The sequence below is a fragment of the Melanotaenia boesemani genome, chromosome 17 (assembly GCF_017639745.1).
Source record: "Melanotaenia boesemani isolate fMelBoe1 chromosome 17, fMelBoe1.pri, whole genome shotgun sequence".
Classification (NCBI taxonomy): Eukaryota; Metazoa; Chordata; class Actinopteri; order Atheriniformes; family Melanotaeniidae; genus Melanotaenia; species Melanotaenia boesemani.
In genome coordinates, this window is record NC_055698.1 from 20,498,120 (window position 1) to 20,625,704 (window position 127,585).

Genomic DNA, 127,585 nt, shown 5'->3' on the forward strand with positions numbered 1-127,585 from the left:
TCAAAGTGACCTCAGCCTGAACAGTTTTGTTGCATCTCATTCAACTTTTATATCATGGAATTGAGACAGACATATGCATATTTGCCTCTGTAACCATAGCATGCTGCCTGTGATGTTGCGTCTTCCTCTGCACTTGCACACTTGAGTCTGATGGGGGTCACGTTAAAATATAAATGCAAAAAAATAAATAAATAAATAAAAGAAAAAAGGAAGGATTCTCAGCAAAAAGTTGTAACTGAGTATTAAGATCTGTAATGTGAACGTATATTTTCTCTGGAAGGGTTTCTCCTGCACAAGCAATGTACTGATCTCAACTTTTCCTTACTCGCCGTTAACACACCTGTTCTGAGTTGTCTAGTTTTCAATACTCCAGTATTTTTCTCCATTTCTTGCCAAGCTTACGCATCTGCATTTCCAATTTTTTTACAAGCTTTCAAAACTATTTTTCTACATCAATAAGCACAAAAACTGCATCATATTTGCCTTTGATCAATTATTGAATGTTATGATTTTAGCATGCGCACTCATGCTAACATGTTTCAGTTTTAATATGCATAACCTTTATCATTTTAATATAGAGTGTCAAAAACAGAACAGGTTTGAAGGAACCAATATGTTGTTTCTCAGTTATAACCTCTTAGAGCTCATGGCTGACGGAGAATCTCAACAATGTATAAACTGTGAGTATTGTTAATAGCAGGGCACACCTACCCTTCGAAATGCTTGATATGATATATTAAGAGTGTTTCTACTGGTTTATCTTGTTACCAGACTGCTCTTTAAAGGGAAAGGGAACAGTTCCCCCATCTTACTCTCCTTTAAAAAAATCACCAGACCCCATTAACAAAACTAGCAGTTTTATATCTTTCAGAGAAAACGATTTTCTTGTCTAATTCTGTCCTGATGGGTTAGGTTTTTGCTAGCGTTTGACTATGGAAAACAAAACATCCAAACATTAACTTTTTAAACCAAGACTAACTCTGCATGGACCACCTACTCCTGAGTCCTGCGAGGTAATAAAAAACAAATCCTCATTATCTTCCTGAAATTCTTTGCAGCTAAAACACAAGGCCACTGAGGGTTAAAGTTCAACACTGACTATGAATTCCATGCATTTTTTACCATGCTGTCTGTGCTTGCAGCTGTTTAGTATGTAGATTTAGCTTTCCAGCAAGTTACTCTGCCTACAGGAGCAGGCAGAAGATATAAGAATTTATTTAGCTGTTTCCATTTAATAAATAATAATGATTATTTCTCCAGGCTCAAACACCTGACTATGCTTAGACTGTTATTAGTTTTAAAATTTTACAATAAAAATGTATCAGATGTAGTCACACACACGCATCCCAGGAGTCTTTTCTGCAATGTTTACTTACAATCATAGCAAACTGTGTTGTATAATGTGCTGTGATAATATTTCCACACTCATTAATCTTTTTCCTCACCCAGCGTTCAGTCCCAGTTTGGCCAATCGATGCATTTGTCCATTTATTCCTGAGCCATCTCTGTGCTGCCTATAAATAGGATATCTTCCTGATTGCAGCTTTTACTCCACTTTTTGCTGCTCATTTTTCGACTTGTCTTTCCCCTTGACTGTTTTTTTTCCTGCAAAATGATGAAAAAATCTGTCCTTTTTTTCTCACTGGAAGAACAATCATTTTCCAAAGCAGCAGTTTAATTGCAACTTAAAAGTTGTCTTTTCTGAGTCTTTCACTGTACTTGAACCATGCTCATTTTGTCTGTCACCAAACCAGCAAGGAAGTAAACTCTCTCTTTCCTTCCTTCTGTGTGGCTTTTTCTCATTAGCAGAATTTTCCCTTCATTACCCTAATGTCATGAATTTGTCTCTTCCTTCATCTTTTTAGAAAATGTAATTGGGCCTTTGCATGTTGATGATTGTCTCAGTGTTTGCTGCATGTAAAATTACCCAGAGTGAAATTTTACCCCAGGCATCTTTTAGCCATCTCTCAACATCCCTCTTGGTAAATTAGAGAACATGAAAGGAAAGGTTGAATGTGAGCCCAATTCCGTCAATCCCCCTTTTTCTCTACACTCCTTAATGACCCTACAAATATCACTCAGACTGAAATAGGCAGGCAAGGAAGCTATTACACTTTATGCATTCAAAACTGTATTTATTTGAAGCATCTGGTTAGAGTCCTGTTTTTTGTAGAGGCATAGTATCAGGTAAATGACATAGTCCTCTTCCATGCGGCCCCAGGCGAAGCATCTGCGCACATCTGCAGCGCACACAATATCCCCCATTGCCTCGTTATCTTCTCCAGAGCTACTTAGTGATTTATTTACCTGCTTACCACATGCTGCTCAGGCAAATGGATGACGGATATAAAGGGAGAGAAAACATGTTGAATAAGAGAGAAGGAGAGGGGAAGTGTCGTCAATCGGACAGGTGACGAGAGGCTGAAGGAGAGGAAATAAGCAAGAGAGTGTTCAAGCAATGATAACATGCTGACGATGAGGGGAGCAGGTGGAAAGACGCATTCAGTCGTTGTTTACAGACTGACAGAGCCAATGAAAGTCTGAGCTACAGGAGGGAGTAGAAAATGAAAACGACACGACTGAGATCTAGTAACCTCACTACGCCTTGTGCGCCACCTTTAATTCTAATCAGGAGATTTTATTGGACTAAAATAAAATCTATGCAAACCCCATAGATGCCACTTCTCATTAGTTTTGACTCTGTCACCCATAAGAAGAGATCAACAGGACACCAGGTGGTGGGTGCAAAAAGGTATTAGAAAAGGAAAAGTGAGTGGCCTGTTTCAACAATTGTTTTTGTTGTAATGCATAGACATTCACATTTCTAGGGGGAGGGGGCTAATTTAATTCTCAATACTAGTACATGTAGCAGTAATACTAGAATTGGCTTAGGTAAAAAAAACTTGGTCTCAAGTGCTTAGAGGATCAAATGTTATGTTGTCTTTGTGTGCTGAGCCAGGACCTCTAAATGAATCAAATAGGTATAAGAAATGCTATAATAATGCTATGTTACACAAAGTACTCAGTGTGCTGGTTTTAGGACAAACTTAAAAAAAAAAAACTACCAAAATACACAGTGTATTTTTGTATTATTAAAGTAGCACTATGTAACTTTCTGACCTTAAAATATGTTTGACTCATTTTGAAGGCATGGTAACATTTATTATGTACATTCACCGTATTGACACTGACGTTGTTGTTATATTTAAAAAGCAGTTAAAGACCTGGCTTTTCAAACACGCATTTAGTTACACAATGGTTTTACTGTTACATAGCTTTTATAGTGTGTTTTTGTTGTCGTTGTTTTTAACTGGTGTTTTAAATCTACATATTATTTTGGTATTTTATCTATTCCCATTTGTATTGCTCTGTGATGCACTTTTTGATTCTGTATCTATGAGAAGATGCTGCCAAATTAGCTGTTGCTAGGAGGCTGAGAAAATCTGCCAAAGTCTCATAGTGATTCTTTAAAGCAGCTCAAATAGGAAATAACCAAGAGACAATAAAAATGTTTAAATAACTAATCACAACCACAAATAAGATGTCCTGTCTGACAAACTGCAGCACTGTAAGAGTTGTAAAAAGGAGGCTTTTGTTAGGCTAACAAGTCTAATATCTAGCTGTTTGCTTTGCTTTAGGTGTGGCATGTTGGGGGTAGTTCTGTAATTGCTAATTCTGTGTACCTGAGATCAATTTGCCACTCTGCAATATATCTACCCTGATCTGCTCCTTAGTGCTTACCACTTTGTCAGTTTGGTACATGCAGTACCCCGCAGGCCACATCTCTGTTAAACAGAAGAACCCATGCACTTTTACTAACCTTATTCTCCATCTGTTCCAGGATCCCCACTGCACATCAGTCTGACCTGCTCTGCTGACAACAAGTCACTTGAGAAATAATTTGGACCAACTTTTTCTCTCAGCATTGCCCCAGTCAGCCATGCCAGTATTTTAAATCCTGACTATTTTATTTTTCTTTATTGTATGTTTTTGGAATAAATACATTTGTCTGTGCTTTGGTCTTCTGCTTGACAAGTCTGCCTCTGAACTTGTGTCTATCAAATTGTGCCACTTTTGGCATATTTCTTTAAATGAATATTTTTTGTGTCAGGCTGTTAGTAAAAACTGCCTAAAGATACTATATAAAGTTGTTTTTTGTTACATTGTCTGTTATGTATAGACAAACACTGGATCTATTTAGTTTTAATGCTTCTTTGTACTTGATTCAAATATTTGTGTGATGGGAAATGAGAGAAAAAATAAAAACTTTAAAACAGCTTTAGAAAGCCTGGAGATCTGTTGGAAAATCTATGGTAAACACAGAGTTGAAAACATGTAGTCAGGTACCACCTGAACTGCTGGATAAAGTTGTCAGTTATAAATGCTTTCTGAGGCTCAGTGTCAGGTGACAATATATACGGCAAGGCCCAAGAGGACTGTTATTGCTTCACATAGTTGTTTTAGTATTTTCTACAGCACCCGTCTTGACAATACACAGGTGTACAGTCTCTCCTTGACTACTTTATAATATAGTTTATAATATAGTGTGTATGCAACACTCACACTCTTCTCAATGTGTGGGTAAAGCAGCCCATTAATTTACAAAAGCAATATTCTTTATATATATAAATATATATATATATATATATATATATATATATATATATATATATATATATATATACATATATTATTATTATTAATCAAATTAGTCTTCCACAACGATTACGTTTATGCAGTGTCTGCCCAGTGGAACATTTTACTAGCTACCTGAAGGTGCTTTATCTTCTAATAGCCTTCTCCTGCTCCATTCATTTTAATTTTCAGAGAACTCGGCAGCTGTTTAGAGGAGCTCATGGCTGCTTATTGTCTGGCCAAGGTTTCAGAGTCAGAAAATTTCTGAACCTTTGAAATTAGCTTAAAGCCAAAGCTCTAACCAGCCAATTAAAGTCTGAGACCTTAACGAATGATATCTGAGACTTCGGATGTCTTCAGGTGGCCATGCATTTGCCAAGGACTCCTTTCTTTGTCACTCAAACTGTACAAAACAAAACAGTATGGATATTTTGCTTAGTATGACTGCAAATGTAAAATGATTTTTTTTTACCTTTGGCAGTTAATCTGTTAGTCGTTTTAGTTTTTGAGGTTGAGCACTCAAAAACTTTGCCTCTGTTTCCTTCATTCCTCTATGCTCGCATTTAGTTTGGTAATAAATCCAATGAAGGTAATGGATTTTGTGCTATGTTATTTATTTCCCAAAGGCAGTGCAAACCAGTGTAGGCCTAATTTAAATTAAAAGAACCACTAGTAGAAAAATGTAATTCTTAATTTAGCCCTGGTTTATTGCTCTAATGTTACATATTTACTCTATTTATGCACATTTTTATTGTGTACATGCCATTGTATATTAACTCTTTCCTTCCACAAGTCGGAGATTTGAAGTATTATTATTCAATAAACATTAGTATCAGCTTCCTCTGATTGTACGCACGTTAGTAGGCACTTAACATAAATTTCCTAATAGTGGCTGTTTATGTTAAACAAATACAGTTCTTAAGTTGTTTGTCAATAGAACTGAAAAGATAAAGACACCTCACTTACTATTACAGCTTTGTAACAAGACGATAGGTTGGCAGCAAGTGCTGATTTGCCAAGGTCAACCCCAGGGTACTCAGAGATATCAATGCCTGTGAGGCAGCACTTTTATCCACCGCCAACACTCACGCCGCTCCCTTGAGCTCTGCTTCTACTCCCCATGCCACCATCTCTGTCCCCTCTGGATCTGCAGGCTTAGCTAACTCAACCGTGTAAGCACATCTCCCTCACCGCTGGAATCAGCCTCCATCGGGGCCCTCGCCTCCTTTGCCGCACAGCACGCACCGCCAGTTTTACTGGAAGCCAGACAGACGTTTGTGGAGAAATCCCCCCACAACCACCCTCCTGTGCTCTTAGACCTTTCTTAGCCCAGCATGTTGGTTTCGACCCAGAGGTTCAGTGCCAGTCAAGTCACTGCCAAGTTCCAAACCATCTGAGGGTCTAGGATCTGGCTCCCACATTCCACTAACTCCTTTTTTGTTGATGGAGGACTTGTTCCGCTCAATCAGGGTTTTTGGAGCATCAGTGCTTAACGATTCTCTTAATGTCACTGGGGGGAAAAAAATGCCCAATCTCTCAATTTGGCATGAGTTGTTCTGTGGCAGCAAGACAGGGACTTGATAGAGTGTATGGGTTTTAAGCGGTAGGAAACCTGGTGACCTTTCCCTGTTTTCTGACGGGCTGACTCGATTGCCCTTTTGAAAATGCTAATTCCAAACGGTCCTCCAAGAAGGCCCTTGGCGTGTCAAATAAAAGGGAAGAAGACGACTGTAAGCAGCAAGTTTTAGGGTTAATGCTGTGTAATGGGATGCATTTTTTATTGACAAGGTTTTTTTCACGTCAGTAATCTTGTTTTTTTTATTTTTTTTTTGCACAGTGCTATTTAGTTTCTTGAGCTCTGTAAAACACATAAAGAGGAACTTAATTATTTGCAATTTTATTCATTCAATGGGCCACAGAGGTGTGCAAAAAGTGATGGAAAGCATAATTATCTTAATGGAAGACTGAGATGCATGCCCTTTGTAACACAAGCACCTCTTAACAGCCAAATCAATAGCACACTGCGGCTGTGCCCTCAGCCCAGGAGTGGATCACCCTCATCTCCACTATTGAGCACTGATGATCATAATAAGCAGCTTTGATGCGATTCACATCACCACAAATAATGAGCCATCCTCATTCTAGAGAACGCTATTACCTTCTCCCTCTCCCTCAGCAAAGTTCAACATTAATGTAACTTAACAAGTTTCTCTTCTAACCTCTCCAGGGTGTTAAGTTCCACTCATTTACTTACCCCCCCTTCTCTTTTTCCTTCTCTTGCAGTTTGAGTGGCATTTTTCAGAAGATTAATTAACAATCATTACTTTATGAGAAACTCAGTTTGGCAGCATGAAAGGAACAAAAATAGAACCGAATCTGATGACTGCATCACCATTGTGGGCTAATAGCTTATCAGAGAGCACTGGAAAAGAAAAGGAAAACACTTTTAAGGTAACCACCATACATGTGCTTACATCAATCTCTAAACCAGGTGCAGCTTTGCACAATGTCCATCATGGAGCTTGTGTAGCTCCATATGAGTCTGAGTCAGCTTTATGTCACTGGGCTATGAACAAGAAACTCTGATTGCTTGGCTCATTACTCCTCTGTGCTGGACTTCTGACTAACAATGCTCCTCTGAGGTGCTGCACTTGGCCCTTGTACAAGTGCTTACAGCAAACTGGAGCGTGCCTTGCTAAAATAGCTCTCTGAGCATCAGCTGACTCCCATTCTCATGCTGACGTGCACAAACATGCCCAACAAAAAGAGCCAGGGTCTTTGGGGACAGGTCAGGACAAGATTATTTAAACAGAGTCTTTGTGAAACTCAGTGGAGACTAATGTCATTACAGTCAGTTTGGAACAATTATCTTGACGTGCAATCGGGGAAGACCAAATGGCTTGAGAACATATGTATAATGTGCATGCTGCTGGTTGACCAGCTGAATATCTTGGGTGATTTATTTCTTTTCAGGCACATTAACCATTACCAAGGTGGTATATATAAACTAAATACACTTACACTGACAATGTAATTATTATTATTTTATTGATTATTATTTGGTAATTGTCCACCATTTACAGCACGGAAAAGCAGCGATAAGCAAATTTATTGCTTGATGGTTAATGCAAAAAGACAAACTGTTTAACAAAAAAAAACAAAAAACAAAAAAACAAACAAAAAACAAAAAACAAAAAACAAAAACAAATCCCAATGTCAGCTGTGACGACAATCAGAAAATCAGAAATATTAGCAAATGATCTCCTGTCATAGCTTGACACAGCTATGCACAGTGCAGAATGCATATCATGAGCCACTGACGAGTCCACAGATGTTACAGATAATGCCCAACTTTTGGTCTGTGTGGGACTTTTTCATGAAGCAAAGAAAGAGATCTGTCAGGACTTGCTGGGCATAAGGCCTCTTGAGATGCACACAAGAGCAGAGGACATAAATGAGGCTACTAAGAACATGCAGATAAAGAGGGGGATTGATCCAAAGAAGGTGAACTCAGTCACTACATATGGTGGCCCTGCCATGGTAGGAAGAGAGAGGGGGGCTGTAACAGATGAAAGAAGAAAATCCAGATCTCATTGCATGCCACTGTATTATCCATCAGACTAATCTGTGTGCCTCTCTGAAAGAAAAGTTCCACAAAGTATAAGTACAATGATAAAACTCATCAACTTCCTCATAGCATCATTATGGTCCATTCAGAATAAAATAAGATTTCTTTTACAACAAGTTAAGAGTCAGAAAGCCACACAGTTTTTAATGTTTTTGAAATATGAGCACAATATGCAGATGGTGGCATTTTTTGTCGACATCACAGCACACCTTAATGAGCTCAGCTTTAAGTTTCAGGGACCAAGTGACTTGACTTCTGATTTAATGAAAGCTGTTCACTCCTTTCAGAAAAACTTGGAAATTTGACAAACTTTTCCAGAATTCTTTCATGTCTGACCACGAGCCATTTCTCCCATCCAGAGAAATGTTGTTTTGGGTAGGTTTACCCAGTAAGCAGTGCAACAAACCCAAAATGCCCTTTGTTTTGTAGTCCACTTCCCGTATTAGGCTCACTTGAAGAGGGCCGAGACCTGCGTTTGCATACAGACCGAGTCCACTGTTTTGATTCAAATCAGAATTTGTTTTCACATTCACAACAGCAAACGGACTAGGATTCAAATCAAAAAGGCTGGTGTGAATGGACCCTCAGTTCTTTCCAGCATACGTGTATCTGAGAGTCTTGCAATGACTCTACTGGTGAAAGACTCAAGAGTTTGATTTCTTTTTTAGATTGTTATGCTAGCAGCCAATCTGCAGTTGCTAATTGTTCGTGTTCCAACATCCTTTCTCTGTACTCTAAAGCTTACACTTGACGGAAAACACTCAAGTTTAACCAGGATTTTTCTCTCATGTAGTGCCATTTCATGTGAGTTAATGGATTAAAGTTGTTTGGTTATTCTGACATTACTACATAAACAACTGTGGAAAGATAATGTATATAACAAGCATCTATCATGCTAGCAGCTTTTAAGCTGTTGCTAGGTGTTATGCTCTATTAGCTAGCTTAAACTACATAGAGAGACCTATTCTTTGGTTTTAACAGATAACGAAAACATCTGTATTTGGAGAGTGGAGAGTATGGTGTTGTACACTATATTGTCTTGTTCTAAACCAGTGCTTCCACCCATTGTCTTATTCCTACTGAATCCACTTTGCAGGAAGTTGGAGCCTATCACAGCTGCTATCAAATGAGAGGAGTGGTACACACAGGACAGGTCAGTCCTTTATAAAGATAATGCAGAAATTAATTAGACAAACTGATCTGACTCTCTCCTAGGGTCAATTTTGAACTACAAATAAACCTGAAATGCATGATTTTGGACCATGGGGGGCAGCAACTTCTCACTTCCCCCAGCCAAGTCTTGAACCAGGAACCTTCTTGCTGTAAGGCAACAGTGCTAATCACCACACCACCATGCAGTCCTACAAAATAGTCCTTATTATGCTCCATTTTTAAAATTTCACTGTCGTTTCCGCCCCCAGCTTGGCTAGTTTAATCTTTAAAACACTTGGGCGGTAAGACATTAAAACACTGCCTTATTAAGGTTATGAAAATATAATGGCCTTAAAATAGACTTTCTCTTCATTTTCACTATGCTAAAAACCTTTTGTTCCCTACATGAAATACACGACTGTAAAAGTTTAAGTGAGTGTCAAATAAACATTCATAATTCAATATCACACAAACCATACAAAAACGAAAAAAAAAAAAAAAGGCTTGGAATAGCCATCTATTTAAAAAAGTTATCCAGAGGGATAGAGGGAGCAGAAGGAAGACAGAAATTTGTGGGAAAATGGCCAAATTTTTAATTAACTTGTAACCTAAGAAAACATTTTTTCTTAATTAGCAACAGATGAGGTCAGTTTTAAAATATAGCAGCAAATCTTCAGGAGCATTTACTGCAAAGGAGTGACTGTGCAGGTCAGAGTTACCACAGTATTTCTGATCTGTATGCTACTTTCTACCAACTTCTCTCTGTGACATAGTATGTGGTATTATTAACACCACAGGAGCTTCATGTACTGTTCTTAACATTTTGTAAAGAAAACATTACAATTTCTTTCTGCATAATGTCCGGCTTCCTTTTCTTCTCTGCACCACCTTTCAAATTTCCTGCAGCAAGAAAGCTTCTCCAGCAGAAACTCTCCTTTTGTGAAGTGCATGTGTTAACAACAACTGTGTAAAATATCCAGATAAAATTCTTTCATGTATTAGGGCAGGGCTAAGGGGATAGAAAGATAAAAAGTGCAAATCATAATCTTATTTTGATGTTAAAAAGGCAAGTACTTTGACCCCTGGATCAACTTCAATAAACCATAAACTGACCAATGGCCTGATTCCTTGGTTTAATCTGGATTTCCTGCACAGTCAGTGTGAGATTTTAATCAGAACCATTATTAAACCAAGCCAAGTAACTGGAGTCTAAATAGTATTTAGAACCATTCAGCTTCCACAGATTTTGGATGCCAATGTTAGATTGAGAAGTAAAAGCAGCGTTTATGCCCACAAGCTTAGTATATGAGGTAAAAGCAAAAATACACGTCTGATCTTCTATTCAGTAATAGATATCTACCAAGGATGTGTTGTCAGTGATGACCTGTTGGGTGTTCACAATTTCTGGAGATGTCAGTCAGATCCACAACTCACCCATGATTTGAGGCCTCAAAACAAAGGATGATGTCACAATGTCTGTGTTGATTTATTTCATATGCTACAACTGTGTTACATCTGGACAAATGTGATTATTTTGTGCTCATTTGATGAATTACCATGACATTGGGATGGTCTATGCATGACAGTATGGTGGTTTATCAAAGTAAGTCCTGTGCATCTTTAATGTGTTTTTGAAAAGAAGACAAATGCATGTCTTGCATATCATGGAGGGTTGCATCACATAAAGCTCCCTTTTTGATATACTGTAGTTTTGTTTACATGCTGAAATTATTTAAAAGATAAATAGATCAAAGGGATCAGAAAATATGTAATTTATTTCTAATCATTGATCCCTGGTCCTTGTTGTTTCCTGTCTTATTCAGACAAGTTTTAAAACACACACAATTACATGCATTCAAATCAGCCACATGCCTGACGGGAGGACAATTACTCAAACTGCTAATTAGGTCACTCTACTCATCCGGCCCTGGAGGCGGTGGGTTGTGCAAGATGGTCAGGCCTGACATACTGACCTCATGACAGCCAGTCTGGGCATTTCTTGCTGTGATTGGTCCAAAGCCAAGGGCTGAGTGACCTGAGCATCAGTTGGACTCATGACTGAAATCCTGAGAATCAAGTACAGGCCTTCTGGGCGTCCTGCCATGTGTCATTGTGATTCTGTAGTCTATGGATTTAACACTGCCAGGAGGAAGTCTTTTTCAGTTGTTGAGGGTTTTATTTCCAACTTGTAGACATAATTAGGCATTTATTTATTTATTTTTTACTGTCTATGAAAAAAAAGTAACACGTAGGCAGAAAATTACATAAAACCTACAGATAAACTGTTATATGTAACATGTAAGATATGGTACTCTACTGATAAAGGTCCCATATTAATAATTTTTAAAAACAATTTTATATGGGTTTCAGAGGACCACCAACATTCTTTTCAAAGTGTATTACCCCAAATTCAGCCTTGGTCCTTAATCTCAGCCATTCCAAATGTGCTCTACGGAGATCGGGTTGTTTCTGTGTCTTACTGTCATTGCATAGCAATTGTTTTTTATTTACAGTGCATTTCGTTTAAAGATGGTCAAGAGAAGTGGTTCACAACCTTGGACACAACCCGTTAGGATGATTACCAAACCCAACCCATGGATATATTCCAGTGAAATCTGGACAACCAGACAATGTTGGATATAAAACATGACCCGACCCACACGTTACCACATTCTAATTATAAATACATACAAAGGAAAAGACAACAGCAGTAAATAATGTGACTTCTGTGACATCAAAGTCAAATGAAACGTGGCATGACTGTTCATACTGAGGTTGCATCTGCACAGGTCGGATACATATCTGATCTAGGACCACATGTGAAAGTGGCCTGGGTTGGATTTAAAAAAAGTTTGCACCATTCAGACTGTCTTTAAAAAAATCTGATATGAGTCCCATATGGGGAAAAAATTCAAAAGTGAACTGCAGTGTGAATGAAGCCTTTGTGAATGTGTAAAAAGCTGGGGGCCAAGCCATAGCCACTTGCTGCATGTGGACAATTTGGTTTTCTACAGCACATTCAGGTTCAGGAATAACTTCATATATTGGGCTGAATTGCATATTATATTTAATTCAGCCTCTTTATTGACAGTTTATGCACATTTTATCAAGCCATGAGCTTGCATGTTTCTAAGAGTTCTTTTCAAGTTTCCAAATGTTTTGCCATAATTCAGTGAGTTTTTTATTTTGTGCTCATTTGTTTTCTTTTTATTATTATTATTATTATTATTATTATTATTATTATTATTATTATTATTATTATTTTCTCACACTTCCAGAGACCACACACACATTGAAAGGCTGATGTCCATGCCAGCCTGAGCTCTGTGATTGTGACATTTCTCCTTCTCCCTCAGGGCTTTGCTGCACCCGTCCTCCTCCTATGTGCACCCTCTCATCCAAAATGCTCCAATTTCTCAGGAGCAATATTGTCTGCTCGGAGAGAAAAAGGTCACATGGTCCATTATTTCCAAGTGAACTTTTGACCTAACATTTACAGAGGAGGCAAAAAATAGCTGTCAGTGTGAAGACGCAGCAGGTTTAGCAGGGAGTACGTTTTTGGATAAAGGATGAATGGATTTGTGAGTGGAGGTAACATTTAAGGATTATCATTTGACAACAGAGGATTTATTCTCTATTTAGAAACAGATGACACTGCTAAGTGGTCATTCATTAATCTCACTGTATGCAGTTGCGGTTGGATGTACTCTACAAGCCATTATCTTGTATTCAAAGTAGTTATTATGCTAATAATAACTGCTCTTCTTGTACATTATTGAGCCTATACATGCAGGATATAGCAAACCCCCGAGGCTGTGATGGCAGTGACTAACACTACATTTTGACTCTGATTCACTCTGCCAAGATCAGTTCTCTCTGCCAGTGCTGTTCTGCCTGGTAGCTTTTCATTAGAGCTGTGTGCATAATCTGTGATGAGATGCAAAGTGAAATCTTTGGTCATTTGGGGTGTGTCATTAAGTTAGAAAAGTGACAACAGCAAGGAAGTTGTGTTTAGTGATGTCACCTTTCTTCCAGTCACTTATTGATCAATTATGGATTTCAGGATCCCTATCTGTAATTACCAAAGAACACCAATGAGGGCTGATAGAGAGTAAGGATGTGTGGAGCAAAGCAATCTTCATGAATACATTGAGAAGCTTAGTTTGTTTGTTCCTAACTTTACGCTTGTCTTGTTATTTAGTCAGAGGTGCTGATTTCTGGCTCGTTATTGACTCAGCTGTTTGTTTTGTTGCAAAAAACTAGTACCCCTAGGCTTTGCTAAGAACAGGCCCCAGTAAGGAAAAAAAAACTTTTAACCTGACAGAAAATAGTATTCTGTAAACATCACTATTACTCTTCCTGGCTTTTTTTTTTTTCATCCCGGGGCTCTTGTAGCTGTCACAGTGTGCAGCACTGGAAGACTCAAACTCGGTTTCATTGACAGGTGGTGTACAAGTGAAGAAAACTGTAAACTGTCCAAATGCATAATGCCAAAATGTGAGTGAGGCAGGAACAAAACAGTCTTGGATGAAAGGAAAACTAACAAACACAGAGGTAAACAGTGTCAATGATCTGACTCTTAAAAAAAGGAAACCTTAAATTGTACTGACGGAGGAGATGATCAACATTAAACAAAAGCAGGACAGAACAAAAACCATAGATCTTTACAGCAGCATCACATTCCCCACATTTGGAGAATCTGGGGTGTTGTAATGAGTCTTGGTGGTTTCTTGTGGATTGTACTGCAACGCTGAAATCCAAGGACAATTCAGGATGTAGCAGGTGGAAACATTCATGAGTCAGGTTTACTGCTTGAGTATAAATATTTTGATACCTCTAACCTCACCTATATTAAATAGCCTACCTGATAAAATCTGTAGAAATATAGCATGACACCAAATAGCATTAAATATATGCAAAACATTAATAATTTAAAATGATATCTTATGATTAATAGACTGACTAGCACACACACATGCAGGCATCCAGTGCATTATCACTACCTTCACTTATGGGTTATGCAAACAGTGTGTGATTTCTAACCACCTACTCATCTTACCCTTACTTTTGTGTCAAAAGAAAAAGCCTCTCAGGTATGCATGAGCACAGTTTTATAAATCTTGTCATTATTTTTATTATAATTTTAGTGTGCAGACTTTCATTTTAAGTATGATTCCTGTGCACTGTTGTGAGGTCCCAGGTGATTTTGTAATAATGCGCTTTGGTCAGATCAATTAAAGTCTGTCCAAAGTTGTTTGGTATAGTGATGGTAGACATGTTTGGTACAGACCAAAGGCTTAAACTGTTAGTCTTCCTTTGAGAGAACCTCTTACAGTACCAGCTGCAGTGGCAGATGTTGAGAAAGACATCAAAGAAGCAGAATTGTTTGGTGATTGTTTTTTCATTATTTGGATATTGTTAGATATCGTGGGTCAGTTAACCTTGTCAGAGTGAAGTTATTGGCTAGTTTTGAGCTTGGCAGGCTACAATTTCTGCAGTTACTCTACCTTTTAGTACATTGTGATTGGAGCAGGTAATGTTTTCCTCCTCTGAGCACATTATGAAGTCATCATCATACTGAGAGGTATGACGATCACTGGGCTGGGTTTCCTCAAGGAAAAAGATCTAGTGAAGGCCTTCAACTTGTGTTTCGTATTTGGTTTAGTTTTTGATTTGGAATTCTATTCTGTAGCACAAAAAGTAAGGAAATTATTTTCCTTACTTTTTCTTCCTTTCCTCTGCTCATGCCATCATGGACTACACCTGTGTCTTATCATTACCCTCATGCATTGCACCTGTTCATTCCTCTATTTATACTCTTTGTTCGTACAGTTTCTTTGTGTAGGCTTGTTATTCTTTACTCCAAGTCTGCACCGATTCCCGTTTGTGTGCGGCTCCATGCACTGTTTTGGTGAAGCTTTATTTAACCATCTTTGCATTTACCTGCATTTGTATATGCTTTTCCACTGGTTCAGTCTGACAGCATCAAGGAAAAATTTAAGGGTGGTGCTTCTGTGGAATGAGCTGTAAACACAAGGGCAGTGCCTGTAAAATCTGCATAAATCCCCTGCAATATTTTCCTGTTGGTATTCACTTTTGGTTTTAATTTGCCTCATAAATTGGATGATTGCATTCTCCCACAGTAAGGAAAAAACAACACATATGGTTCATTTATTTATTTGACCCTGCCTCAGATCTCAGTAGCTTGAAGAGGATCTATACACTGCCACAACATCTTGGTACCTCCTCCAGCTGGTCACATTTTGCTTTGGGATGACATCCCACTCCCCAACCAGGAGTTGTTGAAGGTCAACCAAAATGTTTATATTGGTCCCAACAGCATGTACACCACACACAAGCTGATCCAACAGGCGCCGAGTTTTATTGAAGTCTGGTTTCACAGCAGACTTTTCCATCCTCTCCACTCCCAAATTCTGGAGGTACTTTTATGATCTGTGAGGGAAAGTGTTGTTATCATGGAGAATGAGGTTTGGTCCCAAATTCTGGAGAAATGGGATCACCACCGGCTCCAGAAGCTTATGCTGTATATGTATGTATCAGTTAGGTGCCAGTCATGCATCTGTGCCTGGCACACACCTGTCGGCACTTGAATCTTGAAAGAAAAAAAAAAAGTAAAACAATGAGAAAATGTTGCAGAGGATGTTGGCACAATTTCTGGTGGGCATCATCCACATTTTTAGCTATGCTGCTCATGCTATAGAAGTACATTCATTATAAGTTATACCTCAATGTAAAGGTGACTAATCAGTCTTACCAACAATGGACAATACATCACCAGTTGCTATTATTAAAGGAGAGAAATAATCAACCAAATACAAATATCCTTACTTTTTGTACTATGTTTAGTTTTCTGGTTTGGAAGAAAAACTTATTTTATTTTCATTTAAAAATGAAAAACTAAAACTGCAGACACATGAAGAAATGTTCTCAATGCTACAACAAGACCAGCTAGCTCAAACCTTATGATTATGAAACAGTTGTCTCTTGAGAATTTTATGTGCTGGGTCTCTACAAAATTACTATATTTAAAAATAAATCTCATGCATTCAAATTAGATCAAGCATGCAGCTGCCCGTCATTTTGTGGATTGTAAAACCATTGTCCCTGAAAAATATCAACATTCCTGGTAGTAGAAAATGTTTTTTTTTTTTTTATATATATAGTTTTTTTGGCCTCCTGAAGGTTTTGTGCAGTGGAAAATATTCCTCCTTGTTACAGTCATGCTAATAATTTCTTCTCTTTTTGTTTGTTCATCAGATGCATGCTGCTCGGCTCTTGTTTTTCTCCCTTCTCCTCAATATTTCATGCCACTGTAAGTGCATCTATTCTCAGTGTTCCTCTTGCCCTACCACCTCCTGACTGTCAAAACATAATTTTCTATCATTCGACACCCCATCCACTGTCTTAACTCTGTTTGTGCCTCTCGGTTTTTCAAGCTAAGGCTATTATATGTATTAAAATCACCATTAATCTTCTAAATGAGGTTTTCTTTACTTCCAGAGCTGCATTTAGGTTTAGTATGACACATAATATGTTTGCTGTGAAGAGTTTGGAGAGCTCTTACGCCAGTAGCAAAGCATAGCAGAGCTATGAATATACTTAATACACCTGTCCCACATATTATGTATTAAATGTGGATTGCTGAATTACTGATTGCTGAATGTTGTCCATAATGTTTTCAAAATACATGATTTAATGTAGACACAAAATCAATGATCAGGTCCAACTTTACAGTTTTCCCAAAATCATATAGGTCACAATCATGTCAAATATAGCTGAATTAAAGCAATACTTGCTAATTCAAACCTTCCCTTATACGTAGAGCTGACCTGAGTTACCCTAGCCATTCCCTTAGTTATGCTGCCATTGGCTTAGATTTACAGGAGGTGTCCCATGATGCATCGAGGACCTAGATCCAATTTTTTCTCTTTACACTTTATTCACCATGTATAGATATACACCATTATTGTCATTAACTTGTGTTCTGCTTTTCTTTCTCAGCAGATATCTCTTAGAGTTTTGGTTCTTGTTGACCCTTCTTTCCTGACCTCTCTGTCCTCAACCACTTGAGGCAGATGACCTCCCTTTCCGAGTCTAGTTCTGATGGAGGTTTTTCCTTCCTTTTTAGATGGAGTTCTTTTTTCCTCTCCTTTCCACTGTCACCCATAGCCCTGTGCATGTTCTGTATGGGCACCTGAATCAAACATGCTCAATGTAATCTGTTAGTTTCTTTAGCTAGACCTATATTTACACAGTTACTACAAACTGGACAAATGTGGATTATATAATATATAATATTATATAATGGATTTGTTTAACTGGGTTATAATTTAAATTTATTGTTCTGAAATGAGGCAATACAACAAAGCTAAATCAAACTAAATTAAATTACTTATGTCAGATATTACTGTCGAATGAGCTTTGACAAAAACAGAGTAAACAAAGTTAACTGGTCTGAACATCTTTCTCAAGCTTTCGGTATTGATTTCAGTCTTTTGATTTTCTGGTTATACAAAAGTAAAATCTGTCTACTTGCCATCAGACTACTTATCATCAGGGTGGTTACCTGTAGATCTGGCAAGTACCATGGACTAGTAGAAGGATTAGCTCAGAGCTACCCAGGAAGGTTTTTAAAAATCTTCCATCTCTTAATGGTGCTGCTGCTATTAGTCAAAAACTACACAGGATCTCTTTGAGATTTTATGTTGCTTGCTAACACATACAATAACTCAGTGGGATCAAAACACCAACTGGTTTCTCAAAGTTCTTTAAGGAGTATTTATTTTTTTGGTTTCTATTTTTTTGGGGGGGAGGTGCATGTTTTTCAAGCCTTTGTGTGTATTAACTTTTTAATCCATGCCAGTTTACCAGTATTCCATTCCTTTCGGTTCCACTAAACAGATTGTCCTCAGGGTTCACATTCTTGCTCCTGTCCTTTATAGTCATTTACCAACACATAACCTTCTTCCCCAAAGGCTCAGCCCTCATCCCTGCATCCACTGTTCCCTGCATCCCTTTTCGTCACTGTTCATTGCAGAGGAACATTGCTCTTGATTGCTTGGTAGATGCCATTATTCTGGGCTTATATCTGCACAATCACATTAGCCATTTGCACAGCTAGGTACTTACTGAGGCGAAGCAGGTTAAACATTACACTTGTGGGAACAAAAGGATGTAGGCCCACCTGGCGCTCAGGGCAGGATTCTACCCAGCACCATGCCATTTACAACACTCACTGCTGGCCTTTCTTCCATTTACAGTGCCTAATACCTCTGTTGCCTCTGTGTCTTAATTTTTACTCTCCATGCTTCTTTTAAAACTAACTTTCTGTAACCTTCTCTACCACCTTAATAATTCCTTCTATTTTCTTTTAATGCCCTACCTCAATCTATCTGTGCCTCTAGGTTTTTTTTCTGTTACCTCCTGTACTTCTCTAACATAACCTTTTATTGGGGGTTTGTCACACTCATAGACAAACAGTAAAGTCAAAGGGCTACAAACCACAAAAAAGAAGCGAGGACAGTAGAAAAATGGAGTTTAGCTTCCCGAGACATTTTTGAACATGCTCAGCAGGCCAGAGGTTTGTTTTTACACACCCTTATTCCCATGCAGAGATTTTTTTTTCTTTGTCTCAGTTGCTGTGTTCAAAAGGCTTCTGCCTCTCTACTTACTTCTGTCACACTTGCTTTATATTTAAAGTTTGACATTTCACCAAATTAACTGATTAGTCAAATAAATCTTTGTTTGCTGACACCACCACCGGACATTAAACTCAATCACGAGCACCTCTTTTAAATCCATTAACATTAAAGCTGAGATAACTCCAAAATGAGAGGTATACAAAAAAGGCGAACAGATGGGGGTAGGAAATTAGAGTAAGCTCAGATAGAAGCCTTGGGGAAAAACAGCAAAATCCCACTGTGGGAGCATCCAGCACATTTCTTCACTGGAATATTGCTTACAACAGGAATGAAGTAGAAAGAGGAAGGAAATCAATATTTAGCCAACAAGGATATATGAAGGTGTCAGGACTGATTGATGTGAGTAAATTATCAGAATAATCAATATGCCTATAGCTGCTGTTCATGAATTAATCACAAACAGATTCACAGTCAAGGTAACAAGTCAGGGTTATGGTTACTACACTGTATACCAGTGCCTACAGTTAAATATAAACGGTGGTTCTGCAGAAGCTGCAGGAGGCAATAAGCATACATAAACAGTGATCACATGGTGCAAACTCCAAAGAACAAATGTGTTCAATAAGTTATGACACTCATCCACACAAAGCACATCATAAATATGTATTTGGGCCTCTGCTGTTTGAGACAGGTCCAGGAAACATATTAAATGTCATTCCTTATATTTTCATCTCACTTTCACTTGGAGCTGTGTGGTCGGCACACACAACAGGAAGCAAGATATAATGAGTTTATAAGGAAGATGCTCCACATATACAGCACTTTCCTCCTGAGTGAGAGGCGACAAAAGGATGGCAAATGTTCAAATGGATGGAGACGAGTGATCCAGTGGAGCTGCAAAGATAGGTGGTGGGACAGCAAGAGGGAGGAGTTGGGGGAAAAGGAAGTGATGGTACTTGCTCTTTCATTCGCCCCTTTACTCCTGTCGCCACGGCAACATGCCTGGAGGGCACTCAAGAGAGGCGTCATCAGATAAAAACAACAGAGAGACACAGAGTGACTGAGAGCAAACAGGAGCAAACTAGACAGAATGAATGAATAAGAAAAAGTGTAAGTAGGCAGTGGATCTAGCTAATTCAGGCTTCATTGCATTCAAACAAGTGTGAATTGTGACCTTCAGGTACTCCTAAGAAACACAATAAACACTCATTTATCAGTGGAAATTATTCAGATGAATGTTTTCCTCACCCAGCTAAAGTTTCAGCAACAGCAACCATGTTTATGGGTGTGAATTTCACTGATATCCCTTCCAAAAAGGACACCATAACAAGATATGAAATTGGAAGAGTTAATCAAACTGAGGCTAATGCTTAATATTTGGAATTAACTCAGCCATTAATGCCGTGGCTGCCGCTAGGCTAGATAGAGTGGTTAAACTACCACCGGCAAAATTAAACAGGTTAATTAAAGTCTACAAATTTTCAGCCCCTCTCCCCACTGTCTATATTTCACTGTTTAACACACAAATATGCACAATATGCACACAAATACACACATAATTACTCAGACACATGTTATTTATATACTTGCGATGGCCTGCCGTAACTGTATTAATTTTTGAAAATTAATCTAAATTTAATCCTTACAAACATTAGGCTTCAGCTTTGAATCTAAAACAACTTTACTACATATACAACACCCTTCACTAAAAATACCAAAAGACTAAACTAATTTTAATATATACATTTTACAGAAGAAATCCCATGAACACATACACTGGAGCCCCTAATGTTTTAAACAATGTCTTTCAGTTTTCAGCTTGCAGCGTTTTCTGCTGCCATGTATTTTAGATGGATCCATGGGAGCCTTTGAAACTAAGAGTTGTGAGGACTCCCTGTGGGTAACTTCCCTCTGCGGAGCTCCCCTGGAAGTGTAGACAAACATCAAGCCCATTTTTTACTTTTACTGTATACTTCAGTATACATCTTGTATACTGAACCTAGTTTTAAAGAGACCTCCTAACCACCGTTGTGCATTTTTCCTCTTTAAATTGTCACCAACATCAGTTTTTCTGTTTGCTGACAGAAGTTTGAAGTGGACCCATGTCACTTCAGAGCAAGAGAGGATTTTAGTCTTTATTATGTCCTTCCAGCTTTACCCTAAAGTAAACTGTTAATCTAAGCTATATTTACAAAGGGGGAAAAAAAGTAAACAGATACAGATAATGCCTTCAGTGTATCACTTTCTTTTACCATTTTTGTTGTTTAGTGCATTAAAAACATTTCGCATGTCGGTGGGGCAAAACATGGCCTAACCCAAGGTTTGTTTAATGTTTCATAGATTACAAAATACAATTGAAATGGAAATCCAGAGCATGTGATATGAACAATTGTATGCTTCAAGGACTTTTGGAGAAGTTACCTACTCTTGTGTAGTTCATAAACAGGAAGAGGTTTTTGGTCATATGGCATATTGTAAAAATCCTGCCTAGACTAAGACCGTCTTTTGTATAAGAAGGCCCTGCATACAAAGCTTAACCAAGGATCATATTTTTAAGCTGTAAGACTATTCTCTAAAATCATATATTAACATCTGATTATTGAAAGTCAAACATAAGAACACATTCATTTTTAAATAGTTCCAAGATTTATTATATGTACATTAAACTGTCACAAAAAAATAGGTGTACTGAGGACGGCTGTGGAGTGTTGTTTTCATGCTGCTGAGCTTTTTATATTTCTGTTCCAGAATAAACACGCTACCTGTTAGGCTGAACTTCAACATCTGTGTCCTGGTCAATCACACAACACAGAAAGAGAGCTGTGGTCCAAGTAGGATATTGGACATTTCGGTTACAATGGCACTATTTGCAAAAGAGCACAAACATACAAGAACACCTTATAGAAACTATTATCTGAGACTCGGAAAAAAAATATTAAATGTTTATGGAAGTTTTAGAACTGGCTTAGGTTCATAGTTACGGGGGGGAACTGGAGCTGCATTCAGTAGGGGATCATATTTCCACAAAATACAGCAAATCTTGCACTTTGCCAATGCAAAACTTTTCAAAGGTTTCCTTGGTTTTGTAACTTTTAATTTAATGCCAAGTACATAATCCACATAGTTAACAATGTGCATGAATTTCTAGTAGAGGTATAGTGCATCAGTGTAATCAAGTCAAGCATATAGAGCTACTGCATGTTGCTTATGTTGTTCCTTGGAAGTGTGATTCAACTTTTTGCTGTAAGTCCACTTTGTTTCTTCTCTTGTCTCTATTTCTAACCGTTGCCACTGAAGTTGACCAATGTTTTAGCCAAACAAAACAAAGGTAACAAGGTAGTCTCCAAACAAATGACATTCCTCTTAAGATGATGAGCCTATTCCAAGATGCAGTGCAGCTTGATGATCTCAAAAGTATCTATAGGCTACTTGTTTGTAGACATATAGATGCAATACTTGGTTTGGTTATGAACTCTAAGACATGAAGATACAGATTAGGGATAAGGATAGAGAAAATCAGAACTGTAAGATACTTGGTTGGAGATGAAATTGATGCAAAAACAAATATGTTTTGCTCTATTCATTGATAATACATTATTTGTCCTTGAAATATGAAAATGCTCAATGGGTATAAGTTACTTATTTTCACTTATGAAATTCATAGTAAGGAGCAGGAACTGACTGACTGGCTCTGACCAAACAGAGAGGCAGTGGAGTACAAACTTAACTGCTTTTGTTTGTGTAAATGATATCTCAAATTTTCACCTTCACTTCAAACTACAACAGAATGTGATCCCTATGGCCTTGTCTTTATGAAATTTTAATGTCTTACTTAAATGCCACAGATATTTTAAAAAATGTGTACTGTCAAAAATGATCAGTTTTCAACATCCATTTCACAGATAGAATAGAATAGAATAGAATAGAATAGAATATTAAATGTAAATAAATAAAGATGCAAGTTTAAATAAAGATGCAAGTTACTATGCAATAATGTGTAAGCTAAAATGTCTATAGAATTACTGAGAGTGCAACAGGTGGTTGGATGGGGGAGAAGCTGTGTTTGAGTCTGCTGGTCTGAGTTTTCATGACTTTGACCCATTACGGTGGCTGGGAAGTGCAAAACAATGTTACATTGAGTGAAACACTTTTACATTTTCTTGATAGAAATTTACATCTACTGCAACACTTTTACATTCTCGCAATGCACATTTACAACATAGAAACCCTAATTACATTTACAAAACAAAAGTACAATGATGAAAAACTTTTACCAAGGACTAATGGACTTTACATTCCAGAAAATGCAACTGTACAAAGCGTAATAAACTTTTACAATCTTCTATGCAAACTAAGTGCATCCGTAAGTTAGGACACTCTCTTTGGTGCAGTTCTCCAGCAGAAGTGAGGGAAGTTTATTCCTCCTCACTGTTCTCAAAAACAGATGCTTCTGGGCTTTTTTCATAATGCGGGTGGTCCAACTCAGATCCTCTTAAATGTCCTACAGAACTTAAAGTCTGTGACACCCTCCATCTCCTCGTTGATGCTCAGGCCTGAGTGCTGTGTGGTCCTCGTATTCCTGAAATGGATGATGATTTCATTGGTCTTCCAGGTGTTAAGGTTGAGATAGCTGTCTTTGCACCAGGCTGCCATCATCTGGTATACACACTTTTACAAACAGGCCGTGCACGAATTGTGCATGAGGCGAAGGGGCGGGACATCCGACTAGATGGACGTGTAAGACAATCCCGGCCATGAGAGGGAGGGTTTGTAGCGCTGTGTGTGCAGCGTGTGGCTGCTGCTGCTGCTGCTGAGAGAAGCGGCAGGTGCACAATACTCCCAGCAAAAATCGGATGCGACTTTTAAGCGCTGTGTTAAAAGACCAATAAACACCGACCTCAGCTATTAGTTGGAAATGTAGTAACCTGCCCTGCCTTTTCATCACCTGTGTTGTTTCCCTCTAATGAAAGCAGAACTGGGAAACAAAAGAAGGAGTGATTTAAAAGTGCGCAGCGGGTGCGGGGGAAAAAGCAGACTAGATCTGGCTCAAGTAAAGATGCCTAATACATGGGTCTCTTCGCAATGGAATTAGAGTTGATGAAAACGTAATCTCGCAGAAGTCATCCCGTTGTTAAGGTAACTGAGAACTTGAAGACGCGCTTCTCTGGCCGCTGGGATGTTGTGAGAGACGCGTCGCGCGGGACAGAAGGAGAGGGGACGCAGAAGAAAGAGGGGAACCAGGGCTGGACAAGCAGCGGAGGGATTATGGCTCTCACAACGTTTTCTATCAGCCTCATCACGCTGGTGCTTACAAACTTGCACCTTTCCAGAGCCAGCAACCGGCATGCAGTGTATTGGAACAGCTCGAACCTGCTGTAAGTAGCTTTCTGCAAAACGCAGTCCGACATCATCAAATACTCTTTACTGATGCGCACCTGCACCGGTAACTTGTTTACAGGACATTGGTTATCATCTTTTATTTGAAGTGTCGAGAAATATAGGAAATTTATTGTCTAAGATATTTTTGAGTGTTATTATTTCTTGCTCTGCAGTGTTGCATCTCCCGTGGGAAACTGTGTGAGTGGTTCCAACATAAATATTTGATTTTTCTAACATTAAGTCCATCCCAGGCTCATAGTAATGACTCATTTTGTAAGTCGTTATTTCTTCCATTTATGCTCTTCCCAGGTTGTGAGTAGTTTGTTAGCCTTTTTGCCCCCATGTAGCAACTTCCATAAACCAGCATGTGGACACTCACTGCTTGCCACACACACAGACTTAGGTACTGGTCCCCCCCTCTCTCTCTTTCTCTCTTTTTCTCACACACACACACACAAACACACACACCTCAGAATCAGTTCTTGGACCCTTATTCCTCCAACAGCACTAAGGTTGCTTACCTCAGGTAAGCATCCTCAGGCTCTCTAATCTCTCTCCACATGTATAAGCTTGCTGTGGGGCAGAGATCGATGTGGATCCCACTGCCTTTGTCTTCTCATTAGCCAACAGTGAATCCATCTTTCTCACTTTCTTTTATCTCTCCTCACACAACCTCACTGTTTGGCTCCACACTCCTCCTCTATTTGTGCTCCTTCTTTGTCCATTTGTATTCACCTCAGATGCAGGTCTCCCCTATCGCCTCTCTCTATCTCATACTTGGTTATTTTCTTCCTGCTCTTATTTTTCTACTGTGTCTCACCAGCCAGTCTGTCCCCCTCAATTACCTTTTTTCTGCATCTCATCATTGCCATCCCCACGCATCTGCTCCTGGTCCCTCATTCATCTCTCAGCTGACAGCACAAACAGTCAATGATTGGAATTAGAAGCAGTATGAAAGTTGAAGGTTTTGCTAGAGAATTGCAGTAAAAGAAATGGTGATTAAACCTAATCGAAACAGTCAAAGGGCTTTTGCAGCGTTGTCACCTCTTAATTAATGCTAATATGTGAATGGCAGTGTCGCATTTAAAACTACTTCTGATTTATGACTGGAGCTAATCCCATCTGTGTGACATGAATAGAAATGAACTGAGATTAAGTTATATTTAAGTGCTGTAAAAATCACAGTTTTTCAGTGTTGTAATCAGTATTGGTCCTCTCTTTCAGTTTTAATGAAGTCTTGCAGCATGTAACAACAAAGCAGTGGTTGCACAGTGTAACCATTCATCATAACATTGGCTCATTTGGTGGCTTTCAATGGACATTTATGTGTTAAAATGACAAATATGTGCACAAATTAATGAACCCAGAGTACTCTGTGTGAGACAGATGTAGAACAGAAGGAAAGTAGAGAAAAACAAAGTGCAGGTGTGGGTTTACATGCCTGTGTGTGCAGAACCTCTCCTCATGAAAAGATACAAATCTCTAAAATAATGCAAATACTGACCCAGTTTGCAGGTAGCAGACAAATCCACAGAGGCTATGGCAAGAATACCGATGGCCATCAGGCTTTACAAGGCCTTAAGTTTGAAACCATTTTTCCACCACTCTGTCTACATGTACAGAAAACCAGCTCAAGGCCTCACTTGTTCTACAACACAGCCCCCCCACCCCCCCACCCCCACCCAGATCTTGTTATAGAGACAAAATCAGGAGGGAACAGTAAGAAATTAAGGCAGTGACACAAAGCCAGAAAGCAGAAGCCTTTAGGGCCAAACACTGGTTGAGGCCATAATGTTTTACCCCTGAGCGCAGCGTTCAGCACAGATGGTTACGGCACAGCTGCAAGAAATGGGATCACTTGGAAGCCAAGCTGTTTGTTCCAAAGCCATGAAAATGGCTTTATTGGGATATGTTCAGCTAGAAATGTCTTTCTCTGGTGTATTGAAAGCCAATAGTAGGTCGTCACACAATTGATACCTGGAAATACAGTGCTGTGTGATTCTTTGCAGCTTTTGAGGGGGGTGGGGGGGCACATCAGACTACTTATTATTGTAGGTTTTTCTCCTGCTTTGGATAATTTGAAACAAGATGTCTCGATTATAATAACCCAAAGAAAATAAATCAGAGTGCTTTGATCATGGCCCAAGTCTGTCACGGCTGCACTACCCCCCCATTAGAAAGTGTTGGTCTCAGCTTCCGCTCTCAGCAGTACACCCGGCCAACTCGTTACAGATGTCCCTGCTAATGGCTGACTGAAGCAGGAAAAAACACACACGCAGGCCATTAAATCATCTCGCATCTGAAGCCATCTGCCAATTAGAGGGGGCGATGCGTAACATCTTGAGAGCATGCAGGAGCAGCGGTGCACTGCGGTAGCCTCGCCTACTCGCATGTAGCGTCCCGTGCTCCTGCCACCTCTCACCATCAGGTGTTTGGCCTCCCTGGTTACACAGGGCACATCTCCGTAATTGGGCACCCGGTGTCAGCTTGATGAAAGCCGGGGAGCAGCTTTCATTCAATCTCCTACTCATTCCCTAAGTCACACCATGTCCCTATTAATGCTTGTAACTTAGTGGAACACCAGAGCACAAAGTCTTTGCATGGGTGTGGGAGGGAATTGAGTCTGAAATCGTGCCACACATCCCTTTGCTAAATTGCCATTCCCTTGCCTGCTCAGCAAGATGAAAGCTATCTTTCCCTGTTTGTGGCTGAACCTGAGTGATTTACAGCTCTGTGTGTTTCATCCAGCACATTATAGTCCTTATTTGGACCTGAAATGGTGTCTGTCAAGCTGCAAGCCCGCCTGATGAAAAAACATCCCAATTCCTGACACACCATATCCAGTGCGACAAAATAAATTATCACCTTGGCAAATGGCTCCCCCGAGAGTGTGAGGAATTTAGACTTTATGATCAATGTTCAGTTGAGGTGCTTTATAAACAAGCTTACAAACCACTAAGATGGTCAGTCTGAGAGTTTACACCAAGTTAAAGTTGGAGGTGGTGTCGCATGGGTAAAGACTCTTCTGCTTTACCTTGTAAGTTACTGAGGAAAGTTAAACTGCAGTAAAGGTAGTTATTAATGACAAATAAAGAGGAGAGAATGAGGTGATAGAAAAGGAGCATTCTGAGAATATATGAGGATAGAGAGGAATGTAAATTGTTTTTGTGAAGGAAGGTAAGAGATAATATGGTGGAATGGAAGGGTAACATGCTGGAAAGGTGGAAACCAGAACAGCCTTTGGAAGAAACAAAAGCAGGGGAAAGAGAGATTGAGTTTGCTAAAAGTCAGGAAAGGTGAAGGAAAGCGTGCGTTTTTACCGGATATGGAAGTTAAGTTATTTGGCTGAATGTGCTGAAGCGTCTGTTTTCTGAGGAGATGATACCCACAGGAGTTGATCCGTGCAAATGTGGACACTGGCCGGGTCATTCATGTGGACCAATGCTCAGAGACAATAGCTCTAGTCATTCACCTGCCCCAACGACCTGCACGCCACAGCGCAGACGGAGCATTCAAGAGACAAGGAGATTTCCTACCTGATTACATGCACTTTCACTCGCCTGCAGCTCCGTCTCTTGGCTGTCTCTGCAATTTTGCATACAAATGCATCTTATTCACTGGCATTCAATTTGTTGTTTTGCATTCATCGTGCCACACAAGCGCCTCAAGCAGCATTAGTGTAGTTTTCTCCACACTTGCCATTGTGAGAATAACACTGATTAAAAAATGAAAACTGGCCTTTTGAAGTGTTTTTGTATTAAACATGTCACTAAGTATTCCAGTTATGTGTCAGCATCTGAAACCTTTCTCTATTTATATATTTCATTCAGACACCTAAAAGATTAGTTTGATTTGGTTAATTAATGTTATTATCACCTGGGTTCATTAAACAATAGATTTGTAGTGGTTCCTTAAAGCTTATGACTGATGAAAAAAAAAATCTTGGACAATTTTAGCTTATGTAATCTACAATGACTGACATAAATGAATGGGGAAACACTAAGATGATTTTTAATGGTTTCTATAGACCTTAGAGTTTGTGTGTGGATCAATATGTTTATATGGTATGGGAAGGCAAATGGACCTGGGCTGAACAAAAACACTACCAGGTTGCTTTCTCGGCAGCAATCAATCTGGGTGTTTCAGGTGATCAATTTCCAAATGTATTTATAATTTGATTTGCAGTGTCAGTAAATTGCCATGAAGCATTTGAAGCTCAGGTCGGGAAAGTGCAGCTTTGGAGCATCATGCTTGAGAATTGATTGTTACGGGCTTGTCAGTCACTGCTCTGGGGTTCGCCCCCCTTGGAGGCCTTATGTGTGCGTGCACTAAACAAGGCTTTAGTGTAGTTGTAGCGGCAACTTCAGAGAAAACACATGAAGGCGGGCAGAGATGAAAGAGAAATATGTATTTTAAATAGGTCTGTGTCTAAAAAAGTGCAACATAAATAATAAAAAATCTGTGACACTTAAACAAGCTGTAGGTTTTCCCCCTAGAAGATAAACCTGAAACAATTTTATCAGAACATTGCAGCTCGCTTTACAGATTCAAGGGCCATGTGTGACATTATTTTATGCTTATTTTGTCAAATGTCTCACTGCTTATTTGCATGGCATGGAGACCTGAGTCAAGAAATCCTGCTATTCTAGATTTAATCATTTGTAGCACTATTCTCTTGACCTCAGCAGAAAAGATCACAGAGATGAACAAAACAGCAGATATGCTTTGATGTTCATTGGAACGCTGCTATATTGGGGAACATTACTTCTACTTGACAGCACAGTTAAATTCAAACTTGGGCTTGCTGATAAAACCCCAGGAAGGGGCATTTAATCCATCTGGAATATAAGAGTGGAGATACATGGATAGATCGACTGGTGACCGGAAGTGGCCAGTTTTGAGCCTGATCAAGCATGAACATGACTAGCTGGTGGTGCAACACCAAAAAAAGAAAGTTAAAGTAGGATACAGTGCAATTTAATGTCAGATGGATTTTCTGATTTTCTGAGCTTGAGTCTGTTGTTTTATGATTTGTTTGAGTTAGAATAAGTGACCATTTGGTTTTTTAAGTTCAGTTTTGGATCATTTTTAAGCAGTCAGTGTTTTCTAATTTTTATAATTGATAAACTATTTTATATAAATTCCCTGTATAATTTATTGTGTAAGCTGTGATTGATATTCTGTCATGATTAGGTCTTCCATCTTGGTGTTTCTGTGTCCTTATCCTCTTTGGTGCCTCTATAGATCCACTCCATGCCTGCATAAGTGTGAGTTATTGCTTGGTTTGGTGGGCCTTTATAAGCAGTTCATTGAGTCTGATGGAAAGGTGTCAGGACTCATCCAAGAGCTAACCCAGATGAGGGGGCTTCTATCGCTGAAGGAGCCTGAAGAAAAACATAGTTAGGCCATCAAAGGCCATTAGCATACCTGCGGTCCAGGGTTATAAAAACTGCAGTTAACTGCCAGTGGGAACCCACAGGAGATAGTCCAGATCCCAGACAGGTAGAACCAATTTCAGACTCAATGATTTGAATGCAAATGCTTTCTACAAAGAGGGCTTTCCAACTTCCGAATGGTGGCTCCTCGGTACATTACTCTGGAAGTCTGCACCACAGTGCTCGTTACCCACTGGGAAATTACATTGCTGCTATGATGAAAATGGCTGCCATGTAGGAAAAAGATCAAAGGTGTTGATAGGAGGACGGTCACTGGCTGGAGCTTGATTATTTGGGAAATGGGTGTTGTTACGCTACATGGCTCGGAAAACGATATGGCAGCCACAGCAGCTGGTCAAAATAAATGTTTTTTTCTTTTTTTTTTATTGAAGCAGAAGGCTTTCTCTGAGGTGTAGCAGTTGAGGGGGTATTTTACACAGACTAGCGCCCTCAGTTATCAGTGCCCCTTTATAAAAAAACCAGTGAGAGAGGACACAGGTTTGCGCTCTGTCATATCTTGTTCTCTGCTCATTCCCTTCAGGTGTTGAGCCGTGACAGGTTTTCCCACTAATGCTCTTGGGTTTTTAACAACAACAGTGTTACAAGAAGTGGAAACTGTCCTCACAGCTTAGTGGATGATACGGCTTCACTTTTCCTTTTATGTGAGGGCAATTTCAGATATGGGCAGCGTAATAATTAGATATTCTGTTACAATTGAGATTTTTCCTACTGAAGATGTAATTATATGAAGGTCTGAGACCCTTTGGCTGCCGTCATCACTGTAATGAGAACATTTGAAGAAAATTGAAATCTTTCTCAGGTGCTTAGTACATCCAGAATGGCAAAAAAGTAATATGACCCCTCAGCAACAGCAGGAGCAGCCACAACCAGTCACTTAATGTGTCTTGTTTTTCTTTGTTGTTTGAGGGAACATTTAAATCAGAACAATCTTCAATTAAAATTTTCAGATAGGAAAATCTTTGGAGTTTGAAAGTGTAAGTCAAGTGAAATGTTCAGAAAGCTACCTCTTGCCAAAAATCAAAGTTATATTGTTGTGAGGAAGCTAACGTCTGTTAAAAGTTAGCATCTGGAGTTAACCCTTTAATATTCTGCTCCACTGTTTGGAAGAGGGCATTTTTAGTGGCTGTACTGTATCTTCTTAAACATTAAACATGTCTTATAGGTGCTTTCTGGCACTTTTAAGAACAACATTGTAAATAAGAATGAGTTCGTAATGTTTTGCCTGGTAAAATAAAGGTTAAATTAAATAAAAACATTTGTGAAAGTCACCCCTAGTCATTTCTACCGCTCAGTTTAGGCATGTAATTCTAAATAAGTGTAAAGTATGCCATTATTGCCACAGTCCAATGAAAATGAGGTGTTTTAAAATGACCCTAATGCAGAACAAAGACAGAGGAGTTGAATACAAGTGGTGTCTAAGAGTTTTTTTGATCAAACATAAGAAATTATGGATGACATAGAAACTGAAAAACGCAGGAACATAAACACTAACACTGATCCGACAACAGGCTTCTGAAAACCAAGACTCTAAATACACATGGAGCTAATGACAAAATGAGCAGCAGGTGAGGAAATCAGCAAAAGAAATCAGGTGTGATAATCAGGGAGCAGAAAGTAAAGTGAACAGAACACAAGGGAATGATTACAAAATAAAACGGCAAGCCGAAACACAAGACTCACAGACAAGCTAAGCAACAGAAATAAAACTGTAGCAAACCCCCATAAGCCTTGACAATTATATTTTTAAACTGAGATATTTTCCCATAAAGGAACATCTCAGCCATTTGAAAAATGAAAAAAAAAAATAAATAAAAAAAATAAATAAAAAAATAAAAAAAATAACACATTTTCACCATGATTTTCAAAACGGGGTTGTGGGGTTGAAGCGGATCTCTGTCAAGGCATAAAACACAACACGTTGTTTATTTACTTATTTTTATTTCAATTAATCAGTTGTGCTTTATTATATAACTCTTTTATATAAAACCGTAAAGCACTTAGCATTTTATTAAGCACTTTTTTGGCTCAAGCTGCTTTATAAATGCTAATGGAAAAACTTGTAAGTATTTGAAAAAAGTATGAAAAACAACAAATCCCACCATCTTCCACCCAACTCGCCCCAACTCAAAGCTGAGGAAATGTTATCACATTTGGGAAATGAATAAATAAACATGTAGCAGTTCTAAAATGTACCTGCATGTGCACTCAGGCCAGTACCGTCTGAGCCCAGACTGTAAGGACTGTACAGACCTGGGGAGCGTTATAACATTATATAAAAATAAAATAAGGGTGGGTATTATTCAGTTATTATGGTCAGTCATTTAACTTATTTCTCTAATGAATAAAAATAGTGTGAGAAAGTCATCTCATCTTGCCTGATATCAGACGGAACTGGCAACTCATTACAATCTTGGTCTTTATTTCACTTTATTCCATTTACAGAGGGCATGGGCTTTTTTCTTTATTTTTCTCTAACCAATCACTGGAGACATATCCGCTAGAGTTTAACATAACTCTAAGTGGGCACTGATGCCAAACCATTCCAACATTTCTGCTTCCCTGAGTTTTTAGTGCTTGAGTGGAAGTGGAGTTCAGCATGTTCCTCCATTTGTCGATCAGTAACCGTGTCTTTAGAGTTAAAATATCTTTGTCGCAGTGAACAGCCCGGCAGCTCTCAATGACAGCTTGACATAAATTTTAGTCCTGCTAATGGTACATTTTGAACTGAACTTTTTTTTTAAACCATGAAAGCTCTTTTTTTATGTCACAATGCCAGCCAAATCAGTCATCTTGATGAGGTGGATGGATTCAAATGTCATGACCCACATAAAATCGCCTCTTTATCAGGATCTAATTTAGTCACTAAAAAAAAAAATCACAATACATAGATCTTAAAGCTTTACAACATTGTCCCTAATACCTCACTCTGCTTAAAATTATACATTTAATCTCTTCTGAGCATCTCTTCACCGAGAGACGAAATGTTGTGAAGAAATTCTAAAATCTTCAGATGATTTAACTAATCGGAAGTTTTCAAGATTTCAAAATGTTAATCCATTAATAAGAAGTCAACATGAAATTCCAGACAAAGTGTTCACTTTGCATATGTAATTAGGTCCATTTTACTTTAGCTGCAGGTAGCGTCCCAGATTCTGAAAGTTGGTCTCTCACAATTGGCTGTATGAAAGCATGCAAACTTGATCATATGATCAGGGTTTATGACTCAATTGACCCATAAAAATAAATCATGATCAGTTGAAGTAGGTGTGGCTTTTACAACAAATTATTTATTGTAACTTAAAACAGCGTTTACTCCAATGGCCTAAACAAAGTCCTAAAAAATTCCTTTTTTGTCCAAACATGTCCAGATTTTGAGAGACAAATGTCCATTCCTGTAATCTTTATAATATATTTAAAATCATTCCACATGACACAAATGTCCCCAATTAATTCCTGTCTAATTAGCGCTGTAGATTCTTAAATCAAATGGCATTTATAATATTTAACAATATGAACAAAACAAGTAAATAATGAATAAGTACAACACCTCAGTCTTTGCCTCAGTTTGTGAGAAGATTTATGAAAAAAATCAGGTCTACTCAGTAATAAAGGCAGTAGATCATGTTTATGGGGATACAAAGGTCCAGTATTCAAAGCAACAGGTGATCAAGTTTTTGCCAGAAAAAAAATAGCTATTTATGTATTTAGTGTTAATGCGAACAGATGTGTTTTTAATGTATGCATTCTGCTTTGATCTCAGTCAATACTGCTTGCAGCTATATTTTCAAATTATACTATAAGCAATTGGATGCAGTGAAGTTGCAGTGATGTTCTGCAGTGTCACGCTTGCATGCAAACAGTGCATTATATAATATAATACAAAGTCAGCAGATTAGAGTTTAACTCTGTGATATCACTCTATCCTCGACTCCAGATCTTCCACCTCATCATTTAATCAGGTCTTGTGTTGGTCTGCATCAAAAATCTATTTGAGCATTCATTTGCCGCCTTGATGTGTAAATTCATTTATGGTTAATACATGAGCTACGGCACATGCATAATCATGTCTTTCTACTCACACGCATGCATTTTTTCCACTTTAACTTCCTGGTGTTGTTGCTCATTGATTTACATGGACAATATGTGACTCATAAAGGCATTCTCCATCAGTGGAGGTGTGGGTGGAGGATCCTTTCCCCTCCTTTTGCCTGCCATCCTCCTGATTGGTGTGTAGTGTGGGTTATAGGAACAGCTCTAGACTGCAGTCTGTTACTTGCATGTGCTATAGTTGGAAGGGTAATTTGTAGGGGGATTATTGATGTTATTATAACATTTTGAATTCTTTACCATTAATTGATAGATTATTAAGGAAATGTTTGTTATATTCCACTGATTAAACTGTAAAAATTCTCTCCTGGCAGTTTTTGGCCACATCCAACAGGCATCTGATGGGTTTTCCTTCTAAAACTGTTATAGTCTTAAAGTAACATCTCTGTGTATAGTATATGTCAGAAAATGGCTTTGTTTTCTCATGGTAACGACCTGTGTAATGAAGCACTGGCCTGTGTCTAGACTAGTGTGTAAAACTGGGAAAAGCAAAGAGACGAGCTCAGCTCCTCACCATGCTGTGTGTGGGTGTTTGGAATATCAATGTCCTGCTGTGCTCTCACTCTGTGTTTGTCTGGCTGCTGTTAGGTGGCATTTAAGGTGTTTTCATGTCTTATTGTCTGTCTTGGTTACTGTGTGTGTGTATGTGTGTGTGTACGTACATGCTTGCTTGATTGATTGTCTTTGAAAGCAGAGTAATGATCCTGTCTGCATGCCTTAGCCCTTTCTGTCTCTTTTGGTCAGTCTCTCGCTCACGCCTGTGTTTCCTTTCTGGTGGTTGCATTTGCCTCGCAGAGCAGCAGCTCTCTCTGTCTTCCTGCCGTGTTTTTTGAAGTGTTTTCCCTCAGCCTTCTGTTCCTGCTCCGCTCTCACCTTGTGTGGAGTCAATGGGAAGTCCCAGAAGACGGCTTCGCTCAACCGCATTGCCGTGCGTGGGAGGAGAGTGGGCCCTACCGCCCATTTACCTCCCTTTAATTTATCACACTGTCAGTACTGAAAGTCTGAATCACATATGTTGTATCATCATTATTTAGAAATCATTTTGCTTGCAAATGCAGATGCTCATGGCTGTCTAGTATAGAAAAAAAGGCATTAGAAAAGCTGCAGTTTTCTTTTTTTCTGCAGCCCATTGCCATTCGTTTTTGTATGTATAAAGTGTGTCTTTCATTGTTGGATAAGGTCTGTACAGTATGAGATTGATGGTTATGATAAATAGATTTGCTTTTGCAGCACTTAAAGGGATTCTGTGCCACTTCCCAGGAGGGAGAGGTAGAAAAAGTTGTGACAAAAAAATAACAAAAAAGAAGAGGAAGAAGGGGTGTTGGTGGAGGGGAATTTGAAAAAAAAAAAAAAGATGTGGGAGGGTGATACAGTATGAAGCAGCATAGACATGTAAAGGAAGGGAGTGGAGTGGAAGTGGGGATTGGCAAAGGGGGAAGGGGATATCCTTATGTAGAGGAGAGGAAGAGTGTGTATGGAGAATATTAATGGTGTGTCAGGAAGTGGGATATCTTTAAAGACCTCAATGCTTTTTTCTTGTGCTCATGTGTAACGTAATGGAACAAGCTGCTTGGAGGCAATATTGTAAAATCAGGGGAAATATATTTCTATATTTCCATTTATCAATCCATCTTTAACTGTTCTTCTTCATTCAGACTGCATTTCTTTCTACACAAACATATTCAAACACACTCGCTGATTTTTAGCTTGCTGTTGGGGCAGGACTCTGAAATCCCTCCCAGCAGCTGTCATCATCACCGGGATCTACAGCCGGAAGGGACTGCAGGTGTGTGTGTGTGTTTGGGTATTATAAGAGGAAAGGAACTGAGTGGGAAAAAAAGCGAGGGAATGAAGTGACACTGATTTGCTATATTATGCAAGGCAGAAACACAGCATCTTTTTTTTTGTGGAAGCCTGTGTCATAGGTGGCAGTCAGCGACAGGGCCAAGAAGAGGCCTGTCAGGGAGGCAATGAGGGCAAAGCACAAGAAATTAATAATAAGCTCCTAATATAGAAAATGACAGAGATACAGAGGAAGATTAGACTGTGATGACAGTGGGAACAACAGAAGGGCATATCGTTAAGAGTTAAATGATGTGGCAAAGAGAATAATGCATATAGCCTGAGGTTGTTGTGTACAGTATAATAGGATAAGTAAATGTGACACAACAACTGCAGAAGCTGGATTCCCCCTGTTAAAAGAAGTCTAATAACAGGAGGTCTTTTCACTGGGAACTCTGACTGCTGGTTGAAACACAGTGGGTTTGATTGAAAAAAACTGAGAGATTCTTCATAGTGAAATTCACATCTCTGACTGTTTTGATGTTATTTCTTTCAAATATTTTGTATGTAATAATGGGAACATACATTCCTTTAGTTGCCCTTTTTGCCCACATTATCTGGTCAGAGTTTGTTACTTTTAGTCATTATTAAAATTTCCTCAAATCTGCAACAACTTTTGTCTTGGTATTTGCAATTCACAAAGCACTTTATCATTTCCAATAAGCAGGCTTTAATTTTCCTAATGGGAATGAACTTTTGGTCAAATTAGAGGTTCCATTAATTTTGATTCTAACCTCCAGCACCTGCTATATTGGAGTAAATTGGTGCCAAGGAAATCATATCTCTAGCTAATGTGCAGTGCCAGGAAGATAGCAGCCGTTTCAAAAAATGCCAAGAACATTAGCATTCTCGCATAATGCTTAGTGTTTGGGGCCTGTGTTTAAATCTACAATATAAAATGCTGTTCAGCAGCAAAACCCATCCCCTGCCTCATCTTCATTAGACAGTTTATCAACAATCCATCATCATATGTTTTATTAATGAGCAGAGCCAAGTTTCTTCTGTGCACACATTGCAGGCCTCTGTGTCTATTTTGGTTTTATCTAGGTTTCATAACTTCATATGTACGTGTGTGTATGTGTGTGTATATTTATATATGCATATATAAGCTTACACAAATACTAGTCCTAGTATTCTGCTTAATGAGGACTTTTTTCAACCCAGTGTTGCCACCTTAACCCGAGCAGAGAGCCAGGATTTGCTGCTCTGCTCATAGCCTTGTATGCAAATACCCTTTTTTCAATCAACCTTGAGGTTCATTTTTAAATGTTCGATATAGGTCTGGCCTTCAGCAAGGTAATTTATCCCGAATTTCTTTGACCTCCAAGGTCTCTGGATGGAATGACACTTTTAATCACTAACCTGCACTCAGTGTTGACAGAGACAGAGGAAGGTCACTAAAAGTAAACTAGCTACAAGTTTGTGTTTAAATGAGCTACTGATGGCAGTTACTGAGTCGTGTTAGCACCACTGCCAGTGAGCCAGTAAATCACCAGGAATTGATGCTTCTTATTAACTCGCCAGTGTTTTCTTAAAGTATGTTAAATTAAAGTATATGTAGCAAGAAATGACTGCAAAATAGTTATTTAATATTGTAATGCAGGATTGCATTGTAGTGTAATGTCATCTGAATGCCTCCAGAATTTTGATATTTACATAATTTTTGCTCTTTAAAAAAAACTTTTTAAAAATGTTTGCATATACATATTTGAGCACATGCCATCCTGTAATTTTTGTCATATGTGGATGTAAGTCACCTGGAGGCAGATAGCCATGCAACGTATCTGACTATGGTCCACAAAACAAATGTCTGAGTCCTGAAATTAACTATCAGAGCAGAAAATGTCAACAATAAGCATTGAACGGTCTGGTTGTGAGTCTTTGCAAAGGAAAAACTCCTCTGTTTTTCAACATTTGCTACCACAATGCCCTTGAGCAAAGTAATAATCATTTAATGTCTCAAGTGAGGCAGTGGAACAGCCAGATAGACGGCACCGAGTTTACCATTGGTATTACTGTCTTCTCTTGTGACTTGAAGTTGCTGCTTTAGCAAATATATATATAGAACTTAAATAAAACATGTTTCATTTGACAGTCTATACTAAAGGTGTGAAATTGTAGGGAGGAATTGCACTTTAATGCTGTACATGCTTTCTCTGATATGCTCTCTACCTGCAGCATCCAGCTTTTATCACTGAGCCGTTCATCATAGATGCTGTATCTGTCTTAGAGCAATAACAAACTTAAATGCTTGAAGATACACACCCACAGATACAGTAGTGCTTAAACCTTTGAATTTTGTAGAATTTTATTTTAAATTTATTTTTAATTCATATGTTAATCAGGTCTTGGTGGGTGAAATAAGACACTACATCTACTCAAACATAATTGCTGCCCTGTTCTAATAAACTGCTAATGCTTTGCCATGTGAAGATATCGATTACTGGATCTTTTTCAATTATTGAGTCTGATATTTTTGTCTCTTTTGCTTAGTGTGGTTTGCTTCATCTACTTTTTGGACTTGCAGCGTAGCCTTTAAACATAGGGTTATTTAATTTGTATGGAGTTTCTCAAATTGGAATTAACTTTAAATGTATTTACTGTTGAAAAATTATGCACATTTCTTCAAATACATGTTGAGTAATCATGACAAATTGATTAAAGTTTTGATTGGGGTCGTATAAACAGAATTACATTATGAGTAATAACTAATCAAGGAAGAAAGGCTGTATACACACACACACACACACACACACACACACACAGAAAAGCCGGTAACTTTGATTCCTCTCTGTAAAGCCCCGCAGGTGTGGTCCACTCCTCCTGTGCTGGCTATTAGCACAGCCTATCATTGGTATTCATTTCCCGTTCCTAATTCCCCCACAGTATTTTTTTCCCTTCTCACTTGACAGAGGACCGTGGGTTAAACGCCGGGGGGAGCGCTTCATCACGACTCGATCTGATCCAATTAAATACAGATTTAATCAGCCCTGCAGTCAGCGAGTGAATACGCAATGCGATCGGGCCGATGGTAACTGGAGGCCCAGCCGCGTTGGCGTTTGCTTCCATCCCCAGGCTGGAAGATTGGCTTAGTGGGTGAGAAGGCACCTTGATCCTATCTGACATGTCAGTTGAGCACATCCTCATATCTGCAGATAGGTTTGAGATCCATTTTTAATAACATGTTGAAGCTGTTGCTCAATTCTCTGCAGTGTCCCCTGTTCTTATGACCCCTAACCTACTGATTTAATGTTGTGAGATACTGAGGTGGCTCTGGAAGATCTGCAAGATGTTCTGCTGATGCAAACACTCAATTAATTACTGATTTATGGGTTGGATTATATCTCTGGCAGGTGGGAACAATCTCTTTGACTGGCTGTTTGTTAGTGGCCACATAGAAAGCAGAGACAAAAATCACCTCCTTCTACCAGAGAAGATAGATTTTACCTCCTCCCCAAATAGCTGCTGATTGTTGAAACATTTTACTTTGCAGAGGAAGCATTCCTGTGATATGAAGTACAGCTCCCTAGTGCCCCATCAAAGTCCACTGTAACTGCTGTGTCACCTTCAGAGTTTCAAGGGAGGATTGTACATGGGAGCTGCTGCAAAGCCTACTAATGAGAAGTCATTGGGAAATGGGTTGCTTTTTAACATAACTCGATGTCTGAGGTCATTTTAGACACAAGACTTAATTACAGATCCTGCTATTCAGTGTGTGGCGGTATGTGTGTGTGACCCTGTCTAGATATTGGTTGTGGAAAATAGCTCGTTTGGCTGTCACTCAAATGTGTAACATAAATAAATAATTCAGTTTGTCACATCCCACACAATGCAAACACAACACACCGCAGCACTAAGAGCACTGTTTAATGTCTGCGCCAAATCCAGCCTGGCAAGCAGGTCGCCCTGGCTGGCAAATTCAACAAGCAGGAGAGGGGGTGGTGCCTTATTTGGCATGCCAGTCATTTAATGAAAACAAGGTTTCCTCGTATCTGCCACTTTAATGTTTACAGTGATGAGCTGGGGGCTATCAGATTGTAGCTGCATATCATGAGCATCATGGATATTCAAATCATTTTACAACCTTTAATGAAAAACCAAAGAACGAGATACCATTAACTCTTTGCTTTGTTCAGAAGAGCTTATTAGAGTCTATTGTATAGAAAAACCTGGAATTAATATGAAATTGCTTTTTGAGATGTAGTGCTTCCCGGTGGAAGGTCTAAAGGAGGGTAATTTGCTAATTGCTTTGTGAAATATTTCTCATTTTAACTGTGAGCATTTCAGTCCCCCCTCCCCCGGGATCTTTCACTCTTTTTCCATCTCGGGTCAGTCGTCTATAATTACCATGCGTTTAGAGGAAGACTCACCTGATTTGTTATTTCCAAGTGTAAATGAGATGAGGGGAGAAAGGTTATCCCCAACCCCAAAAGACTCACACAGTCCTTCAGGATGGTCTCAGCTTGCCCCTGCTGCAGTCAGATATCTCAAACAGAGCTGTGTTTGAAGTGTTCGGTTGGGTGCCTGCGCTGTCTGCATTAAGGCGACAGTTGCCGTGCTTGTTCAACTCTGGCAGCCCTTCTGCAAGTTGCTTCTTTTGTATTTGCATACAGAACAAATAGGAAATTGTGTTCATTTGTATGCAAATGTGTTTGTCCCTAAGGCTGGGATTTTGAATTAAAAGTTTTACCGTCCCATTAATTCCAAATTACACTCAGGCACTGACATGGGCTCCTCCACCCTGCAGGGGAGGTATCCGACATGCCATCCAAACACATCCCTGTCAGTTTAGTCTGTTTAGTTTGCCATCTGCGAAACTGAGTCGGAATTTGGATTTAATCTGGTCCACTGATTTGCAGATTGATCGTCTGCACCATGCTGCAATCTCCTCTTAATTATCTCGCAGAAATATGCAAAGATTTTGGTGTGATTGATATTCAAATGTACTACTAGAGACAGACGTGAGGAAGCCTTGGAGTGGCTGACTGACAGGTTGTGAGGAGCATGGTGAATGAGAGGGAGTGGTGAAGGCTGTCCACTGTGCCGATGTAGCACACCTCATCAGCCCTGCTCATTAAAATACATGTACAACCTTATGAAAAATGCATGACCCCATCAGTGACGTGTGGCATGTATAGCATGATGCTGACAGTCAAGGTAAAATGAAAAATCAGCTACTGCGTATCTGCTTCTCAAAACTGACTAAGAACAGCACTGTCTATATCATAATACTGCTGATCAAGCAGCAGCAAAATTCACTCATTTAATTTTTAAGATTTTGACAAAAATACAGCAAGAAGCAGTTTACCTGCATTCAGAATAATGAAGACAAAGTCCGCACGCAAGACAGAGATGAATTAATCAGAGACAAACAGATCAATAGCACATCTTAACTTACAATCTGTTCTATCTTCCTGTTTTTACCAGAGTCAGACACAAATTTCTACAAGATATTATAGAAACATCATAAATAAGGGATTAAAGGCAATTTACTGGAAATATTTACTTTTAGTATTTCTAAACAAAGGAATGGACCTGATGTTACTGTGGCTACGTTATGTTGTTGTTGTCCTCTTGTATTTATTTATTTTTTTTCCAACTGCTTTTGTTAATCATTTATTTCACAGTTGAATAGTTCAAGTCCTGTACTTTGCAGCTTGTACTTGCTCATCACTTGTACTTCTTCTTTAACACAGTAAGACATTGTTACTTTAATAAGTAGTGTTACTTAATTATTTGCTAAATTAATTCCAGCAGATTTAAAATGGTCAACCCTTTCTTTTTTGATGCAGCTGCTGAATGAACACCATCATCTATGAATGTGTAAAAATGATTAGCTCTCACACATCAAGGAAAAAAAAAAAAAACTACTCGTTCTCACAATGCTGTTCACAAATGAATAATTCATGGGGCACATCTTGTAACCATGCAGACTTTTGGCAGACGTCTGATGTCTCTCCAGTTAGAGTGATGGTGGGCTAGTGCTCGGATGCCAGGTTTACTAATAAAAGAGGGAATCTAGGTTCCTCTTCTTTTTTTTTTTTTTTTGAGGTGAACTGCTACATAACCTAAAAGAAGCCAATGACTGGCACAAAAAGGACTGATAAAAAAGACTAAGATCAAAAATATGTAAATTTACCCAAACTTACATAGTGCATTTTTAACCTTGTCTGAGTTAGAAAATTTCTTTATACAATCCACATGCCAATAATCATACCAGGGGCAAAGTGCCCAAGGCCACTTTGACACATTGATGCACTGTGGATCATATCACATAGCAACTCTTCCAGTTGAGCCTCAGCCACCTCATGGCTCATGCTTTCCTCATTTTGTACCTGACACAAAATAAGGATCGCTTCACTTCAACCACTATTTGCAATAAGATGGTTGTGCCTCTTATTTTGTCTAAAAGCCCACTTTCCTGTGGTTATTTAGCTTTTAGGATGGCTTTAATTGTGAGTACCAGCTGATCTCTATGCCAATGTTGAAGCTCTGAAAATTTAAACCTACCAAGCAGTATAATTTTTTTATGATTGAAGACTTCCTCAATATAGCATGAAAGGTAGTTACATTATTTGATACAACCATGTGGCTTGCACCTGTCCATCTTGGAAATGAAAAACATATTCTGAATGCATTATGACAGGCCACCTGAAGCTTTTTCATTTTAGTCTTATATAACTGCACCATAAATGAGCGGTATAAAAAGGATGCTCTAAAAAGGGCTATTTTCACAACATCTGTACACATATAAAACTTGCATGCTAGCATGTTTGCTTGTGCATACAGTTTACGGCACTGACGGTAGACATCATCATCATCATCACTTAAATCATTTCTGATTATATGACCTAAATATTTAACTTTCTTCACTACTTTTAACACCTGGTCTGCTCAATAAAACGAAGGACTTTCTAACTTCTGCCCCCCCTTGGTTCTAGCAATCATGACAAAACTTTTTTAGGATTATATATGATGTCATACTGCACACCATAACTTGCACAGACTCAGAGCAGCTGTAAACCAGCACTATAGGGAGAGACAGAATGATATAAATAAATCACTATACACACACAAACACAAACACACACACACACACACACACACACACACACATACACATATGCTATATATATTTTATGCTGTGGTGATCCAAGCTGGGAAATTTCTTCTTCTACTATCGTGACACAAGGAGCACAGTGGTTCACCTCAGTTGCCAGGCTGGGGTCTGACCCAGGTCTTCCAGACCCAAGCCCACCTTTTCATGTGCTGTTGATATATTGTAGTTTCTTTTTACATGTTTTTACATTTTGTCATGAAGATGTTAAATTCTGAACTTATCATCTGTGATCCCATCAGATTCTTGTTCAGGTCCACTCGATGGGGAAACTGAACTAAACCCTGAAGAGCCACTTTACATGGGTTAAACTCAGCTCCACTTTGGTTCATGTATAAACATATATTTGTTTTTAAATGATTCATAAAATCGCCATCCTAAACAAGTTTTTTTTTAATTTTTTTTGGAAATGTTTTCCTTTCCCCCTTCATTTTCTTTCATCAAACACTTTCATAGCTCTCTAGATTCTTTCAGTTTAACATAATTTCTTAAACTTTATTTGAAATGCCTACAGATTTATTTATCTCAAATTGATCTGTAGCAATTTGAGCTCAAATTCATAACTTGACACTGGACAGCATAAACAGAATCTGCAACAAGGACTGAAACTGAACACCTCTAGCACTGATGTAATAGAAAAATTGCCTGATGTAAAAGAAGATTTGGTTGTTCAGTCACGAGCTTTAGGTGGAAAATGTCTGTGTATGCACCTGTAAATAGCAGATTTACATGCTGAATATAAAGAAATATATTTTAGCTCTGTAATAAGACAAAAGTCAGAACAACTTTACAAAGAGACTGGCTTACACATTTCATGCCGTTGTTTATGGCTTGCAGCGGGGGGTAAAATCAATGTGAAATTTGTCAAAAACAGATGGAGCCAAGATTATTTTGCAACTGAATGAAACCATTTTTCAACACCTAGAAAATACATTAACAGAAATGGCATCCTCACTTCCTACTCAGCTCACATCAGGCAGCCCCTTAAATCTGTATGAATAAAGAAAAACCACAGCTGAAATTTAAATGTAAATGGCACTGAGTCACTCTATCCAGCCTAATGTTGTTTTTATTGGTATTTTTATACTGCATGACTGAAAACACTGATTACATTTGCACTTGAACAAACTTCACATACTTATCAATGCAGATGCAGTTGAATTTCTTTGTTATATTTTATGGCTGAATTATCATTTTTATTTTGAATCCACATCCTAGAAGCTTTTCATTTTAGTTACAGATTTTAAATAAATATCTAATGGATTTGTTTTCAGAGAATTTGAATGGATATTGAATATAGTACACAGGAATTCCTCACATGAGCTGCTTGCTTTGGGTTCTTCTAAAACCTTTCTCTTTACCCTCTGGGGTCTAGGGTATAATTGGCCGTTTTTGACCATATTTGTTTTTACTTGGGGTGGTAAATGATAAGTGAGCTTTCTGAAAACTCTCAATGAGCTTTCAGAATGCTCATAATTAATCACAGCTTTCAAATTTCTCATGATTAATCACAGCTTTCAAATTTCTCATGATTAATCACAGCTTACAAAATGATTAATCACCATTTGCAAGTTTTCATATGCCTGAAATTTGCCCATTTTTACTGTATTGTATCAACAGGAAGAGCCCAATATTTACTGTTAACTGACCATTCCTTGGGTCCGACTGACTAAATGTAGCATGTAATGTATTTTTATATGTTGTTCTGAATCATCTTTATCATGTTCTAGATCATAATTCAGAATTCATATATCATTATCTCACCAACCGTCTCCATGGTGAAAATTTCATAAAACAAGCAGATGTGACGACTGAAGTTAAACAGCTGGCACTGGTTAAGAAACTTGATGATCTGGATAAGCACACATTTTTTTCCTTTTATCACTGAAGTTTAGCTGTTTGTGCTGCAGTGATAAACATCCTACTACAGCATCACCCAAAATAAACAACTGTTGATAAAATAGATCATTCGCTTCTTGTTTTACAAGTTTTTCTTTACTTTTTTTTACATTAGATGATCACTTTAGTTGTAATAATCAGTTCAATATTTCATAAATCTAGACCTAAAAAAAAGGTCTCATTTGTGCCCCCCTTTTCCTGGTCAGTGCTCTTGCTTGTTTGGTATCATTCTTTTCAGAACTACATCACTTGTGTGATTTTATAGGTTTTTTTTTTTTCATTTCAGCATTCTCTATTAACATGCTAGACCTAAAATCACACGTAAAATATAAAAACCTAGTAGAAGAAAGTTTGAGTTTTTTGTTTAAAATCAACCATTTTCACAGCTTAGAATGCAAATGTGAGTGTGTTAGTACTTCTGTCCACCAGGACACACCACTTTGATTTTCTTTTGGTGGATTTTGGTTACTCCCACAACTTCCCATCTTCCTCAGCAACTAGATGTTTCACATTGTCATATAATTTTTTGATTGGTTGCTGTGGTGCATTTTTTTTTCACCAAAAGTAGATGGGTTGTTACATTTTTAGGCTTTTTCTTTTCTTTTTTTTTTTTCACTCACAAGCTTCCTTAAAGTTGGCAGTTTTAACCATTTTGTCCTGCACCAAAGATGAAAAGTATGCCGTACATTGTTTTTATCAAAACTCTAGTTATACTTGGTCTGTGAACACAATTTAAAAAGTGGTATATACTTTGAAGTCGGTCCTGTTGACAGAAGTTGGAATGAATTATCTGAATATGTGATTTGGATGTGCTTGAGCTTCCGTTAACCCCAGAGGGTTAAAATATGGTTATAACTTTGACTTAGCCAATAAAAAACACTTTTTAATTTAATTTTTGTATCAAGTCGCTACAAGCACTTGTGTGCTTATGGTTGTTGTTTGACTGAATGGCCTATTTTCTCCTAAGATTCAATTCTTAGATAGTTTTCCTGACATTTCCTTTAAAACTATCCTGTTTAATTATAAATTCATTTTCTGTTAAGCCATACTGGCTCAAACCATGATGCCTCCACCACCATGTTTCCAGGTAGGATGAGGTTCTTTAGTCAGTACGTTTTCCATCCCTCATGCCATGCTCATTGTCATTGCTCAGTATTCTCCAGGCAGTGGGCTCATGAACATTAATATTAATCAATGTTAGAGAGACCTTTAGTTGCTTTAGGTTAGACTGGCTTTGTTTGAGACCTTGCGTTATACACCTTGCTTTTTGAGAACCTGTGTTGGTTGAACGCTTCTGAGTAAGTGATCTTTTTTTAAATAATTAAAAAATAAACTTGAAGTGCTACTGCAGCATGCTGGGATTGAAATGAATTAGCCCTTATTTCTGGCTTAGAATAAATTGGTTTCCAAGTTTTAGTTTAGTCAGTTATGCTCATTTAAGTGAATGCATGTGGAAAGTGCATGTGGCTGCTTTCATCAATCATGAGACACAACAGGTAAACGCTGATTAATATTCAGGGGAACGAAAAAAATCTGATGAGCATCAAATCTCTACAGAACTGCAAATCCATTGATAACCACTGAATCTGTTGACTGCTTGTGCTCCTCTTTGCTGCTTCATTCCAGACTCTATTGTTCTGTCTGTGAATGAACTGTCACCAAGCACAATATAGTCTGTAATGTACATTTCCTGAGATAAAATATGTTGTTAAAGTTGCCACAAGACATTACCAGTCATTTTTTTCATGAGTGCTGGAAGAAAAGTAGTAATTGAAACTAAGACTTGGAGGAAACCTGCAGAGTTTAAGAGGCTGTGGGGCAAGTAGCCGGTATAAATGGACACATGGTTTAAAAGAAGCAGCAAAAGATTGTAGCATAAAATGCACCAGCCACATTATCACAACCCCCACCTAGGGCCCCATATCCACCAGTTATTAGCTTTGAATTGGGAGAATTTTATTAGAGTTGTCTTTAAAGGCTCCCAGAGTTTAGCTACCAAAGCCTTTCTGCCTTTCTGCTCGAGAGTCAGCGAAGGTCAGCAGGGGTGCGTGAGTGGGCAACAACCTGCAGTCACAGCCACTCAGAGACACCCTGGAGGTGGGGAGAGGAGAGAGCAGACCACAGCTTGGCAGCTCTACTGGAGTCTGATAAGCTTTAATGGCACCGCCACAATGATTCACACCATGTGAGACACACACACACTCAAGCAGCCTTGTGAGGAATAATTTCTGGAACCTGGATAAATTTGCAGTAGCAGGGAGTCTCTATTTACCAGTAATTGCATTTCTCTGCCCTCTTTCAGCCCTACCTTCAAAAATGTTTGGGAAGGTGGTGCTGGAGAAAGCAACAGAACATATTGTCGGCCTCACGTAGTGATCTGCCACAGGCTGACAGCTTATAGGCCAATCTGTATCTCACATAAAAACACAAGCTGTGTACGTGCCGTAACACGCTATACAAACATGTTGTCATCATCTGCATTTCCTGTCCAAAACGTAATATATTTAACCACTGCATTTGCTCATAACACAATGACTTAATTGATCCATTACTCAAAATCACAGGCGCAGCCAAACTACATTCTAGCAAATGAAGATATTCAAACACAACATCTGTATTCTCTGTAGCATGTCGTTAGTGTAAATTATAATTAACGCTCTGAGTATTTGGTTAATTTTTTATGTTGGAAAGGCCTCAGGCTTGTTTGTTGGCATGTAGAAATAGAATAACAGTTTCCTGGATATGTTAGCAGAAGTTAGATGATTTTTAATGCCCACAATTAATGTCCTGTACTGGTGTTCAGCTGCAGTGTAGAAGAGTTGGATAGGAGACAGGCACAAAGATGGTTGAGTGAGTTTGAAAAAAAAAATATAGTTGTCATGTTTCATTTAACAGTAAGGGATGTTTGGCTGATTTAGTAATGCAATTTTGTAACTGGAAAATTGCAAGACAGAATTTTAGAATTTTCTAAATCAGACCTCTAGAGGTTTTTAAATGCCGACATCAGTATAACTTCCAAGGCAATGGAACCCTTCCCTGTAAAACAGCCAAACATCTTATTTCATTAGAGCTGCTTTGCTCTCTTTAATACCCAAAAAAGCTTAAAATCAAGTCCTTTTAGTGGTATTGCAAGTTTCAGCATTTAAAAAGAGGGTGTCCTTTTTGGTGGTACCGAAATAAAGTGTCCATTATAATAGCAGCTTTAAAGTTTAGTTTGACATTTTTGGTAACAGGCCTTTCTTTCTTGCAAACAGCAATCAATACCACCTGTCTGGCTAGTTACTGCAAGTCTTCAGCCAGCAGCCAGTTTGCTTTGCTATTGCACAAAGACTTGAAACACGTTGGAACAGCTACAGTAGTGTGGTTCTGTCTAAAAGAAACATGTTTGGGGGTCATTGCAACTCTGCACAAGGGATTTGTGAGATACAGGGTGTGTGAAAAGGTATTTATTCTATTAATTCTATTTAATGTCTTACTCAGTTTCATGCTGTAAGTGTATTGCGTACTGTAGAACAGTTGCCCTTGTTATTTGGTCACATGAGAAAGACACAAATGTAGGAAGTATTAAGATTAGTAAAGAATTGTCAGAAGCTTTCTTTAATTCGAACAAAGGATCTGCTCCTTGTTAGTAGGACTTTACTACAAAACAATTATGTACTTAGCAGCTTTGTCTGTGCAGAGTGACTGCTGTGCAGACTGCTAGCAAGCGGAACAGATTGCAATACTGCATATGACTCAAAGTGTCCATCTGCCTCCATTATGTGTGCAGTTTCTTTTTTTTTTTTTTTTTTTTTTTTTTTTGGCAGCTTTCAAAGTTGTGCTAAAAGCACAATCACACGTATTTCTTTATAAGGGAGTTTTAGCGCACAAGCATGCAGGAGGAGGCACTTAAACACACAGAAACAGCAGCCTAGGAGCAACAGGTAATTATTTGCAAAGAATGGAGGAAGTGCGTGGGGTGCAAATTGCATTGTGGGACCGCTCCATGGGACAGAGAAATGTCAATTGGTGCAGCTGCCATTTTTCATCCATTGTTCTCTGTTGTGAATCGCAGGGGGCAATGTCACTGTATTTACATGTTAGACCGTGGGTGTATTTGTTTGTCTTTGTCAGAGAGGATGATTTGCCCCTCGCTGGAGAACACTGGCTGTGCTCACACTGCCAGTAAATGGGAACACGAGTTCAGCAATAATTCTGAACCCCTCTTGAGAGTGGCACAGAGGTGAGCAGAAAGCCTGTCACCACCTGTCATAACCTGAGAAACAGCAGGTAGGGCAAAAAAAAACAAAACAAAACAAAAAAAAAAAACACTTGCCTGTCAACATTCTTTTCACTCTAATTGTTTTCTGCACATTCACAGGATTACTGGTTTAATTCAGCTTATAATCACTGCTCATTGTTACCACTTATTGTTTCCTTGCTCAATTTGTTTGGTTGTCTTCACACTTTGGCAACACAAATGTTCTTTTGTCATGCCAACCAAGCAATTTGTGTTCAAGGCATTTGTATTTAATTTAATTTAATTTAATGTAATTTAATTTTATTCAAGGAGAACACAGAAGAAGCTGAAAAAAAAACAAAAAGGAGGGAATGAAGAGGCACCTGCAGACATGCTAAACAATAAAAATGAGTAAAGTAAAAATAAGACAATTTTAGTAATTCTTTCATGCTCTACGAGCACTGTTTTAACCAGTGTAACTGTTATAAAATGATGGATTATTCACAAAAGGACACAATTACCACATTAAGTAGGTAGATTTTTAATTCATGAGTCAGGTTGCTGTATAGTACGTGATGCTCATTCATCTGGATATACAATGAGAACAAAGTAGCTGTATCATTTTCAGTCGCCCAGTTTTTACCATACGAGACGTGTTTGATAATCCTAAACTGAAGCTTCACTTATCTGTTGAGATTAAATTCAGGAGCTCGTAATCCTTGGATCACCAGTCCATTACAGCTGCTTTAGTTAAGATTAAGTTACTTTGCTTTAAAATTTCAAATAGATTATGCAAGATGCACTTTTTCACCCCAAACATATCAAAGTGGGAAAGAAAGTTTTCAAACACTAGATTAATAAAACATGTAATGCAATATACTTTATGAGAAAAGAATGGGGCTGATGCTGTTAGATATAAAACTATTGCTATTTTTGAACCCTTACTGATGCTTGAGGTGTATATGACACACTTTGGTGCAACATAGAATCAGCAAAGTAGGAAACTTTAAAATGTCACACAAAAAATAATTGAATGATTTGTGTTCATTTGAACCTCACAATAAATTAAAAGTACCGCAGTTGTTTGAAAAGTTTAAACTTCCAAATGACTTTGAGATTATTTTTTCTTTATTATTTGCAAACTTTGAATTCGAAGCCAGGAACGCATCTAAAAAGATGACACTTCATTCAAAATTTGCACTTAAAACTTCACAATAGTTTTATTTATTTTTATTTAACCTTTATTTTAAGTCCTATTGAGATTACAAAATCTCTTTTCCAAGGGAGCCCTGGCCAAAACAGCAGCAGTCCAAATTCCATTACAGACAGTAATCTTTAAAATAACCAATCCAAAAACAAATACAGAGGTCCCCAACCCTGGTCCTCAAGGCCCACTATCCTGGAGGTCTTAGATGTCTCCCTGCTGCAACATGCCTGATTCAAATTAAACAGCTCTCTGACAAGCTCTTCACAAGTCTGTTAATGAGCCATTAATTTGAATCAGGTGTGTTGCAGCAGGGAGACATCTAAGACCTGCAGGATAGTGGGCCTTGAGGACCAGGGTTGGGGACCTCTGCATTAAAACATACAGTATATAACATATAGTTTAATTAAAATTAAGAGGGCAATAGAATACAGAAAGCACAGTTAGCTGGACACACAGTTACAGACACCCACTGAGTCAGCCTCCCTGCTCTTTAAGACATTTTTAAAAGCACTAAGTGAGATCAGCTCCTGCATTTTTGTCAGTTTGTAAGCTGCACCAGGCTGCAGGGGCAGAGAATTTTAAAAGTCTTTTGCCAAGTTCACAGTGAGCTTTGGGGACTGTCAGTAAAAAGTCAGACAATAGATACTCGACTTAAATAAAATATAATCACAATAAAAGAGAAGCATGCCAAGAGTGCATTATAAATACAATAACACCAATGTGAAAGTCTGCGTATCGATAGGGAAGGCCAGTGAACATAAAGGGTGCATTTGTGAGTGAGAGCTTTGCAGCCCTTCAACATAGAGCCTGAACTGGAGCTTTTGCTCATTTTCACATTATTTCATTCCTTGATCTTTTAATGACTCATAAACTGATCTTTTATGCCTTACAGCTACAATGCTTTTTAGGCTATTAGATATTTATTTATTACACTATTTTGTTACATTTGCTGCTTTAGATAGAATTGCTTTAAAATACAATCTCGTATAGAAACGTGCAAATGACAAAGATTGTATTAGGTTCTATTAAAACAGCATGGCTGTTAATCTGTGAAAAACTGACCTGCATGGAGTCCAAACATTTAAAATGTTTGGCGTATAAAAATATAATTATAAAACATTATGATGAGAAAGGAGGCCTGTCAAACAAAAATTGTAAATATTTAATCTCAGAACTAAAGCAGATGGTCTCTTCAGTCTCCCTATGTATGCAGTGTTGTTAAAAGAAGGTAATACAATACAGTGTCTTTGTAATAGTTTTTATTAAATGTTTGCTAATCATTATTACAGTTTGCTTTTGTTAACATTTTGCGCAACTTTCCAACTTTAGAAAATGGATTGTGCAGAAATAGGCAGTTTAGTGGAGATTTATCCAACTGGTTTTATATCAGGGTTTAAACTGCAGCCAGCTGGTTGAGACTAGATCATTTTTTTCCATCTCAGACTCTGTCCACATTTCTCATCAGTAATAAGTGAGCACTTTGAATTGAGCCAAATGCCCCTGTGGGGCCAGAGAACACTGACTCATGTTGTTTCCACACATTAATAATGCATTATAGCATGTTACACAGGATAATTAACTCTGCTGTTAAATAGGAGCTGAGTCCAAAGTGCCATTCTGTCAGGATGCTGTTGCTGAGAGTGAGAAGGCAGAGGGTGATGACTAAGCCATCTTTGTTGTGAATGATTATAGTCTTTACACTTTTCATATGATTTGCATTTTGTTCTAGTTTCAGCAAGTAGTACTACAGTTAGATGGATATTAATCAGCTGTGCAGTAATTAGTCAGACAAAACTTTGCTTTCTGATTTGAAAATATATTCAGTCTTATTGCTTAATTACAACCTTTATTCTGTGGAAACCTCAGCCTGATAAGAATTGGTATGTCTTAGTCTGTATCTTTCGTGTATTGATCATAGAAAGCTAATGACAATGATTATACCCCTAAAAGCATTCTCTCTTCAGTTATAATTATGTGTGGATGTTTGTCTATGTAAATATCCTATTTATGCTCAGAAATGGCGTAGAAATGACTCCATTCCCTTTATTTATTTGGTATTCTGGGATCTGTAAATAAATAAGTTTGTCAGATATATAAACTGTACAAAATTAATGGTTGGAGTCCATCGGTTTATGGGCTGCCATTTGGAGGCCTTGAATTAGTACTTGCTCTTTTTGTACCAGAAGTGACCATTGACGAGGAGGTGGAGCTGGAGAACAATACTCCAAAATTTACTGGAAAAGTGGGCTTATATGTAATGAATTATTAGATTTTTTCCAGAGGTGCTAAGGCAGTGAAAACAATTGACAACATAAAGACTTTAAGTCAGTAACGGATTGCATTGCATTTTAATATGATCAAGCATGAGCTTTAAATCTAACAGCCGTAGATGGCTTTGTCCGTCAGTTTAATGCTTATTTATGATACCCTTAAAGTTTGAATCCATGATAGGTAGACTGAGATCAGTGAACTGCAGTTCAAAGTGGAAATTTTAACCCATTTTTGTGACAGCTCACCTGTTAAAAATTTTAAAAGAAGAAAGAAAAAAAACAAGAGAGAGAGCAAAACGCAGAAAGCATAGGATATTTGATTACACTTGAAAGGAAAAATCAAATGCAGGCTTACCAGCAGAAGATGAGCAGTTGCTAAGCTACAACATTTATTCAAACAAAACAAAAGTTACCGCCAAACTAGGAACCCCAAACAGACCAGAACTTAAGAGAGGTGGTAGATTAGACTGGCGTGAGTATATAACAGAAAGGATATGGCATTTGACAAGGGAAACCATGGAGTACAAATGAGATGATGGCAAATGAAAACAGGTTTGCATGGTGGGACCAGAGCAGCAGGGCAATTAACAGAACTCAGAGCAGGTGCGAAATAAGACAAGACACAAAACTATATGGAATGCACATTAAGTAAAGAATTCAAAATAATACAGAAAGTTAACAAAAAGTGAAAGATTTCACAGGAGCAATAGAAGTTAAAGGAAACCAAGTAAACATCCATAAAATCTATTTTGCTGAGGAAGATTTTAACTAAGCTAAATGACCCAAAAGTATCTCAGCAGAAGCCAGAAGAGCTGTTCGAGTTCTTCTAACACTAAGAAAAGGAGTGCCAATGCTTCCTTTTGTATGTTTTTAGGCATGGAGATACAATAAACCAGGGGTAGGCAAGTTCAGTCAGTCCTGCAGGTTTTCTATGTTTCCCTGCTCCAACACACCTGATTTAAATTAAATTAATCCAAAGACTTATCAAGTTCTGCTCAGTGATTCATTTATTTAAATCAGGTGTGTTAAAACAGGGAAACATCTAATACTTGCAGGACTGCGGCTCTTGAGGACCGATCTTGCCTACCCCTGCAATAGACCATCCTTCATGAAACAAAGTAGATAATTCTGTGCCACATTTCTTTGCAGGTGCAACTTTCAAAGCATGTTGATCCAGCTGCACTAACTATGGCTTTTGTGGATAAATATATGGACAATGGGGTGAATGTTAGAGCAATTTGACATTATATGAACCTTTATGATACAGTAAAAAATTTTTTTTACATATAATATGATATAGTCTCTGTATAAGATTGTGATAAGTTTATTTGAAGTATCTAAAACACTTTCTGTAGAATATTAAGCATTTGTTGTTTTAGTGCTTCAGACTCACATCCTGGCTTAGTCTAAGTGGGAGTGGATCTTCAATGTAGTGTCATCATTCCTTCCAAATTTCCCATACAACTTTCCCTTAACCCCATGACATTTTCCAACAAGGTCAAAAGAAATATTGTAGGAAAATAGTGTAGGAGTTCATTTATTTGACTGTTCAGCTATTCCAAAATTCAACCAAACTAGGAGATAACAACAAAACCCCTAAACACCCTTTAGTGGTCAGGTTTTGTTATGCTGTTTTTTTTTATCTCACAAAGAGCAAAAACTTGTGTTACATTCACTGCAAATTACCGACTGATTCTGGTTGCAATTTGCATTTTGCCAGCTCTAATCTAACTCATCTCTTACGTGTACTTGGAATCATTTGAGGCTTTGTGCTGCAATCCATGTCAGTCATGCTTGAGTCCTCTTTAACACTGTTTTTTTCCTCCTCCTCTTCCACTCTCGTTCTTCTTGCTCTCTGTCTATCCCCGGTGGTTCTGGTCCACTGCTTTCCCTCCATCTCCCCCGGCTCTTTATTGACTGTTGAGTCTAAGGCGGTGTTAAACCAGCATCAATGTAATAGTAGGCATTAGGCCTTTGAACTGCCCTTAATCTGCCTGTAATAAACTCACATTTATTTTGCTGACACACCAACAAACACACAAACATCCAGTATGTGAATAGATATCCTTAGGGAGTGTATATGAGTGTGTGCTAGAAGTTGGTGTGTGAGGCAGAAGAAGCCGTTCCCTACATAAATGGTCATCGTAATGGGGAATAGCACACCCGGTGCAATGGCTGTTAAAAGCTCTTGTGTGCTGTACTAGAACCGTGCCAGAGACTTGCCTTTAATTGGAATGTAATCGGAGAAGCACCATTGATCATGAATCACATTCGCTCGCTAAAATCAAGGCTGTTCTGTTTTCCCTTCACTGACTCTTTCCCTCCCTGTGTATACCTCCTCCTCCCATAAGGAGGATGTCAGTCATGTGCAGTGGAGCGACGCAGAGGAACAAGGCCCCCTACTGGGTCCAGAGTGTGTCGGTCAATGTGTGTCTGGGGCACAAGCCACAGGAAACAGGGGAAAGTAAGGGGTGGGGGCACAGAGGAAGAAGGAGAAGAGATTAAGAGAAAGAGGGGAGCGATGAGATGGAGCGCACAAGTGAAATCATTTGTAATAGCTTGTGCGCTCTATTGCGCCATTTCATCCAGCATTTAGTTAAACAAGATTTGTTTTCTTTTGCCTTTGTTGTGTGGAATGCTGGGAGAAGTCAATTTGTTGGCTCATTTGTCAAATGCTGGACTGCGTCAGTGGCATCTCAGCGGTGTCATGGAGCGAAGAAAAGCTTTCTCACTCAGCTGGAGTGTAGATGGGAATGAAGCTGGGGGAGATTGCCTGTGTACCGCTTTAAATGTGGACTGGAAAACAATGAAAACTAAGGGCACTGGCAGAGCACCTCTGTACCAAATTGATTCTTAAGTGGTATAGGGCAGCATGAGTGAAGAGCTGGGAGGGAGATAAAAAAAAAAAGAGGAATGGTGAACAAGAGAGGGGAGACTGTAAGAAACTGCTGGTATCTTGCGGCGTCGAAAAATTTTATGCCAATGCTGCAGTCTGAAGAGACGCAATATTTAAATTTCAAAGCCACAATTACAGATCATCCTCAAATAAATAACAACATCTTAATATGCTGTAGGAGGTGAATATATTCAGTAAATGAATTTCATATCGATATTTTAAACCATAACTGATGGCAAGTTTACCCAGCTGTTGATATGTAATACTAATTATTAAAACAGCTTTAAAAAAAAACAATCCATCCATCCATCCATCCATCCATCCATCCATCCATCCATCCATCCATCCATCCATCCATCCATCCATCCATCCATCCATCTTTTCCAAATTTAAGTCACAGAAGAAACAGCAGCACTCTCCTTTTCCTCTTGGGAATTCCTGAGGCATTCCCAAGCAAGAAGGGATATATATCTCTCCAGCATGTCCTGGATCTCTCCCAAGATTATCTCCCAATTGCACCCCCTCTCACACACAATCAGGCTCTTTCACTGCCAGAGAGGTGATGCTCCACATCCCAAGAGCCAGTTTATGCCACTGGGAATCAGGGAATCAGCACTCCCAGACCCAAGGAACCAAGATGCAGCCAGGCCAGTGACATCACCTGACACCCTTATACTTATGTGAAATGTGATCTTTTATTTAGAAGAATCTTACAGATTAAAGTTCAGTCACTGCTAACCAGTTAGCCCTGTCCCTTCATTTCTTGTGTTTCCATTCATGCAACATAACACAACCAGATTGCAGATTTGGCAGTCCTGTGTCATTCTGCTGCCTCTGCAGTGAGTCTATTCTGCACTCACTAGAAATGTAAGCCTAATTCTTTTCTCTGAGAGAGGTGCTGCAAGCAGGAGGGCCACTTCAGCCAAAACCTGCTGCAAATGGAGAACTAGTTCATGGGTCAAAACGTCAAGCTCTCCAAAGCTGCTAAACAGAACAAAGTCAATCCTTAGTGAAATAGGCAACTACTGTTGCTGAAGAGGCAGCTGAATCATGACTACAGCAGCAATCCTTTTTTTTTTTTTTTTTTAAAGAAGCAACAAAGATCGCATCCTTTGGACAGAACACTCAGGTTAAAAGTAAAGGGAAAACAAGCTGTAGAGTTACATCTGTAGCCTTGAGATGTAATGATTACTTAGTCGTGCCTACTTAGTAATGATAATGGCAACACTTTTATTTTCCCTGAGAGGCAATAGAGTTTGGAGCCAGTAGTGATAAATGACATAAATGAAATAAGTTAAATAAATAAAAAAATAAATAAGAATATAAAACAACGTATTGACACACAAATTTAAACTAAAATGTGTCATCTACAAGCATGATGGCAGTAGAGTTAAAACACTTTTTGAAAGGATTTGTTTTGCATCATGACAGAATATGTCTACGTCTTGAAAGAAGTAATACAAATTCACACCTCAATGGATGGTTTGAGCCACCGAAAATAGATCTGGCCTTTTTCAGAGACTTGACCTTATACAGGTCATTGAGATCTTGACAAAATGGTCCAGCAATTTTGCTGCCCACCCTGAAAATACCCTGTAAATGATTTTTCAGTTTAGCAGAAAGTGACTGGTGCTGGCAGATAAAAGAAAAGGTAAAAATGGATTCAATAAAACAAGTAAAAATTGTGCCAACATTAAAGCTACAAAGCTTACAATAAAAATCAATATACTGAGTTATACACAGCTTCAGTGTGAGGTTCAAAGCATGATTCCTTATCTATTACTTTACCAAGATATTTAAACTGCTGCACCACTTCCGCAATCTGATAGTTATTATGACAGGGGAGATAGCTGAGGGATTTTTCCTTAAATCAATATATAATTGTTTATTGTTTGCCATGTTAATGTTTAAGAAACACTAGCAGTTGATGAAATTGCTTTGAAGTGGGTCATGTTCACAGTTGCCACTACAGAGGAGGAACACCAGAGCAGCTAATCAGTGAATTAGATAATACGACGCCAATGATGCCTTCAGAGTTCCCTTGTATACAATCAAAAGAGTGTGGTCAGTTGTTGGGAGATCCAGGTGGGGGAAAAATGTTCATTTCCATAGAACAATGCTTTTATTAACTTTTTTTTTAAATCAAGACACCTTTTCATGTTCTGAGCCACTAGGCATATCATACCATCATTATTAAGTAACTTTCAGGCTGCAGGAATGTTCAGGACAAGCAGTCCATCCCCTCAGTCTCTGAGGGAAGTGTTAACCTAAGCAGCAACAATGCAGAACTGTCAAAAGAACCGCAGGGGTTTGTCAGTCAGCTTAAAATGAATATTTCTTAACACCTTTACAGCTATTCTGGTAGATATAAGTTCAGTTCACAATATAATGGTGCATTAAATATAGATTTTTGTCCAATATTTCAATCAAATGTTTTCTTTAAATCACTCAAATCCACCAAGGATACAAGAAGCAAAATAGAGAGGACTAGGAACTAGAGCACGGTCAAACATCCTGCTTTAGATATTAATGAGACATAAAGACTGACATGAAAAAGTGATTAAATGGAAGAGAGGGCCAGAAAGATGAATGCAAAAAAGAACAACAATGACTGATGAGGGGCCGAGAAGTGATATAGAGTTGCATATTGAAGAAGTTAAAACCCAAGAATCAAAAAGACAAACAAAACACAGTGATGAATATGGAGTTGCAAATGAAAATAAATGGGCAATGAGGAAATGATGTGCGGGTGGTGAGATATGAGGAGGCTAGAAGAGAGGCCAGAGGGAGGTTGAGAGTCAGGGTGAAAAGAGATGGTGGGTAAGGAAAGGGGGGAGGAAATGCAAGCAAGAGGGGAGGTTGTTTTTTTAAGATCAGTACGGATGAGTGCATCACCCCTCTCTAGGGAGGGGGCCCATCGGCTCTCTATGTCTGTCACTCCGCTCGTTTATGCCTCGCTCTGAGGGAGAGGTAAAGGGCACTGAGTTGTTGGTGTGTGCTGGGTGTGGGTTTGAGGTGTCTTGTGTGAAAATGGGGGCAATTGGGAAAAGAAGTTTAGTGCTCTATTCAGCACCAAATGACTCACTCCTTTCCTTTCGTTATGTTGCATTTATTTTCTCTCACAATTTGTGTTTTTTTTAGCCATTTAATCGCTTTCTCTTGTTTACTCTTGCTTCTTCTTTCTTCATATGAATGCTGTTTATTCTCACTCTAATGTTCTTTCATGTCTGGATAATGAGCCCAAAGTTTGATTGAAATGAAACTGTACAAAACAACTAATTATGCCGTCTCACAATTTTTAACCATGGGTTATGGCAGTACCACACTTTGGGCATGTAAACAAACATATCTGCCAACATTTTCTTAAATCTGTTGATGATTTCCTTCCAAACAAAGAATGAAATAAGATATTTAAACAGTTGTGCAGGACAACATTCACAAATATATAATCTACAATGGTATAAAAGAGAAAAAGAAGCCAAATTTCACCATTAAAAAGCCTGAATATTCACTGTATCCAGCCCGTCTGACATTTTGCTTTAAATATTATTCCGATTTCCATAACTGTTATCAAATAAATTTGTCTTTAACTTAATTTAAATTAATTATAAATAAGTTTTACTTAACTAAATTTGCTCCATCACCATTTAGGTCTGTCTGTCTTGTTTTAGATAGCAGGAGTTACACAAAGAACTTTTCAAATGTTCCAGAAAATCAGAGATTGTCATGTTTTCATTTGAGACCCAATTTTGTTTTCCATAGTCGAGTGCCTGAAAGCATCCTCTTAGGTACAGATGATTTTTTAAAATTTTTTACTCACCAGGCCAATGAGGATCTATAAGACAAGCCTGCACTTCAAACTTTATTAATTTGAGGAAAACAAAAACAATAGTCATTGTATATAGCTCTGGTTCTATAAATATTAGCATACAGTAGCAGCTGGAAAGACAGTTGCATTATTCACTCATTTATTATTCATCATTACAAGATTAAGCCTGCATAGACACACACATGATGATGTTGCTCTGCCAGCACAGAGCTACTCTTCTTGTGAAGTCACCATTTTCCTTCCTAATGTGGATGCCTGAGCCATTACAGACAGACAAGCATTTGAATTACTGTGTGAGTGGAAGTGGACACATGTCTGCAAAGTACCAATTAGTCCTAGCATGGCGCTGCGGAAACAATTAATTAGTCTTAGTGTAAGTGAGTTGGAGAATGTAAACATGGGTGTTCGACATAAAAGAGAAAGGTGTGGACTAGATTACCTGTGGCTGCAATAAGTGGAGTAGAAGGTGAAGTAATCGTTGAGCTTTATGTTAGCTAGTGCTCGATAAACATCTATACAGGTTTGCACACTTGATTAGCCATGTTTACTCATTTTTCCATCATGTCTTCTAAATCTGATCAAAACCAAAGCAACCAGTAAAGCTATTAAACTTATATTTTAAAAAAACATAAGACTGTGTAAGTGAAGATACACAGACATTGTGCAAAGTGTACAAAATTTAAGTCTGTTGGTTTTTAAAAGTGAAGATATGTAAGAAGTTATTTTGCTTCAGCAAAGATGGTAATTGCAATCAGTCACTTTCTACCCCTGCTGCTGAATATAAATAGCTGACTAATGAAATTAATTTAGAGTCAGCATGACTCCACTTACTCACACAAAAGTATGGAAAATTCTGAGACACACTGATGTTTTAAATTAAAATAAAAAAAAAAAAAAAACATATTAAACTACTCAATGAAAATAGACTCTCAGCAGTGAATTTATGGTCAGTTTTTGAAGTCTGTAAGGGGACAAAATGTTCGCCATTTTACTTTGTAATTGATTGGCTGACGGTTTTTATTTATTGCTGTAGTTAAAGGCCAGAACTGGCAAATTCATGACTGGACTGATTTATTTACCCCCAACAATAAGTTATATCTGACAAGTCTTAAAATTTACACAAAAATCTGAATGCAGAAACTTTAATTTGGCATAAATTACAAAATGTCAAAGGTTCCAATTATTGGTAATAATAATTTTATCAGCATTGTGACTAACTGGCCCCAGCCTCAGAAGCTTTCGCAGACAAAGTTATCATTGTTTTTCCAGGTAGACAGACCTGTCACCCTGAGAATGTGTTTAGCCCAGTTACCATGAAGGTTATCAGGCCAGCGCACAAACTAAACTAGAGGTGGAGAGGAGGCTCCCCACAGATTACGAGGCATAAGTATGCTGCACCAGGTGCTTATTTTTACCTGTTTGTGTGTGTGTGTGTGTTTATCCGCCTCTCGTTGTGTGTTTGTGTGTGTTCATGTGCAGAACCTCCCAGCAGGAGCAGCCAAAGTGCGTTCCTCTAATGTCATCCTGTGGCCGTCCTCCAGCTAAAAGCCAGCGGCTTGCGCTCCTCTGCACTCCTACCGCAATGTCACCTTTCCTCCCTCCACTTTTTACCTCCTCTTCCTCTAATGCCTCCTCCTCCTCCTTCCAATCTCCTCTCTCTGTTTGTCATTTTTCATCATCTGTATGTGTTTGCTAATCTTCGTCCTTTCCCTGCTCTCCGTCTCAATTCATCATCTCTACTTGGGTCCTGTGCTGAAGGTTACCGAGTAGCTGATAGAGAGGAGACAAAGAATAGATGATCATAAAAACTGACAAGGAGGCAAGGAGGGAGTTAACCTCTATTCTCTTTTCCCCCTCTTATTTCTTATCTGTTTTTTAGTCTAAACCTAAATCCTTTTCTCTGTTGCTCATTTTTGCAGCTCACCCTCAATTCCTCCTCTCATGATCTCTGCCCCTCCATCTGCTACGTCTTGTCATTGCTACCTTGACACGTCTCACCTCTCCTCCTGCTGATTCCCCACGTTGGCAGCCATCACTTCCAGACAAGCAGACAAACTTCACAGAAATGACATGTGGAGTGAATGCGTGGCCTGTTTGTGCTTAATATAAAATGAAGGCTGTTAACATAACCCAGGCATGAGTTTGACATTTTAACCCCGTGTTTGCTTGGCTGCTTTGAGCTGCATATATTTATAGTTTGATTTGTGCTTATTAAATCTAATCAGATGGCCTTACTTTGTCATGCTTCAGCACTTTTGAATGCACGGGCAGACCCACGTACCCATTCGCATACACATGCACACAGAGTATATTAGGCTATTAGAGTATTCTATCTTTACACACATAAGGTCACATTCGGAGCTCCTGTATGCCTCGCTGAATAGGCCGGCTGCATTAGGCCCAAGAATCATGGCAAAGCGACCTGCCGGTCTGTATCTGAAATTCTAATCACCACTTGCAGACATTACTATTCAGTCTGTACTTCTGCCCGCTGCCTGAGCAATGGCCAAGATTTTCACTAAAGTTTTGGTTAAACAGTGAAGCTCATTTCATAATATCCATATTTATGTTACAAATTGATAAACACAATCTGTGAGTTACTTTCTGGCCTCAATCTGTTGTCTGCTCCCCCTCCCTCATTTCTGTCTGTCTCGCTTCACCCTGGCCAACATTGGTCCATGGTCAAACTTCAAAACTGTATATTTTTTTCTACATCTGCAGCACAGTCACTGAAATGGTTCCTTTTGTGACCAACTATTTATGCATTACTCATCTTTTCCTAAAAATCTTTCTTCTCATCTTTCAATTTTCTTCTTTTTGGTGCCCTCCGTCTCTACATTCCTTTCTTCTGCCTCGCTTAAAGCTTTTCACCTCTCTACTATCTCCATGCCGGGGCATACTACCTCCGTTCGACACAATTCTTATCTCATCCTCTATATTCTTTCATCTCTTCTTCTCTTTCTCCTCCTTCTCTATCTTCTTTCCCAGGTACTCTTCACACATCCTTGCTCTCTATCCCCTCTTTCCCCTCCTTCTCTGTCCTTCTCCCTTCGGCTGAAATTAAACCCCGTCGGCTTGAGCCTGACCCGACCACGTCTCCTACCGAGGCTCAACCGCGTGGACCCAAGAAAACAGACCTTGAAAAACAAGATAAAGTACATCAAAACTGCAATGGGTTCACCGCTCCATGGGCAGTGTGTATTTTTGGATACCATTTCATATTTTTGCACCATCCCTGCCCTGCTCCACCCAGTCCGTTTTCCTTCGTATTTCCTCCTTCGTATTTCCTTCGTATTTCTTGCAGCCTTGACAGTGAGGAGAGTCTGTAGTGATTAACATTGATTAAAGTGGCCTAACAAGTCTCCTAATTCTGTTGGTGTGAAGCCGTGTGTGTCTGTGTTTAGCATATGTTCTCTGTAAGATGATGGTTTTGCGTTCAGAACATGTCCAGTAGCCAACAATCATCCAGGCAGTATGAAGGAAGAAGAGTCCAGCTGCGATTAGTTAATCAGAAGCAGAGGTGTTTGTGTTTAAAAGGATTGTACATCACAGAATATGTGTGTTTCTCCTTTCTGTGTGTCTACATATTGTATATAGTGGTGCACATGGGCTTACTAAACAAATTCAGCCACATGCTTAGACGAGGCTGCCATCCTTGGATCATTTTACCAGCAGATTTTCTTATTGAGAACGAAACGGCCTGCATGATTAATTCAGCTTCCAGTCAACTGACCACTCAAATCTGTCATTTCACATTGAGGACACTGAATGTGTCATGCTGTTTCATCACTTGAAATCTGTGTGCATGTGCACAAATTTACATTGCTAATCCCAACCAAAGCGACAAGCATTGGCAGATAAGTTGCCGATGAGTTAGTGTGTGACATGGTTTCAATGAATATGATCATGTTCAAGGCTGCTCCTCTTGGCCCTGGTTTATAGTAATAATGGATGTATTATCAGTATAAAGGTAAAATCCTGCAGTGAGAAACCTATTACTGCACTTCATCTTAAGTTTTAGAGCATTTTCAGACCTTTTTGCTGTAGATTATTTATTATTTTTGAGTAAAATCAAGATTTCTTATTTGAAAGGCAGTTCCTCCCAGCAGAGTTAGTTGAACTCAAGATTACATGGGAAATTTTGTCACATGATTGCTTGGATACAAAATCTTAAAATCTAAAAAGCAAAACTCAAACAATCTCTGCATCCTGTTCTTTTTTTTTTTTTTTTTTTTTTGCTGAAAGTTGTGACTAGAAGTGAGTCATTGCATTGATTGAGTTTCACCCCTTTTATACTGATTACAGACCAATACAGATCTTTTATCCTTGAGCACAGTCACTAAATGTTGTTCATTGTTTTTATTCATGAGAAATGGGGCTGAGATCTTTTTCTTCTGGTCTGAGTCACACTGGACTACAAGACATGACAACAAGCTTCTGAAGCACGAATGCTACACTGTAATTTGCCATTGTTGTAGCTGCTGGTGGGGTGTGTGCGTGCAGGTTACGGGAGAAGCAGGGCTAATGTTTAAAAAAAAAAACTTTCTAAAAAGTGTGAAGTAAATAAAAGCAGACGATCTACATGTGCCGTGTTATCTAAGTGTGATCAAGCGTGCTGCTTTAGTCCAATATGATACCTGAGTTCAGTACCAGGAGCATTAGACCTCCTGGCTGTGGTGTTGTAAGCTGAGTGAGTCTTTGAGACGCACAGATTCACATTCGACATGGCTGCCTGAGCCATAAGAACAACTCCATGAATTATGAAAGGGCACAAGCCCATTGCTGGGAAGAGATGGAGGGAGAGATAACTACACGCTGTAGATAGATAGAAGGATAGCGTAGAGTGAAGCAAAGTGGAAAAAATTCAGGAGAAAAAGATGCACTGGCACAGTAAGAGGGGGAGATAAAGTGTGCACGTGTACTGGAGCGAAAGGGTGTTTGTTTTGGCGTGAATAAGAAAGTGTGTGTATTTGTCTTTGTGTGAAATAGTGCCTGTGTGAGTCTTGGTAAAATTTGTATTGCATTGTTACCAAATCTCACCAGCTGCACGAATGATGGCCAACTATGCCACTGAATTTAGGCCCCTTACTAGTCCAACACAGGCCACATTTTCATACCAACATCATGAAATACAGCACACAGGCTTTGTTCCAGTTTCTTCAAACAGTTTTTACTGTGGAGGTGTGACAGCACACCAGGTGGGAATCTGCTACCCACCATTTCTAAACCTCAGCAGAAAACAGATACAGAGATGGGGGAATTTTTTTTCTTTCTTTCTTTTGCACCAATTATCTAATGTCTGATCTTAGGGTCTGGCTGCCTGTCAAGCTTAGACTGGTTTATTCTGTGTTTTAATCTTTCCAGTAATCTTTTTGCCACTGCTGAGCTGGTGTCACAGCAGTGAACTCCAAGACAAGGCAATTCCATTAGGAGATGGCATGAGGCGGCATTCATTAATAGCCCCAGCCAGATGCTGCATTTCACATGAAATGAAGGCATGGGAGCATTTGAATTTGATTAGATTCCTCAAGATAATGTATTGTGCCTCATCACAAAGTTGTTCCGGAGAGGGGGTTTTCTATTCAGGCTGCTCTCATGAATGGTTCTTATGATTTCTAATGAAAAATAAAGCACAGATATTTGTATTTACAAAGATTCTCTCTAGTTTTGCAAGATTGTTGCTAATGTGGTTGCTATGGACGCTGTTATGTGCATAGCACGTTCCAGTCCTGTTTTGGGCTGTCTGCTGTCAGTGGTCTGCGTTGCATTTCAAATTACCATCGACCAGCAGTATTAGGAGTTGTATAGGCTCTGGCTATGAAATTTTCCTGCAGAGGTAAACATGCTGCAAGATGTGTGTCCTCTCTGTGGATGTCTCACATCAAATGGCTGCAGAATGTTCCTTTCTCTCTGTCCTCAGTTACATAAGTGCCTACAGTATATGCACCAGATACATTCACAGTTCATGGCCTTGGTACATTTAAAGCGATTGTAGAGAGGTAACGAAGACACAGAGATGGGAAGTACAGGAGAGAAGGAACAATCGAAGGGCAGAAACCATGCAAGTGAAGGGAGGGAGAGGTGTGGAGGGGAGTGAGAAAACGTGGGCTGCAGCCACTCAATTATTCAGAAGAGTAAGGTCTGTTGTACCTTGGGAGCTGCTTTGAGCATGCCTGCCCAGCATCACCTGCTAATGGGCCACAGATTGACATGGTACCTGAGCAGCGTCTCCTCACCCCTCCTCCCCTCAGCAACTCTCCTCTCCTCCCGTACATGCTCTTATCAGTGCTCTCTGATGAAACATGTAAATAATTACTCCATGACCACTCTGTTGAGAGAGCTGGAGGGTTGTTTGCACAAAGAAAAAGAGAAATGTTTTAAAAAGGTGATGGGTTATTTTAAGAAAATCTTTGAATTATTCATGCAGGCCTGCTTAAAAGTCCATGTGCATTTGTGCTTCTGTATATTTGGTGTTTTTGACCTATCATAAGCTGAAACTATCTTATTAGAGTGTTTTTCTAGTAAAAGACATGTTTGGGTTACTGAATCAATGTTTATATTGCATTGAGGTTTCTTGACAGTACATGAGTCTGTGTTTGGTGGTCTGCAGGGGTGAAACTCTACAGCTGCCATGGCTTAAAGATAAAAGACCTCATTATACCACTTGGCATCTATTAGTCTGTCAAATTCTAAATATTATCCAGTGTAAATCTTACCCAGAACTATTTCCTTTGTATTTCTTTCTTCACATTCTCCCACTCTCATCTTTGCTCTTTTGTCTCATGTGTGCTCAGCTGAAATACGACTTTGTGTGCCAGTCTAGAATAGGGGCTTAAAAACTGGGATTTTTTTTTAATAAACTGCCTACTGTGGTAGATTTCTTGTGAGAGCAGATTTTTGCACTTTAGCACACCCTAACGAAGGTTGATTTGGCATCTGTCTTGCAATTTCTCTCTTCTCTGAGCTCTCTCTAGTGAGTAAATACCAGCCATGTGTTAGCTATTATCTTGTCTCTTGCTCTGTCACTTTATTTCTTTTTGTTGCTTCCTCTGATAATGTTCTTTTGAGTTTCTTGGCTGAATCAGCCATTATGTGCGTCCTAAATGTCTATAGTGTTGAAATCCAGGTGGTGGTGTGTGATGCACTGCCGTAAAGCAAAATGTACCTATCATGTGATGCTCTGTACTAGAATACAAAGTTGTAAAATGTGGTTTCTCTGCCCTGCAGCTGCAGTAATGGGCATAATAAATGTCGGTGTGCCATCAAAAAGAGTCGGAAGCACAAAATTTTAAGGTCAGAATCTTATGTAGTATTGCTACTGCTTGCACTCTTTCTGCCTCCTTTGCTGTAGTTTTTCTTTATGTGCATGAAGACTAGGCTGCTGTGTGTGAGTTTAAACCCTCTTTCCTTGAGTGTGTGTGGTCCGTGCTTTTGCATTGACTGGCTAGTTGAAGATTGGCAAGATAAGCACTTTGTTCCTGAACAAGGACAGTAGACTAGCAGGAGCTGATGCGAAAGTGTGCACTGAGGAAGATTTGTCTTAATTCAAGAGTCTACTCTGTGTCAAAGCTACTTTTGCTGTTTCACTTCGTTTTCTCTGGCTCTCTTTCTCGTGAAAGGCCAGTACCCTTTAAACCGAAGTTTCAGTGTACTTGTTCTCACTGCTGAAATACTTGTTAATTTACAACAACAACAAAAAAAGGATTTTGATTGCCACAATGTGTTGACATCTCTTGAGCATGTCTTTAAGCAAATTTATTCCCACTTTAGGCTGGTGGATTAACAGCAGCATAAAACGGAATCAATTCCATCTGAAAAGGACTTGACTATGGATGTAGATTGTAATTTCAAATACCCCTAGAATGTGTTGCTGCATAAATACAAGATAAGGTGTGAGTCAGAGAAGCTACTGTCCTTGGTAAAGTTTAAAGTTATTCTTCTACACGTGAGCTGTTCAGCTATTATTTACAACACATTTTTGTCATTTTTACACAGTTTTCTTATCAAATCTGTAGTTCAGGAGGTACTTTAAATAAAGGGGAACTTTTCAACATTACAACTCAACATAAGAGAAATTACAGAATATACAGTATTTTAAAGCTACATTACTGGCTAACATTATTAGTATCAGCAGGTATACTGTCTAATGTTAACATTCTACAGAACATAATTGAGAAGCAGATGCTTGAAGATATTTAGAAATGGGATCATCTCATAGTTTGTGCAGTAGAACACCTCCAAATCCACTATTTTTGGTAACCCATTTTTTAATCTATATATTCTCTAAATTAAATTGTAAATCCTTGTGTTATTGTAAAGCTCCATGCATCACACAGATTAAACTTGCAACAGAAAGTTCTTGTTTGTAACTGTACCAAAGTGAAGTGAGAAGCAATATTAAGCAGCTCTGAGCTGCAGTGGAGGTAATCCCAGAGCTAAATCCACATGGCTATGTCAGAACCAATATGGCAGAACACCACTCCTCTGTCACTCCTCTGATTCCTTAAAGCTGGCGTACTACTTGAAAGCACTCCTTGGGGCAGCATCATGCCAACTTTGTGTGGTCAGTGTAAATGGCTAACGCGATCGACAGTAGGTGTCCTTTTTGCACATTTTTAGCACAATGTCTGTGTGAACGGTCCTGTCGGCATTATCTTCCCCTCTCTGTCCCCGCAGTCAGAATTAAAACATTTAGCAGCTTCTTTTTCAAAGACAACGAAAATATACATTTAGACCTTTTAGAACATTATGATGTGTCTTGGCTCGTTTCTGTAGAAGAGAAGAAAAGGTGTACATGGCTGGCTTGACCAAAATAGGTTTTACACAGTACATAGATTATGACCGTCAGAGGAAAAATTAAGACATATTATCGCTTCACTTTGTCTCTCTGAGTGATCATTTCATATGTAGATTCATAGCATAATGCTATCTTTAATTATGCCTAATGGTTATTTTCGTTTTAACATGAAAATAATACAAAAAGCTCATTAGGGAATATTGCAGAGAAAGAAAGAAGACAATCATTAAGTCATCAAGCATCCATGCACACAATCAGCTCATCCATGGTCCTCGTGTTTGGCTGCAAAAGGGTAATCTCTTTATCCTGCTGGATTTAGGCAACGTGCCATGTTATTTTTCATTTTTCTATTCAAAAACACAGCAGCATGTCCCTCCTGTATTCACTCTCCTGCAAATTAATCACAGCTACAGCCAGTGTTTTTTTTTTTTTTTTTCTTCTTTCGTTATTCTGAATGTATTTTGGCCACCATCTTCATAACAGGTCCAAAATGGTTCTGATTTGCATTCAGTACTGTAATCAATAATTTAAGGATGCTTAAAATTGTATTTGAGTTAAGCCTAGTTATTACCATAAACAGAAACTTTCACACAACACACACGGTCATTTTGCACAGCTTTGTTGCTACAGTCCATTATGTCAGTGTATAAATGTGGCACCTTTACAGGGGAACAGAGAATGGAGGATGATTTGTGCCTTTCATGATCTGACAAAACTCCTTCAAAGAAGATAAATGGCAAAGAAGAGGAAGGAGGAGGTTAGGTGTGAGACAGCAAAAGAGCAGCAAGCTCACAGAGAGCAGATGAGAGCGATCAAGCCTTTAATAGTGAGCTACAATTAGAGCCGCACCTTGAGAGAGATGGATGCTTGTTATCACGGCATGTCGGAGGATATAATCACACCAAGAACTCAGCGGGATGGATCGCTAATCAAGACCGTCCGTGACTGCAGACCGGCTTTGGCTTGTGTTACTTCTGAAGGTTTTTGTGTCTGTTGTCATTAAGAGAGGACTGATTCTCATTTTTTCTGTTTTTGTTTGTGTAAATTTGATTTTGCAATTAAAATTTCACCAGTGACTGATTTTTGGACATAAACACCACATTACTGGTGATTTTGCCACTTTGAATTCAAGTTGCATTAAATAAAATCATTAACACATGGACTTTAATTGGACAATGTGAGAGCCCACAAGATCAATTATTGGAAAGGCTGTGACTCTACTAAATTTACTTTCTTTTAACTAGACATGCTGAGAAATTGTCTCATTCCAAAACATCAAAGCAAGACTTGCTGATATACAAAAATATGAGAAAGTTTTGCTTCCTCAACTTGGTATTAAAGACATATTATGTAACTTTCCAACCTTAAAACTCTGCGTTCCAGACTCGTTCAATGGCACTGTGACATCTATTATGATAGAAACGCAAGAAGGCATTATAAGAGGAAAAGAGAAAAAGAAAGAGAGAAAGGGACAGATCAAGAGAACAGAGAAGAGTCGAGATAAGATTTCTGTCATGCCTGCTTCTCCTCAGCTGGTGCGATCAGCGTCGCTGGCCTACTGATCACCGGTTCTGACACTACATCTCCCATGATTCCTCTGCTCATGCCATCATGGACTGCATCTGTGTCTTATCATTACCCTCATGTGTTGCACCTGTTCATCCCTCTATTTATTCCCTTTGTTAGTACAGCTGTCTTGTGTAGTCTTGTAGTTACTCCAAGTCTGTACTGGTTTTCCTTTGTGAGCATCTCTACGCACTGCTTTGGTGAAGCTTTAATAAACCATCTTCACATTTACCTGCATTTTAGTCACACTTTCACTGCTTGGAGAGAGCTCACAGTACAGGTAGGATTTAAGATGGATGCCGATTTAAGGCCCATTTATGCTCCCTTACGTGCGTAAATAGCAATGTCCGTTTTACACATTGTCATAAGTCGTCGTCCTTATACTTCCATGCGTCTTTTGCATTGTAATAGTTGTTAAGTCAGTTCCTCCACTAGTGGGCAGTGTTGAGTTTAGAGTTCACTCCCACAAAATGACATCAGTTTCAGACAACATTTAGCAGCAGTAATGTATCACTATAAAGTTATTTCCAACCTAAACACTCGCACACAGTCTTTATTCAAAAGCTTGCACAATTTCTACAGTTGTTGTGCTTGTCTTCATTCTTCTTAAGCTTTTTTGTTCCCTTCCTGATCTTCTTCATTTTCTCTGGTTTGTTTCTTTCGCTGGTTGCATATCAGCTATTCTGCTCAGCAGATGGATTGCTAAGCTCATGGAAAACGGACCAAATTACGCGCGTTACCGATGCTGACGACAGAGGAAACTGCATAAATGGGCCTTTAGCCGTCACTAGATACCACTTTGCTGAGAAAATGGCAAAAGTTCTGTAGTGCGTCTTTAAGCTTGAACCTGAGCTTATGAGATGTTAAAGATCAAAGAACTGACAGTGTGTTTTTTTCTCTTTTCTTTCAAGCCAGAGTGAGATGACCCAATAAGGTCATCAAGTGATCCCACGTCCAGCTGTTAATCTTATTAATATGTCAAGGGTTTGACAAGGCCAGTTCTCATTTGGCAAGTTTATTCTTGACACTTTAATGTGAGGCAAGAGGGTTATACTGGCAGTTTGTCTGCACTCTCGTCTTTGCTGCAGAGATCCTCCCTGAAAGCTGTCATAAAGTCCCACCTTTATCTTTGTAGTTTGGGATTGGTAAAGTGGATTCCTTGTGACCCAAGCGGTCCTTGGAAACACTGTAATAAAAGCCATAAAAAGAGACCTCTGTAATATTTATTCAATATGAAAAGTCCAGCTGGAGGAAAAGCCAGAGTTTAATATTCAACTGTGTCATCTATATTTCTGTTTGATATTTAAACTTCCTTTGTGGATGTCTAGATAGTAAAGAGCAGCTTAAGCTGCATAGATTAATCAATGAAATGTATACGTGTTCATATTTCCTCTGAATGAGCTGACAGCAACCCATAAAGCTTTGCAAGGGATTTCCTCCAAGGTTGGAACTATGCAAATGGCATTATTATGGTATTATTATATTATGTTGATCATAATCAGTTTTGTTTTCCTCACTGCTATGACAGTATGAAATATGAAACACATTCAGTCAGCTGCTAAACCCAAAAAAACCCCACTTCTCCACAAATTGTCATCTTCTTGAAAGAAATCCTTAAAACAGAGAACTGACTACTGGTGTCCAAACCAGTAATGTTTCAAATGTTTGCTAATGATGAGAAACCATCCAGAGTAATATTATTTTATTTTAATCAGCCAAGGTATTTATTGAGCATGATTAGGGCACATTTCCTGCTTTTAGCATCTAAAGTTTTCAGAAAGGCAAGTTGGTGTTAAGCTGCATTTCACACTAAACTTTGCTAGTGGTTCACAAAATAAACACTTTATACAACACTTGCTTCAGCTGTTTTTAATGTTTTTTTGTTTGTTTTTTTATTATTTATTCTCCTCTTTGTCACATAATAACTCTTGGAAACTCTTTTTTTTGTAGCTCAAGGGCCTTATTGTATTTCTGACTCAGGATCAGTTTAGTTTAAAACCAACTTTAAGTTATTTGTAAAATATTTTGCACACAATAAAGATGCCGAACAAGACACAGACTTTATGTAAACTATTTTCTTGCCAGTTGTGTTTCATTTTTCACAAGTTAATGGAAAAATGATGGGATATTACTGAGTAAAAATGCAAATTCACACAATGTTTTGGACTGAATACAGAAAGAATATTTGTGTTTTTTTTTTTTTTTTTTTTTTTATAAAATCCTAATTTGTTCAGTCATAATGAGAGAAAACCACATGACAAGTACTTTCAGTTTAGGTTTATTTGAGATTTATTGAACATAAATGTATACATATATACTTGTATACATTTTCAAATCTATCTATCTATCTATCTATCTATCTATCTATCTATCTATCTATCTATCTATCTATCTATCTATCTATCTATCTATCTATCTATCTATCTATCTATCTATCTATCTTGACATAGATATATATAAGGACACTTATGGTAAATGTTTTAATGAGTCCCTGCAGGTTTTTTATTACATGTATTGGTTTCTATTAAGTTGGCTTCTCCTTTATTTTACCAATGGGTTCCTCAAGCTCCCCACTTCACAAAGGCATGCCCGAAGCAAGGCTTCAGGAAACAAGGCTTCTCTCTTTGGGAGAGATACCAAGCAGATGAACTGCAGGAGGGGAGTAGTTAGCAGAGAGACTCTTTAAGTTAACAAAAACATTTGTCAGCCACAGTACTGACAAGAATTAGCTGTGACAATCCCCAACCACTGATAGGGGAAAACATGGAGATTTCACAAACAGTAGATCATTAAACTCCTTCTTACTGCAGGGGCAAATGTTAGCAGCAGTAGTGTAAATGGCATGACCAGATGACATCAATAAAAATCTATTAATTACCAAAATGATTTATTCATATGAAATATTCTGCAATTCTGCATTTCTCAACAGCTCAGCAGAGAATGTCTTCAAGCAGTTGGGGGTTTTTAATCTCAAATCTCACTTTACTGTGGATATAAAATGGTAACTGATGATTAATTTGTTGGGTTATTAGGAAACATCCCAGGCCTAAATCTGCCTCAGACTGAAGTTAAGCTATAACAAACAGCAGAGACCATGCTGTGTCCACACTAAGGTCAGCCTAGGAAGGCTGACATGTGATTGGTTTGAATCAATAAGCTGCTGTTAAAGGGATTGGTTTGAAAGGTAATTTCTGTCAGGGTGCCCTTGAGCAAGACTTGCAGTTACTTAAGCAGAAATATATTCTGTTGTAGTAAGTGGGGTCAGCAGATGGACACTGCAGCTTTACAGGATGCACCCTTGATAACTGTAAATGTCCCGTTTATTCCATAGCATTCCCAAAATTTATTAAAGCAAAAGTAGAAATATGGCAGAGCTTTCCAAATGAAGCAAGCAGAGATGGAAGTTCAGGGAATAAACTGCACAGGGTGGACAGAGACTGTGACGCAAACAGTGGATGACTCCCAATGGTTTAATACTTAAATCAGAGAGTTGCAGCGTTGGCCTCTTCCCACAGACTGGCTCAGCACTTGTTTCCCCCTCAATCCTCCACTTTGGATCGGAACATTGTAAACCAGGCCGTTAATTGTAGCGTTAACTCAATCAGTGAAGACTCACAGGAGATGTAATGTTTGTGTGTACCCTTACATTGTTGCTTGTGTCTTTACGTGTGCATGTGTGCGTGTTACGAGTAATGAGTTCTGGTGCTGAGGTAAAGAGAAAAACAGAGTGTAGCTTGTCGCTGTCAGGGGACTTGATTCGGGAAGTCTTAGAGGTGGTGAACAGATATTTGGTGAATGGCATTTAAGTCACGGCATTTCGTGCATCAGTAGTTTATCCTCCCAATGAGGCTGATGTTGATTACCCCAGAGAGTGTTTTTAAGGTCATCCACGTAGCTGACATGCTGACCTCATCTTTGCTGAGAGGAGCTCCTATAACCATGAGTGCATCTCTCAGAAACACTGTGGAGGTACGCAGCAAGTGCAAGACTTTGCATAATGACTGTAATAAAAGTTGCAAACTAATTTTTCATGGCAACTGTAGTGAAAACACATAAACTGCAGACACCTGTGTTTTACTGTTAATGAGATATAGATTACCAACTGTTAGTGGAAAGAGCAATAGTTGGGTGCCTTTATGAAAAAGTCAGAGCTATAAATTAAATAATGCTGACTCTATTGTGCAGTTTTTTGTTTTTTGTTTTTTTTTTACTTTTTTTCTAACTACGAATGGTTCTAGGCATAATTCCCTTCTTCATTTTGTAGACGCTAATAAAGCAGGCAGGAAGAGATATCTTGGATATCTTTTCAGAGAAAATTATATTAGAAATTACTATATAAAGCATAGCTTTAAACAGTACAGGATGAATGGAGTTTATGAAAACATATCACTTTGAAATGCCACCTGGCTTTCATGAAACATTGGTATTTTTCTACAAATTGAGCCTCTAACAGTTATTTAAATGTGCTTTTCAGTGGTTCATACGGGCATAATTTTATTCCCTACAGTGCCAATCAGCACTTTTAGCTAAAAAAAACCGCAAGTGCTTAGTTCTGTAGTGTCAAGCTTTTTCTTTTCTTCTGCAAGGCTGGACTCAAGAGCAATAACTTGTATTTGATGATGGAATTTTGAAAACAGAGCCTGTAGTAGTAATGTAGGACAAACCTGCAGCAGAACAAACAGCTCCAATTTTTGAGACTGTGAGGAATACCTCTGTGGATTTAAGCTTTTCATCCCCATTTGCATCATCAGACAAAGGAATAAACAAATACAACTGCACTAGTTTTATTTTTTGTGGAAGTTGGTACTTCTGATTTCTTCACTGCTCCAAAATAAAAAAATGAACACTTAAAAAACACATCCAATATCTTGATGAATGAAATATTCCAGCTGGAAATCTTTTATTAATTACATAATGGGATGTGTTGAGAACTAAATAACATAAGAATGAACAATGGAAATCAAAATCATTAAATCCATGGAGGTCTGAATTCAGGATCATACTAAAAATAAAAATGGAAAGATCAGATCATAGGCTGAACCATCATCAGTGGAAATTCCTCAGGACAAGTCAAAATGAGGTTCAGCAGTGTGTGTGGCCTCCATGTGCCTGTATACACTCCCTACAACGCCTGGACATGCTCCTGATTAGATGATGGATGTTCTCTTGAGGGATGTCCTCCCAGACAGAAGCGGAGAGCGCATTCCAAGAACTGAAGACCCGGTTCGCTTCTGCCCGGGTGCTCACTCACCCTGATCCATCCCGTCAGTTTGTGGTGGAGGTGGATGCCGCTGATACTGGAGTGGGGGCAATCCTGTCTCAGCAGTCTGCGCAGTCAGGTGAGCTTCATCCTTGTGCGTTCTTCTCCAGGCGTCTTTCCCCGGCAGAGAGGAATTACGATGTGGACAAGCGTGAGCTGTTGGCTGTGAAACTGGCCCTGAAGAAGTGGCGACACTGGCTGGAGGGGGCTGCACAGCCGTTCAACGTTTGGACCGACCATCGAGATCTAGAATACATACAGACGGCCAAACGACTAAACTCCCGGCAGGCCAGGTGGGCTGAAGGATGTTGCAGGCAGCAGAACATTCTCCACAGCGTCTTCAGACCCTCTCAAATCTGTAATGTGTTTAATGTTAACCTGATCTCATCTGTGACGAGCACAGGTTACCAGTGGTGAATCTGCCAATCCTGGTGTTCTCTGGCACATACCAGTTACAGGGCTACACAGTGTTGGGTTGTGAGCACAGGTCCCACTTGTGGAAGTGGGTCCATCGTACCACCCTCATGGAGTCTATTTCTGACAGTTTGAGCAGAAACATGCACATTAGAGGCCTGCTGGAAGTCATTTTGTAGGGCTCTGGCAATGCTCCTCCTGTTCCTCCTACTGCTGGGTTGCTGTTCTCCTACAGCCCCCTCCACATCTCCTGGTATATTGACCCGTCTCCTGGTATCTCCTCCATGCTCTCCACACTGTGCTGGGAGACACAGCAATCCTTTTTGCCATAGTTCACATTGATGTGCCATCCTAGATGAGCTGTACATGTTACCTCTAGTGGTGAGAATACTGGCAAAATACAAACATGACCAAATAAATCAGTAACAGGGAAATGTTGTGTAGCCACCACCTTCAGGATCATTCAGGGGTTGTCTTGTTAACTGCTTCTCATTTCCACCTATTGTCTGTTCCACTGGTACAACAGCAGGCAAAATTTATCAGTGTTACTTCCTAACTGGACAGATTGATATCCCAGAGGAGTGACTGACTTGGAGTTACATGCTAATGATTATGTGTTCCTTTTATTTTTGAGATGTATTTAGCTCCCTCAGTTATTATAAAACACAGTTCCCACACCCTCCAATTCTGAACAAAACTAAGATTACCTCAGATGTCTGCGTGTTCATAACAAGCTTCAAGGACACCCAACATTCAAATAAGGTGATTTTGAGTCAGTAAGCTTTGTATTTTTACATTTCTGATAGAAGTAAATATTTTTCCTCTACTGTTACATTACATTACAGTTATTTACATTACATTACATACTACAGGTTCCTGCACCAAGCTAGCCCATCTGGGCCCTGTTAACACCCTTTGAAACTCCTAAAAGGACAGGAGAATGTCAAAGAGCACTGTAAACTTCAAATTTCAAACCTGATACCACTTGTTATAAGTAATGCTTAATTACCTGCACTGCATCCAATTTTTCTCTTCAGAAATGATAGATTTACTGTGGCTGCGCCAAACGTTCTGTCTCTGTCCACTTTGTGTTTAGAAGTGTCTTCTACTGAAACTTTAGCTCACCATTGTTATTTATTACTGCCGGTATTCTCCAAAGACTCTTTTTAGCGCAGATGTGAAAGGTGCAGTGGAGCTATCTTTGTCTCATCCTTTGCTTGTTCTTTCCACTTTCTTTACCCCTCCACCTCCTCTTCTTCTTTTACACCCCCCTTCCCCATCTGCCTCCCCTGGCAGTCTTCAACAGCTTGTGCAGCCTTTACTAACTAGGTGTGCACTCCCACTCGTAGGAAAATGATGATGAGACAGCAAAACCACTGCAGAGACAATGCACATTGAAACGAGAGGAAGGGGGTGGGATGAAGGAAAAGAGCTGCAGAATAAGACGCAGCGCGCGAATGAGAGCCATCAGTCTTTCTTATGCACTTTTACCACATGTATGTTAATCCCAAAGGAGTCCTGTGTCTCTGCTAGGCCTCCACCTTCCTCTCTGTGCTGGGCTCTTTCTTGTCATTTTTTTTCCTTTCCCTGCCCTAAGTTATTAAATCTGTTCTCACCCCCTCCCATTGTTTCTCTTCCCTTCTCCCTTCATTCCTCTCTGCCCGGCAACCTTTTTGTCTTGTGCCACTAAGTGAACTGCTTATATAACAGCATCCACCTAGAGGGACTCCCATCTTCCTCTCACCCACACTGGTATTCTCACCCCAATCTTTTCTCCTATTTTCTCCTCTTGCCCCATCTCGTCTCACCTTCTTCCTTTCTTGTCACGCTTCTCGGTTGCTGACTGGGTTTGGAACAAATGTTGCTCCTGCTGTGTTGCTATGGCTAGTAGGGATGAAGCGATAACCATAACAGACTCAGATCAGTAGAACAGAAGAAATTGAATTGCAAAGTGATTGTCAAATGCTAAGAATGAAGAAAATTTCTAACATTATTATTCTAAGCATCCCCCCCACCCCCCCAAAAAAACAAGTAATTGTGGACTATCACTTTTAACTTTGTGTGTTTATAGTTGTAATGTTTACAACCATTTAAGGAATACATTTTTTAAAAAAGAGCAATTTTCTAGCTGTCATGAGGCCAGATGGGGAATGTACTGAAAAGCACTTACAGTCACTTTCAGTAGCTTCTGCTGTACACCTTTGCATAATTTCTGATCTCTCCAGTAAGTAAATGTTCGAGGTTGACAGGTTTAATTTATGTATTGTCCTGGTTATTTTACCAAAGATATACTATAGCGTTCAAACACACACACACTCGCTTCCTGGATCACCTTGGCGTCTTTCATTCAGCTCCTTTTGCACGCTGCCATCCTCTCACACATTCCTCAATGACTCTTTCTGACTTTTTTCACACCACCTGCATTCAGGATTCTCCTCAGCACACATTTTTAATATGCAGCACACCCTCGATTCTGCACTTTCATCTCATGTCTACCTTTCTCTCTACTCTACACTTATTGTACCTCTTTATCTTTTTGTACCCCCCCCCCCCCCCCCCTTCGTTTTTCTCCCCCATATCTCATCCTCCCTCTACCCCTCCTTCTTCCCCTCTAAATATAGTCCTTTTGAAGCATAGCTGTTTGTCTCTTCCTGCAACACTGCAAGACAAAAGTCTGTCATCTTGCATCTGAGCAGCAGGATAGAAAGCACTGATAAGATTGATGGATCTAAAAGGGCATTGGTTAAGAGAACTGATTTTCATCTTCCTCAGCATGCTTGCAAATGAAGAGAAGAATTAAAAATGGAAAGAACATCACAGTAGTGCAGAGGATCCAGCAAAAGAAACAGTTGTAACACCACAGATAGTGAGACACAAAGAGAGAGACGGAGAGGTGTTATGACATTTCCAGTCTTCATTTTGTAATTGAATAATCATCTCCTCTGGGGCTTGACCTAGTAACGTGTGCACATGTGTGCCATGTTTGTGTGAGCCTGACAGCAACTCTGTGTGCTGGCACAATGTATGCACAATGATGGATGGTTATGAGTTTGAGAAAGTGTGATCTCTTTTGTATGTGTGTATCAGATCATGTGTAAGAAAGAGGAGACAAGAGGGGGAAAAAATGGGTGCAGAGGGTAAGGTAGGCCGTTAGTACATTGAATAAAGCCCAATATCTCCACCTAACGGTGAAATTAGGTCATTACAGCCAGTTGGTGCCAGTTCCACATCATTGCAGCCGAGGACAATTCCCATCTCATCAGCTCACCTGCAGGAGCCTTTGTAATGACTTCTACTTTGACTAATTACAGATTGTGTAATTTACATAATAAGTATACTTAGTATTATAAACACTGTAGGTAACAGCATGGCAGCTGCAATCACATCATTCTCTCAGTTGTTAAGTGAAGAGTTTAAAGTCAGCAAAAAGGTTACTTTACCATCATTTACATCACATGCACACATATGCTCGAGTGTAGAGTGGCTCTCTTTACCTGCTTTAAGCCTGCTCTTTCATCAAAAACAGCTCCCAGAGGAGTTTTGTTCATGGTAAGTATTGTGTGTAGACCAGTTCCCCTGCAGCCAGAGCATACATCGCCCCTGACAGGATCTGCTTCTACCTTGATGACCTGACTGGTAGTGAGCTCAGGGGGAAACACAAAAGAGTGCAGATTATCATTCTCAGCACGGTTCTCAGCGCTCGCCAAAAGGCATTTACCGAGAACACGTGTTATTATATGCAGAGGGAAGAGAAAGATGTAATAGTTCAACTCTTTAAAAAAAGAAAATATATAAATGAAAGGCTGAGGGCAAAGTAAATAGCTCTCCAGGTTTTTTGCTAAGCTTTTGTGTAAGTACAGTGCAGAAATTAGTAATCAGTTCATTTAATATATGATAGGCTAAAAATTTTTTGCTAGGTTTTTATTTTTGCTAAAAATAAAAACATACTAAGATGCCTTGTTTGAAAAATGAAAAAAAATCAACAAATTGCAGTCTTCAAGGAAGTTAGTTGCATAACTACTTTTTGAGTGGGAGAAGAAATTTTCTGGTGTCTGGTTGCCTAGTAACCTCACAATGGTAATAAGGCTCCATCATGTCTATTATTCAGCATTTTATAGAGTAAATAAAAAGTAATACTTGTGTCTTAAGAAACAATCAAGAGGTGTGCATCATCATGCCACTTCCTGAGAGCTTTGTGGTATGTTGCCATGGTAACCAATCTACAATTATGATATGCTAATATGAGAGCTGTGAAATATGAAACATTGCTTGCACTTATATTTTTTCTATGCATCACTGTTGCATTGTATTGTACAAAATGTATGTTAGCATATAGTTTTTATGCTTGCATATTGTAATATTTACCCAAAAACTGTACACTACTTGGGTTGCACTAATGTTTCAGGAAAACGTAAAAAATAAAATAAAGGCTGGTATAGAATTTCAGATGCAGCCCAAACATTCTCAACTATTCCTAAGAATATGAGTTAAAGCAATTGTTATATAACAATATTTCTCCCTTTTTGTCTTTATTCCTACTTTCTAAATCAGGCTTCGAAGGGAGGGATTTACAGTGCAAGTTAGTGTCAACGACTACCTTGACATCTACTGCCCGCATTACAACACCAGTCAGCGGGGGACCCTGGAGCGCGTCATCGCCGAGCAATACATCCTCTACATGGTCAACTACCATGGCTACCGCACCTGCGACCCCCAAATGGGCTTCAAACGCTGGGAGTGCAACCGACCCCATGCACCTCACGCGCCCATCAAGTTCTCAGAGAAATTCCAGCGTTACAGCGCCTTCTCGCTGGGCTATGAGTTCAATGTGGGCCAGGAGTACTATTACATCTGTGAGTCAGGCCAGTAAACACTCATTGTTCATTGTGATGGACAAAAAAGCCAATATTTTGATCTGAAATTTTAATGATGAGCTTCTTCTCACACACATTTATTGACGAGGTGTGGGCGTTGCTAGTATATTATATTATATATCCAGCTGAGTGCTGCAGATTTATAGCTAGAGGTTGAGGGTGGTGTTGCCTGCAGAGGGCACAATGTTGACATCTTGTGTGTGTCCTCTGCTCTCTGCTCTTTAGCCACGCCCACACACCACCATGGCCACAGCTGCCTGAGACTGAGGGTCTATGTCTGCTGCTCCACTGGTGAGAACACTTTACTTCCATTTTACTCCTTCCATCTACCTCTTTTCATCTCAAAGAGAAATGTTAACAGAAAGGCACAGAGAGAAAAAGAAAAACTAAGATCTGACAGTTTTTTCTCAGAAAGGCTTTTCTGCCTTGTGCTGTCTTGGCACGGTTTGGCTGATGAAGTTTTTTTTTTTTTTTTCTTGAAGCAGTGCTTTGGAGAGTGATGGCTTAATGTGATTCTCTATCTCACTGCTATTACAGTAATTCGTTATCTCTCTGTGTGACTGACATGCTCTTGTGAAGATGCACAAAAGATGTTGGAGAAAAACAGATTCAGCTGCAAGATCCAGCTCTCCTTGCCCTCCCTGTGTCACTTCCCATACCTTCCACCCTCCCTCAGCTCTCCTTATGACCACCCCCCTCCATCTATTTCTTCTTCTCCCTATCTTTCTCTCTGCTACTCTGTACAGTGTGCATGTTATTTTTACCCTGTTAGCTTGCTCTCTCCCCTGCAGGACTTTGATCAGGCAGCCCAGTACTGAAAGCCTCCCCATCCAACTCACCCCCCCACCCTTCCTCTAACCTTGTCAGCAGTAATACATCCCGCACTCAGGCCAGTGTCATCCCTCATGTACACATCACCTCAACACAACCCAGTGTCACTGCTAATCTATTGATGTGTTTAACACATTTCCTTTTGCATGTGTGTTTGTGTACATCTTTGTGTGTTTATAAAATCTGAGCACGAGTCAATATAAACATGGTAGTATTTCAGCTTTGAATATGTCTAATGTTAGAGTATGTGTGTGTTTTCCTTTTTTCAGTGCTTCTGTGTCACACACTTTAACCCTAACAGTACAGTACTTCAAAATAAGACAGATATTTGAATATTCATGACTTTGCACTTGCACACAGCTGCAGAATGATGGCTAAATGCTTTGTTCTTTGTTAATGCAATTTCATCCTCCCAAGCACAACCTATACATGTACACATCAACAAATCCACGTGTCATCAGTTAATGGATAATTTGCCAATGCAGACTGGATATAATTCACTGTCTACATGGAAAGTAAATGCAATAATGATTTCTGTCCACCAGCTCTAAATGCTTTTAAATTTTTAGGTCACAGTCTGGATTCACTCCATGGTTTCGTCACTATTTCTTCAAGACAGCCACACTAACTCCACTATGCTGCGCTATAACTGTATACAATTTAATGATGCTTAAATAGCCTCTGTTTCTCAGGTTTGTCATTTTGATGGGGCGTTTTTCTCTCTTTGTGTTACTCTCTCTCTTCCTCTTCCCATCATTGTTTCCCTCCTCTGGTTTATAATTCTTCTCTTATATTCGCTCTATCTCTGTGTAATTGTGTTGTTCCTCAGCCTCCCAGGCAGATGATGACTCCAGTCAGACTTCTCCCGACTACACAGTCAGACCAAACATCAAAATACACAACATTGGTGAGTGATTCTTATTTGATGAAAATTATCAGCTGCTGATTACCAGATGTAGGTCAATATCTAGCTCAGGTTGCAAAGCTCAATTTCTGTGCCAATAATTGTGAAATGAATCGTGATTTTTTTTTTGTTTATTATTTTATTCTTGCATGACTAAATACAAAAAGTATGTCTGGGAAATAAAACCTTTATTTTTTGTTCTGTGAGAGAAAAATGTGCAAGACAATGTCAATTTAAAAGCACTTATTAGTACTGTAATACAGGTCTACTGTAACTTTGTTTAAATTCTGATAAACTTGGGATGTTGGACTTATAAATCATTTAAATCAGGACTACTCTATTCAGTCCCATGAATGTTACAGTGCTGCAGGTTTTCAATATTTCCCTGCTCCAACACATTTGACTTAAATGGCTCTAACAGCCTATGAATTTCTGCACAATTATTCAAGAATTTGAGCCAAGCCTGTTGGAGCAGGGAAACACTGAAAAACTACTGGATTGTGTAGCCCTGAAAACTAAACCGTTAAACCAGGGGTGCCCAAGTTTACTATCCAGCAAATTTTGTTGAAATTGTTTTGGTGAGTGATAGGAAGACCCTAACTGAGAAGGGAAGATAAAGAAAAAAAACTTTAAAAAACAGAGAAAAAGAAAGGACCATCCAATAACAGAAGGAAGAGAAATAGGAGCACTATATGATATAAAGATGGACTTAGACAAAACTTTATGCTTACTGTGAGCTAACTGGATAACGAGGCAGAGATAAATCCAAATGACTAACAGGGACCATGAATACCAACATAAGGCAGAAAGTAAAGAAAATACAAACAAAACACGAAACATGACTTTTATAAAACAGTTAGCTAAAGTAAACCAACCAAACCCAAACAGCCAAAACAATCCTGATATAATTAACTAAACATCAGTCCAAAATCAAACAAAAACCAATAGATCACAACACAGACAACTCATTCTTCATTATAAAGAGACATCCAGCTTCTTATGAAGCCACCATTGAAGTTAAACATTTCAGAGTAACAACTGCTGCCATCCAGAGGCAACACTAACTTTTAAGTCTTGCTTATTTCAGCAACACAATCCCAAACAACATTCAGCACATACTACAACAATATGACAGTTGCATTTATACAAAATGAACACATAAACACAATAGTGATTATTCCTAAACCATCAAACGCTTTTCATGTATTTTAAGTAAAATAAATCAATGTTTAAGGAAACAGGGTCATAGTACAAATCAGGTATTATTTGTGTTGTTTCAAACATCCTTTATATTAGTTATGACGACAAAATAATAATGATAAATGATGTACAGGGGCCAAGCCAAAACACTGAAACAGAAATGGCCCCAGTTCTGACCTTATTAAACCATTCATTTGTCAGTGTCATCATAAGATTAATTGTTTCCTCCATCAGCTGCATTAATTCAGTCATGGAACTACAGAGCAGTCTCTGACTCCATGCTATCTTATATAAAAATTATGCTAATGAGTTTCACACAGTGATGCATACAGATTGCAAAGGTAGGGGGATAAAACTCATGATTCTTGAATAGGCCGCTCAGTAATGCAGATGCAATGAGATAAATTAATAAAATCAGTATAAACCATGACTAGTAATCATTTCAACCTTCAGACTGAGCAATCCTTATACCAGCAGGAGTAAAAAGACGTCTACATTGTTCTTGCAACTCGATGAAACCCTTCTTTATGCACAAGATCTTCAAGGTCAGAAGAGGTCTTGTAAGAAATGAAAGGCCCATGTTTACCTAAGGAGAGAGTGCGTCAGCAAGCGAGTCAGTTGTGCAGCTGAGTGGTTACATAAACCCTCTATTTTTCTTTGTCTCTATCCCCATCTCAAACAAAAGCCTCTTGCCGGGAATCATTTAGTATGCTTGTTTCTGGGCGCTGTGGGCAGTCTGTGACGAGGACTAAGAGAGTGTGACCTGCCCGAGATGGAAACTGAGACCAGCAGAAACAGAATGAAAAAAGAGCACTTGAGCCATAAGCAACATTCACCTTCATGGGGAGAGTGAAAAGGCAGAAAAAAAGAGGAACATAAGACTGGAAGCTTGGGAAGAGGGAGAAATAAAGAGAAAGTCAAAGAGATAAAAGGTGGCAAAGAGGCAGTGAAAGATAAATACAACAGAAAAGGAAGAAGGACAGATCATTCAGAGCAAGGCAGAGAAACAGGCAGTGAAAAAAAAGATAAAAACCAGAGTGGGGGCAGAGAAGAGGGAGTGTAGAGAGAAGGGACAGAGTAAAAGAAAAGCTCAGTGGTGGGCGAATTACTCAGCAGTAACTCAGGCTTCAGCTTACGTAGAATTTAATATAAAAAAACTCACTCTGGCAGGAAATCATAAAAAATCATAGCCTCGAGCGTTGTGATGCATTTTGCTGAATACATTTAGACGAATAACAGAATGAGGACACACGTATTTATGCGCATGCACACACACACACTTTAATACAAGCCCTAATGGCCCCGCTGACTGCTGGACACCCACTCTCTGACTCAGCCTTAGGACCAGACCAGCCCACAGACTGGCTCAGCATCAATAAATCGCTCCATTTCTCCCGCACATACATTACATTTGCTATCCTGCCATTCTCTTCATTATAGCTCCACTTCTACGTCACAATTTCCTTATTTAACAGTGTTGTAAGGGTAGCACTGATGTTACAGCTTTGCATCCATTGTCTGAAATGCTCCATTTTAGCTCCAAATAAGACCCAACCTCCTGCTCTCTGATTGGTCAACTGATTTGTTAGAAATGGTGGATTATGAGGCAGCTTTTCTGAGTGATGTATGTCAAACTAGTCACTAGATATGTTATATAGATATGTTTCATACACAATAATCCATATAACACACTGAAGGAAAGCATTGAAAATTAGCATATGTTAGCTTAAATAAATTTCTATGTTTAAACAGTTTATTTAAAGGGAATGACTAGGGGAAAAAAAATAAATAAATAAATATATATATATATATATATATATATATATATATATATATATATATATATATATATATATATACTATAGAGGCTGCCCATTCATCACACATTTTGTTACTACAGTTTGCAAACTGCATGAGAGTAGTGTTTACAAGTCACCTTCCTGCAGCAGTAGTGTTGGTTTGCTGACAATCTGTCAGATTGTCTAATTTGCCCACATTAAAAGCTGTTTGCACATCCCTGTAATTAACTTTGCTGAGTCCACTAAAACCTGGGAAATGATTCATTAATAAAGAAATTATTAGATTTTCCATTTTACTCTCTGAACCCTCTGCAAGTCACCTCTGTCTGCTTATAGATGTTTTCAGCATCAATTATGAATACCAGTTATTTGCAATGGTAGAGAATGTTACAGCAGACGGCTCATTGAATACCACAGATGTGCTTCCAGAATTAAGTAGCAGTTTTGCTTTTTACTGCTTAAATTAATTATTGAATTGCATTCTGCAATCTATGGTTTACTTGAGTAAATATGTAAGTGCAGCAACAAAAGAGGAGCTGAAATATTATATATATATATGTATATATATATATATATATACATATATATATATATATCTGTTCTAAATGATTGCTGCTATACACCTAGCAAGAAAATAGTGCCTCTGTCTGTGCAGTCAGCAAACTCAGTGGCAAGCAGAGCCTTTTCATTGCAAAGTTTTTCTTTGCAACTACAGACATGTACTGTCAGCTGTAGCTGAAGTTGAAACTGAATTTATTTATTTGTGATTATCTAAACGTTAAAAAACCAGGAAAATGTTATGGTCAAGATAGCAGCTAAATAAGATAACAGAATAGAACTTACGAACATAAGTTCACAAAATGTATCTTAAAGCAACAATGCATAAGTTCCTGAACTTAAAACTCAATGCTTCTGGAAATGTAGGTTACAAAATGACAAATTAAATGTGAAGTGCCTGTTTCTAAGTACTACAAAGTTACAAAAAGTTGCTTTGAAATCATCAGCTTCTTTAGATTCAATCATTTTTAAACAAAAATATTAAACTTCCAAGCAATGGAAGCAGTATATTTAAATGCACTTTTACCTATATAATATGGTACAAATACAGTACTAAGAAGCCATAGCTTCTTCCTGACCTATTTATCATGTTGTCTACATAGAAGCCGTGTTGCTGATTGCAGTAACAACACATAGAGTGCACTACAATAGAAACTATACACCGTCTGATTCTCAGTCAGCTCAAGGTCATACAAAGAGGAAATGTGAAAAATGGCACCTTGGTTTCCTTATTCTTACTAACCTGTCCATGTGACCTTTTTGAATAACCAGATTGGACACAGTGGTTGATAAATTTTCTTTCAATCATTGCTCCAGGTTTATGCATGAAAACAAATTTCTTCTAGTAATTAACGTAAGAAATTTTAATTAATCTGTGGACTTCTTTTTGGCAAAACAACCCATAGGTGTGCAAGATCAGGGCACTGCCTCATGCTGTTCATGTCTCACTATAAATCCACCATCACTGCAGTGTAGCTGGCAGGAGGATTTATCAGACCAGACAACCTTTTCCACTCATCGACAGTCTAGAGCTGATGTTTTTTATCTCACTGTAAATGCCTCTGGCAGTTTACTGTGGACAAAGAAGTCACTCTGCATGCCTTCTCTTGTTTTGCTCCATACAGACAAGAATACGCCAGAAACTGATTGCTGCATCCCACATTTGTACTGTGAAGTAAGGTGTCATACTGTGGAACTTTCATAAGTTGTTCTAGCCAGAGGCACCCCATGGCTCCTACTTGTCTTACAAGGCCAACCTCCCTGAATAGAGAGAATTATGAAATGGAGCATATGTGTAGCAAAGGGATTGTCAAAACTCTCAGTAGCCGAAAAACAAGTCTGTGAGAATTAGTTTACATGCAGATCAACTTGGAGATTGATTCTGCATGAACTTGTTTGTGTAAAGGTCCACTTTTACAACAACAGCATGTCTCATCCTCTGGTCTATGAATGTACATCACACCTCAGAAATCTGTGTGATGAAACCTGTCTGATAGAACAGACAGATGTCCTGTTTTCCTAAAGAACAACTCTGACGTATGTAGCTGCCACAACCTGCACAAACCAGAGCGGCTGGGTGTTTTCTGTGAGATGGAGAGAACAAAAACTAAATTCCATACATTCATCAAATGTCACCTGTCAGATTATGTCAGTTCTGTCATCAACATACTTTGTTTTACTTGTAGACAGTTTCTGTCTCAGTTATATTTAGCAGCCTCTCAACTAGACTTAGTATTACATAGAAAGAGGAGACATCCTGTTTACTCACTTCAATGCTTTTCTTAGTTTGCCTGCAAGAACCTTTACACACTGAGACATTATGATGACAGCATAAATTAAAGGTTATGCAATTTTTAGACATAAACACATGCTTGTCTTACAGTTTTAGCCTTTAGCTTGCCAGGTAAATAGTCTGTATCTGGTATTGTACAATGCAATTTCCAAAACAGTTGTGCAAAATGAAAATAAAGCAAAATGCAATAATTTGCTCTCAATTTAAACCCCATCTTTTGGAGATGGAATACTGTATATTATATAACCATTGATAAGATGAGATTATTTGTGCACATTTTTTCTCCCCAGCAGCACTATGTTGATACAGAGGTGATGTTGGTATTATAAACAACATTTGTCTCACAGGAATACACAAAGATTTAAGTAATTCTTGTCTTAATCTGTGCACACAGGGGATATGTTTGCTGAAGTCATTTGCCCATTTGCACAAACAAAATGTTCTTTTCACAGGTCACATGTACAAATCCAGTTTGAAAAAGGTGGAATGCTGCACAGAATGTAAATAAAAACAGAACACTTTATGTAAATATTGTTTCAAACGGAAAATAGTCCAAAGACAACACACCAAATGCTGAACCTGTGTTGTATTACTCTTAACAACACTATGTAAGTGTTTGGTAACAGAGAAGAACTGGTTGTAAGACAAAATGTTGCACTATTTTTGCTTGAAATTGCCTAAATTTCAGCTTGTCAATAGTTCAATTCTTCTGTTTTTTGTGCAGTTTTTGCAATGGGTGTCATGGTATGGACTGGTTGCAAGGAAGTTTTAACACAATTACTACAGAGCTGTGTTTTTTACATAACTGTAAATTTGGTTGGCATTCTCTTGGTGGAATAAGCAAGATCTTCCCTGATGGAAAAAGTCAGACGGTGTCTTTTTGATAAACATTGTTTACAATTCCTCATCTCAGTTCAGATACAACATCCACAACCTCCTGAAAATAATGTTTTGACTTCCTGGTGTGCCTAAAGAAGGTGACACTGAACTCCTGTTTTCCTTGTCTGTACATGGTGGAGTTTTCATCTGCATTTTAAGAAGTAAACTAGTAGTGTTTACAACTCTGATTTAAAGTGTTTCTGAGTCCATGTTGTAATTTCCACTATCATTTCTGTCTGCCTGAACATTATGACCATTTAATACTGACTTTTGACCTTATTACGTTTATCAGATAGTGTATTAAATGAAGTTTGATTTGAATTATTTGCCAACCACAGCATTTTGCTTCTATTTACATTTTAGTCCTAAGTTGTTTGGATATTGCTGGGTATAAACGTAATCATTTTCATATATATTCTAGTGTCCAACATCAATCCATGATATTATCAAGCTCAAGCATATTTTTAACATTGCTATTACTGTCAACTACACTTCTGTTTATGTCTGATGAAAGTGACAATAGTTAACTGCAGGTTGCCTCCATATATAAATCACCTGATTTTACTATCATCTAAATACACCTAACCTATTTTTTTTCTACAATCTGTTATAGATTTATCCTGCTTTAATTTTTGATATGCAGAAAGCCTTTAGAAATAATAGGAAGCAAATGTGGATGACTCCGTAATCCACCTTTACTAAATATTGCTAAATATGTTCTCCCAGCTTTTTCTCCATCTTCCCCCTCCAGCTAATGTTCTGTTGTGTCGAATCAATGGTAAAGCCATAATAATTTAGTTTGATTGAAATCCCTCTAGGATAAATACATCATTAGTGTGAAAAGAGGAATACATTTAAAGAAACAGATCAGGAACAGCAGTGTTTTTAATTTTCTATCCCAAGGGGAAAGGCCATATGTAGCTGATGATAATTGGTGGTTTGTTGATAATTGCATCATGTGTCTTTCTCTGCATATGTTAAAGCATAATTTGCATGCATCACACACTGCCTTTAGATTGATAAATTAGTAATACAGTAATGGTTTGTTTCCTTCAGTCTGGCACACACATTAATGCTCTTGTTTTTCACACTGTTGTGCTCTCTTTTCACACTTTTTGGTTAATCCTTCTGTGTTCTGCAGATGAATTTAACCCCGAAGTTCCCAAGCTGGAGAAAAGTGTCAGTGGCAGCAGCCCATCTCGTGACCGCCTTCTTCTCACCGTGGCAATGCTGCTTGTGTCTGCAGTTCTTCTGTCCTAGCGACTGTCTCACAGTGGCGCCTCAAGCATAACTGGACCGCCTTGTCCAAAGGGCTTAGTATCCACCAAGTTTTTCCATGAGGTGAAAGTTGATAGAAGCAAAGAAGAGAGTTCAACAGACGTGTAACAGAAACAAAGGACAAAGAAAAAAATAATGGACTTAAAAAAAGAGAGGCCTTTTTGCTGTCTTATTTCCACCTGTGTGTTTTGATGCGCCATGTGCTGTTGGACATCATTATCACACGAATGCAACATTTCATGCAGGTGTGGTGACCATGTGGATTACAACTAATTCTGAATCCGACTTCTGTGCTGCTGTCTCAACTGATGTGAGACTCGTATTTAGTTGGACGCAGACTACAAACTCATATTGTAGCATGGATAGCAAAACACCTGCACGGTTTCCAGTTGATAAAAGTGAGGCATTTTGTCAGTGTTAGTTTTCAAGAAGATGGCAAACATGGACTCTGCAGTGGATTTTTATGCCTTGAACTATGGATCTAGTAAGGTAAAGCAGTAAACGCAATTTTGATGTAGAAGGAGCAAAATGGACTCTGGAACTGTACTGATCTTGCCTGGGCCCTGTAGGAAATGTCTGATGAATTATGAGAACTGTTGCTATTGTCCTGGACGTTGTAGAATGTTTTCACTCTGGTGTGTGGTAGCTGGTAGTAATAAGGGCCTAAGAAAAGGGAAAGACTTTATTAGGATATCAATGGGCCTTTCAATAATCCATTTTTTTCAGACAAAAAAAAAATCCCCCAGGCTTTGAATTAGGTACAGAAGTAAAGCCTGATTTTCTTAGAAGTAAGTGCCCTCTTAGAACTAGTCTTTTGTCTGCATTTCCTGCCTTTACACTGTAATAACCATAGAAAAATACAGACCTTGGACTAGTAATTTGATGGCACTTAGACACGGTAAAAGTGGTAGTTTTGTGTTTTGTTCTGCTGCATTTTACCTTCAGCACTTGGCATGGGGTTTGGACGTCAAACCTGAAATCGCGAAGCAATCAGCGCAGTCATTCAGAACGCCTCTAATTTATAACTGTTCAAAAACTCTGTCAGCAGCAAGCTCTCCTTTTAATCTCAGACAGCTCCGTCTGCTTCTTTCCCACTTCAGAAGTTCCCAGCCAGTCAGTACTGATGGCTATTACAGCAGTCACAGTCACCATGGAAACGACCCCCATACAGTCGCCTGAGTGCGGCAGGTGCCTGAGAAGAAATTATGCTTTGAGTCTCAAAGTAACGCTGCCGCCATTTTATTAAAAAGAACAAAATAAAATAAAAAAATAAATGAAAACAAAAACACGTATGAATGTGATAATAATGAGAGATTCACTTTTTTATACTGTAATACAGGACAGTGTAGACAGACTTTCAGATTACAATGTTGTGCTATCTTAATTTATGTACTTTTTAAATGTATTTATTTTAACATTAAAGTTTCTTATTTATCTACATAATTTATCTGTGTGCAATTGTAGGCCTTTTGCTCAATAAGCTATTGTGCCATTTTTTTATTTATGACTTTTTTTCAAACAGTGGACTTTTTACTGCAGCATTTTGCTTGTGTAGATAAATAGATGTAATTCAGTCTGACACAAAGAGAGGGTTATAGGTTATGACTAATCAGTAGGAACATACACTCAGTAACCCCGCTCTCATGTAAGAGATACTGCTTTTTCTGTTGCTCGAGAGCATGTCATAAACCAACTGTGAATTTACAACGGTGATGCTGATGGAAGGGCAGCACTCCTCAAGTGCAGCACTTACAAAGCCAGGAGGTCTGCATTGTAATGTATATTTATAATATGTGCTGGTTATGGAATGTGTTTGCCTGTGCGCATGAGTGTGTGTGTGTGAGTTTGAGAGAGAGAGAGAGGAGACAAGAAAAAATGAGTTGACATTAGTACGGTATGTATGTGGAATGTGTTTGTCCGCGCTTTTCAAGTATGTGGCATTTAGAAATTTCGCACTCGTTATGGAGTCATTTGTAGGATATGAATATGCAAGTGTGTATGAGAGAATGTGTTCTTCTGTAATGTTAGTTTATGTTACAGGGGTCTGGGGAAGTGGGCGACAAGCATTTACTGATGTTGAAGACAACCACAAGACATGGGTTTACCTTTGACAAAAATGAATAAACTGTAAATTGAACCAAGAACGATTAAAATGATGCCAATTAAAATCTTTTTGCAGATTTAGTTTTGTGTATTTACTTGTAAGTGCTAAACAAACTGTGATGTGTCTTTGCATATTTTCTGCTCTCCTCTGTCTGAGTATTTTACATCTGAACACTACACTAGCTGAAAGACAAGGGAAAAAAAGAAAAGAATGATAACCCAGTTTTTAAAGTTTAATAAGTTTTCTTTAATTTGTGGATGACATGACATCAAGAATATTTAATATTTATTTAGAAAAAGAAGATAAAGGAGAAAAGAAAATTGAAAACAAAGAAATTGCATGAAATTTTCAAAGGATTAATTAAATTTGTTCTGCTGAACCTTATTTAATCATTATGCTTGATTTTTAACCCCACATTTGCACAGTTCACCTGCTTTCATTGTTTTTGACTGTTTCATTGGCAGAATTGTTAATTTACTCAAACCATACAGAACTTCAGGGTTTGTAGGATATAAACAAGGAACACGAAGACAATAATAAAGTGACAGATGGTAAATATCTACTCACAGATCTCCATCTTGCTGCTTTTATACACTTAATGTTAACTTCAGAAGACGACCATCAACCAGCCCTACGTAAGTAGGCAGCTATTATAACATAAAACATGATATAAGTAAGTACATTCCAGTCATTAAGGTCCAGTGCGTACTGTGTGTTCGATGTAGTGACATCTAACTGCACAATCAATGAAAATATTTCTCATCAGACTTCAGAAATAGATCATTAGACATTTTATTTTCTCCCTTGCCTTTCTGGGCTTCTGAGGTGACCCCCTCAACGTGCCCCTCCACTCACTTCTGTTTTATTTTTGAGTACTACCTAAAACTAACGCTTTCCCTTCTTTTGCCCACATTCCATTTTTAGATATATTAGCTGTGACCAGACGTATAAACACTTATGCTGCAGCACATAAAACTATCACTCTTTTCACGTGCCCTTGTCTTTGCAGAGATTCCCTTTAGTTTCACACGTTCTCTATTTCCTATAAAATAAAGTGACATGTCCTATTTGATCCATCCCTCTTTCTCCTCTTTCTCAAAAAAAAAGGGGGGAAAAAAAAACACCTGCAAGCCATTCATGTCTCCTCAGATCTGCCACTCCACATCGCTTTTCTTTCTGCTCGCTCCTGTCGGTTTCTTTCTAATCTTCTCGCGCATAACAGAAAGATACTGACAATTGGGAGGGACACGTCTCAGATGCACTAATGTCCATGTCAAAAAGGACAGAGGGGGCAGATGAGATTTTTCCTTTGATGTTACACATCAGGCCTGAAATCACTTAAGAGAGAAATACAAGTAGAGCAGATTCAGCAGTCTGCTTGCAGTTTAGCAGACCATGATTAAATGTGTGAGTATTCAGGGTTTGTGCTGAGGTATTTTAATGTACTTCATGTTGTGGAGGATTTTCCTAACATTATGTGTCACACTCAACCATGCAGGTTAAAATGAAGAGTAGACTTATTACTGTCTGTCTCACAGGTGTTTGTCTGCTGTGAGGTCTCAGATTCTTACTCACTCTGATTTGTTTTCAGAATATTAAAAATAGGTCTTTGCTTGCAGTCTGTTGCCTTCTCATAGGTCTGAACTTGCACTTAAATGTTTGAGTGTTTTGACACCATAAAGCCGTGGAAGCGTTTTAGCTCCTGCTCTGGGGCCTGAGATGGTAATTTCAAACACGATTTTCAGAAAATTCTTTTTCAGCTGCAGGGATGATTGTAGTTAGTGATGTAATGGAATAAATTCTGCCAAACAACTTTAATTCCTCTTTGGAAAAGCTTATGTTCCACCTGTTCCTAAATGAGACATTCATTTATCTGCTGACTATTCAAATGAAAGACGCAGGGTTGTTGAAATGCCTACCTATCCCTGTGCAGCTGACACAGAGTTGACTGTTTCCACCATGAAAAAGATATCTTACAGGTGCTCTGTCCAGACTGTAACTGAGGAAGACATTCCATTAGCATGAGGAGATGACCTCTTCTCTGTTTGGAGGCACATTATCGTTTTCTGAATCATTTATTGTGAGATAAGCCATCTGTAGCATGGGCAGGTCTGTGCTGTGAAGAAGAAATTCCCCCGACAAGCTGCACCGTCTGGCTGTAATAATGAAACAGATGCAGCCTCCTCAGAGAACTTCTTGTAACTCAAGACTACAATGAGATGATCATTCAGCGTAGTGCTGCATTCAAATGCTTTTCAAAAGCTCCTGTTTCAAAGATTGGAGCCATAAAACTGAACGGTGGTTCATTCAAATGACACTAAATGAAAAATGGATGTCATTGACAATTTTGTGATTTTGCTTTTGGACATGCTGTTTAATGGACATCACAAAAACATTAATGTCCCAGGGGCAAAAATGAATGAAACCCTCCAGTCAATGGCCAAAGCCTTCTTTGCCATCAAATGTCTTCTAAAGCTGCTGTAATGTTCTATTTCCATCAGTCGCTTAATGGTTGTTTAGCTGGAATCAGTGCAGGTCATGACCTTGTTTTGTCACATGGCTCATATTCAGACAACCTTCAGCTCTAAGAACAAGATTTCCCATTTAAAAAATTTGTCTGGATATCAGAATGGATGTCAACCAAGTCTTTTAATAAAAGTAGGGTCAGATGCCCACTGTTCAAGATTCTTTTGGTGAAATGCAATATAGTAATAATAATAACAATAATAATTATAATAACACCTCATTCTCTGATACTTCCTTCCTCCACTACAAAAACAAACAAACAAAAAAAAAAACAAACAAACAAAAAGGTAAAATCCTACAAGTCAAGTGTAAAAATGTTGTCTAATAAGGTGAGAGTGATGCAGAACAAAGGGGGGATTTTAGCCTTAATCATCTTTCTTTTCTTTATTTTTTACTCTATTGAAAAAGTTTGGTTTCTAAGCAAAACATATTAACTAAACCCAACCAGGACGTGCCAAAGTGTTGCTGCACAGTACTGTTGAACTGATGTGTCTCCAAGGCAACCAACAAAATAGCATCTATTAATGTGACTTGGGTATTGCCAATAAATTTTTTTAGTCCAAACTAAGGTGATTTTCTAACCCTAACCAAGTAATATAATCACCTCAGCCAGGAAGAGACAGAAGTGTTAAGTAAACTGTTTCTGTATGTACTGAATGTAATGAGCACTGAGCCATTTCCTCTCATTCCTCCTTAAGAGGATTATGTGTCTTGTTAAAAGGAAACACTTGAAAATGACGTCTTTTCCAATGTGGAAATCCTTGTATAATTTGACTTTTCCTCCTGTCTCTGGTAATACTTAAAGTGCCACCACCACAGATCATATGTAAACACATGATCAAGCAACCTATTTAGTTGTTTAGGACTTTTTTAAATTAACCAGGTCAGGTCAGGGCTTGTTTTTCTTCTTCACCTACACTTACTCCTTTATGCTTTTGAATAATTGGATCAAACTTGTAAAATATAATTCATGGTAAAGAACAGAATTTCTTGTAAGTTCTGCTTTCTGAGGTATAATTTTATTGAAATGCCTACGCTGCAGAGTAGCTGCTACCTTTTTGTGTCCTATTTTTACCTCTTGGCACATCTTAAACATGAGATTTCTGCATTTAGAGCTCCCCTCCTGGTTTGGGAAACCATTTTCTAAAGCTTTTCTATAGATGCAAGGATTATTTTTGACAGCTCTTTGAGGAAAATCATGTACAGTTTAAATGGATTTATTATGTAAGAAACAAGTCTGGTTTCAGTTTGACTTGCTTTCTTGTCAGATGTAGCCTATGTACAGTTTCTAAAACTTCACTTTCAAGTTGAAACTATAATGCCTTGTGAGGAAACCAAAGATTTTCAATAGAGTTCTGCACCCAGATGTGTGTAGCCAGCTAAACAACATTCCACCCATAGATGTCACCAAACCTTTCTTTTGCTTTGCTGCTGAAACAGACATACAACAGGGACATGTGACAAACAACATGGAACAGGTTTAAAATATGTCTGCCTATAAGATAAATACTGTATTCTTAAACAATGACGACAGTACTGGGATTGTTTATGTATTACGTGATCTGTGTCCTGAATAGATTTTGCTTTCTTATTTAAGCAGGTTTAACATATGGGGCAAGCTTTTAAAGTCCAGCAAAACAAGATGTGAATTATAATAACTCATTCAGGAGTTAAGTGTACCATTATTGCTTGAGTTATTTTTAATGGCACCAGAAAGGCAATTTATTACCATTTAGTATTAACACAGACATACTGAATCAGGCCTTAATGAGGCCACCAAAAGCTCACCCAGGTCAGGGGACAAATCTCTGCATAGAATATTGTATATTATATAACTTTTGAAAAGATGAGCGTGGCCACTGACTGTACTTTACTAATACATTTCCCAACCCAGCAGAATTATTTCTATTCAGGAGGGATGACAGTATTGTGCTATCAGATATATCTGTTGTCCATTGAAATCTGAGTTATTCTTGCCCTAATCCGTACACATAGGGGATGAGTGTGTTGATATCTCTCTAGAATGGACAGTGTTCTTTTTGCAGTTTACATGTACAGCCCATTTTCCAAAACATCAAAAAAAAAAAAACTGGAAAAAAAATGCAATGATTTGTAAATCATAAAAACTTGATAAGTCCCTAAAATAGTTTGCTCATTTTGAATGTGATACCAGCAACATTCTTAAAATAAATAGGAGGGACAAGGGCATGCTCACTGTTGTGTTGCATCCCTTCTTTTAAAAACGCTGTTAAGCATTTTGGAAATGAGGAAACTGTTCATTGCTTGAAGGTGAAAGGGTCTGTTTGGTGCATTTCTCTGATTATGCAGAAAATCTTTTCAGTAAGTGACAGTTGTCCGCTTTAGGAGGAGGCATGACAAATAGTCATGCAAGAAGGCTTAATATAAACACGCAGTTTGAGATTCACTAAATGCAATCCTTTACAGCATCCTAAAATGTAACCTGAAATTGTACTAGGCTAAAAGAAAGCCATATGTCAATTCTATGCAGAAATGCTGCCAAGTTCTCTACACTCATCTCAGATGGACAGAAAAACAGTGGACACGTGTTCTGTGATCAGATGAGTCCATGTTTCAGCTGCTTTTGAGAAAAACAGACATCGGGTTTACTTGCCAAAAATGGGAAAGATCATCTCGGATGAGAAAGATCATCCAAGCTGTCATCAGAAAAGGTGCTAAAGGCAGCATCTGTGATGGTCTGGGAGTGCATCAGTGTCCGTGGCATGGCTGACTTGCCTATGTGTGATGGTACCTTTAATGCAGAGACTTGTATGGCAATTTTGAGGAAATATGCTACAATGCAGAGGGTGTCCTTTCCCAACAGGTTTGTAGTTATTTCAGCAGGACAATGCCAGGCCTCATTATGGACGACTTACAACAACATGGCTTCCTTGACACAGGATGTGTGCCTGACTGGCCTACTTGCAGTCCAGATTTGTCTCTTATTGAAAATGTTTGGTGCATCATAAAGAGAAAACTTTTCTTTGTATTGGGGAAGTTTAATGCAGTCCATTTAATACTGATTTCCAGCAGTGTTAAAAAGATTTCTGGGAATTATCTGAACCTTTTGATAATTCTTTGTACCACAGATGATGAAATCCCCAAATTCTTTGAAATTTTACACTTAAATAACTGACCTCAACTGTTAAATTATCTCGACAGTACAAAATCTCTTCTGTCGTTATTTCTGTCTCAGCCTCTACAACAAGTGTGTTTTTTTATTGTTTGTTTTGTTGTTTTTTTTTTTTTACCAAATCATGCAACTGAACTTCTACAGCAAATATATTTCTTAATACTTTTCTTGATTAGGTGGCTTTTTTGCACTTTTTTGTAATGTTTTGCACCTTTTTTATCCTGACGTGTTGTTGACATCAAATTTATAATTAACACATATTTTAAATAAGAATAGCATTTCTCACTTGAGCACAGTAAACAATGAACACTTGTCATCTTGTTATTTTCTATTAAATTTGGCTTTAATCCTTGCATTCTGTTTCTGTGATGGACTGGCGACCTGTTCATGGTGTACCCTTGCCTCTCTCCTAGTAGCTGCCGGGGTAGATTCCAGCCCCCCCAAAACCCTTGACTGGAATTAGTGGGTATAGAAAATGGATGTTGTATTTATTATTGAGTGCAGGTAGGGGTCGGGAAGAGGCAGATAGGGGTGGTGTATGGGTTTGGAGGTGTGGGTTAGGATGGGTTGTGGGAGGGGTGGGTTGGGTTAGCAATGTGAGTGGGATCAGGAGGAGTGGGTTGGGGTTGGGGTGGAGTTGGGGGCATTGTCTCCAGGGTGCTTGGCCTGGGGCGCTGGAGCTGGCACCGGCCCAGGCCCTGTCCTCCTGGTTGTAGGCTCGCTGGACCCTGAATCCCCCCTCAGACTTGTGCTCGAGGGAATCAGTGCCTGGCAGAGTTGGAGCTGCTGTCTCTGGCCCCCTGGAACCCGTACTGCATGGCCATGGTCCATGGGGGTTCTAATTTGTTGAGCACAACAAATTTCTGCTATCATGATCCTGGACAGGACAGATTTTAAAAACAAAAGAAAGAAAAAAAGACTGAGTATTAATTGATATTATATTATTTTTAAGTTTTACAGTTGAAATTACTTAAGTTGTTAAGATCCAAGATCAGTTTTATAGTGTGAATAAATGCTTAATGGAAGCAAAGCCACCACTTGGTGCTGCAGAAAGGCAGCAATAGAGATTTTGAATGTAGTAGCTAAAAAATATATAAGTGATTGCAATACAATGTGAAATTAATTAAAATCTACCTGATTGTAGAGGCTAATGTAACGGTACATTTTAACATCCACAGAGCGAAATTAAATGTTATACATGTTTCTGTTTGGCAATGTATTCAAGGGATGAGAAGCCGAAAAAAGAGCCTTCAGGCCATTCTACAAGGCCGCAGAAGTTTGTTTTCACACAAAACTCACAAATACACAAACGCACACTCACAGCCACACGTGTATGCACACATAGCACATGGCCTGTTGTTCATTCCTGTTATTTAATTGTTTTCTCTGAACAAATAAAAATATAGCCTATTTTTATCAATTATGTTTGGCCCATCATTTATCAATTTGTATGAAAAATTACATGATAGATTTGATGAACTTGAGCTTTGACTCATATTTAAATGATAAATATAGCTTTGAATCTTTTAGAAAAATACTTTGTCTACAAATATATATATATATATATATATATATATATATATATTTGTAACAAACATTCATTATTTGAACATGTAACCATCTATTATATTAAAATAAACACTTACTTGAGGGGAAAACAAAATAATAAGTAGATATACTTCTAAACATGCTTTTTATATGTTACATGAGTTTTGGTAACATGACTGAAAACAATGCAATCATCTCTGTGTTAAAATCCATATTTTCTGTAAGACTGGAAAAATTCTTAAATGTTATTTACGATTGGCCATAGCGCATTTTGAATAGTTACAAATATGTGTTACTAGATTGTTTTTGAAAGATACATTAAAATTAATTTACTTATAGTGAGGAGGGAAAGAATAATGGATACAAAGTAAAGCACTTAGAGTGCCTTGAAAAAGCTCTATATAAATCTAATCCATTATTATTATTATTATTATTATTACTTACAACAGTAAAATGGCACTCACTTGGCTGAATGACCCAAAAATAACCTTTAATGTTATTTAGAGGACTGAGGGACAGTTAATGTGGTCTGTTCCATAGTTGCTAAGTTCTGTGATTTCTGGTTTAAAGTATACGGATGGGACCTCTAAATGTCTTTGCATTTTGCATTTGACTTGACACTCCTGCTTTAGGTCAAGTGTGCATCCACTCTCGTCCTCCACAGATGGAATCTGACCCAGGTGGGAGTTTGCGCTGAAAATAAGTAATTAGGTGTTTTGGAATCATTTAATCCCGTAGGAAAAAATATCTCACTTCTGGCAACATAGTTAATGACAGGAAATGGAAGGAGGACGTGGCAGTCTACTTGTGACGTTTAAAAGCTTTCAAGGCAGTTTATAAGCTTGATGTGTCAGTTGTTACTTTAGTATGTTTTGCAGCTGCTGAACTTAAAGATGCAGCACTCAGGGTGAGAGGGCTCTGCTGGGATGGCATGCAATCTCATTCAGAGTGCCTTTTGAGCTGACAAAAAGTTCTCTGCAACATGGGACTCACGTTAAAATTTAAAAATCTGACTAATGTAGCCCATCTGAGATGGGTGAAAACTAGCACTTTTTTTAAGTTTAAAGGGCTAAAAGGTTGAAATCACATTATAATCTATACAACTGAAACCCATTAACTCAAGGTTTTAAGAAACAGACGTTCTTGGACATGTTGTTCAGAGAATCAGGAAAATGTGAATGTGCATTTTAATTAGTACAGCGTTAAAGCTTCCTAAAGGGCCACGCTTTTGCGCACATTAATTTGGGCTTTTGGCAATCCTCTTCAGATCAGTTGACTAATGTGTTGAGAAGTGAAGGAAACAGATTATCAAAGCAGACCACATTTGCCGTCTGCAGTAGGATGTTGGCACTGCAACAGCATGTGTGAGAAAATGTTTTGAATATTATAAACAGCCAGATTTTACTATAACAGAGTGGAGGAAATATGAGGCTGTATATCTATATATTCATAAGCTTATCAGTAACCTCATTTTTCTAAAGTAAATCACTGACTGTTTTCTCATTTACGAGAATAAAGCTCCTTATGAATTACTGAGAGCAGCAATAATACTTCTTCCTTCCGGTTTAATTGAAAAAAAAAAAAATCAGTTCATTTGATTTAATGCATTTTCACTAAATCTCATTCTGATGTCATATACTTGTTCGGTCTTTCAATCATCAAGTTGCATTTCCTGTTAGCCTTCTTTACTCTTCCCTTCATTTTAAATTGTACTTTCTTTTCTGTATCCATACTGTTTCCTAATCAGTCACACCCTCCTCCTCTTCCTCTCGCCCTCTAGATTTAGTTTTAATCCCCTCATTTCTGGTGTTTACATCTGCACAACACTCAACAGCTGGGGACCTACACACACAAACAGTCATACAAAATGTGCATGTGTGTGTGTGCATGCATGTGTATGTGAGTAGATATGTGCATGTGCTCACACGTCAAGCATCCGGTCAAAACCTAAGGCCAGAGAGAAAAATCACAGTCAAGTATAAATGTTTAGCTAAATGATGCAGGATTCTGTTAACTGACACAAGTAATTATCATCAGAAATAAATGCTATTTCATATGTTGAGGAACTGTTTTCTCCACTTAAAACTCTTGATTCCTGGAACTTAGTGCTGTCATCATTGTTACAAGAATTAGTAAAAGTATTTATCTTTTAGGCAAACATTCAAATCTGTTGCATGTTGTCAGTCAGATGTTCTAAATTTATAAAGATGTAAAAGATCTCACTACTCCCTTCACCACTACTAAAAGTTTTATTTCAAGTACAGATTAAGCTGTTATTTATTATTTAAATTTATGTTGAGATGACATGCATGCATGCCTGGGAAAAGTTCCCAGACAGGAACTTTTGTGCTGTGCACTTCACAGTAAAGTCAAAGCATTTTTTTTCTTTTGAAGCGAGAGTACTGTTATGGCAACATTTGAAAAATCAGTCAATGACAAAAAAACTAATGGTAGTCATTTCTGCTTAATAGACACACTGGATTTCCATGTACACAACACAATAATGCCTTTCCAGTCTTATTGATTTAAACAGCAAGTTGACATTTAGTTGTTCCATCCGATTTCATAGCAGTGTGTATAAATAGCTCGCACACATAAATAGCAGCCTTTGCAAGTGATGCATGTTAAGCTTTTCATGTAATGTGTGTGCAGTTAAACTCAAACATCCAGTAGCTAGGGTAAGGTAAAAGTGCAAAGCAGGATATCCATCTATCACCTCACATAACATGAAATAAAAAAAACAATAGGCACAACTACAAGTTTTATCATGAAATCTAACTTGTTGTGATTTAACCGAACTATTAATGACTGCAGACAGTCATTAATAGCTAATTAAATTTAGTTTTAACTCATTAATGGCAATAAAGCCTTGACTTATATTCTTTGTGCCATGTCAAATGTCAAAAGGAGCTTGAATATTTTATTATATTTATAACTTTTCATAACCTTCAATTTTTGTTAAAATTCCATCAGTCCATTTTCTTTTTCTGTTCAGCCCATTTATCATCTTCATTCGACTTGATTAACAGTGTTTTTACAGGTCTACCTAAAAAATTAGATGCCTGCATCTTTTTGAGAACTCTGCTGCTCAAGTCCTCACTAAGACCAAGAAAGTGGATCACATCAGTCCAGCTCTGAGGTCTTTACACTGGCTGCCTGTTTGTCAGAGAATAGACTTTAAAGTTCTGTTGCTGGTTTATAAAGTTCTGAATGGTTTAGGACCAAAATACATCAATGGCATCTTGACCCAGTATGAACCTACTAGAACCCTCATTTGGATTCAGTCTTTTATCCCAAATTCAGAACCAGACATAAAGAAGCTGAATTCAGCTTCTATGCTCCACATGTTTAGAACAAACTCCCAGAAAACCTCACATCACTCATTATGATTCTTATTTTCAGATTTTTCAATATCTTTGTAAAGCACTTTGAATCACCCTGTCGTTGAATTGTGCTGTACAAATAAACTTGCCTTGCCTGTTCAGGGTCACAGACGGGCTGGTATGTGTCCAAACTGCCATCAAGTAAGAGATGGGGTTGATCCTGAACACACCATGCAAACTCACTCCTATAATAGGTTCAAAATCACCATTTAATGCAACATAGATTTTGGACTGTGTGAGGGATAGAGGGACCTTCCTGGAGAAAACCAGTGCATGCAGAAGGGGAACATACTTTACACAGAAAGGACTTAGCTGAGATTCTAACAAAAAGAAAAAAACTTCTTGTTGTAAGGCGGTACCAATTTCCACAGCTCATCTATAGAAAGAGTAAGGGCAGTGGTGGCCTTGAGGGATTGGGTCTGGAGAACCTGGGTTCAAGTCCCCAGGCTGGCAACTGAGGTAATTTATCGTTGGCCCCTGGGCAAGGCCCTTAACATCCCCAGGAGCTGGGATCTGGCATGGCAGGCCACTGCTCCTAGTAACTAGGATGGGTAATATGCAGAGAAAGAATTAATATAACAAAGTATAATAATAAAATAAAAATTATCTCTGGCATAATTATAGATGGCATTATGGCATCAAAGTATTTGATCTCAGTCTTTTTATTCTTTATCTGCATCTTTGTTAGTAAATAAATAGCAATGATATAAGTGGCTTAACTCTGCTCACTTAAAAGAAAAAAAAAGAAAGAAAGAAAGAAAGAAAGAAAGAAAGAAAAAAATCAGCCTTTTACAATAGAAGAGTTAGCCAAATGTTTGTATTTTTACATAGACAAATAACCAGATCATTTAATCTAAAGACTTGTTTTAGCTTGTTTGCATTGTTAACTATATTAGAATAACTCCACCATAAATTGTGGTCGTATGATATATGTTCAAAACCAGGCACCATTGCTAACTGATATCTAGCAAGTGTAGCAGGATAAAACGCTAGCGCAGCATATTAGCATGCAAAGATATTTTAGTGAGATTTTAGTGCAACATATAGATGATATGAGTGCAAGATATTGTAAAGGTATTTAGTCATGAATCAAACTGTTGGAGGGAGTTAAAATGAAACCACGTGTTATGAGGATATGATTACCAAAATGAACATAAGAGGAAGTGAACAATTTTGGTTTCAAAATTGCAATCTTATTTAAAGTTAAATCTTTTTGCTCCTTTACACAAATGCACCTTGTTGTAAGCATGTGTCAGATCACTTCAAATCACTGCTTCCTTGGGCAATGCTTTCCCAAATATCATATAGATAAACTAATTTAGCAAATGTCTCAGAGTTTCCTCTTGTATCTCTGGTTTTCATGTTTTGATAGATAGTTAGAAAGACAGGCTGTATCATTTAGAAATTTTACAATTGTTGAGGAAAATAACTTAATGAAAATATGTTGAATTTCACAACTCGTTTAAAAGTTGTCATTCAATGTCACTCTGTGTTGGTTTCAGTAGACTAGTCTGTCTTATTCTGAAGCATTAATGAAGTTTGGGACTGATGCCAAATGCCCATTTGCAGCACATACAGTAAGACTTATGAGCACCACATTGCACCAGCAAGCTGCAGAGCATTAACAGCCACAATGACATATTATGACAGGCTGAATTCAAATTAAGTGAAAGAACAGAATAGCATGTTAATGCTAGAACTTGTGAGTGTAGGAAATGTACGTATATATCTTATGTGCAACATTCACAGACTGTTGCATGTCTTACTTAGGAGGGAATGTTATTCCCCTGCTGGCAGCTCAAATTTATGGTAAATCCAACATGACATGAGCGCAGCATGTCAGCTGGTGGGGAGCCAGCAGAGGTCCAGCCTTTAACAAGCTACACCTGTGTCCAATCAAACCCCTGCCTTTATATCTGTAAGTTTCAGTAAACACAGAGGGAGGCAGGGTCAGAAATAAAGTATGACTTTCATTTTATGCACCACATGTAATACTGTGGCTCACGTGTTATGTTTCATATAGTAAAACCCATCTAAAGTCTAACACAGTGAACCAGGAGGTTCATATTTAAAATATAAGCCAATAACATGAATGAGTACTCTGTTAAAACCTAAAATGATATCCCACCAACTTACACATAAGAAAAGTACATCTACTTCAACATCTTACAGAAAAGTTGAATAGGTCGGTCATTTAGAAAAATTTTTGTTGGCTACTAATCACCTGCACAGTCACCCATCGACAAACAAATGTGCATTGTGTTGCATCAGCCAGATGTGTTTGATTTCACATATTTGTGCAGGTGATTTTATGACCTCAAGGCAGATTAGATAATACAAATTTAAATTTAAAGCAATTTGATTAAGTTTGATACCATTCTTAACATTTGTTTAACATTAGCTATTTTCACACATGTGCCAGAGTCCTAAAATACTCTAGAGATGTTCCAGAGTCCATTATGCCTCTTAGTAAAATCTCTGGAACATCAGCAGGTGAGACAACGGGCGAACACAACAGTCGATACTCCGGAGTATTTGCTGCCTGTGTTCGATACAGCCAGTGCACATGCTGGTAAGAGTTGCTGCTTTGTTCTCCTTATTACTGACCTGTATGCTGCTTTACACTCATGATATAATTTATGCATCACTTCCTGCACAATGAAGACAGAAGTTCTCCCCGCACCCTTTCACTCGCATTTACATCCACAAGACTGCATCTCCTGCAAAAAATCTTCTGCTGTCAAACATGTGTGTGTGAACAGCAACTGAGGGGAAACATCAGAACAAAATTGTCTGACATTTCGTCTCTGGTGTGTGAAAACTCTATAAATATTTGTTTTCCATTTTAAACAATAACAACCTTTTTTTTAATGCAACTGATAAGGCTTTTAGTTTTTTTTAAATACAATGTATATTGGGTGGTTCAAAGTACAAGAAAAAACTAAAGTGAATTAAAAACAAAACAAAAAGTTAGAAAAAGTTTTTTTTTCTACACCTTTTTCACTTGCTCTATTACTAGCTGTTATTAGACACAGTATTAACAATTAGAACAATGTATAAACCTCGAACAAACTCAAGTCCTGCTGTGGTAATGATGTCACAGAATGGGCAAAAAAGTCTGTTCTGAGAGACATTGATGACTTCCAGACACAGCCTCAGTTTATTATCCAACCACTAATGCTGCTTTCCACAGTTGCCCCCTATTAACTCTAGTTTATCATGTAGATCTCAAGATAATTATAAAAACATTTGATTCAAAGTTATTGCAACCCGGAAGTCCAAAGTTGTGACCTATGGCCCGGCACGTATGGAGCTAAAACCTTATAGGCCATTATGCTGTATTATGAAAAATTGTGGAAATAAGTTCAGTGGGTTGGGTCAAATGGGAATAAATAGACACACATCTGCTTCCCTCCAGTATGCTGCGCTTTACATTTAAATGGATATTAAAAAAAAGCAGATGAAGTGGAAGCAGGATCAGTTTTAAAAAGGCATGACGTGTGAGATCCATCTGTGTCAGCAGGGGCCAGTTTAAGTGTGACGAGTGAAAATGTGTGCGTGCATGTGGATACATGCTCAAGGCAGTACTTATTCAACAGGATGAAAACAAGTCAGAACAAGGTTATATGGTTCACCTGTCCTGGCAGAGTAGTTACACAATCCCTGCTGTTTTGAGTCTTTTTTATATCATTATCATATAAGGAAAGATGCAGATATTCAGCACTAAACTCATACTTGGTCACACACTGGTGAGGCAGATGATACCTTCAAAAGGGATTGTGTATACTTTATTTTAGAGAAAAGCCACATTTAAATAGCTCTCCATGCAAAGATTCATCGTTTTGTTCATGAAAATTTTTCATATCCAATAGCTTCAAATTTGAACTCATGAAAGTTGGACCACACCCATTATAATTTCTGGTATAGTTAAATCATGCTTTCCAATTTTGAAACCAGAAACGCACAGATAGCCGAAGGGCAGGCCAACGCAGAATGAAACATGACCAAAAGAAGACCAACAGCTGACAAGCAGTGACTCACAGACTGCCAAATCATAACTTGGAAAAAATAAGAAAAAAAAACCAACTTTAAATTCCCTGACATCTGTAATGTTCACCCGATTTGCCATTTGCCAAAATATTAACTTTAACCTCCCTTGTCAAAAATACAACCTCACATCTGTTTTAAAATAGGTAGCACCAAAAAAGGATTTTTGTCTCACAAAAATGGTCAGTTTCTGAAGCTAGACCTACTGTATTTGACACTTTTAACAGCCTATGGATACTTTCATATGGGAAGTGATTGTCATTGTGCATCCTGCTTCATTTCATATTAGGATGAAAATGACAAACTTTATAGAGTTGCAGAAGTGTGCTCCAACTGGACAGTATAAAAATGTGTTATTAATCATTAACTGTGTTTAGTGGTTTAATCCAAGAATTTAAATAAAAAAAATTTAATTGTAATACATAAAATAAGCTAAATTTAATTGCATTTATCAGTGCTGTTAAATGCAGGTACTGTTTTAGAGGCACACTACCAGCCAAAAGTTTCTGCCGTTACTGGCCCAGAGAAAGGTGGGATGGGAATATGATTTAATATACAGAATAGTGTTGTGCACCTCGTAGTCTGTAGTCTACATGGGTTTATCCCAGCTGCTTTCTCATGCTTCAGTCCAGCCTGGTCTTAACTTTCCAGACGCATAAGAAAGCAGCAAAAATGCTCTTCACCACACCCAAAATTGTCATTGTGCTGACAGGTTCACTGTTGCACTCTCATAGGTTCTGTGCTTGTTTGACTCTTTCATTCAATCTGCTTGTGATACTGAAATAAGCACAAAACACAAAACTTTGCATTTATGCTGATGACGATGACTTTTAATCTGTACAAACGTTTTTGTCATACCACACAATACACTTTCTGATGTAAAGCATTTCTGGGTCATGTATGTAACACATTTTGTTTGTTTAATTGAGGCAGAAATCAGAAGCCAGCAGTTCAGGAAAAAGATGTTTTGATGTAGTACATTCTTTTAGTTCCTGCGTGTAGCATACATGTAATATAAATGTAAATTATGATGTTTTTTTTAACATAGTGGTGTCTAATACCTCTACTTGATCATAGTTTGTAATGTCTAATTTTACCCAATTATATTATTATGAATCCATATGATCTTTACCAAGAAGTTTGTATCATGTAAAACTGATATAAATCTGAAAAATGACATTCCAATGTAGTTAATTTAAAGAGACGATGGTTGAAATTAAAATCAAACCCCAATAACCTTACAATGCAAACAATATCTCCTCTTAAATGTGACGCCACAGTCTCTATGAAATGCAGAGACACACATGGTCCTCTATGGAAGTATTTTTGTAAGCAACGGCACAAAACAATGAAAATTGTGTCTGCAGACAGGAATTAACAGATTAAAGTTTTATGACCATTTCACATTTTGCTGTGTTAGAGTTATTAGAACAAAATATTAAAAAAAACACAAACCAGATGGCGTGCTTAAACAGTAGTGGATAAAAACTGTGCAACAAAACTAACTCCAGTTGAGAGTATAGAGGATTCATTGTTTTCAAACTGTCAATCAAAACTCCACCCCTTACACTTAAAAAGTCTCTGCGTGAGTGTAGAAATGCTTTTGTTTACCTCATAACTGTAGCTCTGCTCTCAGTTTCACCGTTGAACTTACAAATGTCCTGTGCTCCAGTTTTTCTTTCACTCAGTCCACTTGTGATTCTTGTAAAACCTGTCCTCTCAGATTCTCCCAGTTCACTCAGAAATTGTTGCAAAACCACTAAAATCCAAGAGTTTAGGTTTCTAAACATCTAAGTTGTCAGGGCTGAGGGTATGGAATCAGGATGTCAAATTCCTACTTGTCTTCCATCCTATTTTCAACCACCTTTTAATTAGTATGGGATTCCTTAAAAAACTTTACCTCCGACTGACCCAGACAGATTTCAAAGCCTGTCTTGTCAAGGACATTTTAGAATCCCATGACTTGCAAGTGGATTCTACATCACATGTTATCTATTTCTCATGTACACATTAATTTCACATATATGTAACTGGTCTCAAGCTTAATTCTGCATCTTGAGACAAGACTGCTCAGCTACAATGAACAATCCACTGGTATCAGACCACCAGGATAGGAGGCTCATTTAAAGCCTCACAACACTCACTACCCAAGTGGTCATCATGGACATGCTGATTAATCCGTCACTAATACGATTTTTCTGTGAAACTTGCCAGTGGCAATGGGATGATTTAGAGCAGCAGACTTGTATGAGCCCCTCACATCTCTTTAGATGAAAATGGATTATAATACATACACTGATCGCTCCTTGGGATTCATAGATGGAAATCTAAATGAAAGCACTTGGACAGATAGTATCCATATGCATTAGTGCACCAAAAGGTAGGAATGTCTGTACAAAAAAGTCCACCCAGCTGTTGTGCCAGTTGTGTGGTAAACACAGAATGGATTCATGGATTAGTCTGTGCTCTTAAGAGATAACAGTTTGAAATGGGCCGGGGTTAGAGGTCGAAAGCTTGCGTACTTTTCTTTGGGATGACAGTTTTCACAAATAGACTTTGGATCAGGGTCTGTGATAGTCCCTTCTGCTGTCACAATTTCCAGATTGATGGAAATTTTGGAATACTATTATTGAATTACTAGCTTTAATAATGTCCTGACAAACAATAGGATTATAGAAATCCATAATTTGTAAAAATGTCAGTTGTTGTGACATTAAGTCTGTTATGAACTGAACAGTCTTAAAGATCATGCCACAGCATGTCAAAGTCAGGACTCTGAATCATTCAGAAAAATGTTCTTCTTTTCAGCTTTTGTAGATGGGTGTGCTTGTGGTCCTTGTTTTGTTGCATCATCATCATCATAAAGGGATGTGTATACCTATTTTTACATTTAAACAGCCACACTTCAAAAAATGAATGAAATCCCTTTAAACTTCAGGTAATACACTATTAGTCTCTATAACTAAGAAGGTAGCTCCAAACCATGATACTACCTTCTCCATGCTTAACACTTGTTCTTGGTGAGTAGTGTTTTTCTTTTCCTTTTTTTTCCACAAATACAACTTTGTGCCTTTTTTTTTTTTTTTTTTTTTGTTAAGTTAAACTGTTACATAGCTAAAAACTCTTGTCTCATCTGCCTACTAAGCATCATTTTGATAGTCCTAGTATGGTCTTGAAAAATGAAATGAAAATAAAAATTATCCTTCCTAAACAGGATGTAAACATAGGAGATAATGATACACACTCTGGCACCACAAACCAAAAACTCCTAAGTTTCCACTGTCTGAGCACCAACACTACAAAAGTAATTTCTGTCTGTTTTGGATTCATCCTGGAAGATCTCCAGAGGGTTTGTATTCAGTGACCTGAAGCTGTGTTTCTTGTGAATGAAAGAGCAAACAACATATAAAGAGGTTAGTTTTTTAAAAATACAGACCAAACATCCAGTCATATCAGCTTAAGTGGAAAAAAATTACTCCAAGTAGTATTTGGAGAAATAATGAAAAGAGATGTTCAACATTTTCCTGCATGGGTAGAAAGGGATTACTCGGAGGAGTCATTAAACACACAGTACAACTATGTGTTATTAGCTTAGTCTGATTGCATTTGTGTTTAATCATTACATAGATTAAGATCAAACCACATTTCATGAGTAATTAAGACAGAGATCCTTGCAAATTTAACAGGTTCAAATGCATTTCCTAACAACTGCACAGACAAGCTATAGCTGATCTTTTTACTTTTCTCTTTTGACAAGAGCAAAAAAATAAAAAATGACCTTAAATGGTAAATCAGGACAAAGTCTACAGCTCCCTCCAGGTCATAAGAGGACTTTGCAAACATAATAGCCATTAGTGAATGTTCAAATGTATGCGTACAGCTCAGCCGATTGAGGTTAGCTGAGGAATATGGCCTTAACTCCCCCTAAAATGTCAGATACTATTGCACAATATCAAAAGTCCTGAATTAATAATCCTGACCCTTCTGTAGCAGCGAATGCAAAGTTCAGAGTAATCCATGCATCCGACAACCTCATACTGGAGGTCATAACAGTGTGGCACTGCAACTGTGCTGCAAAATAATATAAACTACCTAAGTACTAGATTATTTATTCATAAATTTATTGACATATTTTTTTTAAAAATCCACTTAGATACATTTTTAGCAATTGTCCCCTTTTAACAGCAAATTTAACATCATGATTTTCTGTCCAAGCTTGAAAATACCGACATTAGACAACTAATGACGGGGGAGTCATTATTTCCACCATTAAATACTAACCCATTTAATACCAAATTTTTCCCAGACATAAAACTATTTAAATCGGGTGTTGGTGGTAGCCCTTTGAACTAATCAATATGTTTTAAAAAATAATAACATTGAAAAATATAAGAAAAAGTGTGTTTTATGCAAGGTCACAATTGTGACCGGTGGGATAATGTGTGGTACTCTCAAGTAGAGGCGCTTTTTGCCTAAAGATAAAGATAAAGAAACAATGTTGACATATTGTTATTTTAATATAATTTCGCAACACCATTACATTTGTGCAACATTTGAAATTGTAGTTTTGTACAATATAAATTGCAATGTTATAACATTTTAGTGCAACATTCACTTGATAATGTGAATTAGGCTCATGCGATCCATTCACATTAAACATAACATGTTTAGGTGCAATGTCCTCTGCAGAGTACACATACAAGTTTTAACAAATACCATGGCAAATTTGGGAAATGTATACAGAACCTGGCTCTTGAACTAAATGCTTGAATTTTTTGTGTATAACTATATTTACCTATAAACAGTCATACTCTAACTGCAGTAATATAGAACATGAAGGTAATGGTAGAGACGTGCATAAAAATGCATAACAAAAACAATGAACGATAAACCTTTATCTTTCATTCCCACTTTCATACAGCAATGACTGAATGAACCTAGTCTGCTGTACTGCGCCTTTTCACCATTCAATGACCTGAGTATTCTTTACTTGACAGTCCTTTCAAGCTTTTTCTACTTGCCGTGATATTTCTTGAAGCACTCAATGTGCAGTGATGCATTGCATTTCTCACAGGCATAGGTGGTGCGTTTATCACAAAAACGACACCTCAGGAATCGATTCCCTGTATTGGTTGGCCAGTGAGAGTCTTGATCATATCTTGCCAGATCTTGAACAGAGGCAGTCAGTAGAGATCTCCTTCCATGGCTTAGTGGCTTTGTGCCAAACCTTTGCATAAGAGATTGCGCTACTATCCGTGAGAAGGTCAGCAGGTCAATGGTACCTCCCATAACAAACTTGTAAAAGTAATAGCTATTTACAAGTGCGCTGTTGAGAGACCATGAAAAGATGGGCCACCACCACTTCTTGGACCTGATTGTGATACTGTATCTTGAGGCCTGTTGGTCATGTAGGTCTACACCTCCCATGTGCTCATTATATTGCTTGATACTTTGCGGTTGTCGGACTTGGTCAAAGGAACGACGCTCTTTGTTCCATCGCTTCACAACTGTGTCAGTATACTTCTTCTCCATATTTGTTGCTATAGTGACAATGTTGTTGTCCTTCCAGCGGACCAGCAGCTTTTCTCCTTGTGTTAGAACTTCAGAGGTTCCTCTGGGTAACTTCATGAATTCGCTCTTCGGTTTGAAGGGAACATCAAGGAGACGGTTTTCCCTCATTGTCCCACAGCTGCCATATCCTCTCTTAGTCATCTCATCCAGGAGTGCAAAGGAAGTAAAGAGGTTGTCATGGTAGAATTTACAACCTTGTGGCACCTCACCTTGCTCTGCAAGACCAAGAACAACACTTGGCCCTTGGCCTAACCCAGTCTCTGGTAGGAGCGTATGGCGTCCTGCATATGGCTCCATATGATGCATGTACCCACTGGATGAGGCAAGGCTCCAGATCTTATAACCAAAACGAATTGGTTTGCCTTTTATGAACTGCTTGCATCCATGTCGGCCATAATATCGTATCATACTTTCATCCACTGACAGCCATTCTGGATATGGCAGGACTTTGTATGACTTGTTGAGCTCAGTGAAGATCGGTCTAACCTTGAAAAATGGATCTTCAGTGATCTTTGTGTTATCAACAAAATGTAGTGAGGCCATTATTTCATTGAACCGATTTCTCCGCATTGCATTTGAAATGCTTTCATTATGTACATCCCTGTCAAGCGACCAGTGCATATGTCTTCTTGGAACAGTGCTGTACCCAGATGCCAGAAGGATCCCATAGAATGTAAGGAGCTCATCCATACTCATATCTAGTTGCTTGTCTTTGGTCTGGGTTGAGTAGAGGTTGGACATTTCAACTGTGATATCTCTTAGTGTGGGTGGATACATTAGTAGGAAAACATCCATTGGATCAGGAGAACTTTGTTTGATACATTCAGCAGCATTTGGACTGTATACTTTGTGTTCAGGAATGCTAGCAGTGGCTGGCCTCTTTGATTTTTTGAACACTCTATCTTTATTCTTGACTACTTCAAGCTGCACCAATGGCCTCTCTGACTGACCCTTCTGATGGCTAGAGGAGCTTGGAAGTTCCCCAGACTGGCCTCTCTGGTGGCTAGAGGACCTTGGTGTTTCTTTGGTTTTGGCCCTCTGGCTGCTAGAAGACCTTAGACGTTCCCCAAACTGGCCTCTCTGGTGGCTAGAGGACCTTGGTGTTTCTTTGGTTTCGGCCCTCTGGCTGCTAGAAGACCTTAGACGTTCCCCAGACTGGCCTCTCTGGTGGCTAGAGGACCTTGGTGTTTCTTTGGCTTTGGCCCTCTGGCTGCTAGAAGACCTTAGATGTTCCCCAGACTGGCCTCTCTGGTGGCTAGAGGACCTTGGTGTTTCTTTGGCTTTGGCCCTCTGGCTGCTAGAAGACCTTAGAAGTTCCCCAGACTGGCCTCTCTGGTGGCTAGAAGACCCTGGTGTTTCTTTGGTTTCGGCCCTCTGGCTGCTAGAAGACCTTAGACGTTCCCCAGACTGGCCTCTCTGGTGGCTAGAGGACCTTGGTGTTTCTTTGGCTTTGGCCCTCTGGCTGCTAGAAGACCTTAGATGTTCCCCAGACTGGCCTCTCTGGTGGCTAGAGGACCTTGGTGTTTCTTTGGCTTTGGCCCTCTGGCTGCTAGAAGACCTTAGAAGTTCCCCAGACTGGCCTCTCTGGTGGCTAGAAGACCCTGGCTCATCTTCAGCTGAGGGTGGTGGAGAATTAGTGGTGGGTAGGGTAAGTTCATCAACATTGGTTTTCCTATCTCGAACTTCATGTTTGATCATTTGTAGCTTTGCTCTTGGCTCTTGTGGCTGCCTGGTATGACTTGCAGAGGTCTTAGACTCTTCATTAGAAACTGTGCCAGGTGGTTGGGGAGGGCTAGTGGATTGGGGGAGGTCATCATCTGTGCCCATAAGTTCAGCACGTGCATTCAAAATCCGGTATGGCAAATGGCCTATCTCCCCCTCATAGTCCATGTCTGACTCATCACTATCACAATCACTTAGGATGGCATCTTTCTCATTTTGAGGGATAACTGCTATGTTGCATGCCTTGTCTGGGCCATCACTTAAGTCTAACATATCAAGAACCTCACTCAAAGTATATCTAACAGAAAGAAAGAAACAAAAAAGGTAAAAGTTAGGCACGGCAAGAATTTTCTATATATATAAATAATTGTGCACCTAAATTCAATGTACTATCCCACCGGTCACTATTGTGACCGTTAACATGTTTACTCATTCTGCAGACACATCTAAAAAATTTGAGTGAATGCAATAACATATATTGTTACTAGACACTTAAAAGATCATGTATACCAAAAATCTTTGTCCTATGTTAATTTCAACATACTTTACTAACCTCTTCTTTGTGAGGTTTGAGGCAGCCATCTTCCCCTCAAGGTGCAACCAGGAAGTAAACAGGTCTGATCATGTGACAGTTTACTCTAAACATGTGACACTGCACACATTTAATCTAAACACTATATTATTTCATTATTGACTGAAACAGAGTTGAAAAATCACTCAGAAACATTTTTAGAGCTCTGTGAACAAAAATATTTTTTATGGTCACTATTGTGACCGGTGGGGTGAAATGGGCTAATACTAATAATACTAATAATAAACAACCAGTTAGCCTAACATGCATGTCTTTTGATGGTGGGAGGAAGCCAGAGTACCTGTAGAAAACCCACGCCTACATAAGGAGAACTTGCAAACTCCACACAGAAAGGATACTGTTCGAAGCCCTCCCCAGCCAAGGCTCGAACCAGCGAACTGATAAATATATCTTCAAGAGACAACTAATGTCGCTTGAAGATGATGTGATGGCAGAAAGCTCTGGAGAAACTATTACCATACATTTATTTTTGCCAGAAATATGACTAACAGCTAAAACCAGCCTCAGCTGCACATTATTGTTTGCAGTTAATTAGTAAACGATGAAGGAGACTATAGCTGCCGTAACCATGTTAGCAAGCTGACATTAACTTCAAGTTTCCAAGCACAGTGGTGCACAAGCAGAATGAAACTGTATCGCAACAAAATATATGAAAAGACCATATTGGTGATGATGTTCATTTACTAAAACAAGATTCCTTTTATCACTGGGAGATTAAAAAAGGACCCAAATGCTCAAGCATGGAAGAAGGTTCACGATAAACAAAAGACAATATTAACAAAAGAAGCCATTTATGAGAAAATAAATAAACAAAAATACTAGGTAAAACAAGCCAGGCAGGGTGGAACAAATTAGGATGACAAAAGGGAAGAAGCTTTGACAAATATAAGCCATGATAATGAGTTGAGTGGATTCTGGTGTGTTAATGACAAAAACATGGAGCAGGTGGAGAGAGACATCTGGAGAAATCAATGCATGAAACAGACACTCAACTAAACATCGAACAAAAAAACAAAAGTTTAAACAATATTTAAAAAAAAAAAAACAAACAAACAAAGAACATAACACCCTAGATCAACTTCTAAGTGAAATCATAATTTCTATTCTCTAGTGCTTTTTAAATGTTAGTTCCAATTATGTGTGATTAAGTTTAGGCTCCAAAAATATTTGGTTAGGGCATTAAAATACAGTTTGGACAGTTAAACAATAGAGGACAATTTCTGCTCTACTCTAAGTGAATCTATAAACTTTTCACAGAAGTAATAAAGTCATCAAGAACACCTGGGGCAGAACTTGTTGTAATTATCACCAAACATGCCAGTCTGACATATGGCAAATAACTTCTTAACACAATAGTCAATAAAGCAGAAGTTTATTACTTTCTGTGGTAGAAGCAGCTGTTTATCACTTCCTATGTTCCTATCATGCCCTCATTCAACTCGTGTTATAAGAAACATGCTTTTTTAGGTTCCAAATATCTGAAGTAGGGAAACAGTGGACTGGGAACATAAAATATAGGAATATATTAACACTGGGAGGAGTAACAAATTCATTAGCAGATTTTATTGTGAATGTTCAAACACTTTTTTATTTAAATGTATCAAATTTCCCACATTGCTTGTTTTATTTCCAGAAAGATTTGCACCTCCTCACCAGTGTTGACAAATACAAGCACAGGCTCAAAACCAGCTCTATCATGTCCAGTTATTTTCTACAGTTAAACCTGTTCAGCAGACAAGACTTGTCTTGCACACACATAAACACCTTTCTCTGCACAAACATGTTTCTTTTTAGTCCCCTACGCCCCTAGAAGAAAGCAAGGGAGTATGCATATGCATTACAAATTCATGTTGTCATATTGTCATGTGCTTGCAAAAGACGGGAAAGCATGTACTCACTAACCCTTCCTCGGGTGACTTGCAGACATATCACCAAAAAGAGAGCATGATGCAAAGTGGTGAAGCTGCACAGGAGGCCATGCAGAAAGACAGACTCTGACAATAATAAATGCATTGTGCCAGCAGGAGAATTCAGTCGGCTAACAAAAAAATTTACTTGGCAGATCTGTAATGCAGAAATCCCATTGGGCAGCACCTGCCATTTTATGCAGGCAAGAACACACACACAGTATGCAGGGCCAGTGGAGGCTGAAGCTGAGGTGCAGAGTGGGGCCCACTTGAGCTGAGGGTCTTTGTTCCTCTTTCATGGGCTCTACTTTCCTCTGATGATGGGCCCATTGTCTGTGCCTCCAGCAGACCTGCACCATTCAGGCCTGCTGATAAAGCTCCCTTTCACAAAACCAAAGCAGGGAAAGAAGTAGGAAAGGAGGGAGAAAGGGGAGAAAGGCAGTGATGGAAGTGTGGAAAGGCAAAGGGGATGGGATGAAGAAATTTAGTGAGATGGAGAAGAGGTTTAAAGGCAGTGAAGAACTTGTTTAATGAAAGCGAGTTGTGCAAGCGCGAGATCTTGTGAGATCTTTAGAGGCTGATCTGCAAAAAACAGTTAAATGAAAGAAAACAATAATGCAAATGGAGTATATTAAGGTGTATAAAGCTAAAAAGTTTCATTTGCTTCTCTAACTTACTCCACTGCTGATCAAAGACTGACCATCAGGTCAGCAGAAGCTCTTGTCTCTTCGGTAGTTTCCAGCTTGTTAAACTACATGCTGTGCTACACAAACCAGTGCATTTGTGTGTATTGCAGGATCCCATGTGAAAGTAAAAGAAAAAAATAGCACTTTATGAGCTTGAGCCATTCTTTTTTTTCTGACTTTTGACGAGAGCTTAGTTCCAGCCTTAATGAGAGCTCACATCAGTGCTTAACTTGCAATACTCTTGGCTTCCATTCACCAGAACACTCCTTACGTAATTATTCAGATTTATTTATTTATTTTGTGTAGCCATGCAACTAAACCAAACATGCTCAATTTTGCCCAGAAAAACAAGGAAGGAGGTGGAAGAAAAGGGGAAAAAAATCAACCGTTGTCGCTGTCATGCAAGCTTGAGGAGATGCTGCTGAGAATGTCACACAGTGTTCAGTCATAGCAGCAGGACTTGGCCTTGAGGCAGTCTCTGCCCTTTCTCCTCTACAGGATTAGAAGGGTGAATGGCAAGTACTCATCATGGGTTTTTTCGCCTGATATAAAAGGGGAAAATGCAGGATGCAGTCAATGTCATAAACACTAGTACAGTAGCACAGGAAAACAGGAATGGTTGGGGTGCAGGCCATAAAAAGACAAGGGATTAATGAGGCATATGGTCATTTCCGATTGTTAATGACTGCGTCGCCTTTAACTGTAAATAAAAACAGACAGGAAGTCAAAGGCTCAAGCCCAGAGATATAAACGCAGATTAACAAGTACGATTTAATAAAATCCTTGATTCATCAACACTTCCTATCATGAAGTTTGTTAATCTTGCCTGAAAAGTGATCTAAAATAAGGAGCCCAATAGGTCATGCAGATTCCATCTACTATTTTTGGATAAAGCCCTGTGATGTGATGCATTACAGCAGAGGTGGTCATTGTGATGTAATCTGTACTGATGCCATCCAAACTGTTACATGTCAGAGAGCAGTAGCCTAAACCGAGGCATCATGCTGTATTACTTATATGTGGCTCTATAAAAACACTATTTACATAAAATGTAAATAGCAACGGAAAAAGTCCTCTGAAAGAAAGCTTGACATGTTAGATGTCAAAACACAAATCAACGCTCATGACTTAGTATGCCAATTAAACACTTTCATTTAGGCATTTCTGAAACATAATGTCAAACAAATAGGAGAGATAAGTGAGAGATAAATGCTTTACATAGACACAAATATTCAGCAATGATAATGAAGCACTGCCAAAAGCCTTTTCAGGAGACATTTGCATGCTGAAGCACTGAGCTGGTTCTGAGGTGTCAGTAGAGTTTTAATGTTTCCTCTGTTATTTAAATCCAGTGACTGAACCTATTACATGTGGGATAATCACAAAAGTGTGTGAGTTTGTGGTCAGCTAGAAAGCCAGGTCCCATTTACAAGGTGCAAAGAACAGAGTTCAGCAAACAGAGCCATTAAATAAGCAGTTACACAAATCCTGAAAGAAGTAGACATCATCTGATAAAAATGAAAATTCTTTCTTACTCAGACTTGAATAAAAGTACTCATTTTGTGAATGGAGAGGGGGTTGTACATCCATAGGTTATGATAGTAATTACAGGCGGGCGACAGTGGGAGACAGGAAGCCCTGAAACGGAGTGGCGAGTAAAGCCACAGGGAGGATATGTTTTTAGAGGAGACATGGATGTGTTTAGGGCTTCTATCCACACAGCAACAGGCAATGTGACTAAACAACAACCAAGAAAAAAAAATGTGGAAGTAAGACAGGGAAAAGATGAGGTTATGAGTATGAGTAGGGGTAGATGAAACACACAATTTAAAAAAAAATCTTATTTTTATTTTAATTAACAACTCTATTACTGTGATACCTGTATTCAAATAAAATCTCCCTCCAGAAAAATGACCCATTAAAAGTATATTTAGATTAAATTAATGATAATTTAAATGGCAAAAGAGACAGTAGGATTAGTTTAATTTGTTTAAGGGTGGTATAAAGAGATGGGTGAAGTAAAGACAGGCAGAGGGAGAGGGATGGAGCAAAAGGGGTAGGTAAAGTACAAATTTGGAACCACACAAGCCAACCACATGCTGAAAGACTGTAATTTGGACTTTCCCAGAATAGCCAGTAAAGTAGGGAGAGAGGAGGGACAGAATAACATAAACTCTTTAGCAGCACGCAACACGCACAACAACACACTCCCCAGGACACCCATCAAAATCACACAGATGCATGCATATAGAGGTACAAATATAGGCAGAGTATACATCACTAATCCTACATGTCAACTTAAACCACATGTGCAAGGATAACTTGTTTACACGCAAATGCAAAATATAGATTCTAGTATTGTGAGTTTTTAACTAACTGTTGAGAAAAGACATAGAGTCACCCAGTTAGCTTAGTTCATCACAAAGACTAATAACATGGGATGAGCTAACCTGTGTAACCAGTCCACCCACCAGCACCTCTAAAACTAACGTATGTTTGTTTAATCTGTACAAAAACCAAAGTATATACACGACATGTGGTTTTACAGGGGACTATTTTTTGGCCGCTCACAATGACTTCACTCTGGGCTGTCTGTTACCACAACTCTTTTGTGTAACTCCAAAGAGAGCTTAGAACTGGATCTTGAGTGTAAATGTGGCATTATATTAAAGTCCCTTTAAACAAGACTGCCCTGTACTCAGAGGGATATTCTAGTGTGGGCAATAAAACACAGAGCTACGCAATCTGCAACTGTAAACTGCATGAAATCAATATCCTGCACTTTATTAATGGCATATGCATTAAGCTCATTTAAAAAAAAAAAAAAAAATCCACATTTTTATGCACAAAATGCGGTCATGTTAAATTAACACCATGTCATGACAAATATAAACATAATGCCACTTACAGTAGGTTTTCTGTACCATTTATACATTTATCATTTTCTGCATTTGGTGTGTCCTCTTACATTGTTAAAATAACACACCCCACCAGAACTTAAAATCACGTAAATACAGCCACAGATGCACTGTTATCCAGTGTCATTAACTAAAAATAAACCAAGATACAGAATCAGTGTGTAAAAAAAGCTAAGGTTTGGCATAATTCAAAAGCTTATAAAACCACCTTTAGCAGTAATAACTTGAAGTAATCATTTACTCAATGACATTATCCTTATTTCACATCGTTGTAGAGGAATGTTGACCCACTCTTCTTTACAATGTCACCTCAGTTCATTGCAGTTGCGGGGCATCCATACACACAGCTCTCTTAAGGTCCCTCCACAGTATTTTAATCAGGTTGTGCTCTGGATTTTAAATTGACCTTTGTGACAACTTGATTTATTTTCTTTTTCAGTCAGTGATTCTGTTGTGGATGTGCTGTGTCTAGTATGTCTTGTTGAAAGACTGAATTTCGGTTAAACTTTAGTGTTCAGACAGATGGCCTCACATTTGACTTAAGAAAATTTCACGATCATCTCTATCACTGCAAAGGTTCTGTGGCTGCAAAGCAAGCCCCAATCATCACCCTTCTGCCACTGTGCTTGGCAGTTTGGTTTGTGCTGATTTGTTGTGTTTGGTTTTCACCAAACATTGTGCTGCGTGTTATGACCAAACATCTCTACTTTGGTGTCGTCTGTCCAAAGGGCATTTTTGCAGAATTCTGTTCATAAGAAATTGTGCAAAGCAAAGTCGTGCTGCTATGTTCTCCACATTGTTTCTCAGACTGATAGGCTGCAACAATTCTGCACTTAAAATAAGTTTTTATTTCTATGTTATAAGCATTGTAATATACATTTGATTTTTTTTTTTTTTTTACATCTTCTTGACATGTAAAGTCTCAAAATTTTAAAAGAGTTTACTTATTTCCCATGATGGTATGACAATACAGGAATGCATGTAACCAGCCAAGATTTTGACAATTATGTTACATACTAGAGAGATGCTATGTGTTCAAAAGGTTTGTTGCTTTCTGTACGAGTGCCACAGGAAATTCATCTTCCACTGACTAAAGTATGCAAACAAGTCATGTTCCTGTCACACCGGTCTGTCACAGAAGCCAGCTTGATGAGGATAATGAATTTATTTTAAAGGCTATAATAGATCTCCCTTTAAGCTAAGCTTTACAAAGTCTTCAATTCCCCAATTTTCACTCTTTCCATCCACGGTCATTGTTGTTCTTTACTGACACAAATCTCTCTCTGTAACTGATTGCTCCATTTCTTGAAGAAACTAATCCTTCTGGTGCTTCCTTAAACAGCTGAAACCAATAATCTAATCAGCAGCAGAGGTGTCACGACTGATTTATGAGTTAGCATTTAACACTTCTACAAGCACTGCGCGCCGTGAGCTCAAGATATCTATCTCTGCGAAGGTTACGTCCTCATCGAGACACTTTCAGCTGCATGTCATTTGTGCAGACAATGCACAGACATGCATGGCTTTGAGCAGCCGTCTATCAAACTTACCGATTGGCTTCACGCATTCAGTGTAACTGGAAGCAGATGTTGTGAAAAGCTCAGCAGGATCTGACTTGCTGTCTAAAACACTAACAGTATGGATTGCAGAGAAGTATAAACAAAACGTCAGTCATCACAGCGCTGAAAAAGGTTAAACATCAGCTCTAATATATCAAGCATTTCCAAAATCTGGGTTATGTTCAGCTTTACCTTATTATTGTGGGAGCAGGGGTCGAGATTGCTGGATTCAGTTCTGGCCTGATTCTCGAAATCTTAATGGGGTGGTATTAAAACGGACAAAAAAGAAAAAAGAAAAAAAAAAACACAACTGCTCACTTTAATTTCAGTAATTGCTGCTACATTGCCCATGGGTGAATGAGGCAGCTTTAACTGAAGCAAGGCAGAAAACAGGGGAAAGCTTTTCATCCATTGAAAAAAAAGGGAAAATTAAAACATTTGCTTGCTTCTGTCTGCTTGTGTCTGTGATACTCTTGTAAGAATAGTTCAGGCTTTCATTTGTTTTTCTTTTATTGACCTCAAGGAGGTATGAATAAGATGTAATGTTTGTTGCCATACAATCAAACACCCAATGCAACCAGGGAGACAATAAAAAGTAAAGAAACATTTTAAGAAACATAAAAGCAAATCTGAGCAAAAAAAGGTTTATTTGATTTTTATCATTATTTGTGTTGAATTGTCCTAATTTTGTTTTTGTTATGTTATTAACAAAGGAGACATTTTGATGGAAAATGCATTGCTATTGTTTCTGCTCTTCTAGGCATCAGTTTTTCAAACGTCGAGTGTTTGGCAGCTGCTGCCTGAGCCGATGGCGGGGAAACTTTTTCAACATGTGACTGTGAACATGTTAGTGCACTTACAGGCTTATTTATGTCTCAGAGTTATGAGAACTCAAGTCTCTTCAGGTGGACAGATTTTCTAAGGTGGTGTTTCTTTTTTTTTTTTAAGGCACTCATCTTTCTTAAAATATTCAAAGGAACTCTTCATGTTTAACTTGATGTTTTTTTTCTCATTTAGACACAAGTTTGGTTTTTTTTGTTTGTTTTTTGTTTTTAGTATTCAAAGAAATACATTTGTCCAAACTCGTACTCGTGCATACACTACTATAAACCCCATATACTGATCCTAAATGTAGTAGACCAACCTGGAATTTAACACATTCCTGATATATATCTCCATATTCATGTCAGAAATGTTTTAAAATTTGAAATCTAAAGTATTTCTTGACTGCCTGTACTGGCAGTAACATGTATGCAGTCCTTACTATGTTCACATCTATGTCACTTTGACTTTTTATGCATGACAAGGTTTTCACTCCAAGTCCAAACTAGTCTGTTGAATAATTTGGATTTAGCTTTATTCCCTGTTTTCACTATAAAATTGACAGTGACGATTTTGCCAGCCTTCTACAACATGTCCTGTTTGAGGTCAAGCAGAGGAAGTAGGTCAGCCACTTTAACTGGGCCACATTGGCCAACTGCTTATGGCCCTCAGGGGCCAGCCAATATGGATATTAAGAGTATCCTGTCCTCATTAACAACATAAAACTTTTGAACCCAGGATTATCGTCCTGTGATCCTGTTTGATGACTTAACTAAGTGTCAGTTTGACTGTTAACACTAAAACTGACCTAAGGACAGAAAAGGATTAGAATTCATTTACATGGTTTTGGGCATTCAGTAGAATGAGCACTGAAATCAGTAGCATTACAGGCAGCCAATATTTCCTTACAAATTTCCTTACAGCTGTTTCAGCTGTTACTTACCCTGCGCTGGATATGATCAAAGACTTTCAGTTTTGTTTCAAAGGTTTAAGAAAAAAAATGGCATTAATGATGTAGCTTCATTTGTACAAGCTGCAAAGCCTGTTTCCAAGCTGTTTTGTGCCTGATTAGAGAGATAAAAGTCTGGAGTAAATTACAAGTGTTATATCTGTTTGCTACCATCATAAGAGACACATGAAGAAGACATCGCAGGATAATACAAAAAAGGAAAAAGTAATCTTAGCTACATAACAAGACGTTTATTGAACAAATGAGATGCAGGTTGACTTAAAGCAGAATCGTATGAATGAATGAATGAATGAATGAATGAATGAATGCATGAATGAATGAATGAATGTGTCATGGTTTCCAGTCTGGCTCCCTGTCCCCTACCCCTGCTCTGTTCATAGCAGTCAGCCACTAATTAATTATTAGCTTTCACCAGCCAATAAAAGTCAGTCCTACGTTGACTCTTGTCTCATCTGTTCAATTCCTCATTTCTGCTCTTCCTCTGATATCCTCCTTTTCTCAGCTTGCTATTCATCTCATACTCATCTCAAATTTTTCTTGTGGCCATTGGCCAATTTTTGTAATTTATGCATACATCATGCGCACCTGCAAATAACTACATCTGCTTAAGAAGCAGTCTAAGGGGATGTCCTCATGACACTGCACTGGAGGAAAACCGCAAAAATATTTTAGCAATCCACCCTTTCATCCCTACAAAACCAGGGATTAGCCTCCATGAAACCGATCATGTATGAAACCAGGTACCAAGGTGGATAGGTTTGAAATCTCTACCATCTGTGGTTCTGTGAGGATAGCGTAACCACACAACTGGAGGATAGGCCGTCAGTGTGATGAACACGTGCCAAACACAACAACAATAATGGAGTCCGTGACCAACTGTGTTGTGGTGCGGCTCCGGACAGTCCTGGCTTGTGTACAGCTTTAGCACAAAAATCCACTGCTTTTACAATACTGTACCATCAACAGTGGGAGCACGCAGATATGTCGTTGCGCTACGTCTTGTTCTGGCTCTAGAGTGTTACTCTTTAATCGTCGTAGCGCCCCCCCCCCCCCCCCCCCCCCCCCCCCCCCCCCCCAGCCTTGTAGTATGTTTTATAGCAGTTTTGTGGGGATTTCAAAGCCTTTCTCCTACTTTTCGCCACTGTTTTCACTCCTGAACTGGCTTTGGTGCCTTGTGGACATAACCTAAAGCAACTCTAGTCACGATTTTGATTGATTAACCAGCTGAGTTTGCAGGCGGAGAAAATCAAGATGCTATGAAGCAGGGGGACAGAACTAGCATAGGTTGTCTTCAAGTGGATTTCGGCAGTCCTTCATTGATATTTGACATAACTAACTAGCTAGCTCTCATGTAAACAAATCATCTGGAATCTCTGGTCAGACGGATAGATGGTATATTTGTCCATGTTAACTTTGCTAATGATCAGCAATTCATTCATTTGCAGCGTTAATGCTTTTATTGAATAAGTGGGTAAGTGATGCTTTCAGTAAAATGCAGTAAACATGGTTCATTTAAGTTTGTTCAACTCGACAATCAGACTTGCTCAATTTGTTTTGTATCTTTCAAATGAATAATCAGAATTACTTTGAGTGGAAAGTCAATTTAAAAGATTCAAACTGTGCAAAGACTCACTGGAAACACATGGGTTTTTTTGTGATTGTTACCCTACGTGAGTTATGTGATTTGCTTCAAGTTCTGTTTACATTTAGAGAATATTGTTGACATATTCTGGCCTCTTTGAATGTTAAACTTGGCATCATATGACGGGTGGTAGAAACACCCACTCCCATCACTAACAGTATTCAATGAGAACAGTATTGCTGCTACAGTATTATACTCCTGCTTGGTAGACCGAAGTGACATGTTAAAATGTTATGTGACTATGAAGTTACTTTTGGATAAATAAATTTAACTTTGAACAACTTGAATCTTTTAAGTTGACTTTACATTAAATTAAATCAGAATTATTTAATTTTTAAATGATTTTCACTATCTGCTTTAAGAATTGAGATTAAACATATACATTGAGATTTTTTTTTTCCTTATATCACTGTCTGTAGAGCTCATAACTGTTTAAATGAGTCATGCTTAATCAGAGAAAGCAAACATCACCACAAGCTATGGGTCACTTTGTCTTCCATGAATTTGGTTGTCATAACGCTGTGGTTTTTCTCAATGGTACACCCATACTTTAAAAATAAAATAAAATCTGTCATTTTTATCCATGACTGGATAAAGCAAATAACCCGAAGATATAACATTGAGGCTAAATTGCAGAGATGAGCCTGATAAGGCTTCACCATAGTTTGGACTGATTTGATTTGAGGTTGAATTTCTTACCAGCAGAAAACAAGCTGGAGGGCACAATCAGCATCAGGAAAGAAAAGAAAACCTTAGTTGTCATGACAAGTCATGTAGATGGGTTTGATGGCAATGTTTTGCAAAACATATTGGATCATTAGCCAAACTGTTGGTAGAAGGAAAACAAAATGTGGCTTTTTTTCTTTTTTTTTTTTTTTTTTTACTTGTTTCTCCACTTCAGTGATGATTACTTATTTGCCCTGAAGCCAGATCAGGGGACAACAATGCTGGGAGTGTAGTCTTGATCTTATGCTGGTTCTCTGTTAGTCATTAAAGCAAGCATTTAATATTTAATTGTAGTGACATCAACCCAAACTGTTGCCGAGGACATTTTATTTTCATGAGGGACATGATTCTTTTCTTGGTGATTTGGCCACATCATTTTACTGTATGCACATGAAATGACATTTTATAATAATGCAAATCCAAAATACGCAGTCAATTATTTCAGTTCCCAGGGTCATTTTGTTCTTCAACCCAGAAGTGACAAGCCCTGCACCATGATGTGATGTATATAAATCATTCTAATAGTGCATTCTAGCAGTCAGGATCTTTTAGTGGCTTCCACGCAGGCTTTGAGCCAAACACCCAGGCTATTTGCATTTGATCCAGGGATCTCCTCATTACAGATGTCTTTGCTCCTCAGAGAAAATAGTAAATAGGGCTTGATGAAAGATTTTTCACCAAGCTGAATGTGCTCAGGTGTGTTTGTTTTGCCTGCAGAGCTCCTGAAGGCCATTAACATGCCCATCAAACACGCAGACATGAACACAAAGCAATCACACAAAATGTGCACACATGATTTATTCTCAGCACCCCCTTTTTTTCTTAAAGGCTATAGGCAGTTAAAATGCTTATCAGTTTCATATATCACTTTTGCCCTGAACTGTGTAGCTGGTTGAAATTTTAAACCATCTTAAGAGGAATGAAGAAATTCTTGGAAAAGGAGTAAATCCCCCATGGTTTTTTATCCCACAAAAAGACACCAGTGCACCTCTTTAAAATTGTGCTTGAAGGTATTATTTGCTTGAGCTCTGGTTTGGTCTTGCTGCAATTTGCCATGAAAAACAGGCACCCTCCAGCACTCAAGTAAAATCAGGATTGACGAATGAATTGAATCAGGTTTTGAAACATTCAGTTCCATCCATTTTACTTTCGCTGACTCTCTGCCACTGGCAACACTGAGTACTTTTAATCTCATGATTTTCTGTTATGTCACACAGTTTTTAAAAGCTTAAAAAAATCTATCACATCCCAGAAGCACTAAAGTGTGTTATGCAAAAAAATTGGGTTTGGGGAGGGGCTAGTAATTGATGTCTCATCCATAAAATACTTAGAAAATGCTCTCTGGTCTTATGTTCATCCGCAAATATACTGACATGTCCTCCAAGACCGGGTGTGACCTCCACTGATATTTCAGGAAATTCAGCTTGTGTTTTGTCTCCTAGTGACACCCTTGTTTTTTGTTGTCAACAATAAAGCAAACCATTATTTTCCTGAGACATGATTGTATTTAGATGAGTTGGTTTTGAGTGCTGTGTGGCGTTTTGTGTTTGGTATCACACAGTGAGTGTTTTGTTTGGGCCTTTGTATTGTGGTCAGCACTCACACGAGAGACATGCCCAGTGGTTGGGGGTAAAAAGGTTGATGCCTGTGAGTGTGAGAACACGGCTGGCTACTGCTGTACATACAGGCTAAATTGAAAAATTTAAATTTTTTTTTTAGTTTTTAAGGTTTTTATCAAAAACATGTCTCCACAATTCTAAATGCATGTGTCTTTGCAGTTCCAGGAAGTCCTGTCTGTCTTTTTCGTAACTTTCCATCTGCAAGTGTTTGTATTGCTGTTTGCTCTGGGAGAAACCAGGGAAGGGCGAGTGTCTGGACAAAACAGGCAGACAGACAAATGAACATGCCAAACTGTGACCAGAGAAAGGAAGGCAATGTCAAAAACAAGGGAGGACAAGAGGAAGACAAGGCATACAGAACTTGGATGGAGGAGAAAGTGGAGAGAGACGGGGCCCCTGACCTGACCACACTGACACACTCGAGTCTCTGTCCTTGCCAGCTGTGCATTGTGGTCAACTCAGAGAGGGCACACTTGCACACATATATACTTATCTACGCATGCTGGCGATGAGGACATACTTGGCCTGTGTGAATGCATGTGTGTTTGGATGTGACAGCCTATCCATGCGTGCTAAAGAGAGTGCAAAAGCTACCAAAAATCAAGTCGTCTGTGTTTGTTTTCTTTCCAGACTTTGAGCCTT

General features: G+C 38.5%; 1 protein-coding gene across 1 annotated transcript; it reads left to right on the plus strand.

The window, feature by feature from the left end:
• The first annotated feature begins 23,871 nt into the window (after positions 1–23,871).
• Positions 23,872–91,630, plus strand: efna3a (ephrin-A3a). The gene is made up of 5 exons (XM_041967416.1): positions 23,872–24,452; positions 79,887–80,188; positions 80,435–80,500; positions 81,870–81,947; positions 89,314–91,630. Exons 1-5 carry the CDS (start codon positions 24,343–24,345, stop codon positions 89,430–89,432), a joined length of 675 nt encoding a protein of 224 aa, XP_041823350.1. The 5' UTR covers positions 23,872–24,342; the 3' UTR covers positions 89,433–91,630.
• The last annotated feature ends 35,955 nt before the right edge of the window (positions 91,631–127,585 follow it).

Bases quoted from the DNA above. Each gene is read 5' to 3' on its own strand.
- efna3a (XM_041967416.1), top strand. From the start codon at position 24,343: ATGGCTCTCACAACGTTTTCTATCAGCCTCATCACGCTGGTGCTTACA. The intron at 24,453-79,886 runs GTAAGTAGCTTT...TTTCTAAATCAG, and splicing joins TGGAACAGCTCGAACCTGCT to GCTTCGAAGGGAGGGATTTA. The intron at 81,948-89,313 runs GTGAGTGATTCT...TGTGTTCTGCAG, and splicing joins CATCAAAATACACAACATTG to ATGAATTTAACCCCGAAGTT.